Raw genomic sequence first — 144179 nt, forward strand, 5'->3', positions numbered from 1 at the left:
AGTAGGTTATGCAATAAAAACTGTAGGACAAACAATATCAGTAACTAGTAATCAAGAAAACTTTCAATTACTATCAGATAAAATAATACAGGTACATAGAACTAGAAACTATAATAATTTACATATAGGATTAATCCAAGTAGCTATTAAACCCTTAACAAGATTAGGATTAAATAATTCCATCTTAATATGTTTAAAAGATAATAGACATAATAAATTTTCTGATTCCCTATTAGGAATGATAGAATCAAGTTTATGTAGTGGACCAGTATATTTTAATTGTTTTTCAGATTATTCAATATCCTTAAATGATCCTAATGTATTTAAAGTATTAACATTAAATCTAAAAACCCAAGGTTTTGATATGTTACCAGAATCTCAGAATATCGCTATTGTATATAGAATATATTACAAAGTAATGAACACATTATGTCCAAATACTATCCAAATAGATACCAAGGGAAAAACTACTCTCTTTCAAACAAATATTGAAAAATCAAATGTAATAATTCCCAAAACTATACAATGGTCAGATATTAAATTACTTGAAGCTTGGAACATATAAAATGAAAATAATCATTTAAAAGCACCCAATAGAAATATTCTTGATAGAATAATAGAACACCAGGATGGGAAAGTAGAAATCCAATTTCCCATCAAATAATAAAGAATGATTCAAATATAGATTCAAGTATAATTCGTCAACATATATTATCACAAAATAATACTAATACTATTTGTGAATCATCTAGACACTCTACTTCAAGTACAATGAACCCAAATATACAAAGTCTACTAAGAACAAAAGATAATATAGTGATTCCACAATATCAACCCACATTAAAAACTGAACCTGATCTGTCTGATACAGAAATGGGTTTTCATATTTTGACTCTCACAAAACCATTATCTAAAAAATGGATAGAACAAGATTATCTTTCTAAAGAAAATAAAGACATACGAGAATGGTATTTAAAAAGATTTCAACCCAGGTTAATAGAACTTTTCCATAAAAGATATAATAAGTTATATAAATCAAAAACATGTAATATATGATTCTTTACATGGTTACGAAGAACACTAATCGAAAGAAAAGTTGACATTCCAGATTTTGAGAAAAATAAACTAAGTACCATAGAAAATCAATATACTACATATCAAACAATAGAAGGTATAAATATAAGTAGTGTACACCCTCCAAAAAAAAGCATTATTATAAAAGGATCTAATAACAATAAAGAAGGAGAAAGTTCACTTGTTTTTGAAACAAGAGCCACTCCTTATAAATTGACAACCGGAGAAATTGTTCATCGAACATAATTAATCCCGCATATTATTGAGCAAAATAATTATACTAAGTTATGTATGCAATCTATAGGAAAACAAACTATGAGAATAGAAAATATGATTAGACCAAACCCCATTCCAGAACCCAAAAAGACTGTATTATTTAAACCTCCTCTTGAATTAAATAAATTTCGTATGATTGAAAATAATAAAACTTTAATGGATAAATTTATATCCAAATTAGCTGATCTTGATATAAAAGACATAAGAGGAAAATCTAAATTAATCCCATAATCCTCTACCCTAACTCTTCAGGAAGAAATACCAGTAATAGAAGATACTATTGAACACCAGACAATAGCCTTCACAGAATCAAATACTCCACAAATCCAGAGAATAGCATAAGGTAAACGTTGGAAACCTGCTACTACTAGACCTTACCTTCTTAGACCCACACCAGTTGATATTCAATTTGAAGAAGATCTAATATCACATGCCACTTCATATTTTGGAAGATCAATAGTTAATTGGAACATTGATGGCATGGCTGAAACCCATTAATTGGAACATTGATGGCATGGCTGAAACCCAAATATTAAATATTATGAAACATATGACAATGTATGCTTCAGCCTGCAAAATGGTTGGCAACCAAGACCAAGAAGTCGCCAAAGCCATAGTCTGTGGATTTACTGGCTGGTTAAGAGGATGGTGAGATTTTCATCTCCCTAAAAGAATAAAAAATCAAATATTAACAAATACTCGTTAATGGACTGTTAAAAATGAACAAAATCAAGATATCCTCTATTCTGAAAGTGATGTTGTTAATACTCTCATTTACACTATAACACTTCACTTTGTGGGGAGTACTGCATTAATGGAAGCCCGATCTGAAGACTTACTTTCTAATTTAAGATGTCCAACTTTCTCACATTATAAATGGTATAAGGATGTTTTCTTTTCTAGACTCTTATACCGAGAAGATAGTCATCTTGACCGCTTGAATGAAAAATTTATTTCAGGATTACTGCATTTATTTGCTGAGAAAGTCAGAATTCGATTAAAAAATAAAAATGGTGGAACTATACAATATTCTAGTTATACTCTAGGAGAATTATCAATAGAAATATGTGCCGAAGGATTAGGCCTTTGCACAGATATGAAATTAAAGAAACAGTACGATAAACATAACATGACAGGTAAAAAACGATTAGGAGATTTTGTCAACAATTTGGTTATCATATAGAACAAAAGGACAAAACTCATAAACATATACATAAAAAATATAGACTAGAAAAGAAAGAAAGAAAATTATATAAAAGAAAGAAAAAAGAAAAATATATAAAAAAATTCTTGCCCAAAGATCAATATAGAAAAGCCAAAAGGAAAATACCTATTTGTTATAAGTGCGGCAAATTAGGCCATTATAAAAATACATGTAAAGTTAGGAAAAAAAATAAATTCAATCATATTAGATGAAAACATAAGAAATCAAATATATGACATTACCCAATTAAATAAAGAAGAATCTACCTCAAGTTCAGAAAATGATAGTAGTAGTGATATTTCTCTTATAGGACAAATAGAAGATGAAAAAATTATAGTTTCAAGCTCTTCTGCTATGGAATGTTCTTGTAATATGCCATCTTGTAATATGTTATCAAAATAAGATTCATTAATTTTAGATATCTTAGATAAGATAAATAATCTTGATGAGAAAAGAGAAATACTAACTCAGTTTATTATTATTGCAAAATCAAAACCCAAAACGACTCCTTTAATAAAACCCACGGATGAATATAATTTTCCTGATATAATGAAAAGAATTAGTCAAAAAGAAAATACACAAAAAGAACCTACTATAGCAGAACTAAAACAAGAGGTTAAAAAAGTAAAAATAGAAATAAATCATCGTAAAAATAGAATTAAAATATTGGAATTACAGAATGAAGTAAATGGAGAAATAACTGATTCAGAAGAAAATTGAATTCACTCAATTAGTAGATATACCTGAAACATCAGGAACAAAAATAGAAAAAATAGATACTAATACATCTGTCAATATACTTAATAAAGTAATAGCTCAAAAATGGTTTGTTATAGTTAAAATTATTATTGATCAAGAATATGAGTTTCATTCAATAGCTCTCATAGATTCTGGAGCTGATTTAAACTGTACAAATGAAGGATTGGTACCTACAAAATACTTTGATAAAACTACTCAAATATTAAATACAGCTGATGGTAATAGATTATTTATAAAATATAAATTATCCAATGCTGTAGTATGTAATAAAGAACATTGTTTTCCTACACCTTTCATTATGGTAAAAGGACTAAGTCAATCACTAATATTAGGAGTTCCATTTCTTACTCTATTATATCCAATACTAATAACTTACGAAGGAATAGAAACTTCCATAGCTGGAAATAAAATCATATTTGAATTTATAGATAAACCCAAACTCAAAGAAATTAATAATGTTAAAATCATTATCCAAAATAAAGAATCATTTTTGTGCTCATTAAAAAAAGAAATTCTTTATAGAAATACTGAAGAAGCATTATAAAAAGAAGAGATACAAAACCAAATTAAACACATCAAACAAAAGATTGAATAAAAAATCTGTAGTGAAATCCCAAATGCTTTTTGAAATGGGAAAAAACATATAGTAGGATTGCCATATGAAAATAGATTTGATGAATAAAAAATACCAACTAAAGCAAGACTTGTCCAAATGAATTCTACTTTATTAAAAACTTGTCAAAGTGAAATAAAAGATTTATTAGCAAAAAATTTAATAAGACCAAGTACATCTCTTTGGAGCTGTGCTGCATTCTATGTCAATAAAAATACTGAAAAAAAAGAGGTGTGCCCAGGTTACTAATAAATTATAAACCACTAAATAAAGTTCTTCAATGGATACGATATCCAATCCCAAATAAAAAAATTTATTAGATAGATTAGCCAAGGCTACAATTTTCTCTAAATTTGATTTAAAATCAGGATACTGGCAAATACAAATAAAAGAAGATGATAAATATAAAACTGCATTCAATGTGCCATTCGGACAATACGAATGGAAAGTGATGCCATTTGGCCTAAAAAATGCTCCATCTGAATTTCAAAAGATTATGAATAAAGTATTCAATCCATATTATAAATTCATGATTGTCTATATTGATGATGTCTTAATATTTTCTGAAAATATAGATCAACATTTTAAACATATTAATGTTTTTATTAATGCAGTTAAACATGCAGGACTAGTAGTCTCTGCTAAAAAGATTAATATATGCCAAACTAAGATTAGATTCTTAGGACATCATATTCATCATGGAACAATTATCCCAATAGAACTATCTATTCAATTTGTTGATAAGTATCCAGATATTATATTAAATAAAACTGAATTACAAAGATTCTTAGGTTGTTTAAATTATATAGTTGATGTTTATGAAAATTTAGCATTAGAAGCTAAACCACTATATGATAGACTCAAGAAAAATCCTCCTAAATGGACAAATGAACATACCCAAGCTGTCTAGAAAATTAAACTCAAAGCAAAGGAGTTACCTTGCTTCACTCTAGCTCAACCTAACACTTTCAAAATAATTGAATGTGATGCTTCTGAAGTAGGACTAGGAGGATTATGAAAACAAAGAATCAACACCACTGAACAATTGGTAAGATATACATCTAAAGCATGGAATTCTACTCAACAAAATTATTCTACTGTCAAGAAAGAACTTCTTGCTATTGTACATTGTGTCACCACATTCCAAATATCTTAAATACTCATTTTCTTATTCGTACTGATTGTAAGGTTGCAAAAGATATACTTGAAAAAGATGTGCAAAACTTGGTTTCGAAACAAATTTTTGCCCGTTGGCAAGCCATTTTATCATCCTTCGATTTTTCTATTGAACATCTTAAAGGTTCTACTAATCACCTTCCTGATTTTCTTACCCGTGAATTTTTACAGGGAGGGCTACACTGATAGGTTTGATCCACCTGAGTTATCATTACCATTAATATTATTCAATAAGAATAGAGCAATTGAAAATCAAATTATGAATACAATTACCATACAATCCAAAGGAAAGGCTCCTATGGAAATATCCCTAGATATTGCTCCATTACAATCCCCTGATAGAAGCCTGACTCCATATTCACCCAGTATCCCAAATAGTCCATTAAACTATCCTCAACACTCTAGCCAAATACCATCATCTCCACAAACTCCGTTGTTCATACAATCTCCAACCATAAGAAAGCCTATAACTTCAGACCGATCTCCATATGAAAATATTGTCTTTATTGTTGATGTTATCATTGAAAATGAACATGCTTCAGAAGACCCAAATACGATAGCTAAATATTACCTATGCAATAACGTGAACCCCTCTAATGGTATGAAAACCAGAGAGTGGTTTGAAATGATTTAACTTGAAACAGGTTCTATATATCTCACTCATTATTTTCATAAGAATTCAAAGATCATATCATATTCAAATATGCAAATACGGAAGATACTGAATTTCAGTGAATAGAGCTCAGACCCTTCACGTTCCAGAAAATTACAATCTCCCGATTTCCCAAATAAACATTACCGATACTCTGACTATATTGATGCTTGGCATCACATACTTACCATCCAGAACCAATATAATTCACATACCTGGTTCCTCCAGTTTAAAATGGTCGTAACCGAACCGGTTCCATATTGGTTCCTAAACTGGTTTACAGTTTGGGGATCTCTCTCTCAAATAATGCCAGAAACCCTCCAAGCCTCTCAAGAAAAGTTTATTGAATACAATGGGAAGGATCCAAAAATCAATTATCATTTATATTTTGTTGCATTTTATCAGATACCATGGATACTTAAATGGTCATTTGCTATATCCGATAATAATATCAATAATTATGAATATATCCCATGTTTGGGGAAGCAAATTGCTGTGAAGTGGTGGGGCGTCTTTCTCTACCACAATTTAGACCCAGAACATATCATACTAAAACAAGTCCCATCTAGCTTCAAACCCTCTTCTTACTTTCACCCAAATAATTTATCTGAATATATATCGCAAATGAGAAAGCATAATCCTCAAGCCACCAAAGCCGAATTGGAAAAACAATTTTATTAAATCTTTTCAGAAGAAGCCGAAAATACTACAGAAACAGAAGTCATTGAAGAAGCCCCGGATACATCAGCCCACGGTATGTCTCAGAAGCAATCATTGTATTAGCCCATGACCCGAAGGCATGAAGAAAGCATATGACTGAAGCAAACATGACAAGACGTAATATTCTTCTATCAATACACACCGTTACTCAACAATGCTGATGAAGTGACATAATATGCTAAAATAGTGCCCTGAAGTGACATAATATGCTGAAATAGTACCCTGGAGTGACCTAATATTCTCGTCAACACCGATGAAGCAATGCAATATCATATAAGACAAAAATAAAAGAAAATATTCCTTTACCTTCGTCCCTGCCACGAAGGAAAAGCACTCATCTACTTCCCTCTTCACCGACAACGAATCTCTCCATCTGGAGTCCACCTACTACCGCGAATCTTACCATCTCTCAAAACGTCCATTCAATTAATTGAAGATTGCAATATAATGAAGAAATATTTAGAGTCCGGAGTTTATAAAAGGAAGGCCTCTTCTCATTTGAAGGCATCGAAAGATTTCAGGAGTCACAACAAGCTTAGACCGACTCTTCGTATGTCTTCTTCTTCTTCTCTTTCTTCTATTGTATAAATTTCAGTTGAGTTTTTGAGTGTTTAGTTTTAGAGTGTAAATGTGTGATTGTCATATAAAGGATCTACAAAGATTCTGTCCACCAGAGTGGAAGTCGTTTTGCAGTTTCTGCATCTGTACCTTGTGAGTATGTTGTAAGTTTGGTTTTCTTCTGTAAATTTTTGTTATGTTCTTTACACAGTAAGTTAGTCTTGTTCGTCTGTATATTGTAAACAATATGTTTATATAAAGCTTACGTAAAAATTATGTTAATTCGTATTGTTTTAAGTGTTAAGATTTATGAGAATACCTATTCTACTTGGTTAATAATAGATATAGCTCCTTTCTCAATAGTCATTCTAGTTTTACTATTTTTGTATCTAGGTTATGTCAGATTAATTTAGTCTTTATATCTAGGTTCTGTCAGATTAATTTAGTCTTACTGTTTCCTGATTTGATAGTCTTATATGATAGTTTTTGAAAACTTTGATAAAAATATATCAGAGTAGATCTTGCTTGGCGTTAAATGGTATAAGAGCCAACTCTGTAGATAACTCTGTTAGCAACATAAATCTTTGTTTCTTATTTAAGGAGCATTACAAGTAAGTGTTAGTATGTTATAAGGTAGAAACACTACTGATATTCACCATTAGATACAGTTGGTCCGAGAGTTGAGGCTTAAGAGCACCCAGTCTAGAGACCGTTAAAGCCAGAAGAGCCGTTGAGGTAAAAAAGACGTAAGAGGTAGCCAGAAAAAGCACTATTCTGCAACCTAATAATGGCAAATTTCATTAGCAATCTATCAAGTAATACACTACCACAAGCTAGTAATACTCTAAGGATAAAAAACAAAGAAGAAGTTGTAATAGATAATATTGAAAAACAAATTACAAAGTGGAATATACCTAAGGTACTTATTTCAAATATATATAATATAGAAACTTTCAAATTAAAGTAGGTTATGCAATAAAAAATGTAGAACAAACAGTATCACTAACTGGTAATCAAGAAAACTTTCAATTATTACCAGATAAAATAATACAGGTACATAGAACTAGAAACTATAATTATTTACATATAGGATTAATCCAAGTAGCTATTAAACCCTTAAGAAGATTAGGATTAAATAATTCCATCTTACTATGTTTAAGAGATAATAGACATAATAAGTTTTTTGATTCCCTATTAGGAATAATAGAATCAAGTTTATGTAGTGGACCAGTATATTTTAATTATTTTCCAGATTATTCAATATTCTTAAATGATCCTCATATATTAAAAGTATTAACATTAAATTTAAAAACCCAAGGTTTTGATATGTTACCAAAATCTTATAATATCACTACTGTATATAGAATATATTACAAAGTAATGAACACATTATGTCCAAATGCTGCCCAAATGGATACCAAGGGAAAAACTACTCTCTTCCAAACAAATATTGAAAAATCAAATGTAATAATTCCCAAAACTATACAATGGTCAGATATTAAATTACTTGAAGCTTGGAACATAGAAAATGAAAATAATCATTTAAAAGCACCCAATAGAAATATTCCTGATAGGATAATAGAACACCAGGATGGGAAAGTAGAAATCCAATTTCCCAATCAAATAATAAGGAATGATTCAAATATAGATTCTAGTATAATTTGTCAACATATATTATCACAAAATGATACTAATACCATTAGTGAATCATCTAGACACTCTACTTCAAGTAGAATAAACCCAAAGATACAAAGTCTACTAAGAACAAAAGATAATATAGTGATTCCACAATATCAACCCACATTAAAAACTGAACATGATCTGTCTGATACAGAAATGGATATTTATATTTTGACTCTCACGAAACCATTATCTAAAAAATGGATAGAACAAGATTATCTTTCTAAAGAAAATAAAGACATACGAGAATGGTAATTGAAAAGATTTCAACCCAGGTTAATAGAACTTTTCCATAAAAGATATAATAAGTTATATAAATAAAAAACATGTAATATATGATTCTTTACATGGTTACGAAGAACACTAATCGAAAGAAAAGTTGACATTCCAGATTTTGAGAAAAATAAACTAAGTACCATAGAAAATCAATATACTACATATCAAACATTAGAAGGTATAAATATAACTAGTGTACACCCTCAAGAAAAAAGCATTATTATAAAAGGATCTAATAACAATAAAGAAGGAGAAAGTTCACTTGTTTCTGAAACAAGAGCCACTTCTTATAAAATGACAACTGGAGAAATTGTTCATCGAACAGAATTAATCCCGCATATTATTGAGCAAAATAATTATGCTAATTTATGTATGCAATCTATAGGAAAACAAACTATGAGAATAGAAAATGTGATTAGACCAAACCCCATTCCAAAACCCAAAATGACTGTATTATTTAAACCTCCTCCTGAATTAAATAAATTCCGTATGATTGAAAATAATAAAACTTTAATGGATCAACTTTTATCCAAATTAGCTAATCTTGATATAAAAGACATAAGAGGAAAATCTAAATTAATCACATAATCTTCTACCCTAACTCTTCAGGAAGAAATACCAGTAATAGAAGATACTATTGAACACCAGATAATAGCCTTCACAGAATCAAATACTCCACAAATCCAGAGAATAGCAAATGGTAAAAGTTGGAAACCTGCTACTACTAGACCTTACTATCTTAGACCCACACCAGTTGATATTCAATTTGAAGAAGATCTAATATCACATACCACTTCATATTTTGGAAGATCAATAGTTAATTGGATCATTGATGGCATGACTGAAACCCAAATATTAGATACTATGAAACATATAACAATGTATGCTTCAGCCTGCAAAATGGTTGGCAACCAAGACCAAGAAGTCACCAAAGCTATAGTCTGTGGATTTATTGGCTGGTTAAGAGGATGGTGGGATTTTCATGTCCCTGAAACAATAAAAAATCAAATATTAACAAATACTCGCCAATGGACTTTTAAAAATGAACAAAATCAAGATATCCTTTATTTTGAAAGTGATGTTGTTAACACTCTCTCTCTCTCTCTATATATATATATGTATACATATATATATGTATATATACATATATATACATATATATATGTATACATATATATATATATATATATATATATATATATATATATATATATATATATATATATATATATATATATATATATATATATATAGGGTTTGTCTAGAGTTAACAACCCATCAAAATACAAAGGTTAAAGTTTTAAGGGATTGTGATGGGTGTATTTATTAAAAAGATCATTATTTTTTGTTTAAAAAATTATTTTAGTAGTAACTTAACTATTAAGAAAATGAAAATGTGAAAGTTTTACAAAAAAACACAATGGCATTTTGGAAGTTAGTGTCTTGGAATTTTATTTATAGAGTGCCTTTGCTTTTTAGTAAAAAATTCAACTTTACCCTCTATAGAAATGACCAAAGCACCAATTGTCTTGTAGTAATATTTACAAAATTGCCTTTACTTAATGATAAAGATATCACCAAAAGTAACTTTTTTAAAAAAATAGATTACAAAATAAGTAAATCCACCCTTCATAACTCTCTCTATCTTTAACCTTTGTAATTTGAAAGGTAGTGAATTTTAGATTATCATATATATATATATATATATATATATATATATATATATATATATATATATATATAGAAGATACTACAAAACGCCTTATAGGCGAAAATAAATAGTGATTTCGCCAGCCCCCATCACTATTTACCGCACGGTCACGATTATTTGGTAGTATTTCATTTTTCATTTTTTTTTACAAATTGGAATACGATTATTTGGTAGTATTTCATTTTTTATTTCTTTTTACAAATCGGAATGACCTGAAATTTGGATCTTGTGTTCATAAAAAATAGGCAAATCTATGAAAAATATAAAAAATATTTTACATGAAAAACATTGACCAAAATACCCACAAAGTATTTTGATCAATTTAGTTTTCGTGAATTATTTTTTTTTATCTTTTTATTGGATATGCCTCACTAAGATGTACACATGCTCTAAATTTCAGGTCATTCTGATTTGTAAAAAAAAAATGAAAAATGAAATACTAAAACAATCGTGATCATGCGATGAACTTTGGACGACGATGAGGGTATGCAAAATCACTGTTCATTTTCACCTATAGTCATTGGGAAGACTTTTCCTATATATATATATATATATATATATATATATATATATATATATATATATATATATATATATATATATATATATATATATATATATATATATATATATATATATATATATATATATATATATATATATATATATAGATAAAGAAGATATTACAAAACACCTATAGACGAAAATGAACAGTGATTTATACTGCCCTCATCACCATCCAAAGTTCATTACATAGTTACGATTGTCCAGTAGTGTTTTATTTTTCATTGTTTTTCTACAAATTGGAATGACCTAAAATTTAGAAAGTGTGTTCATAAAAAATATGTGAATCTATGAAAAATATCAAAAAAATATTTTACATGAAAAAAATTAACCAAAATACCCTCGAAATGTTTTGGAGCTATTTTGGTCAATTTTATTTTTGTGAATTGTTGCTTTTATATTTTTATTAGGTGCAGCTCTCTAAGAGTACACATGCTCCAAATTTCAGCTCATTTTGATTTGTAGAAAAAAATAAAAAATAAAACACTACGGGATAATCGTGACCGTGCAATGAACTTTGGATTGTGATGAGGGTAGGCAAAATCACTATTCATTTTTGTATCTAACGCCTATAGGTGAAATGAACAGTTATTTTGCCTACTATCATCACCGTCCAAAGTTCATCGTACAGTCATGATTGTCCGATAGTATTTAATTTTTTTTCTCCAAATTGGAATGATCTGAAATTTGGAGCGTGTGTACATCTTAGTGATGCGCATCTAATAAAAATATAAAAAATTTAATTTGTAACAAATAAATTGACCAAAATACCCCCAAAATGTTTTGGGGTATTTTGGTCAATTTTTTCATGTAAAATATTTTTTTGATATTTATCATAGATTTGTCTATTTTTTATGAATACACACTCCAAATTTCAGATCATTCCGATTTGTAGAAAAAAATGAAACACTACCGAACAATCGTGACTATGCGATGAAGTTTGGATGGTGATGATGGTAGGTGAAATCACTGTTCATTTCACCTATAGGCGTTGCATATGAAAATGAACAATGATTTCGCCTACCTTCATCACCATCCAAAGTTCATCGCACGGTCACGATTGTTAGGTAGTGCTTTATTTTTCATTTTTTTACTAATCAAAATGATCTGAAATTTGAAGCGTTGTAGATCTTAGTGAGCCGCACCTAATAAAAATATGAAAAAAATAATTCGTAAAATATAACTTGACCAAAATACCCATATAAATTTACAGGGCTACTTTGGTCAAGTTATATTTTGTGAATTATTTTTTTCATATTTTTATTAGGTGTGCCTCACTAATTTTTATATATGCTCTAAATTTCAAGTAATTTGGATTTGTGAAAATGAAAATAAAAATTGAAACACTACAGGATAACTGTGACCGTACAATGAAGTTTGGATGGTGATGAGGGTAGGTGAAATCACTGCTCATTTTTGCCTATAGGTGTTGGGAAGAGTTTTCATATATATATATATATATATATATATATATATATATAAAGAGTAAACCTTACATAACCTGGCTAGCTATAATGAATAATATAGATGGAATAGGAGCCGTCAGATTTTCATCATGTGTTTTAGAATGTACATCACTATTTTAATTTTACGTGTTTTTATATAAACTTGATTAATTTGAAATTTGGGTATATATACCTAACACTATTGCGCATCATATAAAAATATAAAAAAATATTTTTAATAATTTAAAATGATAAAAATGCCCCCATTATTTTTCAAGGGTATTTCAATCATTTTATATTCTGAGAAATAGTTTTTATATATATTTTATTTGTGCATCCTATTTTTTAGTACACATCTCCAAAATTTCATTATGTTCCGATCTATGAAAAAATACTTAAAATTAAAATAGTGATATGCATTCTTAACCGTATGAAGATCTGATGGTTCTCATTCCACCTATATCACTATTCATTATAGCTGGCCAACTATTGTTAGCTTTTTCCATATATATATATATATATATATATATATATATATATAGGGAATGATTTCATGCAACTGTTGTATAGTAGTATAATGCAACCATCTTCAAAAACCATATTAAAGACATTTATTTGACATGAATTTTTAAATGTACACTTTTTTCATTCTGAAGAACAATCATAAAAAAGAAAATTCTGAAAAAATGCACTAGAAAGTTTTCATTCTAGCCCAATTAATATAAGCCATCTTTTTTATTCAGATGGTTAGATATAGGCCTCAAAAGGATTTTTTTATTCCCAAATTTTTTATATAGCGTTATCATCATTAGATTAATAATGCTAAAACATAAAAAAGTGATTTTGAATTTGTTAAAGCCTAGATATTGAAATTCACCAAATGGATGGTCGAGATTCATTGTTGGATGGGTACTAATTTTTACCATATCTAGGGTGCAAATTAAATATATATATTTTTTAGGATTGATTATGAGGATGAAGAGAATTTGTGTGCAAAATTTAGGTTCATACAAAGCCAAAAATATGGTTTTTTAGAGGTGTGGTTGCATTATACTACTATAAAACCGTTGAATTAGGTCATTGCCTTATATATATATAGATATATATGGAAAATTCTTCCCAATGTCTATGGGTGAAAATGAATAGTGATTTTGCCTACCCTCATCACTGTCCAAATGTCATCGAGCGATCACGATTATTCGGTAGTGTTTTATTTTTTATTTTATTTTTACAAATCGGAATGACCTGAAATTTGGAGGATATGTACATCTTACTGAGGCGCATCTAATAAAAATATAAAAACATTATTTTACAAAAAAATGACCAAAATACCCCAAAAACATTTCGGAGGTATTTTGATCAATGTTTTTCATGTAAAATATTTTTTTTATATTTTTCGAAGATTCCCCTATTTTTGATGAATACATGCACCAACTTTTAGGTCATTCTGATTTATAATGAAAAATAAAAAATACAACACTACCAGACAATCGTGACCGCGCGATGAACTTTGGACGGTAAATGGGGATAGGCAAAATGACTATTCATTTTCGCTTATAGGCGTTGCGTAGTGTTTTTCTATACATATATAGTATTTCTTTTAGCCCAAGGCCTAACTTGAAGATATGAGCCCAATGGCCAAGATTGAATCTGGGTCGATTTGACGCTCACGGATGCCTGAGTGTTTGAATTTTAATATTTTTTTTACAAATTCAAATCACTTGAAATTTTAGACGTGTGTTCATAAAATATAGGTGAATCTTCCAAAAATATGAAAAAAATATTTTATATGAAAACAATTGACCAAAATATCCTTTAAAGTTTTGGGGGTATTTTGATCAATTTTATTTTTACTGATTATTTTTTTTATATTTTTATTAGGTGCGGTTTGATGAGAAGAACACATGTTGAAAATTCAAGTAATTTGGATTTGTAAAAAAAAATTTAAAATTAAAACACGAAATGAGGTCACGACTGTCAGATCGACCAAGTTTCAATCTGAGCCGTCGGGCTCATAGCTTCTCTTTAGCCCTTGAGCTAACAGTAGAGAGAGAGAGAGAGAGAGAGAGAGAGAGAAAGAGCGAGAGAGATAAAGAGAGAAAGCAGTGATCCAATACAATGGTTGTATCATAGTATATATACACAACCTTTTCGGGCAGGGCCGGCCCTTTCTTTTTTATTTTTGAGCCGGCCCGAAACAATTCGGGCCTCTTGGGGCCTTGAGCCGAGCTAGCCCGGTCCTGGACCATTGGCAACCCTATATGCAAGCTACCCGTGAACAAATATTGAATCCATTTATTCTCTTGGCTTTAAGGATCTCTGGAATTCTAATGAGTGATTATTTTTAGTCGATAATTTCCTCTTTCTTTATGTGAATGTTGTCATGTTATCCAAAAAGAGACTAGCCTTTTCTTGAACGTCCATTATTGTTGCTTTATTTGTTAGTATTAGAATGAATTTGAATTTTTCTTTTTTTATTAGTTTGTAGTGTTGAAATAGTTGTTTTTTGTTGCATAGACAATTTTTTGGTAGTTAATTATATGATTCAATAAAATATGGAGGTATTAGTTAAGAACTACACTTATAGTTTCAATGGTAGCACGTATTGATATTTTATTTTAATTTTTTGTTCATTTTTCTGTAATTTTTTTTAATTTTGATATTTTGTTACATAGATTTATCTTGAGGTCACATGAGTTTTGTTTTTTTTTCAATTTTTATTTACGCATATTATGCTACATTATTTTTTCATATTTCAATTAAAACTTTTTCTTATTTAACGAGCAGTTGAACGTAAGAAAAAAAAAAAGTAGTTTTCTATCTTATGTAAGTTTCATATATTTGAAATCATTAATTTTCTTTGTTTTTAATTTTAAAGAACTTTTTTATATTTTATTTTTAGATTTTTTTTTTGTGATTAATTTTATTTTTTTAGATAATTGTATTTTAGATAAGAAAAAAAAATATATGTTATTTTCAATGTCATTCATGGGGCACTAACATAGGGGGGTCACATTAGATATGTTTAATAGAGGTATTTTTTTTATAGAATTTTTTATATGTTTATCTAATATTTAATTTATATTTTCCTGATATTTAATTTATATTATCAGAAAAATTTATTTACTTAGATCTGTTTATGGTTTTCTTCTTATTTGGTATGTGTCTGTGTGTGTATTTTTTTTTTTGTATAATTTAATGGGAAAGACAACCCCCACTCGTTTTTTCATATGGATTGGGAGTTAGCTTTTTGAAAGTATTGGTGGCGTGCTATTAGTGGTAGGAATGGAAATTACAACGTGAGACACAACCCCCTTTCCCAAAACATGATAATTGTTTGACAATATATATATTAAAAAATATTAATAAGTATGTTTAGGATTCCCTTATTTGATATAATTGTAGATTAGTATCTTTTGATTTCTCTATTTTTTTTCCATATTTTCATGCACCCTTCTATTTGTGAAACAATTACTCTCTCTCTTTACGGTTTAACATGGAAATCTCTTTCTCTCTCTCTTTAGACTATACATGCAAAATCATCTCTCTCTATGTAGTTATAAATAGCCACATTTATTTCCCTCACTTCCTATATTTACTCTCTCTCTTTCTCTTTCTCCATTATCCCTCAAATGATTTACATGTAAATTATTTACTTATCTTTATTTTTCTCTGGATCTTTCTATTTAAGTATTTTTGTTTTCCTGAGTCTCTCTTTATCTCCCCCAACCCCCTTCTTCTCCCTCTCAACATGATCCTCTCTCTCTCAAACACACACATACAACCATGCGCACATACACACATGGTGGCTTATGTAAGCTAGCAGTGAAAAAATATTGAATCCATTTATTTCCTTGGCTTTAAAGCTCTCTAGAGTTCTTATAGGTGAGTTTTTTTAGCCGATAATTTCCTTTCTTTTCATGTGATTATTGTCACCTCCATGTCCTTTTAGATAAAAAAGCAATACTCATACAAGACATGTTTGTATGCAAGAAGTGGTTAGCCTTTTCTTCTTAGCCTTGAACTTCCATTATTCTTGTTTTATTTATTAGTATTGGTATGAATTTGTTTTTGGGAAAATTATTAAAAATACCTCAAATTGTACTTTCTAAACAATTTACCCCCATCTCAATTTTTTCTCACTAAAATTTCTCAAAATTTAACTTTTATAACTAATAACCCCCCAATCTCAAAAAAATTGAAAAAAAGATAAGTTTGCCCTTCCCTTTTTAACCTACCAATTTTACACTCCAGCTCGTATGGAATGCACTCCGGAGAATAGTGCACTATTAAATAGGCAGTCCGACACATGTAAAATGCATTCCGGCATCTTTAGAATTCACTCCGGCACTTGTAAAATGCACTCCGACACCATTAGAATGCACTCTGACATTTAGTGAACTCGTGCCGCCGGGTAGTTCACTGTAAAATAATAACTCTTGCACTTGTGAAAAGCGCTCTAGCATGTGAAGAACATCGAACTGGCAGTTTCCTCCCTGAAAATTTTGCAGTCCAGCGATTCACCGCATCACCCCGACGATATGCTTCCTGGAAACACAGGCACTCCGACGAATACACTGAAGTAGTCCGGCATAGTTGAATATGGCTACGTCAAATAGTCCGGAGTTTTGGAGCTTCAATCCGGCAATTACGTTCGTGGCGGGTCAGTCGGGTCATGTCTCTGAAAGGTGTTTAATGTAGAGACTGGTGATTTGTAATATAACTCCGGTAATGTTACTACTGGAGTGGGTTCAGTCCGGTGTTTTAGATATTCGATCCGGCATATTGTTGTCTAATAAGCACTGCGGTAGTTTAGAAACTCAGTCCGGTGAAAGGTTTATTGGGGTCCGTTAGAAGGATTTGGTCGTATGTTCAAGGTACAGGAAGGGGTATTTTTGTCAAACAAAATATATATTTTTTAGCTGTGGGGGTATTAGTTAGAAAAGATGATTTTTAGAAGTGAGAAAAAATTGGGGTGGGGGTAAAGTGTTTTGAAAGTACAATTTAGGGTGTTTTTAGTAATTTTCCCTTCTTTTTTCCTTCTTTCTTAATGTGTATTGTTGGAATGAATTATATTTATTGCGTAGACATTTTTTTTGTGACTAATTATGTGATTCAATAAAATATGAAGTTATTGGTTAAGAACCATGCTTATAGTTTCAATAGTAGCACAACTTGATATTTGACTTTAAATTTTTGTTAATTTTTCTATAATTTGTTAAAATTTTGGCATTTCACTACATAGATTTATCTTGATGTCACAGGCGTTTTTTTTTTTTTTACTATTTTCATTTACACATTTTATACTATATTATTTTCTTTCATATTTCAATTAAAAATGTTTTCCTATTGAGTGAGTGGTTGAATGTATGATAAAAATGTAGCTTTCTATCTTATGTAAATTTCTTTTGTATATTTGAAGTCATTTCTTAAAGAATTTTTTATATTTTGTTTTTAAAGTCTTTAAATTTTTTTTATGTGCTTAATTTAAAATTTTGAAAAAAAGCATAAGTTATTTTTTATTTTATTTTTCAGTCTCATTTCATGGGGCACTAACCAAGGAGGTCACATTAGATATGTTTTATATATTTTTATTTTTTATAGAATATTTTATATCTTTCTCTAATATTTAATGGAAAAGTATACAATTTTGTATATTTTTATTTTTTATAGAATATTTTATATGTTTCTCTGATATTTCATGGACAAGTATATAGTGAAACTATTTATCTTTGGTACAAGGTAGTCACAATTAATCTTAACCATTAGATGTGAAATTAGATGGCTGCATTTATTAGACCAAGCTCAACCTTCGAAAGAGATTTTCTCGAGCTTTGAGACACACCCAAGCTATCATTGGATGGTTGCACGTAATTGTGACCTCTTTGTATCAAAAGTAAAAAGTCTCCCTATACAGTCCTATCTTTAATTTTTCCTTAATATCTACTTAATAATATTAGAAAAATTTATTTATTTGGATATGTTTATGGTTGTCTTCTTATTGTATGGGTTTCCATTATTAAATTGACACATTATGATAGATGTTTGACAATAATCTATTTCAATGTTGATAATAAGTGTATGACTCCTCTCTTTGATATAATTATAAATTAATATCATTTGATTTCTCTATTTTTCTGCCTCTTTTCATGCACTCTTACTCTTTTTTAATCATTAATGGTTCCTATTTTTCAGATATTTCTCTCCATGAGATGTTTCTCTATTTTTCTATGTAGAGAGATACAAATTTTGCTTATAAATTCAACTTATGAACATAATTATTAGTATATTTTGAAGTTTTTTGTGACATATTTTTTATTTTTATTTTTCTAATCTTTTAAAATAAAATTTATTTATAAGTATGTAATATAATTAAGGGAAAATATCTCATACTCCATGTTTTTAAATTTCATTTATCAATAGGCTCAAAGTTTCCAAACATATCTTGGAGCATAGAGATATCATGAATTATATCTTCTAACCACTAAACCAACTTTTATCACATTGACTCTATTTTTTAATGGAAGAGTTTCTATACTTCCCTTAGAGCATAGAAGATCTATACTTTCCCTACCATCCAGCCGTCCAATTTTGATCAAGAGAGTCAATCACAATTTGATCTTAGATCCAACATCTCAAAGTATTTTATTTTTAGTTTTTTTTATACAAATTGTATGAATGTGGAAATTTGGTACGTGCCATCTTCTCATTGGGGTGCACCTATAAAAAAAATATTAAAAATAAATTTTTGATAAAATATAATGACCAAAATACCCCTTGAAACTTTCGGAAGTATTTTGATCATTTTATTTTATTAGAAATATTTTTTTATATTTTTTCTTGTGCAAGTTTAATAGAGGATTCGGGGTTTAAAATTTGGTGTCAAAATAATTTATATAAAAAAATGAAAAATAAAATAATGTAGAGATGTGACATTGTGATTGAGGCAATGTTAGCAGGTTGGATAAGTAAGTATATGATAAGAGAAAGCATAAAAAGCTAGCCCCTTTTTTTATCCCAAACAAATTTAACAAAAACATATCTTTTATAAACCCCGTCCTCTCGTCATCTCTCTTAACGTGATTCTCTCAAAACTTCTCTTTTTCTCTCTCTCTCTCCTTATTTTCCCAACTCTCTCTCCACGTGTTTTCCCAAACCCCTCTCTTTTTCTCAACCTCTCTCTCACTATGCAAATGCAAGCGATCAGCTCAACACTATTAAAACGGCAGTGATGAACTCTCAACTGCGTCTGCAAGCATACAAGCATCCACCCCTTTCACCTAAAACCTGCAATATGCACGACCCGACTGCCTTTCTCCCACTACTTTCTCTCTCATCATGTAGCCGAGGGGGTCGAAATGAACTGAATAGGAGCGGCTTCCACCATGGTTGCCCGCTTGTGAAGATATCTCTCTTGAGAGGCTTCTCTGAAGATCTCTCTCTTCAGAAGCTTCTTTTCTTTCCAGAGGCTTTCTCTCTCTAAAAGAAAATGATTTTTCTTTCTCTCTTGTCGAAACATCCGAGATCGAGTAACATTCGAGATCGAGTAATATCCGAGATTGAGAAACGAAAAACTTGATGATTATCACACAGGATGGAGCAACGGAAAACTCCATCATCAAACAAGATCAAGGAACTGAAAACTTGAATAAATTCGATCATCTTCATCTCCTCATCTGGAGACCGAACTCTTGATCATCGACTTTGATCGAGAAATTCGATCATCTTCAACTGGAACTCTCGAATCAATAAGACCATAACTTTATTTTGCATTGTAGTTGGACTGAGCCAGAATCTGGATTTTCTTTAGCGGTTACATTAGAGATGTTAATTTCATCTCTACTCATCTCATCTCCATATCTCCTATACTCTCCCCCTCAAATTGGGTGTGGATGCAAAGAAATACCCAACTTGCAAGATACAATTGTTTTTCTTTTTCTCTTTTGAGTACTATCATATAAGAAAAAATGCCAATGAAATTGGGCCTCTAGACAATAGCCTACATCTTGAAAAAAATTATCTCTACTTCTTCAATTTTTTTTTTTTTTTTTTTTCTTGCGAGATCACCAACGATCAGCGTCGTGCTTGAGCATATTCTCTTGACGTCGTATTTGCTAATGTTGAAATTTGTAACGGTGGAGACACCTCGGAACTTAATGGTCGTGATATCGTAGGCCTCTCTTTCTCTAGAGAGAGAATTTCCCTGCTATTGTCGGATGCATATGCACCTTCTCTAGCCTCAAAACCTTTTCTACTTTTCTTACGATTATTTTATCTCTCATCAGTAGAGCTCTCTCCATCACTTCCAGAGAGAGACGATAAAGACTCCTTTGATGAATGACATGGCTTTTTCCTTCTTTATCTCTTCTTCAACCTCTCTTCATCACTTGAGCTATCTTGGTGAGATTTCTTCTTCTCTCCGTGGGTGGACCGGAGCAAATCAAAAGTGGGCTGATGCCGAGCCCACTAGGCACTGCACGAGCCCAAGTGGGCGTGGCGGAGTTGTTTATGTGTGTGAGATAGGAACAGATATGTGAGCCTAGTACAGGGGTGTGTCGGCCTCGACGGTTTTCGAGTGGGGAGTGTCGTGCTCGAGCCAGGTGATTGCAGGGTTGTCGACATTGGCCTTCTTCTTCGGTTGCTTGGTTGGTGAGTTCTGATTGATCTGATTATGTTGTATGGAAGGATCTTCTGGTCACATCGTAATGGAGGTGTATGCCGATATTGTTCCTCACACAGTGCTTGGATTGGGTCAAACGAGTTTTTTCATTGTCGTCTTCTTTGCAGAAGGAGAATCGTGGTGATTCATTGAAAGATTCAAAATTTCCTACTTTTAGGGAGTCTATGACGGGGACAATGGGCCCTCTATACATTATGTATATCGACATCTTACAGATAATGCTGGAAAGGCTTTGCAGTATTTCCTTAGCACGAAGAGGCCTTGCCGTATTTCCGTGGCACGAAGAGGCTTGCTTCATTAGACCTCCTTTTTAACGGTGGGGGTAAGGCTTGAGGGGGTTCAAATAATGGAGAAGTGCCTCTTGGAGATTGTTTCTCTCTCTAGCTCTTATTCATTGTATTCACAAAGTTGTGCCAATTTCTTCATTGGAGATGGATAATTGGCTCTGTGCAAAGAAGACAATAGCACTACCAACGAGATTAAATAGATGGGTCCTCGAAGGGAATTGTACTCTGATACCATGTTAGAATTCGTGAGAGTATACATGGAGATAGAAGAAGAGAACACAACATTTACGTTTACGGATCCAAAGCCCAACCAGCTATCTTCACTATTTGGATGAATATTTACATCAAGAAGTACGTCTATATATAGAGGACAATCACACAATTAGAAGAGATAATTATGGTATGATAACTTGATGACCAAGTAACTTGGTCTCTATCTTCTGGATACCTAACCTTATCAGGATATATATACATCCATAATGATGTATATCAATATGAACCCAAGATATCCATATCCCAATAAAACCAACACAATACCTACAATCAAACCTAGACAGTGAAACATATTCAAAATTATAGAATAACTTAGAGAGAGTGGAAGAAGTGGGGAGAGCGAGATCCAAGACGATATTAGGCTCACCCAATTAGAGCCATCTTGCACGAATGCAGATGCACGTAGCGGAACTAGGAAATATGAGAAACAAAATATAAGCCAAAATTAATGTGTGTGTTTAAGTGGGATAATATGCAATAAAACAAAAAATAAATAAGTCTTGGTTCACCTTTTGATGCTACATCTACGGGAGAATCAAATCCACTATAAATTTTACAATGATCATCCAAAAAAACAAGCTTTCTTTGTTCTCTAGTTTCTTTTAGAGACTTTCTCTCCCTATTCTTTAGGTAGGCTTTCTTTGTTCTCTAGTTTCTTCTAGAGACTTTCTCTCCCCAGATTTTTTGAGGTTCGTCTCCCCCTTAGAGGCTTCTTTTCTTTTACTGAGGTTTTATTTTCTAAAAGAAAATGTTCTCGCTTTTTTCTTCAAAAAAAGGATCCCTCTATTTTTTTCCAATACAACCAAGAATAGTCAAACCTTCTAAGAGTCTCCACATTTTTTTACCTTTTTGTGTATACGCAAGGGATAACTACCAAATTATCCATAGCCTCCTAAAAAGAAGTCCAACTCTATCTCCTATTATAGACAGAGATAAGAGAATATTTCCCAATACTAAAACATACGCGAGATCCTATTTTTGTGGTATAGTGACTTGGTCAATAAGTCGTCCTCTTCTGCTTTCCCAAACTATCTTTTCAAGTTGAAAAAATTCCATTGGTGTCCCTCCCTCATGGTATGGGACGCCCAACAAATGAAGGAAATGGAGTTAAAGAAGGAGCCTGGAGTAGTTGGATTGAGGCTAGGGACCAAGTTAAAGGTGCCTTGATGAAATCTGTAAAAAAAATGGCAGATGAGGAAATAGAGTTAAAGGAGGAGCCTGGGTGTAGTTGGATTGAGTGTAGTTGGATTGAGGTTAGGGACCAAGTTCATGGGTTTTTGTAGGGGATTAAAGGGGCCTTGATGAAATCTATAAAAAAGATGGACGGTTTTAGAGGAGATTGAGGTCAAAGGTCATTGATAGGGCAAATGTTTCTTTTAGAATGAAGAGAGATAGGTTGGGAAACATAGAGAGAGATTGGGAAAAGAGAGAGGGTTTGGGAAGCACGTGGGAGAGAGAGGGGTTTGAGGAAAGGAGAGAGAGACATTGGGAGAGTGTGTGGTGGGGGATATTAGAAAAGAGTGTTGGGGAAATGGAGAGAGAAGTTACCAAAGAATACATGAAGAGAGAGGATGAGATTTATCATGATTTTTTAAGATTTGTTTGAGATAAATTAATAAGGTCAAAATGGATAAAGTTGGTCAAAAAGTTAGAAGATATAATGTATGACATGTCAATGCCTCAAGATATATTTTCAAACTTTGGTCTATTGAGAAATGAAACCTAAAATCAGAAAGTATGCAGATATTTTCCCTATAATTAATTGAAGGAAAAACTTTACATATGACCCACCCACAAATTATATGTGACCTTTGCTCTTAGCTGTCCAATATGAGTTGCTCTTGAGCATCAGATCTTGATCTGATACCTCAGAGTGTTTCATTTTCATTTTTTATTTTATAAGTCATTTTGTAGCAAAATTGGAAACATGCATACATCTAATAAAGACACACAAGATAAAATAAAAATAAAAATGTTTTTTATTATAAAAATTACCATAATACCCCTAAAAAGTTTTGGGGCATTTTGATCATTTTATTTTATCCCAATTAAAAAATTGCATAAGGTTGTAACCTTAAACAATCCAATTAAGGCACGCCTCTAAATTTTATCATAAATGTAATTTTGATACCATCTCTAATTATAAAATTTTAAACTCTAAAAAGGTTCAAATCAAGTAGATCTATATATACATGAAAATCTTGAAACTTAACGGTCCAGATAATGTGTTGCAAGATACACTATTTTGCGGACTGGAAATCTTTTTTTCTATTCTTATTCATACATATCGATATTGAGATGATCAATTTAGAAGATTTTCCCCCTTCCAAATAACCTTTTATGATGGATTTTTGAAGTGCAGTTTTAATTTTACATTTTAAGGTTGCAACCTTATATAAGCTTTTTCCATTTGGAAAATAGTACTCGTTTGTTTCTATATTCTAGGATTATTTAATAGAAAAAGTTTATAGGGAGGCCAGGCTCTAAACAACCAAATTAGAGCCTACATCAAAAATTTCACTAGAAGAGGTTGTTTTGATGCCCAAATATCCTCAAATTGATCATCTTGACATCAAGATGCATGGACTTGAGAAAGAAATGGATTTCAAGTGTTGAAAATAGTACATCTTTTAACGCATTTTTGGACCGTCAATTTTTAAGTTATTCAAGTTTTCATAGATACGCTCGATATACACTATTCTGAAGCTTTAAATTTTATAATTAAAGATGAAAATATATTTTAAGGCTAGTCAAAGATTTTCCTGTACTGAAACCACATTTCTCGATACTATTTGAAGGTGGCTCTAATTTGATCATTTAGGGCCTCGGCTCTATACAAACCGCACCCTTATTTAGTTATGGAAGGGGTCAACTTTTAAAGTTAAAACTTCATAAAGTATATGCTCCTGCAAAAGCACACTATAGGCTTACACTCTCGAGCAGAGTACCTCTTAATTTGAGCTCCTCAACCAAAAATTTTCACTTTTTTTTATTGAGATTATTGTATGGATTGTATAAATTATATCTCTAAAATTTGAGATCTAAAGAGTACCCTCGTATTTCGCCCGGAGGGAGTAAATAAATAGCATACTCTAGGGATTCAGAAATCTTTTGGCTATTAAAAAAAAGTAAGAGCCAAGCAACCATATTTTCATTTTTTTACAATAAGCATATTTTTATTTTCTTTGTATTTCTAATTTATTGCCATTTTCATTGTCCCAATATTTTCTCCAGTTATCCCTTGTACAAAAACTTCAAAAAACCCCCCAGATTTAGGCATGCTACGAAATTCTCAAAACCGTGATTGGGCATATTATTGTAGATAATCATCAAGAGGCACTAATTTACTGGCCCGTGCACTGCTTTGATCAAATTACACGTTGAATACAATGTTTAATAATGGTACAATTATCAATCTTAAATAGTCAAACTAAGGTGCACTTCTAAATTTTATTAAAAAATTATATTTCACTATAAGAAATCTAGTTGAAAATCTATTTTCACCTCTAATTATAAAGTTTAAAAATTCAAAATTAGTACATTTCTATGAACACTTAAAATCTTGAAAATGACTAATATGGTACAAAAAGCACTATTTTTAGGATTAAAATCTTTTTTTTTTTTTTAAAAGTATCTTGAAATCAAAATAACAATTTCAGAGTTTTCTCGTATCAAAACCATTGGTTTTTTAAGATGCACCTTATTTTATGGTTTGTTTGGCTCCATGAGTTAACAAACTCGGGTTTTGAATAAAAACTTTATTATGCTAAACTTAGGTTACTAAAACGGGAAACTGGATAACTTTGAATAGTACTCATTAAATCTCATATTTGGATCATCTTTTTCAATAACCTAGTTTTCTATTAGGGGTAATTTAGTATGCGTCAAAATTCGACAGGAAAATATTTACACATGCAAACAGTTTACATGAAAAATTACTTAATCACGCCTTTTCCCATGTTTGGTAAACATAGTTCGAAACATGCACAAAGAGAGGAAGAACGCATCAAACTTGGAATTTTGAGATAGTTTCTCTATCTAAAAATTTTGAAATAATTTTTTAAAAAAATTTAAAATTTGATATAATTTCTCTCTATAAATTTTGAGACAGTTTCTCTCTAAAAAATTAAAATTTGATGTAGTTACTCTATCTAAAATTTCTTAGACTATTTCTCTCTCCAAATTTTTTTGAGATAGCTTCCCTCTAAAACATTTCAAGTAATTTCTCTCTCTAAAATTTGATACAGTTTCTCTCTAAAATTTTAATATACTTTGTCTCTCTAAAACTTAAAATTTAAGATAGTTTCTCTCCCTAAATTTTTTAGATAGTTTTTCTAAAATTTGATATAATTTCTCTCTCTAAAATTTTTAAGATACATTCTCTCTCTAAAATTTAAAATTGAGATTATTTCCCTCTAAAATTTTTGAGATAATTTTTCTCTAAAAATGTTCAAGTAGTTCCTCTAAAAATTTTGATATAGCTTCTTTCTCTAAAATTTTAAAATACTCTGTCTCTCTCCAAAGTTTTTAGGTAGTTTCTCTAAAATTTGATATAACTTCTCGCTCTAAAATTTTAAGATAAATTCTCTCTAAATTTTAAAATTTGAGATAATTTTTCTCTAAAATTTTTGCGATAATTTCTCACTCTAAAAATGTTTATGTACTTTTAAAATTTTTAGAAAGATATAAACCTTCTGATATTATTTGAAAGTAATGGAAAATAAAATGCTTTGTTGTGTCTCTCTCTTTCTCTCTCTAAAATTGCATAAATGTTTTGGGTTCAAGCTATCGCTCTCTCTCTTCGGCCTGGTAAGGTACCAATCTCTCAACCCATACATGTTAGGATTTATCTGTCTGATAGGAAATCGATTCCTCGCCATTCTTTTGTTTGCTATTTTTTATTTCCATATGTTTTTATTTATTTACCCAAAAAAAAAAGATTTCCATGCTTTCATTTCATAGTTTTTTTTTTTTTTTTTTTTTGAGTTTCATGCATTCAATCTATTATCAAACTGGTGCTACATGGTGTTACATATATTTTTTTTTTTACTTGTTTGGCCTTCATTTCATGCTTATGTGCTACTTTGTGATCTGTCTTCTTGTGAGTGATGTAATAAGTTTAAAGACAATTAGGTTTGGATGGTACTTTCTTTTTGATATGTAGGGTTTTAGATAAAATAATAATGACAATATATTATTATTTCAAGCACTATCACTATTAATTTTCTCTTTTTAATTGAGGATTTAAATTTTATGAGAAAATTATTTGTGCATTTACATGATTCTAAAAACTGTTTACTATGATTTAAATGTTTTTATTACGAAAATTATAATTAATTATTTTCAAAATATAGAATTTTTAAAATTAAATTTATTTTATTTTCTAAACTCCTTCAAAAATAGGTTAGTAAGTCATTAATGAAAATTAAAATCATAAAAATTTCAGAAATAAAAATTGAAAGTATTTTAGAAGCACCTTTATTTTTATTAATAATTGAAAAATATTTTCAAAAATATTACTATTTTATAATTAAAAATCCTAGAATTTCTCATACACATTTTTTTAAGCAAAACAAATTATGTTCCACATTATAATTTATTGAAATTTGAAAAGAGTAAGGAAACAAAGCTCTTTGCTTATTCTTATGCAGCTAACATGTAAAATATTTTCACATGTCCCAATATTTTACGTCTATAATTTTAACATGTAAACTATTGGAGCTTCTTGAATCCCATTACCAATAGGATCTCTATCGTTTTAAACCGACAATTATTTACATGATTATTTATGTGATCGTTTATTTTATTCGTACTTATACATAATCCAATTAGTCTATCTCAAATTTTAAAATACTCTCTCTATAACTTGAAATTTGATATAATTTTTCTCTCTAAAAATTTTGAGATAATTTCTCTATCTAAAAAGTTTTTTTTTGGGGGTTTTTATTGAGCTATCAGCGCTGTGTTATTCTCTATCTAAAAAGTTTCAGGTAGTTTCTCACTTTAAATATTGACATATTTTCTCTTTAAAAATTTTAACATATTATCTATCTAAAAATTCAAATTTGAGATACTTAAGATACTTGTGGTCTAAAACTTAAGATTTGAAACAGATTCTCTCTAAAATTTTTAGGTAGTTTCTCTTTCTAAAATTTGACATCTCTCTCCAAAATTTTAAGATACTAACTCCAAAATTTAAAATTTGATATAATTTCTCTAAAATTTTTGAAATAATCTCCCTAAAAAATCTCAGTTGGCTCTCTCTCTCTCTCTAAAATTTTAAAATACTTTCTTTCTCTAAAACTTGAAATTTGAGATAGTTTATCTCTCTAAAAAATTTGAGATGGTTTCTCTCTAAAATTTGATATAAATTTCTTCTCTCAAAAATTTCAAAAGTACTTTCTCTCTCTAAAACTTAAAATTTAAAATAATTTCTCTCTCTAATTTGTGGGGATGTTTTGGAGTTAATTGTATTTGATAAAGTCGGCAGCTCCGATGTGTGAAAATTATATTATCACCAGGTGTATTAAAAATTCAAACTATTTTCAGGACTTAAATCTTTTTTTTTTTTAACGTATCTCAAAATAATCTTTTTCTTTTAAAATTTTAAAATGCATCTCGAGATCAAAATGACAATTTCAGAGTTTTCTAATATCACAACCAACTTTTCCAATAGTTTTTTGCGGCGCACCTCCTTACTTTTATAGGATAAGATTGCCGCCTATAAAAGCTCTTCCCATTTGGTAAGGGAAGCGAAGGGAAGGGAAGGAAGAAGTAAAACCTTTGACAGGTCAACGCCGCTTTTGTCCAGTGGCCTTCTCCCAAGCTTGTAAGACATGATGCACGATTTCCTCTATTCCAACTCCATGTTTCACCTGCACATGGGAGCTCACATTGACTTTACCTGAACAAGCCATTTCTAAAACTCAGATCAATAACTAGGCCCCCTTATTTAGTAGAGGGTTTAAAACATACAAACTTACAAAGAAACGAAAAATAAATAAATATATTTTTTATATTTATATATGGGAAAAGTTTATATAGAGCAGAGGCTCTAAACAATCAAATTTGAGCCTACCTCAAAAATTTCACCAAAAGAGTTCAAATATTTCAAATTGATCATCTCGACATCAAAAAGCATGGACATGAGAAAAAAATGAATTTAAAGTTTTAGAAACAGTGCATTTTGTAACGCATTTTTGGACCGTCGATTTTCAAGATTCATAGATCTATCAATCTACACTATTTTTGAAGCTTTAAAATTTATAAATAAATATGAAAATATATTTTAAGGCTATCACAAAGATTTCCAATATTAAAACCACATTTCTCGAGACTATTTGAAAATAGGCTCTAATTTGATTGTTTAGACCATAGGCTCTATACAAACAACACCCTTGTATATATTGTTTTTATTTCTATACCTTTTTTAAGCATATGGAATGGTCTTAGAAGGGTGAGGTTCCTTAACCTGTCCCATGCCCGAGTAAAGGGGTTGGGTTGTGTTCAATTGACAACCAACATAAAACTTTGCTAAAACATATCATGAATCTAAATATATAGAAAATAGCTTCATACTAAAAAAAAAGTGCTGCACATCAAGTTGTAACCATTGACAAAGATATGTGGTAAAAACATAAAAGGAATAAAGTTGAAGACCAGAAAGGAGCAGAGGAGAGGATCAAATTAGTAAGGCACAACAGAGTACCCTAGTGATAGGGAATCTGGCTTAAGCCTCAGAATGGGCATCCGCCACCATTCCATCTCCAGCCAAGCAATCAGCAGCATTATTAACTTCTCAAAGAAGATAAGAAGGCAACTCAGAATGACAAGGGTAGCTAACTACTTCCACAAGGTCAGCTAAACTCAAGGGAAATGCAGTTCCTGTTAAAACTAGCCTCTAGTATTCATGTTCCATTTCAAGAAAATGCAGAAAACATAAGAGGAGATCGAAAACCTAGGTCAATCTCATTTTTTTTGGGTAAGTTAGGGGGGGAGAAGGTCCCCTACCCGATTAGGTCAATCTCATTTGAAATAAAATAGTGCACATTCTATTTTAAGCAACAATACTTGGATATTAGCTGTGGACACAGTATCTGCGACACAGTACACATAATAATTCGAAACTTACAAACAGTATATAGCACTAACATAGAAACTGGCTACAACATAGATGTCACTAAACTGCTTCACGTGCTTTATATTATTGTTTCATGAGAAATTTATGCTCATGTTTCCCTAAGTAGCATTATCATAAAATTCCCCCCTGATTTTTGTTTGTTAGGTACATATACTCCTTTTTCCTTTTTTTATTTTTCTCCAAAATGCCCCCACTTCAGAGTGACAAGGACTTTGGATCAAAGCCCCGTACAATATTTTTATAGTGATTTCAGAACTTTATGGTTCGAAGCCAAGTTTCTTTTACTGTGACTTCGTACTTTTATGGTCCGAAGTCAAGTTTTGTCGAAATGACTTTGGATCTTCGAGGTCCGAAGTCATTTCAACAAGTCTCAACTTTGGACTTTGAAATCTAAAGTCAACACTCAATTTTTTAAGTCTAGTGACTTCGGATCTTGAAGATTCAAAAGTCAAGGCTCGAAATCTTGACTTCGGAAATTAAGAATTTGTCTTCTCACTTCGGAAGTTTAGAATTTGTCTTCTCACTTCGAACCTCGAAGGCCCAAAGTGGTATTTTGGGGAAAAAAGGTACGAATGTAAAACAAAATTATATCAGGAGGTCTTTTGTAGTAAACACTATTTTAAGCGAACATGAGTGCAAAAACTTCTCTTGTTTCATCATAAACAAAACCAATGCTGGCAAGACATCTGATTCTCCAATACTTGAGCAAATTAGTTATGCTAAAAGTTTGAGCGCACTTATGCACATCATTGCTTTATTATCTTAACAAGTGTCGATCCAAATTAGGAATCTGCGGGGACCTAAACTGATTATGAGAAGGTATAGGTAGCAGTTCGGGTCCCTCCCACGCCGAAAACCCCTCCTTTTATTTATTTATTTATTTTAAGTATACCTAATATATTCTTAGTCCCCCTAACCAAACCCCTATTTTAATTCTCTTTTTTAATTACTTTTAATATTTCCCGGATCATTTATTTAGCCAATCCAAATCCGGCAATCAAACACGGATCTATCCGGTCGACAATCCACCCCACTGATCCGGGGTTTGAAATAGTGATCTTGATTATGGTACCTAACCTGAGCAAAGACAAAAGGCCCTCCATCTCGCATCTGAAGTGAATCCCTTTCCATAACTGCCAGATCTGCTCCAACTGCTACTGCAAGATCAGTCTTGTTTATAACCTGGATAATAAAATGCATCATATCATTAGTTAAAGCGGTCAAATATCACATCATTGCTCACTTTATCTATTAATATATGTGTATGTGTGTGTCAGTAAGATGATTTTGTAGTAACATATCTAAAATTTTGCATGATTATGCTGAAATATTATAGGGAGCAAAGGAATTTTCATACGAGGAGATCTGCTTGGGTTATTCCTGGGCCACCTTTCCGAGGTATCTTATCACCACCGGAGACATCAATTATGTAGATGATGTAATCGGCCAACTCCCGGCTGAAGTTTGCTGCTAAATTATCTGCATTGCATGAAGTTAAATAAATCATGAAGATATTATTTAGTATGTATTGCAATTTCCTTTTTTTGGGGATAAGCTAGGATTCAAAAACAAGACCATAGGCCTGCAGCCCGTATGGCACAACCATCAAACTATAAGGCCAGACTCTGACTGCAGATTTGTTGTCTGTTAAATATAGGGTGCTAAAAACTAAGAAAATTAAATTAGGCCTAGAAGAGAGCTTTTTTTTTGTTTCAATTTCTAGCCTTATATAAAGAATATATATCACTGAACAATCTCATCTAAAAGAGATGGGAATTGTGCCCCCCCATACAGCTTTGAGTGTGGAGTATTTTGAGTGTTACAGTGAAAAAACTTGTACGCATTGAGCCCCTGAGAGCTATCTAAATCTCCTTCCTTGGATATGCACTTATTTCACAAATTAATGCGACAAGTAAACTACCCGCTCAAACCTCCTGCTAATTTATTGATAAAAAGAGATCAAAAATGAAAAAATATATATAGCTGAAACTTAAAACATTCAAACAGATAAAAAATGCTTCCGAGCAACAATGCTCACCATCAAGAAAGGAAACTGCTCACTTGACCAAAACTTCAGTCTTCCTATAATTTACATGGAAATCAACATTGCAAGTCGAAAGCTGAAGGACAGAAGCAGCAACCTCTGCATTTCTAGCACCTAGTACTATTAGGTAGGGTAGAAAGAGAAAGCTGAATACACCAAGAGTATTGGGTGGGTAAGCTGGATATGATTTGTTTCCTAACTACTTTTTTTTTAAAAAAAAGAATTAGCCAGCTTGACGGCTGACAAAATAGGACAAAGATCATAGTAAACAAAAGCAAATAATGGGATGGAGAGCATTTCAAGGACAATAACTACACATGCCTTTGATTAAAAGGTCTTCATCAGAATCAGCATCCTAGAGAATGTAGCGAATGAAACCATCTCTCATAAACATTCTCCTAAAAAAAGCACCATTCTCCAAGGGATAATTACCTTGTCAATTGCTCAACAAATTACATTCACCAAGTGGCTGATGTTTGAAGACATTTTTCAGCACCATGGGTCCCCGATGCGGAATAAAAGGGTGAAGCCGGTCAATAAAGCCTCATAAACAGTGAAAATTTCGACAGTGTCAAAATGACCCCAGAACTGGTCAAGATCTTCATCAGGACTCTTAAAAGTCTCCTGTCAAGTTTCGTCTCAATCCGACATGTCTAAGGCAGTGCATACTAAGAAACAGCTCTGGCAGAATCATCCTCTAGCACCTTGAAACAGACCCCTATTATTAGAACCCTACTTTCGGAGTATCAAGCGGCCGTGGAACCACCACCATTGGATCCGGCACGGTTGAAAACCCCCAGGGATCAAATTTCAACTTAAACGAACACTCTAGGAAGAAGTTATGGGTAAAAGATCAAAACAGGAAGAGCCGCACACTATTCCCGTGCGGCCACCCTGCAACTAAACTCCATTAAAGGGGCAGTCACGAACAGTGACTTGCAACGCTCATATCTCACTCGTCCGAGTCGGATCGTGCTCAAACTTGTTGGAGCGTGTTCGTCTCGTCGAGACGAGCATTTCGATATGTTGCATGCCCCGTGACGACGCCCGAGCGCAGAGAAAAGCTAGAGAGAAGTTGCTGATCCATGAAGAAAGTTGCAGAAAAATCAACAACGACATGCCTCACTCAAGCGGCCAAATCACGGCGCTCTCAAACCCGATCGACGTGAAACTGGTTGCATCGCGTGCGTAAGGCCCATGGCTATCATTGATCCAAACCCCACGCATGATAAAAGGTCAGATTTTGCACGTGAAGCCGATGAAGTGGCTGTAAATTTCGGCACCGAAATTCCAGATTCCCACAAAAAACTCAAGACTGCAAAATCTTCGTCCATGCACGAAATCGAGCTACGATTGTTGCCATGCAATCGTGACGGCATGCTCAGTGCAATACAAAGAAGAAATCATAGAAAAATATCAAGAAACGAGCGCACTATCTATCGAAACTTTTCAAGATTCGTACGAATTTCAAGTCGCATGAATGTGGCTTAAAAACATGATCTGTGGCTCTAAATTGGTATCAAATCGATCGCAATGACAAACCTTACAAAAAAGCAATCATCTTTTTGGCAAACGGGCACCGGAGCAATCCCGGATCATCACGCACGTTCTAGAGCAACAGTAGAGACTATTTTGGAATTTCATATATTGTTAGGCAGGAGAAAAATAGTCATTTTGCACTCATTTTTAAAATTTCTTTTATTTCAGTTAAATCTTAATTTTCATAAATTAGGTTTAATTTTGAGCAATGCAACCATGTTTGGGCAAAAGATTATATATATAACGTTATATCATTATACAAAAGACTTACTTCGTTGAATAAAATTCCTATATTTTTTTATTATTGGGTCACGCCTTGAGAGAGAGAAAAAAGAAAGAACATTTAGATCGGTACCCCTGAGCTGAGCTTAGGATAAATCTCTCTCTTATTTTTCTCTTTCTCTCTTCTCTTTCTTTTTCCTTTCTCTTTCTCTCTTTTTCTCTCTTCTTTCCCGTTTGGTGGAAGGTTTCATTCTTTTTCCTTCTTTTCCTCTTTCCCTCCTTCTGTAGACCCTCATGACCACTCTTCCCCTCTATCTCCTGGTGGTCCCTCAAGTTCACTTACCACCTCATTTTCGCTGCGCTATGTATAGCTTCACTTGCCCCCAGAATTCCCTTATGCCCACCTATTCTTTTCTTCCTGCACTTTGACCCACACGGTAGCAATGCCTGCCGTGTACCTTCTTCGACTAACACGGCAATGTCCTTTGTCGTGCCCCCGCCTTTTCTTCCCAACGTATTTTTGCGGTATACCTTATTTCACTCACACGGTAATGACCTTTACCGTGCCCACGCTTTTTTTTCCCAGCGCACTTCTGCCGCGTACCTTCTCCCGCTCACACGGCAATAACCTTTTCCGTGCCCACGCTTTTCTTATCCATCGCCGTGCGCGCAAAAAACCTTAGCGCCTTATGCGAACTTCACCTTATCGCCGTGTGCAGCAAGCCCAACGCCACGCGAACCCATCTTTCCCTTACACCGCGCATCCCATCTTCCCTCCAACCTGGCTAAGCCACCTCCACCTCCATTCCATCCAACCTTGCTAAGCCACCTCCACCTCTTTCCCAGCAGCCTGCTACACCTTTTCCATCTCTCCCCATCTACACCTCTCTTTCAGCTCCTGTGAGCCACCTCTTTTTCAGCCCCTGTGCGCCACCTCTCCCCGGCCCAATTCACCACCATCTCTCCACTCCAACCAGCTGCCACCATCTCTCATAAGCTAACCACGCTTCCATCCACCTGTTTTCTGCAACCTCACGCCCTGTCTCCGCCCCTCTCTACCTCTGCAGCTAGCCACGACTCCTTCATTCCATTTCCACCACCTCTCTGCAATCTCCGCCTCTCTCAATCTCTGCCACTGTTCTCTTTATCTCTAAATCCAGCCACAGCCCAATTTCTATTTCCGCCATCTCCACCACCGGTCCTGTCATCTCCAACACTCGTCAAATCCACTCTCAACCTCCCTGCTGTGCACCATCAGCACCGTTTGTCACCCCTTGGCTGCACGCCATCTTCTCCTCGACGACCTGCGGCAGTCCAGCCCCATCTCATTTCCGCCACCATCTTCACACTACGTTGTTGCCTCTCTGCTCTCTCCTCAGTCACTCACTATCTCCGCCACTGCTCAGCCACTCGCGACTCTTGCACCCCTTGAACTCCCACTTCTCTGCCTCTCGTCCTTCCTCACCTCCACTGTGCCACAGCAACCACCTCGTCTCAGCCCCTCTCACTGTTGCGCACTCACCTTCGCAGCCACCAATCAGCTTCAACTCCCACCTCCGCCATTCTCTTCCATCCTCTGCCTATTGAGTCCATCCTCCTACTCCTCCTCATCTCCCTCCACCTGCTCTCGCAGTCTCCACCCTTGCTCCATCTCCGCTAACCTGCAAGCACAAGCATCTCGCGCTACTGCCCCATCCTCTTCCTTTGAGGCCTGCTTTCGCCTTCCCCCTCTCTCTCACGACGCACAGCCATCCCCCTCATTCTCCCATTCCCCTGTTCCTTTCTCTCACTAAAAACCCACAAATGAAAGGTCCTTTTGCCCCTGTTACCTTTTTCTTTTTTTTTTCCCATTTCATTCAAGCCCTCTCTCTCTCTCTCAACCAAACCGCTATTTCCTTCTTTTTTAATACGTTACCTCCTTTCCTTCAATCTAAGCCCAACACCCAACTCTCTCTCTCTCTCTCTCGCTCTGTCATTTAAAAAAAAACAAAACCAATAACCACCTCTCTCGCTCTTAACCAAAACACGATTCCTTTTAACAAGTGGTTTAAAAAACGGATCAGTGACCCGAGTCGGAAATCCCAAAAATCGATTTGAATAAACGAATCGACGATTCGGATCGAAAATCGGGCCAAATTGCTCAGATTAAATCTTAAAAAAATTTATTATAAATATTGTTTTTTAAGAATCCAATAAGAAATAGAGATACTACATTATTAACTTTCATTGTTTTCATCAATTTATGAATATTGAGATGTTCATTCCCTGTATGAACTTATGTTGACTATTAAATTTACATCACACAAAATAAATCATAAAATTATCATGGATTAAGTATATAATTATATATGGACTACAATAAAAAGTTGACTAAATCAATGAAAAATTGGCTACTAAAATCTCGAATTGGCGGAAAACCCTAATCCGCTAAAAAAACCCAAATTATTATAACCTAACTAACTATAATATTATATACCAACAATAGTTTATAATTATTTTATTATATAAATAATAAAAAATCCAAAATATTTTATAATATCATCTAATTTAAAATGTATTATTGACAAGTACACTACATGATTTATAACACAAAAATTAATAAATAAAATAAAAGATTTGGTTATCAATATAGCAATTATTAGAATGCGTACCAATTTTCTTTAATTTTTTAGGTTTCTAGAATAAATTAGTGGAAGAGATTGTTAGTAGAAAGAGAGAGATTTCAAATGGCCTCATTGTATGAATCCCATCTTTAAATTAATATTACTAAATTTATGTTAAAGACCATCATGATATAAAAAATATATATATAATTAGACCATTTATTCTTAAGTTGTATTAAGAAATACCTTTTATTTTTTTGACAAGAAATACTTATTGCGTTATATTTTATTTTTTTTTACAAGAAAAATATGATACTTGTTGATTATCTTTTTCTTTTTTTTGACAAAAGAAGAAGATGTTGTACTACATTTTTTTTTTCTTGTATTAGTTTTTATTTTATTTTACAAGAAAAATAAAAAAATATTTTTTTTTACAAGAAAAATATGATACTTGTTGATTATCTTTTTCTTTTTTTTGACAAAAGAAGAAGATGTTGTACTACATTTTTTTTGCTTGTTGTATTAATTTTTATTTTATTTTACAAAAAAATAAATGATGCTACCAAAGTACATTTTATTTTTTTATGCCTTTTGTTTTAATCTTTTTTGCAAAAAATACTTGTTATATTACCTTGTATTTTTTTAAAAGAAAAATAAAAAAATGTTGCATTATCTTTTTTATCTTTATCTTGAAAAACCTTTTATTTTTTATTTTTTCTATTTTTTTACAACAGTATTTTCTGCCTTTGTTTATTGTTTTGACAACAAAAATAAATGATGAAGCGCTAAGGGGTTCGAACTCTAGACGTCCACCGAAAAATCGGAGATGTCAACCAACACCACCACGTCGCCTAATGTGATTTTATTAGCTTCTATGATTATATATATTCAATTGTCTTGTTTTAATGATTTTTTGTGGGAATTATCCCGCATTGAAGGATGAGCGTTGCTTTGTTCTCTATAAAGTCCTATGTAATAGATATTCTATTGTGTGTGTAGAAAAGCGATGAGGCAGGCATGTGAGGTGAGTTACCATGTGTGGAGGATTTTTAGGTGCCACGTGTTACTCTAGTGAGGCGGCCACGTGTACACCCAAAAATTACTAGAATGCCCAGGTTTTTTTAGGTGCCACATATTGTTCCCGTAAGGCGGCCACGTGTAAACCCAAAAATTACTGGAATACCCAGGTTTTTTGGCGACACGGGCTTTTTCGTGGAACTGGCTCGGTAGCAAACGATTCCCGAGTCGAATCGGGAGAGCCCGGCTCGACTCGACGAGTTTTTAAACCCTGCTTTTAACATATTACCTTCGTTCAAAACCCAATACCCAAATTCTCTCTCTCTCTCATCTAAATAACCCAATCATTAAACTTTCCTTTTCTTAACCAATTTATTCCTTTCTTCATTTTATTCTACTTAAACCTCATCCAACCCATTTATTCCACCTTAGTTTGAAATGTTTCTTTTAGACCTTTTATTTTGTCTTATGTTCCCTCACCTTATTTTTATTTTATTTACCTCATTTATTTTATTTTATTCCTTTTCTATTTACCCCATCTTATTTTATTTCATTTTCTTTATCCCCCTTATTTTATTTTATTTTAATCCATTTTATTCTTATTTCATCTTAACTCCATCTTTTAATCTTATTTTATTTGAATTCATCTCTCTCATTTTCACTTCACCCTATAACAAGGTGGGGACCTATGCCCCACTTGTCTATACTAATATGTGTGTGTGTGTTTGTAGGGAAGGAGAAACAGGTCAAGGGAGGCAATTCCAAACCGACCATAAGCCAAGGGGGCTTTCCAACGTGATCTAAGATGGTGCCCATGCGAACCAGTCTGAGCGTGTCCCGAACCCACGTGAGGTCTTACCTCACGACCCTAATTCCTCTCTCACCGGTTGGTACTCCGGCCCACGTCTTCTTTACGTCGTTCCCAAGAGAGCGATCTCAGGTCTCGGGTTCATCTCAAACCCAGAACCACGCCACCAGGTCAACCTGACCAGCAGGGCGAGGCGCCTAACCAGCCGACTGGATGAAATTAAGATTATCGATAAGTAACACACTCTCTCTTCTACTTCTGTAGAATTGCAAATGCCTACAAGTCCCACAAAGCATCTAAGCCATCCTCCATAACCACTAAGTTAATAGGCCAAACCAGGGTTTGAAAACTCGCCGAGTTGAGCCGAACTAGCCCGGTTCGACTCGAGAATTGTCTACAACCGAACCGGTTCTACGAAAAAACCGGGAATCACCCGTGTCCAAAGAGAACCGGGCGATTCCCAACAGTGAATCACAAGTCTTACACGTGGCCGCGGGCGATTCACTGTTGGAATCACGAGTCTTACACGTGGCCGCCTCACAGGAGCAACACGTGGCACCTAAAAAACCTCCACACGTGGTAACTCACCTCACATGTCGACTCCATCGCTTTCTACACGCGCAATGTAATATCTATTATACATGAATATATAGAGAACAACGTAATGCTCATCTTTCGATGTGGGATAATTCTCACAAAAAATCATTAGAGTAAGACAATTGAATATATATTATTATAGAAGCTAATATATTTACATTAGGCTACGTGGTGGTGTTGGTTGACATCTCCGATTTTAAGGGGGAGGTCTTGAGTTCGAACCCCTTAATGCGTGAGTCCTCGTTTTTTGTTGTAAAAAAAATAAACAAAGGCCGAAAATACTGTTATAAAAAAATAGAAAAAATAAAAAATAAAAGGCTTTTCAAGATAAAGATAAAAAAGATAATACAATATTTTTTTATTTGTCTTGTAAAAAAAATACAAAGTAATATAACAAGTATTTCTTGCAAAAAAAATAAAAAAAAAAAGTACAAAAAAATAAAATGTACTTTGGCAGTATCATTTTTTTATTTTTCTTGTAAAAAAAAATAACAAGTAATACAACAAGCAAAACAAAATGTAGTACAACATCTTCTTCTTTTGTCAAAAAAAAAGAAGAAGATAATCAACAAGTATCATATTTTTCTTGTAAAAAAAAATAAAAGATAACATAATAAGTATTTCTTGTCAAAAAAATAAAAGGTATTTCTTAATATAACCTAGGAATAAATGGTCTGATTATATTTTTTATTTTTATAACATGATGGTCTTTAACATAAATTTAGTAATATTAATTTAAAGATAAGATTCATACAATGAGGCCATTTGAAATCTCTCTCTTTCTACTAAGTAGTACTAACAATCTCTTCCACTAATTTATTCTAGAAACCTAAAAAATTAAAGAAAATTGGTACGCATTCTAATAATTTCTACATATATTACCAAATCTTTTATTTTATTTATTAATTTTTGTATTATAAATCATGTAGTGTACTATTTTTATTACAGTTGTCAATAATACATTTTAAATTAGATGATATTATAAAATATTTTGGATTTGTTATTATTTATATAATAAAATAATTATAAAATATTGTTGGTATATAATATTATAGTTAGCTAGGTTGTAATAATCTTGGTTTTTTTAGCGGATTAGGGTTTTTTGCCAATTCGAAATTTTAGTGGCCAATTTTTCATTGATTTAGTCAACTCTTTATTGTAGTCTATATATGATTATATACTTAATCCATGATAATTCTATTATTTCTTTTGTGTGACGTAAATTTAATGGTCGACATAAGTTCATACAGGGAAAGAACATCTCAATATTCATAAATTTATGAAAACAATGAAAGTTAATAATGTAGTACTCCTATTTCTTATTGGATTCCTAAAAAACAACATTTATAATGAATTTTAATAATTTTTTTGAATTTTTTTAAGGCTTAATCCGAGCGATTTGGTACGATTCCCGATCCAGATCGCCGATTCGTCGATCCGAATCGGTTTTCGGGATGTCCGATCCAGGTCACCGATCCGTTTTTTAAACCACTAGGCCAAACCCCAATTTTTCAAAGATATTACCAACTAAATCAGCCTACAAGTCCCAAAAAGCATCTAAGCTATCCTCCATAACCACTAAGTTTATAGGCCAAACCCCAATTTTTCAAGGATATTACCAACTAAATCAGTCCAACTTGTTAGTCATAAGCAAATGGAAAGCTAGCCAATAAACCAAGCAGTTAGATATGTCAGGTAGAATTTGCAGGCTTTGCAAAATTGATGAAATATCAGTAGTTAGAAGAAATCTGTATTTGAAAGTTATATGCTTAGTCCAAGCACTATTGGAACTGTAGCAGCCAGAGGCCCAGAAAGTTTTTTGTTGGTCCAAGCATTAATCAAACCAAATTCAATCTTGACAAATACAATGATCAGCTATGTATGGAGCAATGTTTTAAAATACGGCCGGATCACCGCATAGCAGCATAATGCATTATGCGCTGCCAACCACATCGCATGAAGCCACATATGCACTTTGGAGGGATGCGCTCACATATGCGCCGCATCCCTTCGCATATGCGGCCCGTGAGATATGTGAAAAAAAAAAAACCCTCAAGAAGGGGTATTTTTTACTTTTTAAGTCTCGAAAGAAGGGGGAAAGGGTTTCGGGGGTATTAAACCCCCAAATTACCAAAAATAGCCACATCCGTAGCCTTTACTTCATCAAATCGATCAAAAACAAAAAGTGGCGAAAATTTATTTTTGTGAAATTCTCAGATTTTCGTCTTGGTTGATCTTTGGTTGTTGATTTGAGGAAGTTTTAGCAAAGTTTTGACAACAAATCGAGGGTTTCAAGGGCCGAGAAGAAATTGATATTTAAGTGATCGATAATTTTTTTTTCTACTGCAATAATACTTTTTTTGGGGGTAATGTCTTCTTCACAATCTTCTAGCAACAAAAATCTAGCTTGGAAATATGCAAAACTAAAAAATCCGAAAGATTGAAATTTTGTTATTTGTATGCTTTGTGAAAATACTTATATGAGGAGTATTTTTCAGCAAAAATAACGTTAAGCTGGTACTTTTGAGAATGTAAGAGCATGCCCACAACCTACCTAAGAGATAAAAAATGAGATTAGAGAATACATGGATAGCTTGAAAATAAGAAAAAAGAGAAAAAAAAAAGGAAACAAAAAGAATTAATTGATGAAATTCAATATGTGGAGGCGGTCGACGATGATAGTGATGATGATGATGCGCATGGAGACTCTCAAGACTTGCCTAATTAGGATTTGAAATTTAGAATCTCAAGACTTGAGAAATGATGATGACTTGTCTTGACTTTTGAACTCTTTCATTTTCATGGACTTTTAATTTGTATTTTGTAACGTTAAAGTTTGTGGTTGCAAAGTTGTGATTATGGTTGTTGAATGATTTATGAAGCCAATTTCAAGTTTCTAGTTTCTAGTTTCTAGTTTCTAGTTTCTAGTTTCTAGTTTCTACTTTTTAAGTTTCTAATTTCTAATTTCTACTTTTTAATGTCTTCTATGATCTATCACGGGATAGTTGATATAGAATCTCTAACAACTGATACTTTTGGAGTTAATGAATAAACTAAATATCTACTACCACATAAATCACTTCCATTTTATTTTCTATGCATTAGCCTATTTTTTTAGAATTTTTTATATTTATGGACCGCATCAGGGTGATGCACCTGCATTTGGACCGCATCGAGCCGCATCCCCCCTCCCCCCCCCCAATGCATCGGGCTGCATCCCTCATTTTAAAACACTTGAATGGACGCTATTTGATTTTTTAAAACATATTTTTCCTATAAATCCAATAACCTGAAATTTTGAAGATGTGTGTGTGACCTAGTTGAACAAAAAAAAGAACAAAAAAATTGATATGCAAAAAATAAAATGGCCAAAATAATACCCCACCCCTAACACCTACGAGGATGGGATATCTGGGTCAATTAATTCTTTTGCAAATTATTTTTTTGATGTTTTATCTTGCTTTCCTTGGTGAGGCGCAAATCCCACACAATTCCAGGTCGATCAAATTTTATGGCAAAAATATTAAAAAATCAAGCACTGATCAGCCATGTTGGCCTTGAGATTCCCCATATTCAATTTTCGTTGTGCTAATATTGTTCCCTTAGCCCTTTGTCTAATAAAAGTTACTCGGTTTAAGGGCTTTGGGTTTTAGGGTTTAGGGTTTTCACTCAGTTTTGGTGTGTCTTGGTGTCACAGCCAAGGCTTCAGAATTCTCTCTTATGTCGCGCCATCGGATTTCCCATTTTAGGGGGCATAATTTACGGTTTTGTTTGTTTCCTCAAGCCATAAGCGAAGAACAAAAAGATTTTTGGATTTCCTCCTCATGCTCTGCTAGTTGCTACTGTAGTTGGGATCAAGATCAGTTAAAGGAGAGCCCCATTAAACAGAAAGCTACAAAATCTATAAGCCTAAAGGCTTGTTACAGGCTTTTGGTCTCAGATCCATCGACAATATGAAAGTAGAATAGGGTGTTCATGCAGTTTCTCAATACTCTCAAAAATGCTTCTCCATCCACTTCTAAAGCAAAGGTGGCCGGGACAATTTCTGGAAAAAGTAATGTGCTTCCTTCGTATTGGGGACCTTGAGGCAGTGGTCACTCCAATGACCCGGGAAAGCTACCACTATCCCTGTTTGTGTATTAGACAGTTACCACACTCATTTCACTGTCACTATAACCGGAGCAATCAAGGCCCCTCTGGCTCAAATCCGTCACATTGTTCATGTCCACAAATTTCAATATATTCCTCGTGGACCAGCATTTGAACCAAGTCATGAGGCTACAAACCAAAACCCAGGGATTTGATATGCTCGAAGGGGTCTATTGAAATTGTAATTACTTGAAAGAGCACCTATGAAGCCATTAATATCCGCACCTCCTCAACCAGGGATGTCATCAGAGTAGACAGATATCTTGAGGAAGACATCGAGGGGAAGGCAATGGTTCCACAAAATTTAAGCCTTCAGAAATCTGCATCCCGAAAGATTGGACCCTAGAGCACCAATCAGCAAGAGCCATAGAGACCCCTCGCAATAAGTGTTGTCTCTGACAGTTCTGGCAGGTTCTCATTAACTTCGGGGAGAGTAGGAGACTTTCAGCCTCTCCTTATCTCCAATAAGAAAGAGTCAACATGATGATCTGGAGAAAATCAGACTTCCCCAGTGACAGGATTTTGAGGCCTATGTTGAAGGGGTCAAAAGCTGGGAAGCCCTAGTTTCTACTGGAGTCACAGTATCTTTATGTGACGAATACCCCAAAGGCCCTGAAAGCAGATGGATAAAGAAATATGATGACTCACAGAAAGCAATCCCTGAAAACAGATGGATAAAGCCCTCAAAGCATGGGAGGCTAGTAACTAAAGAGCAGAGAATTGCCATCTTCAAGGAAAAGACGACGTTACATCAAGGTCTCTACAAGACCCATGGTGAAGGCTCTTGGCCAGACCAATACAACCAAGAGCAGAGAATTGAAATTAGAAGTGAATGATTAGAAGCCCAAGAAGTCGCCAGGCTTATTTATAGTGCGCAGACTACAGTAATAACCGTAAAACCCAGTTGGGTCACAGCTCATGGAGAAATGCTTGATGTCACCACTTTTTCCCCATTCAAGCCGCATGGAATTTGAAGGCTATATAAAGAAACCTGAGTGTATGAAACCAAATCTCTTGCAGAGTAGAATAGTGGCAAAAACAAGAATACACCTTGAAATTCATACAATACACTTGGAATTGAACTTGTAAAATGATATTACAGTAAGGTCACTGTGACTATAGTGAATAATTGACTTCAAAATATGCTCAAATTAGAAGACACAATCTCAATTAGAGTCCCTTGTCCATGAACAAAACAAACCACTCAAGGAAATCATCGAACTATACGTGTATAGGGTGCTTTTCAAAATTCTGTACCATACAAAATTACGAGGAAAATTTACATCAATAAACTCCATAAAACTCAACATGACATAATCTCCAACACAACAACATACATATGCTCAAGTGTGTAATGTATCATGACCATGGAAAGCCGATCGGAGCTCTCGGGTGCCCGGTTTACAGCCTTGGGGTCTTAGCTATATGTCATTCGGTGACATGTAATGCAATGGGAAGAGGTGTGGGGGATCAAACTTTAAAAAAAAAGACAACATAGGTCACCTTTGGGTCAGGGCGCCCCGCTAGGCAGCCGACTTAGCGCATAGGCGGCCCAGAGCCCAAACCGACTAGGCGGCCACCTACACCTTTTTGAACATTGGGAACAACAAAGGCTCTTGTATGAAGATTCTGATACAAAAATTTAGTCCTACCTCAACTGAGGATGTTATGGATTTATTCAGGCCCTTAGAAGACAGCAAGCAAGGGTCCATCCAGTGCCGCTAAAACTTTCTTTACAAAGGTGCAAGCCTCTTCCAAGGAGGACTCAATGACCATTCTATCTATCCATGAACTGTAGATGGCCAGAATTCTGAGCAGATCAACAAAATGTTTGATCTCATGGTCACCGCAACGAATTCCCAGCTTGCAGCTGAGAAAAGTTAGTTACAAGCCTCCATCCTTCTCATGCAGGCTTTTATTGGTGTCCTCTGATGTAGGTGGAACCAACTCAACAAGAGTGGAAAAGATGATACAAAGACTTCGAATGTATGCAAGAGATGGTAATACTGAGAGTAATGCATTTGGAGGGAAATCCCAAATCCCATTGAGAGCCACTTGTCGACCATCAGAATTCATTTTTGTGGTCCTTTGGGGGACTAGGAGCACAAACAATGACAGACACTCTTGACGCTATCCATTTCCTCACTAATCCAGTACAGCTGGTATAAGTATACTTTCCTAGAAAGAGTATACCACCAGCCTTTGCTTGTAAAAAGAATGGACCTAGGATTTAAATTTATTTTATTGGAATTTGGATTGACTTGATATTTTGAAGGTGTAAATTTTGGAAGGACATAGATGGAATAGTCCAAGACATACCAAATGGAAAGAGGAGCTTTTTAGGAGGGGACCTAAATGGTCATGTAGGGAAGGATAGTAGAGAATATGAAGTGGTACACGGAGGATATGAGTTTGGGGAAAGAAATGAGATGGATGAGACTATTCTAGATTTTGTTATGGCCTACTACCTAGCAATAGCAAACACTTACTTTAAAAAGCGAGATGAACATTTAATAACCTATCAAAATGGAACACACAGAAGCCAGATAGACCACTTCTAGTTAAGAAGGTAGATCAACCATCATGTAAAGACTGCAAGGCTATCACAGGAGAGAGTTTGACTACCTAACATAGGCTCGTGGTCATGGACGTCTGCATAAAGACATGGAGGAGAAACGGTGAAAGTAATGGGCGTCCAAGAACCAGGTGGTGGAATTTAAAAAAATTAAAAAATAAACTTATTTAGGAATAAATTAGTTGAAGGAAAATAAAACTCTGAACATGATGTCAAAGTAATATAGAATCGCAGTGTTTCAAAAAGAACTAGGCGGCTCTTAGGCGGTCGGGGGTCCAGGCTGCCCAGCGCCTAGGTGGGTGCCCAGAACTTGGGTGGCCCAGTAGAATTTTTTTTTTTTTTGGGTTTTCTCTCTCTAAAATAGCCTCTAATGGGTTTAAGTTTCAAATGAACCTAAAACCCACAATTTTGCCTCTTTAGTATTAAAAAAATAATCCAAAAATAACATCAACGAGCCGCAGTTCCACCCCTGGGTGGGGCTCAGGCCTTGGGCGGCCGCCTAGGAGGGTTCAGGCGGGCACCCAAGGAAATCCGCCTAGGCGGCCGCCCAGGCGTTGGGCAGTCCACTTTTTGAAACAATGATAGAATGAGATGGCTGAATGTATCAAGAAAGTGGCAAAATAAGTTTTAGAAGAATCTAGAGGGAAAGAAACTTCGATAAGGAAACTTTGTGGTGGAATGACAAGGTTTAGAGCTATTAACGAAAAATGATCATGTTATAAAATTTGGCAGTGTAATAGAAACGATCAAAACTTAGAAGAATATAAAAATGCTAAAAAAATGTTAAACAAATAGTAAGTAAAACTAAGGGCATATGATAATTTATACAATCAACTGGGAACAAGAGAAAGTGAAAAAAATATCTTTAAATTAGCAAAAATAAGAGAGAAAAAGTGTAGGGATCTAAACCATATTAAATGCATTAAGAGTGACGATCAAAGGGTCTTGGTGAAGGATGACGAGGTCAATGAAAGGTGGAGAGTCTATTTTCAAAAATTATTAAATGGATACAATAGGAACATAGTGGTAGAAGGGATTGTTGGTACAAGTGACAGCGGAGCTCATAGATACATTCCTAGGATTAAAATGTTGGAAGTGAAAGAAGCTTTGAAAAGGATGAAGATAGGATTTACGTGACATTCCGATAGAGTTTTGGAAGTGCATGGGGGAAATTGACATTGACTGGCTAACGAAACCGTTCAACAAGGTGTTAAGAACAAAGAAAATGCCAAAAGAATGGAGGAAAAATATTGTGGTACCTATTTATAAGAACAAAAGAGACATAGATTTGTGCAAACTATCGAGGGATCAAGCTTATGAGTCATACTATGAAGCTCTGAGAAAAAATCATTGAGCAACGACTAAGGTATGAAACAAGTGTATCTAAAAACCAATTTGGTTTTATGTCGAAAGGTCGACAACTGAGGCTATTTTCCTACTTAGGCAACTTATTGAGAAGTTCAGGGTGAAGGGAAAAGGCCTCCACATGATCTTTATTGATCTAGAGAAAGCTTATGATAGAGTACTTCGAGATTTGATTTGGCAGTTGTTCGAAAAGAAAGGTGTCTCTAGACACTACATCGACTTAGTGAGAAATATGCACTATGGAGAGCTAACTAGTGTACGAACAACTAATGGAGAGACGAGTGAGTTTTTCAGTGACAATAGGTCTACATCAAGGGTCAGCATTGAGATCGTGCCTCTTTGTTTTAGTTATGGACGACTTAACTAGACAGCTACAAGATGACGTACCGTGGTGCATGTTGTTCACAGATGACATAGTTTTGAATGATGAGACCCGAAACGGCATCAACACAAAGTTAGAACTTTGGAGGAATGCTCTAGAATCCAAATATTTAAAATTAGTCGAACTAAGACAGAGTATATGAAGTGCAAGTTTAAGAATAACAGGAGTAGAGACGAAGAAGTAGTCAAGATTGACAGCCAGGACGTACAAAAAAGAACGCATTTTCGATATCTTGGGTTGATAATCCAGGAAAATGGACAGATCGAAGAAGATGTCACACACAAAATTAGAGCTGGGTGGGCGAAGTGGAGATGTGCAACTGGAATTTTATGTGATCGCAGCTTACCAATGAGGATGAAGTGCAAGTTGTATAGGATAGCGGTGAAACTAGCTTTGCTCTATGGGGTGGAATGTTTGGCAGACAAAATAAAACATACCCATAGAATGAGTATAGCAGAGATGAGAATGTTGAGATGGATGAGTGACAAGACAAGAAGAGATAGAATTCGAAATAAATTTATTTGAAAAAATTTAGGGGTGGCACCAATAGGCGATAAAATGAGAGAGAGAAAACATAGGTGGGCTGGCCATGTGTGGCGCCGACCAAGTACAACACCTGCTAGGAGGTGTGAGTTAGTTCAAGTGGAAAGACGGAAAAAGTCAAGGGGTAGGCCCAAAAGAACATGGTAAGAAATTGTCCGAAAAGATATGGGTACCTATGGCCTCACTGAGATTATGGCCTTTAATAGAGCAGAATGGAGAACCAGAATTCATGTAGCTGACCCCAATTAGTTGGGAAAAGGCTAAAATGATGATGCATTTCAGTTGGGCACACGTAAAAAGATAAAAATAATTCAAAAATCAAATATCAAAAACACCCTTAAGAATGTTGCAGAGGTTTTTTTGCTATTTTTATATTTTAAATTATTTTTTCAAGGGATCAAGTTTAAGAGTCATACTATAAAGCTCTAAGAGAGAATTATTGAGCAACAACTAAGACATGAAACGAGTGTATCTGAAAATCAATTTAGTTTTATACCGGGGAGGTCAATAATCATGGCTATTTTCCCACTTAGGCAACTGATTGAGAAGTTTAGAGCGAAGGGAAAAAACATCCACATGGTCTTTATTGATCTTCAGAAAGCTTATAATAGAGTACCTAGAGATTTTATTTGGTGGGTGTTAGAAAAGAAAAGATTCTCTAGACACTTCTTCTACTTGGTGAGAGATATGTATGATGGAGCGCTTACTAGTGTACGAACAACTAGTGGAGAGATGAGTGAGTTTTCAGTGACAATAGATCTACACCAAGGGTCAGTATTGAGTCCATAATTCTTTGTCTTAGTTATGGACGACTTAGCTAGGCACCTACAGGATGATGTATTGTGGTGCATGTTGTTCACAAATGACCTAGTTTTGATCAATGAAACCCAAAACAGTGTCAACACGAATTTAGAACTTTGGAGGGATGCTCTAGAATCTAAAGGTTTTAAAATTAGCCAGACTAAGATAGAGTATATGGAATACAAGTATAGTAATAATAGAAGTAGAGACAAGGAAGTTAAGATTGAAGGCCAGAAAATACTAAAAAAAACCGCACTTTCGATATCTTGGGTGGAAAATCCATAAAAATGGAAAGATTGAGGAAGATGTCGTACACAAAATTAGAGTTGGGTGGGCAAAATAGAGATGTGCAACAGAAATTTTATGTCATCGCCCCATACCAATGAAACTGAACAACAAGTTTGACAGGAAAACTGTGAGACCAACTTTGCTCTATAGGGCGGAATGTTTGGCAGTCAAAAAACAATATACCCATAGAATGAGTGTACCAAAGATGAAGATGTTGAGATGGATGAGTGGCAAGATAAGAAGGGATAGAATTCGAAATGAAATCATTCAAAAAAAATTATGTGTGGCATCAACAGGCGATAAGATGAGAGAGTAGACTAATGTGGGCTGGCCATGTGTGGCAAAGACCCAGTACAAAACTTGTTAGGAGGTGTGAGTTAGTTAAAGTGGAAGGCTCAAAAGGGTATGGAGAAAGCCCAAAAGGATATAGATAGAAGTGGTGAGGAAAGATATGGGGACTTATGGCCTTACTAAGGGCATGACCCTTAAGAGAGCAGAATGGTAGACTAGGATTCATGTAGCTGCCCAAGTGAGGCACACACAATCTCAAATTTTCTAGTCAAGCAGAATTGTAGACAAAAATAATTAAAAATTCAAATTAAAATTCAAATACTAATACTAATACGAAAATGTACTACAAAATGCCATTACGAAGATAAAAATCACATTAACAATAAAAAACTTTAGAAAAGGGCATACGTATAATTTTATATTGCTTTTAAAATTCAATCATTATTAAAAAAGTCAAAGGAATTTTTTAAATTTGAAATTGAGGTTTAGAGGGAGTTTGAACGGACAAAAATACCCTTCTTAAAGTAAATGAACTACTTATAGTCAAACGTCATTTTTTAAAATATAAGGTATTTAATGGTCAGAAGTTTGGAATTAGTAAATTAGTTCACTATTAGTGGTGTATCATTAAATATATATATATATATATATATATCACACAGCTCAAGTTTGATTTTCGGAAACATCTAAAGCCGAAAGCACCACATAGATGGTTCTCAACAGCACATCTATGGGTATGGGGGGCTCACAACACTCAAGTTCGATTTTGGGCACCACATAGACGATTGTCGGCAGCACATCTATGGGTTTGGAGGACCATCATTTGGTAGATACAAAACTGCACTTATAATTCTGGCGATTTTAGCAATATTACCCACTTAGAAGACACCCAAGTGACTTGGAGAACGTTCTCTCTCTCTCTCTCCCAATAAAAGTCACCCTCCCTTACCCCATTCCTTATATGACCTGCTTAAATAGATTAGTCATACAAATTACTTTTGAATGGTCTTTCCATTTGATTATACCCTTATTAAAAAAATGAACTTTTAGAAAGATGCACCTTCTTTATGACCACATCAATTACAAGTTAAACATACTTATTACTTCGACAAATGTCTCTGTTGTTGGAATATATAAATTTCTAGAAATTTTTTAATTTTAATACTATCAGGACAACTTTTTCCTATAGTTGTTAGTTGGAAGCTATTTAGGGATTGGAAGCTGGAGATCCTGAAAGGCTACAAGCCCTATGTTGGAAGCATTGTCCTTACAATGCATATTTCAGGATCTCAAACCCCAACTTTTTTGGGGATCTCAATCTCGGCCTTTTGGAGATCTTGCGCGCCCAAGCTTAGTATACTATATAATATATACTATAAAATACTATTGTACTATATACAAAGGAAAATTGTTTCATGTGGTCTAGACCGCATTCCTAAAATATGTGGTCCAGAGGTATAAAGCATCCATCTTAAAGATGGACTCAAATAGGTGGTCCATCTAAAAACAATTGTCAATAACGATCCAAATGTTTTCTTACTATAATTATTATTTCTAGTTTTCAAATTTTGTTTTTTTCATATTCATTATCTCCATGTTAAAGATTACATATACTCTAAAGTTAGGATCAAATTATATTTAACAAATATATTTATTACCAAGCCTGCATTTCTACAATATGTGGGCTAGCCACATAGAAAATGTGTCTATATACAAAATACAATTATTCTTTACTATATTAGTATAGTAGATATTGCATACTACATTGCAATAGTATATAATACAATACATATACTATGATGCTATGGCGTCAGGATCCCAAGTAACTTAAGCTCACGATCCCCAACAATGGGGATCAAGATCCAAATATTAAAAAATCCGGATCCCTTGAAAATCTCTCCTGTAATGACAACGCGTAATCACCACATGGTGAGACGCAACTATGGTTTTTCCTTAAGTGCCCAACTTAAATGCCATAATTTCATAAGAAAATATCTACTTTGAATGAAATTTTAAATTTATTCTCATATTCAAGTAAACATACGATGGTTTCCTGGAAAAATGTTCCTTCTTAATAACTTACATTAATTAAGAGTTAGATGTGTAATATTTTAATAAGGAAGATACTACAAAGCGCCAATAGGAGAAAATGAACAGTGATTTCGCCTACCCTCATCACCGTCCAAAGTTTATTGAACCGTCACGATTGTCCGGTAGTGTTTTATTTTTTATTTTTTTTCTACAGATCCCAATGACCTGAAATTTGGAACGTGTATTCATTAAAAATAGACAAATCTACAAAAAATATCAAAAAAATATTTTACATGAAATATATTGATCAAAATACCCCTGAAATATTTTGGGGGCATTTTGGTCATTTTATTTTTTGCGAATTATTTTTTTTATATTTTTATTAGGTGCGCCTCACTAAGATGTACACGCGCTCAAATTTCAAATCATTCCGATTTGTAAAAAAAAATTAAAAATAAAACACTACTGGACAATCGTGATCATGTGATGAACTTTGGACGATGATAAGGGTAGGGCGAAATCACTGTTCATTTTGCCTATAGGCGTTTGGAAAAACTTTTCTTTTTAATAAGAACCCGGTTTCTATGCGGCTAATCCCGCATATGGAGAAATGTAGGCCTCTTAGTAAATCTATTTTTGAGATGGATTTTAAGACTTAATTTTTAAGGACATGTAATCTCTAACATGAGATCATGAATATGAAAAAATAAATAAATTTTAAAAACTAAAAATAATTTTAGTAATAAAACATTTGGACTGTTAGTTTCCATTGTTTTTAGATGGAACACCTACTTGCATCCATCTTTAAGATGGATGCTTTACACTTTCTAGACCATATACGTAGAAATGCGGTCTAGCCTGCATGAAACAATTTTCCATAATATTTTAATAAACATAGGCCAAAAAATAAAATTTAAATATTTAATTGAAGAAGTTATTACAATTTCATTTTCTTCTTAATTACCACTTAATATTCCAATCAGCAAATTCCCCAAAGTATACTTCAAAAAGTACAAATGAGGATTAAATATTTATTCTTTTTTCAAAACTCAACCAAATAATTAAACCATCTCTTTTCTCTTATTTGCATGCCCGTGCATTGCACAAGGTCGTCCATTTGAATGCCTCAATTCAATAAATAATATCTTCTTTATGGAATACTATATATTTTTCTGTCATATTAAAATAAGTGGTTTTTTCTTAAATGATTTAAAAGGTAGGTTCACAGAGAAAAAATGCTCCTCCATAATAACCACATTAGTCACAAGTAAGACATGTAATATTTTAATAAATAAGTTTCAAATTTTTATATTGAATTTTCAAAAAAATTACAATTTAATCTTCATCTTTATAACCCCATTTAATACGTTAATCATTGCAATTCAATTTTAAATTTTTACTTTTCTGTTTTAGAATAATTAACTTCATATTCAATATGCAATTCTTTTTAAAAATTACTACCTGTAATATTTTAATGAATAAGTTTCAAATTTTTTTATTGAATTTTCAAAAAAATTACAATTTAATCTTCATCTTTATAACCCCATTTAATACTTTAATCATTGCAATTCAATTTTAAATTTTTTACTTTTCTGTTTTTAGAATAATTAACTTCATATTCAATATGTAATTCTTTTTAAAAATTACTACCTTAATATTTCTTCCCAAAAATATAGTTTTATCCTTGGCATTTCATTTCCAAATAAGCACCTCTCTCTTACGTGGCCCAGGCACTGTAGAGGTTCAATGCTAGATAGAAGCAAATGCAACAATTAAACTACATTATGAAAGGAGAAGTAGCATCTACCTCCTCCAGATTCGCAAAGAAGCAAGTCAGCCTTGTATAAGTTGGAGAGTTCCTCAAGCGGTCCTAAGTTTATGCTGATATCTTCTCGGATTGCAGCATGTGGGCAGCCCCCAGTCTCTACAGCACGAATTCTTTCAGGTGGAAGTGCACCATGCTTCACCAGAAACTCCCCATCCTCTTTTGTAAATATATCATTTGTCACCTGCAAGACCCAGTTATTTCAATACATATATGTTGCAATTTTTATCATCCACGTGGATGAGACTCATTTTTTTCATCAACAAAGGAGATTGAGATTTTAAGAAAATTTATAAACTGGAAAAAGAATGCGAAGAGGAACTCACTAACATTATTGTTCAAATCAATATATCAATCTGTAGAGAGTCGAGAAAAATAACAGATTTCACAAAATGCAGTCTTGTTTTTCACCTCAATGATAAGAATATTAGTTTAGTACTAATGATTAAGACAAACAAGCAATCGCTTTAACAGTAGCATTGCATATGATCATACTAAGATTCATTATTGTTAATTGCAGTCTCATATTGACAGCTGAACCTCCATTCCAACATTAACATGTCTATAAACTACAAGGAATGTAATGGACTTTGGATAATAATTCCATAGGTGCTGCCATTCACAAGGGAGCAGCAAAAAAATTTATTCCAGTAGCTAACCTATAAACTGTCCACCTTACATTGTCCCAACCTGGAAAATCCAGCTCATATTACACCCAGGAGTCTTCACCATGAAACTTACGTCATTCTGTATATACCCAATCAAGAGAAAAGGAAATCAACAAGTAGCTTGGCCCATGCGGATATGGTAGCCAGGCGCATTGCTTAACCAATGATTACTGGGTTGGCTAGTAAAATCGGGTGCATTCACATAAGCAAAACCATGGAGTGTGTGAGTTTGATGAAACTATGCCATGTACACAACCTCCAGATCATGAGATCAAAAGTTCTTACATACATGGCCTAACTGTGTCATGCACTGAGTTTGGTTAATACTATTGAGTACCCAACCTCCAGATTAGGTGTCCTTTAAACATCTACTCGAAACAACTTGTGATAAACAATAACACACAATGGTGTCATAAAGTGCATGACAGAGTACGCATTTTACTACTTGCCATATAGTCCAGTACTACAAAATGGAAATGTCGCCTGCAAACATTGCTAGGAATAGAAACCGCCACGAAAAACCTAGGAAGAAAACATAAAGAGACAAGAAGCATGCCACCAGTCTAATGTGGTTTATGATTATGAGGGAAATGTTCTAATCTAGCCAATACATCCCCTATTTTGCGCAATTACTATTATGTTGTTACCTCTGCTCGTAGAAAGAGAGCAATTGTCATCTGAATGATGCATTCATCAAAATCCTATCACACTCTAAAGTATCACAGTTTCCAAACAACACAAGGCTGAATCTAAAAGTGTACATGTATCAAAGTTTCAGAACAACCCAAGTCTGCATGGACCAAGCAGTTAATCTACTTAAACCCAAAACCAGGTGTTCTCCCATTGAAAATGGCAATCAAACCTGACTGGCATTCAGCTGATAGTTTGCATAATAAATCTTCTTTTGCATAAGAAGTCATCAATGCCTATCAGTAGCAGTGAGAAATATGAATCTTTAAAAAATAGCCATTGCTCAAAAAAATTATGAGTTCAAACTACAAATAATAATGATGATGATGATGATGTTATAGATTAAGAATATGGAAGTAAATTATCAGTAGATTTATACCGCTGCAAGACTATACTTGTCACGCAGATATTGACAGAGAGTCAGCATCAAAGCTGTTTTCCTGAAAAGCACAAAACAATCACAAAATTTAGTTTCAATCACTACATATGTGTATGTGTTGTCCAAATTACTTTTTAAGGTGAAACAAGATAGATTTTCAAAGAGACCCAAGAGAACGAAAGAAAATAATATAACCCTGGATGAACAGCGGCTTATAACATGCATAATATCATAGAGAAACCAAGAAGTTGCATCAACAAGAAATTTTGAACCAGTATTATGCATGGTTGCTTGTATTAAATGAAGTAGAAGTAATGAAGAGAAAGAGCAAAAAATTAATAAACAACTGGCAGCCCAACGTGTTCGGAAACTGCAGATAAACAAACTTAGCCCGAAACAACAATCAATGCCAAGAAAACTCCTTTTAACTGTTTCAAGCTTAACTTATTATAGATCAATTCATACAAAAAGAAAAGGTTGAAGCCATAAACCTGAATTCTGGATATAAAGTAATAATTTTGAACATGCAGATTGGAAGTTATTAACAAAGAACTGACATCAACAGTTGGTCTTTACTGCCGTAAACCCCATCCAAAAGACATTTGCCTCACAAGTAAAAAAAACCAACAAAAAGCCCATTATCAATGAACCCTATGTAAAGGTCACTGATATGCCAAAGAAAAAAGATAATAGGAATTAGCAACATGACAATGGAACTTGTAGAATTAAACACTTAATGTAGAACTGGTGCACTCAAAAAGGAAGAATTCAAAAAACATAAGTAGCTGTTTTGTGGACAGGACATGAGGAATATCAGAAGGATCCCATCATCCTTCACAAGGACAGAAGTTTAAGTGCACAACACTCTATAAGTGAGAGCGATCCTAAAATAGAGTGCTTGATGCATTGTACTTTATTCATCTTAAAACTTACTTTTCTTAAACTAACAAGCCGTTGTGTCTGCAGCGGTTTTCCAAAGCAATCAGCAGGTTGCCAACAGATCCCCATAAAACTCATGTAGAGTCTTTTGATGGGTCTATGTGAAAGTTGCATTGATTAAAGATGAACACATAGAATGAATCCAGAAATTCCCACATTTATCATTGAAAATGCCTCCAATAATCAATGTCCAGATGTTTCGCCCAAATGTGTATACTAAAGGGAATTTGAGAGAAAATATGACACCAATCAAAATCAGAGAAGGCACACAATTTTTTTTTTGATAAAGGTTAACTGTCACAGAAAGCACACAATTAAAGCACCCAAGATGCATATAGAAATCAAGATATTTTAATAAAACATGATTGCAACAGAGTTTCGAGTGCTCGTAAGCAAACCCTTTTCATTTACATCTGACTTTGTACAAAGAAGAAAACATCTTTGATCCATGATTACAAAGACTTAGGAGACTCAAAGAAAGAAAATAATTATAAATATCAGATTCTGGAACTGATATAGATTTTATACGCATAAGAATCCAGAGGATCAAACTGCTACTTTTTCTCTCTAGAACGCCTTTGCCTTTGCCTTGAAGTTCTTGATTCGATCCTCTCAATCTCTTTGGAAATACGAATATCTTTATATCTAGGAAGCTTTCCTAAAGTCCAAACTCCATATCAGCAAGTTGAGATTCGAGGAAACTTTCTCTATCTAAAAGAATTGAATGATATTCTCAACAACCGTTCATATAGAGGGTTGAAATTACTGAACAAGAAAAATCTTCAATTTTGAAGGTCTCCTTTCTTCAAATCCTAGGCTTCTGGATCTCATATCTTATAAAGACATCAAAATGATTTTCTAAAGATTACATGCCTCATAGGGCATCTAATTATGTAGTTTGGAGATCATATATTGACTTAGGAAAAACTTTGTCATGGCCGGTCCCAAGCCCAGATGAGAAAGGAGGAGGGTTGTTAGGTTGGCAGCAGAGTAAAATTTTTGCCACATCTACATCATGAGTCCTGATCCAATGTTATATGCTCATGCTACGGTGTTCATTATAAGCGACACGCTTTAGTTGGGATAAGGCCTGGATGATAATGATGATAATATTGATTTAAGGAAAGTTCGCTGTGAAGAGCATATAAGTCTGAAAATAGGCAATTTTAATCATCTGATCTATCTTCTTTGACAGGTTTTTATCTTCTTTGACAGGTTTTTAGACCTTATCATGAACTAAAACTATTGATCTAATGACTCCAGTTGCACCTCAAATCTTGTATATCCCAAGAACAATGAAGATCATTTATAGAAACTTGTTGATTTTCCTTTCGGTCTTGAACTTGTGTTTCCATTTTGGAAATTTTCTTCAAAGGGTTTTCTTTTGACATCATCACCATGATTAAAATTTCCAAAGGGATTTCTTTTGACATCATCACCATGATTTTTGGAATCAAGATCTATGAAATCTTTCCATATTTTGGAAAGAAACTTTGATCTGGAATCAACCTGGACTTTCCCTTATACTTGTCATAATCCCCCTGATTTTGAGAGTTCCTGGCCCAAATTTAGTCAAAATAGGATTAGAAACATTGTTTGGATCCTCTGGATCATTCTAGATCAATTTATGGAAACCCAAACTTTCAAGAGTTCATTGCAAGAGGCGAACTAGGGCATAGAACCTCGTGTTGAATTCTCCAAAACTCATCATTCCTTCATGACACTAAACAAACCTTGTTCTATGTCCTTATCAGAGCTAAACAAGAATATTTGCCAGACTTCACCACATATTATGTCTATTCTATCCCAGTTTCACAGGTCATCACGAGACACTGTATTCACATAACCCAAGGCTTGGACTGGATCTTCCAAACACCTTTAAACGCTAGTTCTCCATCATGAAATTCTACCGGCACATTGAAACTTGGCGTGAATCCATTCTCTCCACAAAAGTCCACCTCATCTGATCATCATTTAGACCAAAATTCAGAGCTCACCAAGAGAGAAACAGATGTCTTCTCCACGTTTTCCCAATCATCTTTGGAAAACCTTTCAAAACATATCCAAATCACACAACATTTCACAGACATCTTTAGAATTTCATTTTAAATCATTAATATAAACTTCAATTCATTTTAAGCTCACTGCAGATCTTCAAACCTCATGTAAATCTCTCTGAAAATTCTTGAAAATCAACCTTATTTCATCATTATAAGGCCTCATACCAAATTTAGTTTGATCTGAACATTATTTAGACCAAAATTAAAAGTTCACCATGAGGGACTATGTGTTCATATACGAGGCTCATAGTGGATCTTCAAGCCCAATGCAAATCTCCTCCAATCTTTAAGAGGTTCACCCCAACCGTAAGGCACTATTCACGAGTGCTATAGCTCGTGGTGAACTTTAATTTACCCGTGAAAACTTATTCAAATTGAATGATTCTTCATAGATGACTTGGAAATAACTTCATGAAGCATTCCTCAAAAATCAGGAGCATTTGGACATCATCCAGTCCAGTTCCAAAAGTTCACAGCAAAGTACTATTCAATATTCATCGATATTGTAGCTTGTGGTGAACTTTGAACTCCAAATTTCATAATTTTTGGATTGTAGGTTTATTTCATCAGTACAAGGGTATGCTAAAAGTTCTAAGTAGTATGTTAAAAGTTCTAACTCATTTGAAAGCCACTATCATGACTTTCTGAGCTCAAGACCATATGGTCATTTCCAGATTTCATAACTATGCTCGACTTCGTTACAAAACACACCCAAACACCAAGATTGCGAAAGGATCTGTGCTAGAAGTTGAACTGAATGTTAATAATGCTCCCCTCCTTGGAGTACCTTAGAAGTGTAAATGAAACATTCACCGGGCCTTCCTCAAAAGGATAAGACATGCAAACTCATGAAATCCATCTAAGTGATAAACGGAAGCTCCATAAAAGCATGGCTTGTTAAATGTAATGAGACCATTGATTGAAATGGATCTAAGAGAGCACGTGTTGACAATTATAGTTCATAAGAAAGAAAACAAAATGGAAGTTCTTCCCTTCATTCTAATAACAGTTTTGATAAATAAATTATCAGAGAATAGAAAACACGCATATTAAAACACGCATATCTGATAATCAAATTATCAGAGAATAGCAATTTTGATAGTAAAATTGCTATTGGAATAAAAGAAGGTAAATTAAAATTCGTCCAGGAGATGGAAGTCGAAAGGTTGTCAGAAGCTATCATTTCATTCCAACGAAATATGCAGGTAGATCTTATATAAAATAGTGGACAGCTTGAATACAAACCATGTGGTTTTCTTATATTATAACAAAATAATATGTTGTCCCTCAAAAATCAGAACACTTGAAATACTCGACATTTAACACAGTTATTGGAAACCTGATTTACTCAACCATCAGTCAATGAGATCTTACCTAAGCTGTTGACAACATAAGCCAGTTTATCAAAGCGTTCGATAAGAAAGTTTCATCTAGAATATCAGCACAATATCCACTGCCATCCAACAGAAGTGGGTTCTATAACTTCCCAAAGCATCATGTTCCAGGTGACACAGAATTCACCAATTAAGGTATTGTATAAACAAACTATTCACTGCATGGTTTGGGATGTGCATGGAAACATAACTTGCCAAAAATTGACATACTTCAAAACCAAGGACAAGTACCATGTAGAAGAATCCATTATCAAGAAACAATTCAGATGAGTTTCTTCTTAGCTGAAGTCAAAGTTATTCTTCATGTCAAATGTTTCTAACAATTAGAGTTGACCACAAAGCAACTCGTTCTATTTCCCATGAAAGAAGAAAATATATTGGAGTTTATTAAAGCACAATTTATGAGAAGTGAAAATCAAGTGGAAATTTTATTCCCAAAGTGATTCCATAATTTGTTACAAATGTGGGGTTGATCGATAGACTTCCTCCAATTTCTCCTATTTGGGGAGTCTTAAGACCTATATGATTTGTATTCAACCAATTTACAATCAAGGGAAAATCGACTGCTTTCTTATTATTATGTTCCTTTATTCAACCTAACTTGTCACGACCAATTACTGTGATTAACTTGAATATAAAGAGGCTTAAATGCTACAGTCAATTACGACAATAAACTTTCCAGCCTATTGCTCTCATTAATACAAATAATCGCGTACATTCACTTACACATTATCAGTTAAAATCTATGTACCTTGGACACCAATGACATGACACACAAATCTGGACTTTAGAAACTTACACAGTTCTATTAAATTATATTTTGTTGAATTTTAATACGATGGTCTTTAATGTCACTTAAAATCCCAACTCGCACTCACTCTAGATGATATATAGATGTATAGTTTTATAAAAACCAATTTTGGGTTGAGATTTCTGACAAGCACATCTTCTTGGATACCGACATTCATATTCTTATCCGTTGTGACATGGGTTAAAATGCTCTAAATTTCATGTCCACATGACTCCAGCAAGTTAAAATCAACTCAAATCCAAAATTTGAAACAGACTCCCTTTCATTCCAAGTCAAATTTTTGAATTTCAAATAACTTCACCTTCAAAACCTTCAGGTTTACAAACATGAAATCCTAAACTAGACACGACCAGATCAACCCCATGCGCTTTGAAGTTTCCACCAATTTATCACTATTAGTTCTCAAATTAGGGTATGCAGAGTACTAGAAGATAGCATAAGTTAATAACAACTAGCATTGGGTATCTATCTAAGGACTACACATGGAAATGGCAATAGCACAGCCACCATATCAGCATCTACCCTTATACTACTTTTAAAGAAAGATTTAAATAACATAATATAGAATAAAACAAGAGTATCTTATAATTTTCTTAAGAGCTCCTCCTAAGCGCTTCGCAAGCAACTAAAAACAAGTCCACAGACAGATTCACTGGCACTCTCGTACTGGCTTAGGTCAACAAATCTATGGACGACTGCCTTTGCTTTGTAAGACCTAACATCTAGGTAGCTCGATAAGGGAGACTACGTTGGCATAGAAGAACTGCAGCAATGCAGGGAAAGTCACTCTATACGAGTTCTCGAAAAAGGTGTACAGAATGCACCTGGATAGGTGGGAGGTGTGACCCCATAAAGGAAACCCACCAGTGGAAGCGCAATCTCATACTAACTTTGTGTGTATCTACTATCACAATCTCGTACTAACTTTCTTTATGGTAGGATAAAAATTTGAAAGAATTGGTTTGCATAAAACCCCCTAAAGATTGATGATCCCAACTATGTTAATGCAACTGTCTACCATAACAAGAAGGATATCATATTCATGTGTCGTTCACACCAATGACCCATTAGTACATATCCAAGACATGAAAGTTCCATATATATATATGTGAATAATATCCTAAGCTTATTTCTACTTCAAATATCAAACTCGTATAAATCGTCAAGAAACCAGCATTAATAACACAAATGCATTTTACACTCCAATGGTCCTACCAAATACACTACAAAGGAAACCCAAAAACCAAAATAAATCAACAGGAACAAACATGGCAGAATTATCAATTCAAATATCAAAAGAATTCCTCAAACAAACCATAAAATAACTAGAGACAGAGACAAAGAGGCTAAGACCCAAGAGACAAGAATGATAAGGTAACATACCCAGTGCCTACAGGGCCCCCAATACCTACAGTGAAAGCTCTTTCCTTGAAATCTCTGGTATCAAGAGGGGGTGCTCTTGTGGTGAAATAACCAGGAGAGTAGATGGGCTCATGTGAATGTGGGGCTAACCCATCATGTGAATGATACACCTTCCCATCAGGCCCAACGCATGATGCCACTTCTCTACACAAATGAACAAAGAAGAAATACTGACCGCATAAACAAAATCAGAAGAAAGAAACATCACAGTAGATAGATGAATGGGCAGAGAAGAACCAGCAAAGCATATATCACTTTTCGAACTCAAAACAAGCTCAAAGCATATAGCAATTTTCAAACTCAAAACAAGTTTAGAGGGGTTACTCATGCTGGTCGTTGTGATGATGATGATGATCATGGTGATGATGATGATCATGGTCATTGGACGCCATGGCTGCAACACTGGATGCTCGTGAGTGATGGGCACTTGGTGAACAAATAACATAATAATGTTCTCTTGTCAATTATTGTATTTATTAAAAGGACCACCGGAGGAGTGAAGACTTTGAGACAGCCTAACAAATCCACTAAGGGGAGTTCGATAAGTAACGAGGATTTTTCCTTCCTTCTTGTCAATTCTTTTCTTCTTCTTTTCTTTTCTTTTCTCTTTTTTTTTTTTTTTTTTTTTTTTTTTTTTTTTTTTTTTATTAAGTTTCTATAATGCCGAGGCTTTATGAAAACAAAATAAAGCCTCACCACAAATCCTTGCCTAAAAAGCAATCTTGACAACGGAAGTCTCTATCATAGTACTAAAATCAATTTTCAACCGCAAAAATAAATTTTGAAATTCAAAAACTGGTATAGATCTTACCGATATATCAACACTTATTTTTAAGGCGAAATAGGTGATCTAGATAATTTGTTAAAATATACACTTTTTTGTGGGGCTTACCATCCTAATTTATACCATAAAATTTTGAGATACTTTCTTTCTCTAAAACTTAAAATTTGATATAGTTTCTCTCTATACAACTTTTGATATAATTTCTCTCTCTAAATAATTTCATATAGTTTTTCTCTCTAAAATTTAAGGTATTTTCTTTATTTAAAACTTGAAATTTGAGATAGTTTCATTCTAAAAATTTTAAGATAGTTTCCCTCTAAGAAGTTTTGGGTACTTTCTCACTCTAAAATTTGATATAGGTACTCTATTTAAAATTTTAAGATGCATTCTCTCTCTAAAACTTAAATTTTGAGATAGTTTCTCTATCTAAAATTTACATTTAGTTTCTCTCTCTAAAATTTTCATGTAGCGTATTTCTCTAAAATTTTAATATACTTTCTCTCTCTAAAACTTAAAATTTGAGATAGTTTCTCTATCTAAATTTTTTTAAATAGTTTTCTCTCTCTAAAAATTTCAAATACTTTCTCTATCTAAAATTTGATATAGTTTCCCTCTCTAAAATTTTAAGATATTTTTCCTCTCTAGAATTTTAATGTACTTTATCTTTCTAAAATTTAAAATTCGAGATAGTTTTTCTATCTATTTTTTTAAAATAGTTTATCTTTCTAAAAATTTCAAATACTTTCTCTATCTAAAATTTGATATAGTTTATCTTTTTAAAGTTTTAAGATATTTTCTCTCTCTAAAATTTAAATTTTGAGATAGTTTCTCTCTTTAAAAATTTTCAGGTAGTTTCTGTATCGAAAATTTGATATAGTTTCTAATCTCCACAATTTTAAGATGCTCTTTCTCTAAAACTTAAAATTTGAGATAACTTCTCTCTCTAAATATTTTGAGCTATTTCTATCTAAAATTTTTAAGTAGTTCATTCATCTCTATAAAATTTAATATAGTTTTTCTCTTTAAAATTTTAAGATACTTTCTCGCTAAAACTTAAGATTGAGATAGTGTATATCTCTAAAATTTAAATATGATCTCTTTAAAAAATTTGTATATTTTCTCTCTCTAAAAAAATTTGTATACTTTCTCTTTTTAAAATAGTTTAATATAGTTTCCTTTTTTAAAATTTTAATATATTTTAACTCTCTAAAATTTGATATAGTATCTCTCTCTAAATTTTAATATGGTTTCTCTCTCTAAAATTTGATATAATTTCTATCTCTAAAATTTTGATATTTTTTTGTTCTTCAGCAGAAAAATAGGTCATTTCCATGAAATATCAATTCCACCTATTTTGGTAGAATTGAGATTTTTAAAATTTAGGTTTAAAATGAGCATTTATGAATCCGACATAATCTCAATTCTAAATGAAATGTCAATTTCACGCGAACCAAATAGGATTGGACAAGCTTTTTCAGTAAAATTGACTCATAGAAATCTGAATCAAGGAGCCAAACAGGGCCCTAAGCCATCCAATTTGATATCCAATAGCTACGAGTAAATATGACTTCTTGGTCATCATCATCATGCTGGCCTTTTTTCTCAATTAATTAGGTTCGGCTATACGAATCTTGGCTCTATTTAGGATCGGCTATACAAATCTTGATCCGTAATGCTCTATTTAACGCTATATCCTCCGTAAAAACATAATTGCCCGTATCTTTTCAAACTATTCCAATCGAGTCTTGGACCCGTTGGCCTTTTCAATCCTTCAACTCATTTTTTGTTAATAATGACAAATGATCACACGGTCCCTGTGGTGGCATTTATGAAGTAATTGGTGTCTGAGGTTTACATAATTTTAAAAGGGGGTACCTTTTATTTCAGCAGTCCTCCCAATTAATAAGCAGAAAACATTGGGTGGATTATTGAAAACGTATGTGACCAACGTAGCTCCGTCTAAGTATTATCGTCACCACTCCATATTTTATGCCTCACATTTGAAATCTTGAATTGAGTTCGTTATCTGAGAAGGATGCCCACCATTAGAGTTGCAGAGGTGGAAGAAAACCATGGTCCTCAATTTTGCAGCTATTGCTCTCTCTCCTATATCTTTCCATACAAATGTTGGGCTTAGGTGTGTTTTGGGAGATGTGGTAGTAATGGGTCCATTGAACCTCTCTTTAAAACACAGGTTTTTCTTGAAGCCCACAGCTCTAGAGAGACAGTTCACGACTTCTTGTACAGCACAGACAGGAAGCTCAGAAGACTCTGAAAGCACAGGTACTATGATCTTCATTAATGCGTTTTTTTTTCTACTAAGATACTTGACTAAGTGGTTTTTTTTTTTTTTGTTATTTAAGTATCAAATTAAGCAAAGCGTTTCTAAGAAGTGAGAATAATTGTTGTTCTGATTCTTTTACATGACCAATATGCCGTTAAGTTTTGGAGTTAAACAAGATATCATGTTTTAATATTAAATATGGTATGAAAGAGTATAAATCAAAATTTCATTGATGATTGCGATACCTTTGCCAAAGAGCATGACAGATTTATTTACCAGAAATTATTTTGGACAGTTCTCCCACCATGTGCTGGAAAAAAGTGCAAACATAACTTCAATGTGTAATATGTTTACTTTATTTTGGTTTCAGGGTACATAATATTTTTCTATTCTAAATCAGAATTCATTTGCTTGAATAATTACTTGTTCCTTGGTTAGTTTGGATAAAGTGATTAAGAGCAGTGGTGTGTATGGCATCAATTGTATTAAAGACAATGAAATTGCGACAGTGATGGTTGACAATGATTGAAGTTGAACGTCTTGGCAGTAGAGGAGGTGGAGATTGAGATGAATTCGTCTTAAAGTGACATGCACTGATGAGTAATGGCTGTTGTTGGTTTAAAGAATTGTAGTTCTCTAGGAGGCCTCTTTCTCCAAAAGGAACATAACTTCAAATGATGTTTCTTGGATGCCTAGGCCAAATATGCTCCGCGCATCCTGAGCACGGCATGTTTACCTTTCTGCTAGTGGAGTTTGGGCTCTTGACACATCCATTTGTACTTTTTGCAATGGAGTAGTGAAGCTTTTATGGGTTCTGGTGTCTGTAGGCAGTAAAGATTTGAGGTAGAGACTGTTCCTTATATTTGACTGCTATGGAAGTGCTTGTTGAGAAGTTCTTGTGACTCGTTATCTGGAGACCCCTCTGGGATGAAATTATTGGTAGGCTTGGGAGGAAATAGGTGCCAGTGGACTTTTAATTAGGGGTCCTTCATGTCTAGGCAAGGCCTTTGATGGCTTCTGCCTTTTGCATCGTTTAAAAGAAGTGTGGCTGTGTTATGTGTCTACTAGTATGTCATAATCCTTCCGTTTGTCATGGGCGTGTGGATTTGCCCTAATGGAAGATGTGTTGACTGAATAATCAACTGTTTTGAGATAAGATGTGCATAATTCTAATTTCCTTTAAGTTGGTGGTTGTTAAATCATCCTTTTTTGGGTTGCTTATGTTGAGGATGTTAGTTGTTTTTTATGTAAATGTAAGCATTCAAAGTTGAATTTATTCTTCAGACTTCAGGGATAAGCAGTGTACTGCTCTTATGTGTGTCATGCTTCACATATAGCAGCTACAACTCTCAATTGTGAAAACATTAGAGAACAAAGCAATACAAAGAGAAAGGAAAAAAGAAAAGAATTGCAAGGTTAGTATGGTGCTCGCATAATAACTATTGATTTTAAATTGTACATTACTTAAAATGTCTTATTCTTGAAACTATGTGTGTGGATCCAATATGGAAAATCTGGAACTCACACTTCAATTGCTTAAGATGCTATAATTTAAAACTTCTTACATAAAGTTGAGAATATTAGTAGGACCAAATATGTAATGCTAAAGCTTACCAATCGAAAGCAATCATATAATGGGGTGTTGCACAATAAGGTACAAACTCACAAGCAGAGAGAAAAAATGCTTGCCTACCCATTGATAGACAAAGTGCGATCTTGCTGTCCCCCTTAGAGAGAAAGAAGATCAGTCCCCATCCATTGAAAGAAAAAAAGAAGTGTAGACTTGCTGCCTACAAGTAGGGAGAGGAGAAAAACACTTGTTTGTCCACTAGCATGTTGTGGACAGAGAGAGCGTGATAATTGTTGCCAAGAGACCTTGACCTATTCTGAGAGGAGCTTGCAATAAGGAAAAGAAGAGCATGTGACTGTATCCAGTTCCTTTTGGAGGATCTCAATATCTAAAACTAGGAATTGGGCAATAGGAAATCTATCATGCCCCACCAAAATTCGGGATTGTGGGCAGTCATGAATGGCAACAAAATGGTTTTATTTTAGTAAACAAGCAAGATAAATAGTTGCTAAAAGATAGCATAAACATGCAGCTGCTACTGTGGCAGACGTATATGAGTGCTAGTATAGTGCATGCTGTGCTTGTGTTTCTCTTGCACTGACATGTTCATAGACAATATATACCCATTATAACCCATATTTGATGATTTGTTGGAAATTGTAGCCTCCTCAGGCCCTTTTATAGGAAATCCATTCATGGTGGACTCAACCATTTTTGTGTATATGCAAATTTCCACGATTTTGTCCTGAGAAATATCCTATACACAGATCCAAAATATTTCTAAGTCATTAGAGGCCTAAATCAAATAAATCACAATGGGAGTTTTAATTGCGAGGGCATTGCTAATAAAATTCACTACCTGTTTTTATGAGTAAAGGCTGCAATTACACTTCTGGATCTCAACTTCTATAAGCTATAAATTTCAAAGGTTTATTCTTAGATGTGGAGCCTCTATTAAAGGAGGTCTTCCTTTAGGAATGTTAGAAAGGAGAGTGATGATTTGGCCACTGTCAATTTTTCACATCCTGTGGGGTTTGGGCGAGAGGGTTTGAATTAGCACTTCAGGCTCCTTATGTTGTTCAGGACAGATCCTAGCGAGCAATCCTATTTTCGTTTTATACATTATTGTCTCTGTCATTGTTGTATTTGATTCCATGGACCTACAAATGGTGTCAGAGCTAGGTTGAGCCTGGTATTTTGAGATGACTGGGGTAGTGCTTGTATCACTCAAATCTGAGTTGTAGTAAAAGAGTGGGACATGAATGTCCTTGTTTCAAAACTTTTCGTATGATTATTGGAAAAGGGTATATTGATTCTTTTTCAATTGCGTAGTATTTGTTTATTTTTTTATGGGTTTACCATTGTATTTTCAAGTTATTATGTCTGCTTTAAAGATTTGGTGGTAAACAGAGAAGAAACTAATTGTCTATGAGTATGCATCAATCTTCATCAATGTATTTTGGTATCAAACGGTTGATGGAATATGAGGACCCAAGGTTTAAAAAAAGAAGATCTGGATCGGAATTGCCCAATCCAGATTGCTAATTAGTGGGACAGGTCCGATTCCCACCAAATATCGGGAACCGGCCAGTTCCCACTACGAAGCGCTTGGTTCTGACCGGTTCTCTGACGGATCTAGCCGGTTTTCTGATGGATCTGGCCGGTTATTTAAGAGAATTGGCTAAAACTGGCTCCACCTTTTGTTTTTAAATTTTTTTTCAATTTCTTTTGTTTTCAATTTTTTTTTAAAATTTTTTTTGTTAATTGATTCACTCGGCTGGGTCGCCGATTTGGACCACCAATCTGCTGATTTGGACTACCTCTACGGACATTCCACACTCCATTTTGCTTAAACAGGCATGCCCACGCATCGGTGGAATTGATCCTCATGATCAGCCACCAATTTACCTGCTACATGTATACATGCTTTTGTATTTGGGTATTGCCATCTAAGAAAATTAACATTTTTGACTCATTGGAAACGAGTACTCATCTTAAGAGAGAGAGTTTTAGGCAATTATTAAGAATTTCATGACAAGTTAAAGAATAACCAACACTTGTAAGCAACACTTGTAAGTTGCTTTCTTTAGTAATTCATTTTTCTAACATGCTAGATAACCAAACCATTATCTTTCATGTTGAAAGAAAAAGCAATCTTGGTCAACACCCTCAAACTTCACAATTACTCTTTTGTAATTCTAAATCATCATGAATTTCTCCATGATTCTTGAATTCTTCAGGATGGATGCTTAAGTTTTGTCCTTCTGCAATAGCCTTTCTACTGGCCTCCCCTTTTACATTGTTATAAACTAATTTAATAGAGGGAAATTTATAGAAGTTGTACTCTTTGAAGTTCAAAGTCAGGAGCTAGACTTGCTAAGAAGTAAAAGATCCTTCATTGCTTGGCCTGTTTTTAATTTCATCAAGTGGGATTAATAGGCGGATAGTAGTCTAGTTCTTCCTGCTTATGCCTTAGTATCCCAAAGTACTCTTCCACGTTCATGTCTCCTTGTTGCAAATTCCCCATGTCACGATGCATTTGATAAATCCTAGTCATATCATCTCATTCTGAGTATGTCTTGGCTACTACCTCCTAGGAAACAACAGACCTCTGTTGATGCTTGGTTGCATGGAATGAAGGAGCCATGCCATTACTGGCAAGTTCTCACTTTCCCATTCATCATCAGATGGATCATTTATGCGAGGCTCTTTCATTTGGGATTAATAGGTGGATAGTGGTCTAGTTCTTCTTGCATATGCCATAGTATCCATAGTGCTCTTCCACGGTCATTTCGCCTTGTTGCAAATTCCCCATGTCATGATGCATTTGACAAATTCCCCTTGTCATGATGCATTTGATAAATCCTAGCCATATCATCTCGTTGTTAGTATGTCTTGGCTACTGCCTCCTGTATATCGTTTGCAGTCCGAAGAAACAACGGACCTCTGCTAATGCTTGGCTGCATGGAATGAAGGAGCCATGCCATTATTGTCAAGTTCTCACTTTCCCATTCATCATCAGATGCATCATTTGTGTGAGGCTCTTTCACTTTTCTTGTGATATAACCTAATTTTCTCTGGCTTCCTATAAATATTCTGGCAGTTGGGGACCATTCTAAGTAGTTTGTCCTATCTAAGTTAATTGTAGTGATCATTAATATTTGGTGGTTAGATTGATTGCTTCCCAAAAAAATATTTTGATTGATTTATGACATTTACCTTCTATCAAACTCGAAACCCTAAGTTCGATGTACTAATTCCTTATTTTTAAAGTTTACAAAGATCCCTGTTTCTAGTTTCCTTGGGCAATAACTGTATAAATATATTTATGGGATTTTTGTGTGGGTAAAAAAAGAAACATCCAGAGTTTTTTTTGGAAATGAAAAGAGTTTACAATACATATTGGTAAGACTTAGTTATTGGTAAAGGAAAAGTGAGATGATCATGCTGGAAATGTAATGTTGCTGAAAATATAAGATTGCTGGAATACGGGGTTGCTGAAATTGAAAGGAGTTTGGGATAAAGGATTACTTATTAGTAAAGGAAAGCGAGATGATCATTCTGAAAATACGAGGTTGCTGATACACCACAGCGGCACAGCTTCAAGCCTATGATGGAAGAAAGGTCATGATTTTAGGGTCACTAGAGGTAATGGGTATCATAGGGTTTCAGGCCCTGCTACCATGTTACGATTGAGAGAGAAGATAAAGTAATATTCATACACAATATAAAGTAATTATAGATGTTTTTTCACTCATGTACAAATCATGGGGCAATGTGCTCTCTGTGTACACAAATCCCCATGGGGGTTACAATACATGTTGGTCAACATACAAAGGAGTTACAACTACTATGCATGACTGTTACAGCAAGAAAATCACCCAGATATAATAATTGTTATAGCAGAAAAATCACCCGAATATAGTAAGATATTATACACATTATCGCCACATGCAGGATTCAATAATAGACATTATCATCATCATCTACACCTTATGCCAACTGTTTGGGGTCGTCTATATGAATCCTTTTCCGCCATTTTGCTTATAGGTTACAGGATTCATGACAAGATTTGACAAAGTTTTAGACTGGTTGTTTTACCTAACACAATCCTCCTTCTTTACCCGGGCTTGGGATTGCCATGACTGGCTTGGGTCCATAATGGACACGAGTCCCATAATAATTATCGTAGGCTTCTTAAATGTGTGTGGGGCCCATAACAGTCACTACAAGATTTCTTGAAATGGGAGACCCACGTGGGCTCCATGCCTTATTTAGAGGATTTAGTGGACCCCATGCCAAACTGCTTTGAGCATTTGACCCCTACATGGTATCCCATTGCTAGTGGGGTCCAAATAGTTCAAAAATCAAAACATTTGGGCCCCACATGGACACTCCAAGTATTCCACAAGGGCCCTTATGTTGGCCACTAAATCTCCTACATAGATTCTCTTGTATAACAAATCTCATTGTCTTCATCATCATCATAGCCTTTTCCCGATTAATTGGGGTCGGCTACATGAATCCTGGTCTGCCATTCTGCTCTATTAAAGGCCATACCCTCAGTGAGGCCATAAGTCCCCATATCTTTTCGGACTACTTCCAACCACATCTTTTGGTCTACCCCTTGTCCTGTTTAGCCATTCCACTTGAACTAACTCGTACCTCCTAATAGGTGTTGTACTTGGTTGGTGCCACACATGGCCAGCCCACGTAAGTCTACTCACTCTCATCTTATCGCCTATTGATGCCACACCTAAATTCTCACGAATGGATTCATTTTGAATTCTATCCCTTCTTGTCATGCCACTCATCCATCTCAAGATCTTCATCTCCGCTACACTCATCTATGGGTATATTGTTTTTTATCTACCCAACATTCCTCCCCATAGAGCAAAGTTGGTCTCACAGCTATCATGTAGAACTTGCCCTTATTATAATAAAAATAAAGATCTTTGTTTAGAGGAATGATTTCATGTAACGGTTGTATAGTGATATAATGAAATAATCTTCAAAAACCATGTTAGTACTATTTGTTTGACTCCAATTTTTAAACATGTTAGTGCTATTTGTTTGACTCCAATTTTTAAATATACACTCTTTTCATTCCAATGAACAATCACCAAAAAAATAAAATTTGAAAACATACCCTACAAAGTATTTGTTTAGCACAATTAACATAAGCCGTCCATTTTGTTAAGATGCTTAAATCTAGGCCTTAAAAGGATTTTTTTTCCCTTTCAAAATTTTTAGATATCTTTGTTATCATTAGATAAAAATGTTGAATTGAATTTTATTTTTTTGGAAATTGACCATTGGGATGAAGAGAGGGTATGTGCAATTTTTGGGGTCATACAAATGCTATAAACATGGTTTTCTAAAAGTGTGGTTTCATTATTTTACTATACAACCGTTACATGAAATCATTCCCCCTTTGTTTCAAATAAAATAGGTCTATATTTGAAATACAAAACCAATTACACAAAAAACAAAGTGGCTAACTGGAGAAAATAAAACAAGTTTATTTTCTTGAAAACCCTTTGGAAAAGCCTCTTAAAGAAGCTTTAGAAAATAGTGCTAGCATTGAGACCAAAACCTCTCCTTGGGGCTCCATGACTACATATGACCTCATCTAAACCCTAAACTAATCAAATAGACCCATGACCCACAAGTCTCCTATGCAAGGGGCTCATAATTGTCCTATCGAAGCTGGCCAAGGCATGGAAGTGCCACAATCAACAAATAGTCAGTTTCCAGTTGCACTATACAAAGGCAAATTTAGGGTCCTATGCACAAACCACGAATATTTATACAGGAGTTCCAAGGTTTCCTCCTTGTACAGTGCAATCTTTCTCAGAGATATGCATGTTAAATGGTCATAATGAGCCAACAAACTCCAAGATCACACAGATCTAAGGCAACACATTCTGTGTAGGAATCCATTGCCGAGGTTTCTAGGCACTTGTCCTCACAAGCTCCTTTGCATCCTACACCATAAGAGCCTCTTTCATCTCCTGGCCACGAATAATACCTACTAGCCTGGCTATGCTGACCTCGACAAGGTACCCGTTGCAATGCGCATCATGGGACCAACCACGAACAGCCCAGGGTGTGGGTTCACTCATCTACCTAATGATTAGTTGCTTGCCAAGGCGAGAGTGATGGAGCCCTCCATGTACTAGATAGGGCCCGGTTCCCTGCTCATGCCCTGCTGTACCCATGAAGAGCGACACTCCCCTCAAATTGAGAGTAATCGGTATCACATAAAAACGTGAGGAATGCCCACAGGACAGTTGTTGCTCCTTGACTGTCCCTAAACATTCCCCCTGTACCTGAGTTACTAGGGTTACTGAAAGAGCAAATTTTGAAATTTAGTTTGATGGTGCCATTTTTATGAGAGATCTAGTGGGAAGATTGATTGGATGGGGTTTCAATTTAACCTGATAACGGTCCCCCAGTGCAGTGAGATGTCCAAGGTGGAGACTGGAGAGGCCTTTGAATCCTGTAAACAATATTGCCCAAGCTAGTCGCCAAACTCTTAGCAGTTTAGTTTTGCAGATCATGGTTTATGGTCCCATTTTTAAGGGCGACCCAGTGGTTGATGGTGCTGTTTCTAGAGCGACCCACTGGGATGATTGACTAGATGGTTTCGATTTGATCTGTTATAGTTCCCCGGTGCAGTAAGGAGTCCAAGGTGGAGAGGCCTTTGAAACCTTTCCACATTTTTGCGCAACTTAATTCCCAAAACCTTGGCAGTAGATTAAAGCTCAATTAACCAGGCGAACTCTATTTTCCTCCAGCCCATACTAGAGAAAATTTGTCATTAAAAAAGTCCAACTTGTGGACTATCATTAGGGGCATTTGGAAGAAGGAAGATTGAACACTGATGTGCTAGATAATGTGGCCTTCATGAGAGTTCATCTTCTTGTCAATGATAGAAATCGACCTTTCCAAGACGAAATTGTTACTCCCTGACCGTCTTAACAGGCCCCCTTAACCTGAGGTACCAGGGTTGCTGAAATAGCTACCGTCGAAATTTAGTTTGATGGTGCCTATTCAGGAGCGACCCAGTGGGAAGATTGATTGGCTGGGTTTCAGTTTGACCTTTTTACAGTCCCTCAGTGCAGTAAAAAAGTACAAAGGTGGAGAGGCCCATGAAACCTTTCCACAGTATTACCCAACCTAATCCCCAAATCCTCTGCAGTTTTGGTTTTGTAGATCGTAGCCCAAGTAATCCCGTGAACTTTGTTTTCTCCTACAGCTCCAGACCAGTGAAAATCCCTCATTAAGTGCTCCAACTTTTTGACTGTCATTATGGGCATTTGGAAGAAGGAAAGATTGAACACCATTGTACTAGATAATGTTGCCTTCATGAGAGTCAGCCTTCCTGCCAATGGTAGAAAACAACCTTTCCAACAGGCAAGGCTCCTCTTGAATCTTTCAACCGCCACGTCTCACTGTCGTTTCTAGGGCGTACCTATGCACAAGTGCATGCTAAGGTACTTGCTTGTTGTTGACGCCTCAACCCAATTCTTTTAGCTTGGTTTGAGACTGTGAGGTTACCATCCCCAATGCTCATTAGTCTGGTGTGGTCATACTGACTTTGAGGCACATAGACAGCTCAAAGCAGACGACAAACAGCTCTAATGTCTTCCTGCTGGGGGAGCATGTCGCAAATGCAAATGTATTGTCAGCATCATGTAAGTGCGATATGGAGGGGCCTCTACTCGATGATCTGAAGCCTTAGAGGCAGTTTAAGTCATTCAGTTTGGAAATAGACCTGCTAAAAACCTTGGTCTGAAAATCTCGATTCCGTTTTGGAATCACATGTATCACATGTTTCCTAATCATGGAATCGTTGTCCGTACGATTTGGAGTTACGAATCCTGATTCGCACTATATCGGAATCGCAATCTAATAAAATAGGAATCGTGTTTCTTATTTGTAAGAATCAATGTCCCTTCATGTTGGATTCAAGTTTCATACCTATATGGAATCGCACTTGACCCCACATAGTTAAGTGGATCTTGGAATCGCGATCCGATGAGATTGGAATCGTGATTCTTAAAAATATAGAAATGTGAGTCCTAAAATTATGGAATCGTTGTCTCCATAAACTTGGAATCAAGATTCTCAGCATTTAGGAATCGAGATTCTCCCCATATTGGAATTGCGCACCAATCCCCTCCGATATGTGAGAAGTATTTAGAAAATATTTAAATTTTATCATTATTACAAGATTGAATTTTGGTTTGTATATATTTAGTCCAATTACCAATGTCAACATTTGTGATATCTTTGTCAATAATCCCATACAATGGACTCAGTCTATCAACAACCCTTCACCTACAAGGCTTGGAGCTCGTCTACAGCGTACAACTAGTAAGACCAAGGGCGAGCTTCCTCTAGCTCCTTTCCTTGCATTATAAAATAAGCAGAGGACAGAGAAATTCTTCTTTGTTAAATGTAGTTTTGACTTTTGAAAATTGAGTTATTCAATTTTAAGTCAATTTTTGATGTTTAATGATTAATTTAATCTAAAACACCATAGGGCACTTAACTCATATGCTTATCCACTTATTCTACTTGAAGAAAAGCAGTGGTAGCATATCTTGTTACCCATCACATATTAAATAATATTACATTAGTACCCACATCATTTAGCAAAAATTATTAAATTTGAAGTAACAAATTTTTTTAGTAATATTTATTCTTGGTAAGAGTTGTTAAAAATTATGGAATTCGAATACAAGGATAGATATTCCTAAAAATTTCAAATCAACAACATGGATTCGCAATTCCTAAAAATTTGGAATCAACGTTTCGCACAAGTTGAATCGTATTGTTGTGTAGCTAAGAATCACGATGTCTGAATCTTGATTTCAAACAACATGGATTCACAATTCCTAAAAATTTGGAATCGATGTTTCGCATGGGCAGAATCTCATTGTTGTGTAGCTAAGAATCACAAAGCCCGCGATATGGAATCTTGATTCTAGACTTCCAGGAACCAAGATTCATAAACTAAATTAAATCGCGTTTCGAGAAACTTGGAAACGTGATTCCTTTTTTTCAGAATCAAGTTTCGTCCTGGGAAATGCGGAATCGAGATTCCGAAACGGAATCGCTACGCTAGTGAGTGATTCGGGTAACTGTAGTTCTAACCAATAATGCGTAACAAGTCTTTTGTCTGGATATCTCGGCATTCTGTGTTTGTACCACATACAGGAGATCAGACTGGAATGATAGGACGGACTAGTGTAAATAGGATCTAATGAGTGTAAAAATATTTCCTTTTCTCCTTTGTTCTGAGTGGTTATCAGCATGTTAAGAAGTTCATCTTGAGGAGGAGTAACCTCAAGAAGAACAGCTTCACAATGGCTGAATGCCTGAATACAGTTGATGTAAAAGTGGGACTGTTCCTATAGATCCAAAATCAAGACCATGCCTCTGCTAGCTATCCTGCATGCTTCCAGATCTCTTTCCTTTAAACACCATAACTGGTCCTTCTAGTACTTGGTGGAGTTCCTGTCTTTTTTTTTAAAAAAACAGCATGGAGTCCTTGACCTTATCTTGCTTTCATACACACACACACAGGTTTAGATGATTTTGTAAAATTCCTTATATCCACTCCTTGCTCCTTTCAATTTCAAATTTCCTCCCATAAAGCCAGTATTTCAATTTAAAAAATCATCAGGTGAATAACGTTTCTACCTTGTTCAATTCAGTAGAATCTAAGAGTTCATGTAGATTCCAAAGGAATTCAATGTACATTTATTTAAGCTGATCTCTTGTTCAAACATCTTAAACAGGGTCTTCTGCACGTGCTCAACTGGATCTCTTGGAACAACTGACATCTACCAGCTCTCCTGATGGTTGTGATTGTCTCTTCTTCTATCTCTAATTTCCTCTTGCTTCTTTTCAAAAACTTATTTTCTACTCACAAATCCATCTCAATTCCAGGTTATGAGAGCAATAGAGGTTCCACGAGCCCAACCATTCGGGAGCAGCTTGCTCAACTGGTCGAGAATGAAATTGGTGAATTCAGTCTTCCCTTGGGCAAGAAGCTGAGAAGGAGCATAAAGACCTTAACCACTTCACAGAAGAGAAACATCAGGAGACAGGCTTACTTAGACAAAGTCTCACAGAGAAATGACACTATTTTCTTCGCCACCATTGCTTTCTTTGTCATTGTTCCTCCCCTCCTCATATTAGCAGTGGCTATTCTGACTGGTTATGTCCAGCTCCTTCCATAAGTGTGTGGGTTTGTGTGTGTGTGTATATAAATATCCTTAACTGGTTATGTCCATGTCCTTTCATTACTGTGTGTACCTAGTAAGTCAAATATTCATCTGAATCCATATCAATTACACAAAAACCTAGCTCTGGCGCATACCCCTCTTCCTTAATATTAATATAAAGATCCGATAGTGCTGCAAGGATAGAGTCTCTTTGTGGGTGAGATCTATCTCCAGCTAAAAACAGTTGTTTGTACCCTCGAATCTCAATCCAACTACACCCTGGCTTCTTCTGCAATTGTTGCCCCTTCATTGCTGTCCTAACTCTTGCTGCGTCTTCCCACATGCCAGCTCCTGCAAATATATTAGAGAGAGTTGCATAGGTCCCAGAGCTATCGGGATTCAATTCAAGTATTTTCTCAGCTGCTTGTCTTCCAAGCTCTGGATCACTATGGAGTTGACAGGCTCCAAGCAATGCTCCCCACACAACAGAATCTGGTTCAAAGGGCATGTCTTTGATCAATGTCATGGCATCTTTCAAATGGCCTGCTCGTCCAAGAAGGTCAACCATGCAAGCATAGTGGTCTCTTCTAGGGTTTAAGCCATGGTCTCTGCTCATTGACTCGAAGTATTCTCGACCTTTTTCAACTTCTCCAATATAACTACAAGCTGAGAGGATACTCACATAGGTTACGTGATTGGGTTCAATACCTGATTTAAGCATCTCATTAAAGAATTCCAATACATGGTTTCCTTGCCCATTCTGAGCATACCCTGTAATCAGTGTGTTCCATGATATCGTATCGGGTTCCTCCAAATTATTGAAGATTTGTTCTGCATTTTGCAGACTTCCACATTTACTGTAGGCTGCCATTAGAGCATTGGTGACCCCTTTGTCTGAGTCGTATGCTCTATGTATGGTGATTGCGTGTATGGTTGAGGCTTGATGCAATGCCCCAATGGCTGCACATGCAGTGAGAGCACAGTTATAGGTGAAGTTGTCTGGTCTAATACCTGACTGCTCCATCTTGTAGAATAGGGTTAGGGCATCTTCAGCCCCTGATAATGGGTCTTTTGTATAAGTTACAGTTATGCTGGTCTCTGACATTGGGTCCACTGTTATCTTTCCAGCTTGAAGATATCCTGATATCATAGTGTTCCAAGAGATTAGGTTTTGTTGGGGCATGCTTTCGAAGGTCTGGCGAGCTTCTTCTATCCTCTGATTTGTTAAGTAAGCTGAAACCATGGCTGTCCAAGAGACCACATCATGTCGAGGCATGCTCTGAAACACCATGTATGCATTGTTCATGCATCGTTGCTCACCATACATGGTGACTAGGCAATTTCCAATAGATATATCTACCTCAAAACCCATCTTAATTGCAAACCCATGAAGCCCAAACCCAGTTTTGTTCTTACCTGAACAGCTGTTTAGGAGGCTTGATAATGTGTGCTCATTGGGCCTTACTCCAGCCTTTATCATATCGGATAATAGAGAGAAAGCTTCAGTTTTGAGCTCATTCTGCACATATGCAGAGACCATAATGTTATATGAAATTACATTTTTCTTAGGCATCTCTTGAAATAGAGAAGCTGCCTCTGTGATGTATCCATTCTGAGTGTAAGCCCCTACTAAAACTGACCACGAGACCACATTATGCTCAGAGGCTTCGAAAGATTTGTGGGCGCTAATGATATCGCCAAATTTAGCATGCATTTCAATAATGGCAGTCCCTACGTGCGCATCAGCCTCTGTTCCAGATTTTATCAGATATGATTGGATTTGTTTGCCTGTCTCAATGGTCTGAAGGCCTGCACATGCCTTGAGAACAGACACAAAGCTTGACTGGTTTGGTTTTTCTCTTTCTTTAAGCATCTTGACAAACTTGGCCAAAGCACTGATGTTATCTCCTTCTTGTTGGTACCCCCCTATCATGGCATTCCATGAGACCACATTTCTCTGAGGCATCTCATTGAAAAGTTTCATGGCTGCTTCTGTTTTGCCATTTTGGGCATAACCTGAAACCATTGCTGTCCATGAATACACGTCTCTCTGTGTTATCGCTTCAAAGACTCGTTCAGCATCATCCATGCACGCACATTTTGAATACATATTGATCAGAGAATTACTGACTGTTACGTCTAAAACAAACCCTTTTTTGACTATAAAACCATGAATTTGCTTGCCTTCCTCTAGTGCATTGAGATTTGCAGAGATGGTTAGGACATTAGAGACAGTAAACTCATCTGGGTCCAATCTAGAAGCCTGCAACTCCCTGAAAAGTGCTAGCCCTTCATGGTAGTTTTGGTTCAGAGAATACGCAGAAATCATGGCATTCCAACATTTTATATTTCTCTCCGTAATCCCATCGAAAGTTTTTTGTGCATCTTCGAACCTCTTGTGCTTTGAATAACCAGCTATCATGGCTGAGTTCACTATTGGGTTTCTTTGATGCATGTTATCGAACACTAGAGATGCATTGAGTAGAGAGTTACACTTCACATACATTATTACGAGGGTAGTTTCTATGGATGTGTGAGAGTTGAGGCCAGCCTTGATGGCATGTCCATGAAGAATCATGCCTCTATCTAGTGATCTTATGCTGGTGCATGCCCTCAAGAGTCTTATCATGGGACCTATCTCCATTGATGGGCTCTATTTTCCGTTCTCTTGGAAGCATGATCCAGGAATGTCATGCTTTACTGCATTGCATCAGTAAGCTGTCCATCTCTCTCTCATTGTTATGGATGTGCACACTGAGATATGCATCTAATCATGCCGTCAATAATTTAAGATTTGGGTTTGGGTCAATATGATAGCAGCTGATTTCCGTTTGATGGGACTTCAATGGTTATCACTGTCCGTTTGATGGGACTTCAATAGTTCTGTCCGTTTGATGGATTTTGCGATAGAGAAAGAATGGGTCCAGAAGAGCAAGAGACGACCCTAACCGTAGCGTCTGTCCTTTCAATGGGTAAGGTTCACTGGACAGTTGTATTTATAGAAGTGAAAACATTTGCTGCTCCTGTGGGAGCATGTTGTGCACTTGCTCCCTTGGACATATTTCAATCCTGGAGTATCTTTTCGGCCCCAAGTTTTGAGATGTAACATCTAGGACCTAGCAACCAACCTCAAAGACAAAATTTGAATCTCACTACCAAAAAACTGAAGTATCCCAAGATTGAACCTGAACTGTCTAATTTTTGGAGAGGAAGATTGATGTCTTCGAGAACTCATAATCTATTTTTTTGCTTTGTTGCACAGGGTGTGGGAATGGGGTTGGGGCATCGGTCTTTAGGAGGGGGCATGTCATATTCCACTCCCTATTCCCACAGTTAACATATTAGGGGAAAAAAATGGAGTTGTACAGTATGGTCCAACGGGAGCATGCTAAACGTGCTCTCGATATAAAAAAAGGACTCTGACTATAATTTACTTATCCCACATGCGAATATGCGTAGAGTCGTCTGGTAATGCATGTATGTTGTATAACCATGTATGCCATGCATGGGTGTGTACGTGAGAGCCTAGTTATGTTAGAAATATACACTGTTAATTAATTAATGGGTTATGTTAGAGTGTTCACATTATAGAATAATTTATCATTGTAGTTAATAAATTTTGGATACTTCTATACTTTTAATTTATTTAATTTAATTAAATAAATGAATATAGATCTATATTACACATGAACAATGTTGGAAAAGAAAGAGCGAATTCATAAAAGAGTAGAAACTTTATGATTACATAGTTTGTTAAAAGAATTTGAGTACCACCTGGTCCAAATTGCAGTGCATGGATAATGCCAATGTTCGAGTCGGAATGGGGTTTGAGCATTGGTGTTTTAGGGCCTCATTCTCAACATGATATTAAAATGCGGGGTCACCCATTCCTGTACGACGATAAATCGCTTAAAGGGTTTTATGATTGCATGAACTTAAATTGCTAACTAAGTCATTTCCAAAATTTATCTCTTTTCAAAATTATTCTTTTAATTTCTCTTTGTTAATTTTAATTTCTTAATTTCTCACTTTCTAATTTTAGTTTCTTAACTTTTACTTCTTAATCTCTCAATTTTTAAACTCCAAAGGCAAAAGACTAATTCAGTTTGGATGTTTTCAAAAAATTTATATTTGTTATTTCGAAAACTTTATTTTCTTTGATTCAAATTGTGAACTGGCACCATTCTCTATTTCTTAAAACACTCTCCTTGCTTTCAAAAGTTTTATCTCAAAATATTTTGAAAACAGAGTCAGATTAGTAACCCACATATGATGACACAATCCCATCATTAGATTCTCTTTTGATTCGGAGAAACAAGCTGGAGTGATCTTGAAGACCTCATGATCCTTAGGAACCATGAACTTAGAAAGACCTACCCAATTGAGGCATTTGAGACTCAGAAATCCGGACCTAGTAGCGTATGACGGAACTCAGGCAGCAAGCCCGGCATGTCCTCTAGCGAGAACTTTCGAAAGATGCTTAGATCATAACCCTGTGAGAAAAAGACCCAAGTGCGAACCCTGAGTAGGATGGCATACGGTATTTGCCAACATCCCCGATAGGACAACTATTTTTCGATCACTCAACTTTGGAATTCATGCGTCTAATGTCTACTTCTTTGCCACTTTCTTGGTGTTTCTCGAAGAACAGGGACTGGTAGAGGGGTAATTGTAGACATCCATTTTTAGGCTAGTTTGTACCATAAGCTGCCTAACTCACTTGCTAGATCACACACGATATCATGATCCTTAGGACTGTCTGCCAAAAGGCCAAAGTTCAAGCCAATTGGTACTAGAAAAGATTTAAAAATGCCTGGAAGGGCAAAAAAATTGTCAAACCAATTGCTTGCAATAAATGGGGGAGTCGGTATCTAAGCACAGTGTTGTTATGAGCTGCATTGTCCAAACTGCTGGACACAATGAATATTCTTTGTTTAGGCTCTAAATAACCTATTTGAGACCAAAAGAGGACCTTTTTTGGGACACCATGGAATGCTTTCACCTTTTAAAATATCCCCAGCATCCAGCATGTTACAGTGACCTCCATGCATATTTCCAAACCAGTTTCCAATCAGAAATGTCTTGTTCATCAACCTTGTCAAATTGACTACCAAATCCAAAAGGTCACAAGGTACTAAAGGACAATTCCAGTTAGACCTCTTGAAAAAATGCCGGGTTGACGTATACTAGAGGCAGTCTGATGTGCGTTCTTGACTCAGGAGTAAGAAGAATAAGAAGTTTCTTTTGATCTATGTTGTCAAATTCGCTTTGTTTCGGCCAAGCTTTTGGATTTTAGGCCGAAGCGACGAGAAGCCTAGTGCTGCCGCTTCGTTTAAATTTGGGCCCCTTCCAGTTGCTTCGGTTAGAAAAGAAATACCTATATAAAAGTATTATTTCAATTTACTTTTATTTTTTTTCTAATTTTTTCTATTATTTTTATATATCTTGTACATAAATATTTAATTTATTTATATTAAATTGAAAAAAAAATCCAAAGTCTTCCTTTCAATCGGTTGAAGCACCGAATTGCTTCATTTTTCTCACCAAACTGAAGAAAACTTTGAAGTGAATTTGACAACATTGCTTTCGATTGTACTATATGTATATTTAATTTCAAGTGTTCTGTACTGCATCTTGTTTTATTTTCATTCACTATACAACTGGTGTCCCACAGATAGGTCAGTTTCCCCATGAGATCAACCTATCTTTGAAAGTTTAAGGTGAGGTCATCGCCAACTGTAAGGCAGATTTTTATCGTAAACACTGGAAGAAAAAGAAGTGGTTGAGGTGATAAAACAAGCTTGGTTAAATATAACAGTACTTTGGGGGAATATCTTTTGTTTAAAACCTGCTATCTAATGATAAAAAATAAAAATCTCCTAAATCTGAAACATAATTTGCTAAATTGGAAGGGAAATGCCACTCCAACATTATCAACCAGTGAATCTCAGATCTACTAAGGAAAAGTAAGGAATTGGACCTATTGGAACAAGAGCAGTTGGGACATAATGAAGAACAGATTTTAGAGCAAATTGGGTTTAATAATGATATACACAATGGCCTTAGAATGGCTGAGATATATTAGAGGCAGAGATCAAGAGCAAGAGGGCTGAAAGAGAGCGATCTTAATACATTTTTTTTTTTCACAGTATCGCTTCTTGGAGTATCGCTAATGCAAGAAGCATGTTGAATGGTATAGATGGCTCACACATTGAAGATGTTTAAGGAGCTGAGGAAGGAGTGGAAAAAAGCTATAATTAAGCATTTTGGAGTGGAATTCACAACTACAAGAGAGTAAGAACAAATTTGAGGAATGTGCCTTTTGAAGTCCTGCTAGCATATAAACAATAAAATTGGTAATGGTGTTCTTGATGGTTGAAGAGTTTTTTGTTGAGGTGTAATTAATAAGGCTATTGATTCTATATATATATATATATAGCCCTAGTTCCAAAAAAAAAAAAAACACTTATTGGCCCCCTAAATGATATTCATTCCGTTAGCCTACTATCAAGTTTAAACAAGATCATTGTGATCCTTACAAGAAGGCTTAAAACTGTGTTGCTTATGGTGATTAATGGACCACAATCTACTTTCTTTTAGAGGAGGCTTATATTGATAGTATTCTGATTGTATAGAAGTGCATACATTCAAGGTATAGGGATAATTGACTAGGCATCTTTTATAAATTAGATATTGAGAAAGCCTATGATAGAGTGTGGATTGGGAAGGTTTAAAAGAAATTATGTGGCGTATGGGGTATGGGGTTTGGAGAAAAAATGGAGGAACTGGATGAGAGGTTGTCTTGTGGGTACTCATTTTTTAGCGCTCTTCAATAGTAGTCCCAAAACATTTTTCTAGGTTATAAGGGCTATTAGGCAAGGAGAACCCTTATCCCCTATTTTGTTTACGTTAATAGGAGAAGCCTATGAGTGTTATGTTGAAAAAAGTAAAAGAAGAGGGTTTCATTACAGGGTTTAAAATTTCAATGGCTGCTCCAAGCATTTCTCACCTTCAATATGCCGATGATACATTGACTTTTGTGATGCATGTGTCTATCATATTTTGTTTTTAAGAATGTTATTTAGCTACTGTGAATTTTTTTTAGACTCAAAAGTAATTTTTGAGAAGACTAATTTGATTGGCATTACTTGTGAGAAGTGGTTGGTAGCTTGGCTGCTCTTTTTGTCTATCAAGTGGATCAATATCTCATAAAATATTTGGGTTTACTTATCTCAGATGGTAGAACTCCTAAATAAGTTTGGGATATTGTTATCTAGAGGTTTCATGTTAAATTGGATTTATGGAAGGATAAATATTTATCACTAGGAGGGAGAATTACATTGTCGAAGTCTACCTTATCTAATAGGCTAATCTACTATATATTTCTTATATACCTAAGGCAGTGGTTCGCCCGTTGGAGAGGTTAATGAAATAATTTCTTTGGGAGAAAGTTTGTACTCCTAAGAATGATGGGGGTATAGGATCGAGGAAATTTAAAATTATAATAAAGCTCTATTGACTTAGTGGTGGTGGAGTACTCAAGAGAAAGATAATTTATGGAGACAAATACTAGCAGCAAAGTAAGGCTGTGATAGAATTCAAGGTTGGTTAGGTTGGGAAGAAGTGGATGGGCATGTTCATCTATATGGAAAGGAATTATTCATTGTAGGCTCTTTTTAGACCAGCATGTGAGGTTTGTCATAGGAGATGGGGAAAAATTTTGTTTTGGCACTATAGATGGTTGGATAGTATTACCTTGATGTATTATACCCAAATCTTTTTCATATGGCAGCAAATCAGCATGTAAAAGTTAGAATTGTTGTGCAAAGTAGGGATTTTCAGAGTAATTGGGAGTTTAATTGCATATAGAATAAGGTTTTTAATATGGTCATTAAGCAATTAATCAACTGCTTATTCCCTACAGAGTTGTAGGTGTATTTAAGTCTTGAGAGAGCAGATGGATTGGAAAGGGAGATGGAAGCCGCGTGTTAGTTCAATGACGTGTATAGGTGGAGAAAATCAAGAATTGTAAAGATTTGGAAGTGGTCAGTCTCACATAAAGTACATACTTTCCTATAGTTATTGTCACTCGTAAGCAGTTAATCACGGAAAATTTGCTTAAAAGAGATAAGTTTATTGTTAATGCTTGTATTTTATACAAGAATGATGAAGAAACGGGTGATCATCTATGTTTGACCTGTCAATATACCTCTTTGATGTGGACGCGGGCTTCTTATAGGATCGGTTTACAACTCAATCTTCCTAGATGAGTTGCTGCTATTGTGGTTCACCATAATCTCCTAAATATTCTTAAAACATGAAAGACTATCCGGAAAGCTTTTTGAGTAGCACTTTTGTGGGAAATATGGAAAAGCGAAGAATGTAAGTGTTTTTAATGGGTTGTGCTTGAGTGTTGATATATTCAAGATGAAGGTATTGGAAACAATGACTAGGTGGTTGTCGATTAGAGGGAAAATTTGGGAGTTTCTTGGCAAGACATATTCTATAATTTGAAGGATGTTGTGTTGCAGAATTATAGCGAGATAAAAAGTTATGGGGTGCGGAAACCTTCGGTTCAAGGATTGATTAAACTCAATTTTGATGGTAATTATTGAGGAAATCTTGGTCCAACTCGAATTCAAGGATTAGTGAGGAATCATATGGAAAATAATTTCATGACTCTCTCTGGACCGCATGGAGTTGCAATTGCCAATGAGGCAAAAATACTGGCTTTATTGTGGGGTCTGAAAATTAGTAATAAAATTTAGTTAGGTAATGCTACCGACGTGGAAGGAGATTATTTGAATGTTATTAAGCGGTAGAAATTAGAGCAACAAGTGCCCTAGAATCTGAAATCTTTGGTGATTCTAAGTTTTAGAATTTTGTAATACGTTGAATGCTCCTTTATACATGTTTACCGTGAGTTAAATGAGGCATATGATCTTGCCAAGTAGGGTACACATCTAGAAGAGTTAGTAGTGAGGTGATTCATGTAGGATTGCTTTGTACTTTTCATTTTTCTTTTTTATATAATTTGGGGTTGGTTTATTAACAAGATTAAAGAACTGTGTTAACATTTAAAAAAAAAAAAAAAAAGATTCAAAAACTAATTTCAAAAAAAGATATTAACCGTTGAGGTTTCTCGCAATAATCTCAATCAAGCACTCTACAACATACATATATGGCTTCAGATATGGTTATTTGGAACCTTTGACCTTCTAAGGGAGGCCACATAAGGGGGCTACCATGCCATCTAATTCCTCTACTCAGTCTACTCTTTTTCTTTCAAAAAGTTAAATCTTACAGAGCTTTATGCTCCTTTACTTGAGACTCTATTCATTAAAAGGGAAAAGCAAGAAAGAAAAAGCAAAATAAAGGACTCCTAAAGAGGCCTCATATCCACACTGTCACCCACATAATAACAGCAAGTTGAGAAGAATAATGAAAAGAAAGAGGGAATGAATGTCTTGGGTATGATCACACCTTTCTTCTACCTTGTAAAAATTTTTGAACATCACTCATAGGATCAAATAATGTACTTAATAAAGTTCTAAAAAATATTTAAAATGAAGTTAAAGGCAATATAATGAGAGGTCTAGAACTAATTTAGGACCAAATCAAGTACACAAAAAGAGAATGCACAACATCTTTCAAAATGAAGGCATCAGATTGAAGTTCTAGAATATGAAATAAAGCACCCCATGAAAGTTGAACTCCTTGGAATAAATAATTATTGGGATCTTTCTTCTTTCCCAAGTTAGAAAGAGATAGTATGCATCATGGTTGTTATTTGTTAATACTTTCGGATAATAGGATGCATGGCATTCTTGTAACATTTTTGGGTAGTTCAACAGTAGGAATCGAACTTGAAATATAGTATAGCTAATGTCCATTGCTGATCATTCAGTTCCAACTGCTTGCTAATTGCACCAAAAGCATGTTAAATACTCGAGGCCAATCAATATATATATATATATATATATATATATATATATATATATATATATATATATATATTGAATACTTCAATGGGGAAGACAGGCTTCTACCTGTTTTTTAAAAAAGTTAGCTTTTTTCAAAGATGTCAGCAGCATTGAAAACCATAACATCGTAACTAAGTATGAGGATACTACCACCACGACCCGGCTCCTTTCCTACTGTCAATCTATATTAAGATAAATTATTCATGCTTTCCATTTAAAGATAATATGATGATATGAAATCACATTATTCATATGGCAAAGTTACATATCATTTCTAACGCCCGTAGTCGTAGTTCTTAGTTGACATGAAAGATCAAAGTGTCATTGTTCTCCAAGATGTAATTATGTTTAGTGGGCCTCCCAAGTGTCATTGCTCTTTAAGGTACGATAATTATAATGTTTTTATAAATAAAACACTACCTTATCGATCAATATCCTTATTTTAATTTAAACAGTATCTTACCCATCACTTAAGTTCACAAATTTCGATATAGGGCCTTGAAAGGAGCATGTCCAATGATTCTTTTTAAGATATAACAAGTAACAAAGAACTTATTGATATTATAAAATAATGGAGGGAGGCATATTATGGGATGTATACTTTTGATCTGGATCATCCATTACTCGAATTTCCTAAACCAAATGTGGACTATCATTAAGGAGTACCTTTCCTCCTGTTGAAGACACTTTGGTTCACCATTTTCTATTTTTTTATTTTGTTTTTACTTCATTTGCAAGTCTGATTTGTTTTGTTTATTTCAAAAGGAAAAACTATCAATGAGGGACCAATCCATTCTAGAGCTTTGGCAAACCCCACAAAAACCATATAGTTGGCAATCCACCCCCCACCCCGCCAAAAAAAAAAGAAAAAGAAAAAGAAAAATGTTCTAGAGGATTGTTGTGGATTTTTTTTTTTGTTGCCATATCTTGTTTTACCTAGTTATAAATTTCCAAATCTCATTGCGGCGGATATCAACAAAACAGTGAATCCACAAAAGTCATGCCCGGTTTTTAGGACACTAAGTTTTGTAAACATGTATTGATTCAACATGTAATGAATTCCAACACATGTATTGATTCAACATGTAATGAATTCCAAAACAAACGCAATATAAGTTTTGTGACTTTCTTTTGGCTGTCTGTGATAGCCAGGTTTTGTTGTACTGCTGTATCCTTCTCTTGTTCAGTAATATAAGGTTTATGATGAAAAGGGTTAGGAAAAAAAAAGGCGAAGAGGAACTGATTATCCTCGGGATATCCAATTTAATCATTGTTTTTTGATAAATTAATATCGAGGCCGAGGCTTTAGATAAACAAGTTTTTGGTATAACATTATGTAGACGGGTGGAAGGGTGCACAACCATCGTTTCAATGGTTGAGATTTGATAAGGCCCAATTTAATAGCCAAAAATTACTTTTACATTTTTCCATCCGAATAAAATATTTATTTGAATTTTGAAGGATAAATAAAATGATTATAATATATTTTAAATAAAAAGATCAAAATGCCCCTAAATTTCTTTTGATTTGATATTTTTTATTCAAAATATTTTTATTATTTTTATTCAATTCTACTTATAGAAAAGGCTAGAATCCAATTTTAAGCTTACTATCATTTTTAAATAAAATATAAAAAAACTAAATTTATTTTTAATTGTTGGATGAGGTTGGTTAAATTCTACTTTTTCATCTAAAAATTTGCAAATTCATGTTTTCTAATCCTTAACATAATTTTTTTAAAAGAATACACCCAAAAAATATTAATGTTGCAAGTAACATGTTCATTATGCTTTGGCACACTGGTGGATAGATTTGTTTAGGCAGGGGAGCTAATCGCCGTACCTAATTCCAGAATGGCTCGAGTGGTTAGCAGTTGAGATTAGCAACATTAAATCTATGTCCGAGTCCTATATAATTTCAAAAAATATGGTTCTAAAAAGCACTCTAGTAACCAATGTCCCAATGTACCCAAGGAAATATTCAAAAGATATACATAAGAAGCAATCAAAAGGTCTATTCAAGATGTTTTTCATCTTTTGTCTTTTTCCTTTTTCATTAGACCTTCCAAAAAATAGGAAGCATATGTAGTAGTACATAACATCAACTCAATACATGACCCAAGCCCTTCATAAAAGCATAGAATAAATTAACGAATGAGAGGGAGAGCACAAATCACCAACATGTTAGTGAGATGAGAAAAAAATGCTCAATTCTTTCAACAAGATAAATTTTGATCTTTTGGATTGTTAGGTGGGTGTGTAATTTGTTCACTTGGTGTGACTGGTTCCACCCCAAGAATGACTCCTTGCTTTAGCAAGTGTTCCCATCTGTCTTGAAAGAGATAAAGGAAAACAACAGAGCCCACCTCTGCAGTGAACAGAATACTCCATAGATTTATGCTTTTTGAGGTCTTCTCATGGTATGCATGTAAACCAGTGTATATGTTAATCAACCCAAGTATTGCAGCCCCTGTTCCCAGCAGCCAATGCACAAAATACCACATACTTCTTCCTTTAACCCCTCTGCCCAAATCAGCAATTCAGCCAAACAAAAAACAAAGCAAAGTCTTTATTTCATTTATTTAGGAACCCTGCCCAACTTACTTTCTGGGTAGAAATTCTCAGAATTCGTGTTACAAAGATTTGTTCCTGTTTTACAGAGATAAATTATCAGAGTGATAATGCATAATTGGTACATTGTATAATCCATAATTTATTTATTTAACTCTTAAATTTTTGAATAATTTTCATTTTCCTGAATTGGTATTTGAGAACGTATAGTTTACTCCTACTCCCTTGGTCAGATGACTTACTTGGGAGGATTTTTCATTCTGATAATTATTCTTAAAAAAAAAAAAATTGAAATTTGAGTTTTTTAACATTTAAATCTCACCCTCTAAAAATTGGATGGATGGTTTCTATTTAATATTATTTTATCAAATGCTAGAAAGGTGTAATTAGGAAATTATTTTTATTAAAGTTAATCTATATGTTAAAGAGAAGGTGTAATTCAGAAATTATTTGTATTAAAGTTAATCTATATGTTGAAGAGGTTGTATCACAAAAATTTAGAGTCGTAAAACTAATCCCTCACCCGAGGGAGTAAATGCATAATATACTCCGAGAGAGTAGGATATCTTTTGGCTTGGTCATAACTCATTAGTCGCACTTTTGTCCCTGAGGTTTTCTTACGCTTGAACGCCATTCCGCAAAGGGAAAAGTTTATATGGAGCCGAGGCTCTAAACAATCAAATTTGAGCCTACCTCAAAACTTTCATTAGAAGTTGTTTTGATACCCAAATATCTTTAAATTGATCATCTCGACATCAAGATGCATGTAAATGAGGAAAAAAAAATAGATTTCAACTTTTGAAAATAGTGCATCTTGTAGCGTGTTTTTGGACCGTCCATTTTTAAGATTTTCAAGTTGTCATAGACCTGCTCTATCTATAGTATTTTTTATGCTTTAAATTTATAATTAAATACGAAAATATATTTTAAGGGTATCACAAATATTTTCAGTATTGAAACTACTTTCTCGATACTATTTAAAAATAGGCTCCAATTTAATTGTTTAGAGCCTCGGCTCTATGCAAACCTCACCCTTGGGCAAAAAGGCGTTCAAACTCTTCTGAAATTTGTTCTAAAATCCACAGTAATTTACCCTTCTCTTTCCTCCCTTTCTCTTGTAATGATTTTGAAAGAGGAGGGAATCATATCCAAAAATCAAGTGCAATAATCACACAAAAGAAGAAAGATGACACTGACCCACTTTCCGTGTTAGCCATTTCCCTATACCTTTTAAGCCACTACCTACTCCCAATAAGTGCAGTTTCGACATTCCCAATATGTATGTTGTTCTCTCTCTTCATGTGGTCACCCGTAGAAATGCGGGCTTGGCAATAAATATAATTTTTAAATATAATTTGATCTTAATTTTTAGATAATATATAATTGTTAACATAGATATCATGGATTTTTTTTTGAAAAGTAGAAATAATAATTATATTAAAAAACATTTGGACCGTTAGTTAAATTTGTTTTTAGATGGATCATCTCTTTGCATCGATTTTTAAGATGGATACTTTATACCTCTGCACCGCATGTTGTAGAAATGCGGTCTAACATGTATGAAACAATTTTCCATACTTATGAAAAGTATACAATGAGACTATTTATCTTGAGTATAAAGCAATGACAATTAATCTTCTTGACCATTGGATATGGAAATTAGATGGCTGCATTTATTCCATCGACGAAGCTTAAAATTCAAAGGGAAAGTTTTCAAACTTGGTAAGACACCTAAGTTATTAGATTTTACATTGGGTTTAGATTTCACACTGGATGATTATAAGTAATTGTAACTTCTTTGTACTATAAGTAAAAGTAAATAGTCTCATTGTATAAATTGGGTTTAGATTTCACACTGGATGGTTATAAGTAATTGTAACTTATTTGTACTACAAGTAAAAGTAAATAGTCTCATTGTATATAATTCTTATTTGTGTGTGCTCGCACACGCGCATTTCAATCAAATCGGACATTTCACCCAAAATCAATTTAACTCTTCCCACTGACACTCGAGTGACACTCCGTATGCAGAAAATGCTACGATTCTTGAGAAAATGAAAACTTTAGATACTAGAAATCTCTAATTGTTTTGCTTTGTGCAAAAGAATTCTCTTAGAAAGTCATTTCCCATAAGCAATAACTTTTTGGTGGTATTTTTTTTTTTTTTTTTGTAATGTTTACTTTGCAGTGGATAAGAAAGAGGCCTGTAAATTTTGATCGCAAATTATTATCCATGTATTTGTGTTAGAAGTTAAATTTGAGCAATTTAATATTAAAATAGCATCAATAAAACTCGAGCTTACTGATACCAAAAATTGGAGAAATTTGTTGAGATATTGTCAAAAGGTGCACAGGCCCAACTAGGACCATACTAAAACTCATTTTGAAAGGAAAATAACCATTAACTTTGAGAGCAAACAAAATCAAAAAAGGAGGAGAAATGAGAGATGAAGTTGCAGGAGGTGCAATGGAGCTTACCTCTGTGGCCTACAGAATCCAATAATCATCTGCAACCACATTACTCCATAGAGGCCGAGTCCCAGCCTCTGGTGTGTGTTGTTGAACACATTCTCGAAGCTCTTGATGGACATAACTGCACTTGCTGACACTAGGAGTACTGAACTTATCTGCACAGAGAGAAAGAGATTGAGACTCTGTGTTAAATTTGGCGAATGTTCATGAGAAAGAGGCCGTTGAGAGTGAAGTAAATTGGTGTTGGGGTACCTGCAAAATTAGGTGAATGTAAAAGAGAAGCTTAAGCCTTCTCCCACATTGCTCTTTTTGGGATACTCGAATTAGTAAAATCCCCACAGGCGTCAAAAACCCCATTGAAGCCCAAAGTAGGAACCCATGAAGAGTTATCTGGAATTCAACTCTTTGGTTCAACTGCAAACACCAAATGCATCATTCCTGCTGTGTAAATCTCCTCTCTCTCACAAAAAATAAAAAATAAAAAAAATACAAAAGAAAAATATCTTCTTTATGAGAAAGAGAGAGGGGTGATGACCTTATGATGAACATTGTGCATGGTACTGTGACTAGTGCTATTGTGCTTCACTGGTGTACTAGATGAAGCCACAAACGGAATAAGGAATAGAATGATATATACATTGTTGAGGCATAACAATGGCCTCTGGAACATTGGCATTGTTTTCTACTACCCAAAGCCAATAAATTGATGAATAAATGAATAAATAAGTGAACCCAACTCTGAACCCACACTAAATCTCTCTCTAAAATGCTGGCTTGTGAGATACAGGATGATTAGGAAGCAAAGTGAATTGGGGTTAAGTGTTGCATCAATTCTTGAATTATCTGTTGATAAAAGTCATAAAGCATGGATATATCTCTCTTTTGCTATAGAAAACCAGAATGGCCGATAAGAGATGTAGAGAGAGAAAGAAGAGAGAAGCCCAAATGAGATGCCATGAATGGGGAATATATGTGCAGGATTTGGGTGCTTCATTTGAACATACAAAGTTGACATCATGGTATTGAAATTATATCTTTTTGTTGTGTTGCTTTTTCAGCTTTTTGATGGGATGGATGGGTGGTGGTTGTCTGGAATCTGTGGACTTGCAGGGCACAGTGAGAGGACTTTATGTGAATGGATTTGAAATGAAGGGTAACGAGACAAGATACAGAGGTACCGCTATACCCTGCATTCCCACTCCCTTCCTCCCTGTTGGGATCCACTCCATGAGAGCTACAATCCAATCTGATCGATCATCTCGACGTCAAGACATAAGGAAGTAAAAAAAAAAAAAAAAAAGAGTAAGAGCTCTAAACAAACAAATTAAAGTCTACCTCAAAAATTTCATTAGAAGAGGTTGTTTTGATGCCCAAATATCCTCAAATTGATCATCTCGATATCAAGATGTACGGATATAAGAAAAAAATAGGTTTTAAGTTTTAGAAACTGTGCATCTTCTAACGCATTTTTGGACGGTCAATTTTCAAGTTTTCATAGATCTGCTCGATCTATACTATTTTTAAAGCTCTATATTTTATAATTAAAGATAAAAATATATTTTAAGATTATCACAAAGATTTTCAGTATTGAAATCACATTTTTTGACACTATTTAAAAGTTCGCTTTACTTTGATTGTTTAAAGCCTCAGCTCTATACAAACCACACCCAAACAAAAAGATTTTGATGTCATACACCTTGTAAAACATTATTTAGACCATCCATTATTACCATTTTGAAAGTTTGTAGATTTGCTTGATCTATAGTATTTTTTGGGTTTTAAATTTCATAATTAGATGTAAAGTAGATTTTCAGGTCATTATTAAAAAGGTAAGCTTTCTATGCTTCCCCTACATCATAAAATTTATATACTTCTCCTTGTCTGAATGGAGGGTTAAGATTGCCCCAATCACAATGTCACGTTTCTGTACTATTTTATTTTTAACTTATTTTTTATAAATTATTTTGAAACCAAATTTTGTACATCCAATCCTCTATTAAACTCGCACTATCAAAAAATATAAAAAAAAATATTTCCAATAAAATAAAATGGTCAAAATACCCCTAAAAGTTTCAAGGGGTATTTTGGTCATTATATTTTATTGACAAATTATTTTTAATATTTTTTATAGGTGCACACCAATGAGAAGATGACACGTACTAAATTTCATATTCATACAATTTTTTTTTAAAAAAATAAAAATAAAATACTTTGAGACGTCGGATCTAAAATCAAATGGTGAGTGACTCTCTTGATCAAAATTGAACGACTGGATGGTAGGGGAAGCTATGGATGTGATCCTTAGATTGGTTAAGATTGACGCTTTATACAAACTACATCCCATTTTATGTGAGAAATAAATTAACAAATGAAAACAAAGTGGAAATTATGAAGCAACCCAAAAGATCTCCCAATTACACACAATGGAAGACTCTAATGAGGAAATTGTTACTAGTTTAATTGAACCCAAACTCCAAGCTCTCTTTGTATGTATTTTTCGAATTTTGTGACATTTTTTCTAATGTTGTCACACTATTTAAATTTCATATGGAAGGGCTAAATGTAACTATGACTTTATATCAAAAATAAATAGTCTCATACTAAACAATTCTTTATAAAAAAGCGTTTAGAGTCCTGTTACACTTACATCTGACCAACCAAAAATTAAACAACCTCTATTAGTCTTGTGACATTTTTTGTCCAAAAATTAGACAGCCACTATTATTCTCGTGACATTTTTTTTTCCAAAAATTACCCTCTATTATAAGTGACAATTTCTTTTTTTTATAAGTGCGTGACTAAGAATATGTCCACCCAAGAGAGTAAATTGAGGTTTGATTTTCCATATAATTACTCCTCCATTCCCTGTATCAAGTAAATAATGACTCCCATAATCCCTATTTGGGTGGTAAACTTAATGGACTTTTCCTTTATTTTCTAGGGTTAATGAACATAATGATAATCATTACTCCCAATCAAGAATCTGTAACACACTTTCCTCACAAGGATGCAGTCACCTCACCAATCTTGATGGGGTAACCTGGCCGTTTTAGCAAGTTGGGCCTACCTGTTGAACTAGGTAGCCGATGTGCGAAATTGTAACCCTAGCAGATAGTTCAATGAGAATGTGAAAAACAAGCGAAGGCGATCAATACAAATAAACGGAAAGAAAATAAATAGCAGAATGTTAAAGTAATGTGGTTTGTCCATATATGATCATGTCATGTCCATAGGTGAAGAAGATAAATGATTTTACTATTACAATTAAAAAATGCATAAGGCCGCTCTCCGTTTAAAAGATCTAAAAGCATATGAGAATCTTTTGTACTTTCACGCCCTAAATCAACCTTAAAAGACCATGTCCATACCGAAAACATTCATCCCTGGGGGCCTCAGGGCCAAAGATTTATGGATATTAATAGTTGCACACATGAATACCGTCGTGAGTGTCAATTTTATCACGTCATGCATTGATATAAATATGTCTTATCCGTTTATCTTTTTATCCTGGGAAAAAGTTTATATAAAGTTGCAATAACGTGCATTTCAAAAATTCATCATAAAACCCTTTAATCGATCATCTCGACATCGAGATGTATGAATACGAAAAGAAACAAAGATTTCGAGTCCTAAAAATAGTATATCTTGCAACATATTATCTGGACTGTCTATTTTCTAGATTTTTAATTGTTTATAAATCTACATGATTTGAATAATTTTTGGAGTTTGAGATTTGATAATTAGAGATGAAAACAGATTCTCAAGCCATCTTAGGTATTTTTGACACCAAAATTATATTTATGCCAAAATTTAGAGGTGCGTCTTAATTTGATTGTTTAAGGTTGCAACATTATAAGAATCACACCCTTTATTATTTTACATTGATTAATATATTGCATACCATAGGCCATGAGGCTAGGATAAATGGTATTCGAAGCCACATTTGCCGCCTATTCCTTTGATGGATGGTTCGAGTTTAATGGTGGAACCTATTATTTCAACCATAGTTATCAAGATCAAATCGAACCGACTGTCCGACTAGTACCTTGGCCGGTTAGATTCAAAGTAACAGTTAGAGTTTTGTCAAAACTGGTGAAACCATTGTTTGACCAGTTCTGGCCGCTCGAACTGCCGATTTTGACTGGTTCAACTGCTCAAAAAAGATAGACAATTTTATTTAATATATTACATATTTTTAAACTATTATTTATGTTTTTAATATTTAAAAAAATATTTAAACCATCAATCAAATCAATTTTAATTGGACTAAACCCTTCACTAATTCGACAACTAATCTGATCTTGATAACACTAATTTTAACCATCCATTAAAGAGAAACAATGGGAATACAATCTTACCCCTAAGCCCTTTATTTTTACTTGGCAAGAACTTTTAACTTAATAGAGAGAGAGAGAGAGAGTTACATAAAGGTAAAGGGCATGACAATAAGTATACCTAATGTTTGCAACTTTTCTAGAGAGAGAGAGTTTAACTTTTCTAGAGAGAGAGAGAGTTTAACTTTTCGAGAGAGAGAGAGAGAGAGTTTTATATGAAGGGAAAAAATTCCCATAAGGTTTGCAAAAGGCAACACAATATTTTTGTAGCTTTTTCTTCCCCAAAAAAAGCATGCATCATGGAGTATAGAAACTTGTCTGGAGAAGAATGATGATGTGAAAGAAGTTAGTCATTGTAGTTTTTCATGATATGGGCCAGCTGAAAGAAGTTAGTCATTGTAGTTTTTCATGATATGGGCCAGCTCACACATGAACCAATTATTCCTCCTGTCCCATTGCTGTTTGATGTGTTTGGATAACTTCAACTTTGGTCGCGGATTCGGATTCGGATTGAAATACAGTCTGAATTTTCCGATAGACAAATTTTTATTTTATTGGCCGATATAATACCACTTGGCTTTTAGTTTTTTAACTATAAAACTTTAAATTTTATAAAACTTTATTGCTTCTCTTTTTTTGGATAAATCAACGCCGCGTAGCACGATTCGGCTGATTCCACTCGGACTCAGCTGGGTAAGGCCGAGACTGACATGTGGGGAGTTCGAGGAGCAACTCGCTAGGCACCAAAAAAAGGAGGTAAAAAATACAAAAAAAATAAAAATAAAAATATTTATAAAAATATTTTTAGATGATTTGGGAGCTTTTCTTATGATCCAATCTTTTATTTTGCCTTTATTTTCCTGAAATATTTATGGTATAAGTCAAAATTTTAAATAATCTGCCTTTTATAGATTTGCTTTCACCTTCTATAGTCTTTAACGATTCCTATCGTCTATTTTTTTATTTTGTCGATTTTTAAAATATTTTTACCTGTTTTTTATTTTTTACCTTTTATTTGGTGTTTCCATTGGCTCTTTGATAGGATCTGGATGAGTTTTCTTTTCTTTGCATTTATTTGTCCCTGTTTTTCTCTGGTGGTTGTCCTGCCATTTGATCTGGGGACTCTAAAATCCTAACACGGCTAGTTTAGAAATGGGTTCTTCAATTTTTATTTTGTTTGCATTGAGTACGTGATTTTTAACAAGAAAAAAAAAACTTGGCTGAAATCTTATTAGAAAAAGGAGGAGGGATTTATGAGTCCACGGCCTCATCCATTTAAATGGGTCCTCTATCCAAAATCTATTTTAGAATTTGGTTTTAGATCTAAAGTTTTGAAGATTAAAAGTTCCTAATACATCTAGCTAAGAAACTAGCTCTTCCATTTTTGTTTTGTTTGCATGGAGAGAGTGACTTTCAAGGGGAAAACAAACACTTGGCTAAAATTTTATTAGAAAGGATAAGGTTTTTACGAGTCCACCGCGCATTATCTATTCCAATGAGTCATCTCTCCAAAATTCATTTTAGAGATATATATTTTGAATCTAAAATTTTAAAGATTGAAAATCTAAACCATGACGAACATGAATCTGAAAGAAAAAAATTAAAATTAAAAATAACATTGTAATATAATTTAATGACCTTAATTTAAAGTTTTGGTGGGCCGCCGTTCTTTAACATCCATCTGGATGTTAGAGCATCACGGACGCTATTGTAGAAGTTTGTCTAATGCACAAATTACTTTTCCTTGCAAAAATAACAGTCAAGTTCACCAATATCAGTAGGCATTTGTTGCCCAAAATCAAACCAACCGTCTAATTAATGGAAATTATGTATACCCACTCGGACCATACTTTCTCGATATAATTCCCCTAATACTTTTTAAAGGGTGTGATTTTTATAGAGCCCAGGCTCTAAACAATCAAATTAGAGCCTACCTTCAAATGATGTCGAGAAATGTCGTCTCAATATTGGAAATCTTTGTGATAGCCTTAAAATATATTTTTATCTTTATTTATAAAGTTTAGAGCTTAAAAAATAGTGTAGATCGAACCGATCTATGAAAACTTAAAAATCTTGAAAATTGACTGTCCAAAAATGCATTACAAAATAAGCTATTTTCAAAACTTGAAATCCATTTTTTTCGTATGTCCATGCATCTGCATTACAAAATACGCTATTTTCAAAACTTGAAATCCATTTTTTTCTCATGTCCATGCATCTTGATGCCGAGATGATCAATTTGAGGATATTTGAGCATCAAAACAAGCTCTGTTAACGTATGGATATGGATATCTATCATACTGATGCATATCAATACAGATATTCATCTCAATACAGATATCCATCTGTATGGATACATATCTCTTGATAAGATTAAGATATGTATCATACTGATACATATCAGTATGGATATGCATCTGTATGGATACATATCTCTTGATAAGATAGGTGGTGTCTATCCATAACCATTGATATTTATCTTTAACTGTTACTAGCCGTATATTTATACGGGTTCTTGTATATTATTTATTAATCAATAAAGAGAGGGTTTACTGCAGTATTATGAAATAATCTTCCATAGAGATTAAGGCCCAAATGTATAGAAATACAGTTTTTACCATGGTATCAAAGCCAAGTCACGATTTTGTATTGGTATTAAAGCCAAGTCACGATTTTGTATTGCAAGGCTACTATTGTGAGATGCAACTTTTTGTGAGAGGTATTGCAAACTTTCCAAAGGTAGATAAAGACGGAGTGATTTATTTTCAGCAGCCATCAATGCCTGTTAAGACAATCATGCAGTTGCCAAAGTCACGATTTTGTATTGGTATCAAAGCCAAGTCACGATTTTGTATTGCAAGGCTACTATTGTGAGATGCAACTTTTTGTGAGAGGTATTGCAAACTTTCCAAAGGTAGATAAAGACGGAGTGATTTATTTCTGCAGCCAGCAACGCCTGTTAAGACAACCATGCAGTTGCCAAAGTTGGGGAGTCGAACAAAACGGAAGTTAGAGAGAGAAAGAGGAAATTTCTTAATTTTAAGTTGCTCAAACCCAAGGGCATGTAAGATCGATAGAGGATAAGGGAACAAAAGAGGCCATTTCTCTTCCTAGATTGAATGGAGCTGCCCAAGATGGATTACCCTTTTCAATTCCATGCAGGCTCAATCTTCTCACTCAACAAATGCCCACTAAACAAGGGACCCAATCTAGATAATCGACGTTTGAAGGCGCCATTTATAGACAAAGGCAGGTTTGACAAGAACCGCATAAAACATAACGGAGAGTCCAAGGGGGACTCCCTTCAAATGGCGGGATTTTAACCAGGTAGCACAGGAAACCCTAGCTTTGTGCTAGCTATTGAAGGTTGAGTTCATGATGAAGAGAGCTGAATCATTTGGTCAAATGGAAATGATATCATTTGAGGATTCCTCATACTCAAATTTTGGAGATGATAAATGCCAAAAGACAAGGGGTAATGGAGCAATTGATAAGCCTACGAAACTTGGTACAACAGAAAGAACCAAAAAGATTGGTGGTATAGACTTTGAAGAACAAGGATGAGGGATAAACTTGGTGGGGGCAGACCTGCCTGATGAACAAAGCGACGAAATCAAATAGAGGATGCACCTATCAGAGAAACTGGAACAGAGGCTCGATGCTGGAGAGGCGGATACAAAATCGTGACTTGGCTTTGATACCATGTTAGAAACTATATTTCTGTATATTTGGGCCTTAGGCCCCCATGGAAACAAAGGCTCGATGCTAGAGAGACGAATACAAAATCGTGACTAGGCTTTGATACCATGTTAGAAACTGTATTTCTGTGTTAAAAACTGTATTTCTGTGTTAAAAACTGTATTTCTGTATATTTGGGCCTTAGGTCCCCATGAAAGATTATTTCATAATACTGCAGTAAACACGCTCTTTATTGATTAATAAAGAATATACAAGACCTCGTATAAATATACGGCTAGTAACAATTAAAGATAAATACCAATAGTCATGGATAGAGACCACCTAATCTTATCAAGAGATATGTATCCATACAGATGCATATCCATACTGATATGTATCCATACAAATGGATATTTGTTTTGATATGTATCAGTATGATACATATCCATATCCATACGTTAACAGGCTCTATATAAACTTCTCCCCTGTTTTTTAAATCACACAACTAACCCTATTATTTTTATTTTTACAGCCACATCCAGGAAGAAAATGATAAGATCATGTTCCTTTCCCATTCATTGACTTCCTATGTCAAGGCTTCCAAAAGTTTGGAGACTTTTTTCTCAAAGAACTTGAAATTTGAGATACTTTATATCTCTAAAAAATACTTTTGTCAGAAATAAAACTATTTTCTTCCTTTGGGGATGACTATAAAAATAAACAGTAATTGAGTGAGCTGAGCGATTTAAAAAGAGTATTGGGGGTGAGGATTCTATTCTTAGAAAGTATAGTCCAGTAGGTGGACATATTTTTCCGAATAATTCAAGACCTGAACACGATATAAAAATTTGCTCTTTTGGAGGGCTTGCATGAATGTAAGACTAGCGTACGTAGATTAGAATTAGGGCTGGCAATGAGCTAGGCCAGCCCTTGCCCAAGCTCGTGTGGCCCGGCCCTGATCCATACAGGGTTGGCCTAGGCTCAGCCCGATCAAACAAGGCCAAAGAGGCTAGGGCCCAAGCTTGGCCATGGCCCTATCAGGGGCTTGGCCAGGTATTTATTGTGCAAATCGGAAGAGATTTCATATGAAACCTCCATAAATTTATGCTTTAAACTTAAACAATTTAATTTCAATAGAGAATATGGGGGTCCATCAAATTACTGTTCAAAGTCACATCTTGATCTCGAAAGGTCAGTTCTCTTTGAGAAGTACCGGTAGGGCCGGTTTGAAATCACACAAAATCCATCAAGAAACTAAGAAGACAAGAAACAAATAAAAAAAAGAAAGTAAACTGAAAATTACATAAATAAATGCTTACTTGGAATCTCGTCACTCTAGCCCGCACTTAGAGCTTGTGACCCGGATTAGACTAGCGATTGAAGTTCAATTAAATGAGAAATAACTAGGGCATGTTCATCTTAGGGTTTTGGTTTGTTAAGGGCATTGCCTTCCTAACTCTTTAGGACTTTGAAATTGGTAGAGAATTATGATTTCTTGGGTTTCGTAGCTCTACAGTTAGGGTAAGGGTTTCTATAGCCAATAGGACTTTCTTGGGACTTTCTAATAGATTTTATATTGTGAATTATGGAAGGTTATGGGGGTTTATACAGGTCTTTGGTAAGACTCTAGTCTAACTGGGATTAGGACTCCTAGGTCTATCTTTAGGCTTAATGATAGGGATTGACTAATGATAGGATTAGAATTTCAAGGGTTCCATTCAATCAAAACTAACTCAAAATTGTTCCAGAATGTTCTAGAGTGTCAAAACTATGGTCAACAAAAAATGCTAGGATGTTCATAATGATATGGGTGCAAAAAAGTGTCAACTATACCATATGCATCATCTTGACAATGCGATTAACATCATCAGATCGTTTTTGGTTTTGATGACATGAGTTGTATTGCCAAGCCCTTTGGGCATGACTATGCACCTTGCACTATCTAGAGAAGTCGTGCCCAATTTTATACAGGATCGAGCCAGACAATCTTATAAGCCTTCAGGTGACAATCTGATTAAATTTTGACCTATTTTTTGGCACCTAATTAAGGTTTTTGTAGCGTTTTCTATTGTTCTGGATTTGTCTGGATTAAGTTGTGGATTGCAGGATAAGTTGTCTAGGGTTCACTACACTAATATGGTCTGGTTTAGGGTTATAGGTTTCTAGGAATTCTAGGGTTTTAAGAATCAAGAAAATTAGCCAATTTCAAATTGGGTGTCTACAGTTATCCAAGTTCAAATTGTGTATCTACAATTGTCCCTCTTTGGCACACCATGTTCTTCAAGGAATAGGTGGGCGGTAAAGAAGTAGACACCTGCCTTCAATTTTCTATGTTGCATGTGTTCCTAATAAAGAGTGACAAAGAGAACACCATTCTATTTTTAGGTCATCCTCGATGTCACATCATTACACTTAGTCACTTAGGGGATTTTCGTCTTTAGGTTTTTCAACATGAGTTTTTCTTAGGGTGTTTTTTCACGCTTGTCGCTATCACACTCTGAAGTAGGTTTTCTAGCTATGCGACTTGATCTTACACTTTTAATTTTCAATTTTGGATTTCTCTAATTTTGGAACTTGGCTACTTTTTTATAATTCCCTTTCTCTTTTATGTTTTCCTAGGGCTGTCTATTTTGGGTTGAGGTTTTTACCTGAGATAGTCTAGCTTTATATTTCTTTGGTTCAAGCAACTCTCTTAGATTTTAGATTCAAACTTTTTCATCAACCACATTATGTTCTCATCTCCCAGCACTAGATTGCTTTTGGGTTAAGCAGTCTCAGGTGAACCCTCTTACTCCTTCACTTTTTAAAAATGTTTTAAGAGAATATTTGAAAATGGAGAGAAAATTTTTAATTAAAACACGGTACAAGGGTAAGATTTTAATAAAGAGATTAAAGGTTTTGTTTTTTTAAAACAAAATCACAAGACACAAAATTTGAAATCATCCAACTTGGAATTGCTTCTAAGATGGACTTTAAAAAGGTAGAAAATTGGTCAGCAGTTTAGGCTCATGCCATTGTGGAGCCTTTTTCTAAAAACATTCTTGAAAAGAAACAACCTTTTAAAGAGGAAATTTTCGAAAATATAGGTCTTATAGTTTAATCATTGTGAACCTAAAAATCTTAGCCCTCATGTTGCAACTCAAAGAGGAGTCCATCGAAATTGTCAAACAAACTAGTGCCATGGAAATTGAGAGATACTACTCTCAAATGCTTGAGGTCTCCTTTCAAGTTTTATTTGGAGAGTTCGATAACCATGATACATTAATATAATGTCCCTTGATTGCTTTGGGCTTCAGACCAACTTTGCACTTCTGCCACATTTTTTATCTTCTTTAAGATATTGGACCTCCTTTTTTTTGTCTTTTTTGGGAAATTTTAAGCGTACTTTCATTTTACTTGTGAACTTTTGTAGGCATCTTTGATTTTTTTGGATGTTTTTGGTCTTCCCTTTTTGTTTTCCATTAATTTTCATCACTTGCAAAAAAAATTCAGCTTGATAGACTTGTTTTGTTTTTGTTTTTTTTGTTTTGTTTTCTAATGATTGGGGACCCTATTATATTTTTAGCCTGGGGACTTCTTTCTTTTTTATTTATTTATTTATTTATTTTTTTTGTTCACCACATCATCTGACTTTGATTGGTGGTTGAGACTTTAAAACTTTTGGCTACTTTTTCCTTTCTTGAAGATGGGGTACTTCTTTTAACTTGCTTGAAAGTAGTCGAGCTTTCTGTTGTTGTGGAAGTTTGCCCTAGGACCACATCAAAACTTTGTATCTGCTCGGAACAATCATCTTTCTCATTCTCCAAGTGGCAGGGAAGTTCTAATCTCAGTTATTCCTTGGGTTACCCTTGTTCTTCGATTGGTATCCATCTAGATTTGAAATGGTAAAGAGACATTCTTCATCACTAGGAATAGAAGTAGGCTCAGAAATAGGCTCGTCTTTTTCTTTAGCCTCATTTGTGATGCTTATAATGCCGTTATCAATCAAATCTTGGACAATGTGCCTAAAGGAAAGCCATTCTTCCATGTTGTGGGCATAACTTTGATGCCATTCACACTATTTTGATTTTCTCCAATATGAAGAGGAGGAATCCAAGTTGTAGGTAATTCAACATGTATGTTCTTTAGTAGGAGCTTATTAACATCTCTCATTGGATCTTTATTGGGAGTGAATTCCCTAGGCGTACTTCATTGCATCTGTCACATATAGAAACGAGATTTTTTTGTATCTCTAGGATGTTTAGAAGGAGTTTCTCTCTTGAGGGCCTTCAACCCATTTTCTATTGCTACATAAACTTTACCACTAGGTGAAGCTTCATCCTAGTTGAACTCCTGTTGAGGTGTAGCTAGTGGTTGATCTGTAATGGAACTAACTTTATCCATTGCCCTTTCATAAGACGTGGCCATCTCGAGCATAGAGTCCAAAGAGAAGGGCACACTACTTTTGCTCAAGTAGGACGTGTACTTGGGTGTGACATTCTCTATGAGGATATTAATCTGTACACAATCAGAGAGTGGACTCAATAACTTGAGAAGTAGCATTCCTAAATTGGTTGACGAAGTAAGCTCCCCAAGTTAAATGTGGGTAAGGGCTTGTTGTCCTGGTAATGAAACTCAAAGTTCAAAAATATCACATAAAGGGTTACATAGGGGCTATCCTTCATGATTTATCGATGCCATATTAAGGGTGTTCCTGATAAGCTCTACAAGAACATAGCCTTTAATTAATTAGGTCAGTCACAATGTGTTGTACCAAGCATGTAAGTGTTGATATGCGCTTCAAGGTCAATTTTTCTAGAAAACTTCTTTCTAAATTGTGGCATGATAAATCCATCAGTCAATCTTCAAGATTTCCTGGGTTTCTAGTACATATGCTTTAGAAGTTGAGAAAGAGATTCACATCTTTTATAATGAGTCTTAAAGATGTTACATATTTGCATGCATATGGACAAATTGTGCCTTAGCACAACTTGGGTAAACAACTGGTTGCCTGTCACTGATTGTTGATCCTGAGTTTGAGGTATATGACTTACCTGTACTGGCTGTTAAAATAGTTGGTTGGGTTGCGCCAAAGGTTGAACTTGGGGAATCCACTAGACTAGGTAGGATGGTTGTTGATCTAGGGTACTGGGCTAAGCCTAGTTGGTCTCATTTTGACTTACCAAGTTTTTCCAGAAAGCTTGCAAAACTAGGTGTTTCACTAATGGGCGATTAGGAAGGACTCCCTGGGCTACTATGGCTGCTAGATTGATTTGCCGGGCCTAGGTGCCTCTTTGTTAAATTAGGTGGTCTACTTCTAAAGCTAGGAGTACCCCTTTTAGCATGATTAGATCTAAAGAAGATTCAAAGCCCATGTGTAGACACCTTATTCTTGGCTGAAGGAGTTCCAAGAAACCAAGACATTAAAAAATTATAGTATAAGTTTGAACCTTTCCTAGACCAACCTCTAACCAAAACCCTGAAATTCGCCCCATCGAGAACTTATCTTTTGGCGTAAAACTAGATTAAGAACAATACTATTTCCATATACTTTATGACCATTATTTTCATACACCATAGCTCATCCCATGCACCATAGAAATTAATAAACTCCCTTATCTAAAAACCACTAAATTAGTTCAAGCAGCTTCGCTCTTAAACCTTGCTAAATAAGCACTTAACCACTCTTAAAACTTCCAATTTAAACCTAAATTCTAGTAAAACCTTCTAAAATATGCCTAAACCTAAACCTACCTAAATAGCCTAAACCCACCTAAAACTTTCCTAAACTAGCTTCAACCTTGGCCAATACCTTTAATCCTAGGTGGACATTCACATGTTGAAACGTCCCAGTGGACATAGCAAGACAGAAGGGATGAAATTGTAAAATTGTGGGGTCCACCATGTCTACGTAATATCTATTTATGCAAGCGTAATATTGTGTTTCACGAATGATTTGCGACCCATATTGAGCCGCCACTTGCAAGAGCCGTTATCTAGATTCTAGCCTATGAATATAGACCCTCACCCATTGTATTGGGAGCCGAATTTTAGAGAATTAGGTGAAGCCCTACCACTCTACACACTTAACCCTAGATCCTTAAAAACCCTAAAGCCAATAACCCTAATTTCCTTTCTCACGGACTTCTGAGCCTACTTTGAACATCTGAAACACTATCCTAAGCCAAGATATACCCTTATGCCAATTAAATCATAGACTCTCGTTTACATCCATGGACCCTAGACTCTTCCTTTAGACCATAGGCTTAGTATCTGATTCAAAACCATAGATTAACATCGACTAAATATTAACATTGTTAAATCCTGATTGGTAAACTCTTAAAGGAGAAAGAGATCGGCACAACAATCTCAGATATGAGCCAGCCCACGAACTCTGAGTGCGGAGCTGTGGGCCCAGTTTTCCAAGTAAGTTCATTTCTTTTTCTTTTCTTTCGATTTCCATTTGCATACTTAATTTAATTTAGATTCAGTTCCCTATTTCAAAACCATTTTCTAAATCTCTCCCCTTAATTTCTCTTGAATTTTCAAAACTTCATATCATTCGTGAATCTTCGTTCTTACCATCCCATAAGCTGGCAACTGCTTGTGGTTTGTGAGAGAGAGCGGTCCTTAAGACTCCCTTCCACTCGGACCATAATTTGACGAAGCTCCAATCTCTACCTCTGATTGACTCCGTTCCAGTTCAAATGTGCTTGGCGTTGCTGCAGAAGAGCTGTGCCTTGCCTCACTGCCCTCAAGTGTGTTGTGAACATCATGACTACTATTAGAGGGAGTAATCCTTTCTGGGAAGCCTGGACTTGAATTTTGATGTCCTAAACCAGACCCCTGCATAAGTACCCTACTCCTAGTTGGCGGTTCTCTGTCTGGTTGCCTAGTTTGTTGTTGGCTACCAAGATTAACCTGGTTCGAGCCTATTGGTTGAAGGTGGCCAGTTGGAACTTCTGTCCTACCTTATTTATGCTGACTAGGTGGTTGAATGGTATATCATTGGTTTACCTGGTCTTGCAAGAATGCAAGTACATTTGAGTTTGCCTGAAGTTGACTCAGGTCAAGACCCTGAGTCTGATGAATGCTAGGGTGAATGGTGGACTACACATAGACCTATGTGAGCGTTGGCCCATTTAGCTCTTTAATTTAACGGTTATCAAGGTTAGAAATGATGGGTTGGTGATTGAGCACCGAGGCTAGCTTGTTTTGAGTTAGATGATCCAAGAGTTTGAGATGTTTAAACATTTGGCCTACCTTGACCATATTAACCAAACTTAAAGATTGACCCTCATGTCTTGGAGGTGTGCCTCTGGTCTGATCCTCTCACTGTTCAAGGTACCACAAGTTCTACTGATATGATGATCCATTGTTCCTAAACCATATCCCAATGAGCTACTAATTTAAAGACCTGGGCTGTTCGCTATGATTCCATGTTGGTTGAGATTAGATTTACCCACTGGGCATTCTGGGTTTGAGGAGCACCTTGGTAGTGCTTCTCAGATTGGCCCAACGTCTTAGACTTAAGTTGGGGCTAAGAGATCAGACCATACCTTGGTTTGATCTTTATATGACTCCTAACAGACCTAACCAAATCAGGACTCCTAACAGACCTAACCAAATCAGGCTAAGCCAACGTCACCTAAAATGATTTGGAATACTTGGCCTAGTTTCTATTGGTAAGTTTAAGCTCAGGGATGTTTCCTAACTAAGAAAAGCTGAAATACAATTAGGTCTAAATAGGTACCCACCTAAGTCCTAGCCACCTCTTAAATGGATCACACACTGTCCTACTATGTTTGGGGTGCTTTAGGGCAAAGAATTGCAAAGGGGCACTCATAGTTAAAGTAGTAGTATCCACAACAACCATAACTCCCTACAACTAGGTATCTATCTTAGAATTAATGATGTTTTTAAGGATTTTTAAAAATATTTTAAATAGTTTTCCAGGTTTCCGGTTGGTGTGTTTAAGAGGTGTGGAGAATATAACTCGTGCGCATGTATGAAAGAATATGGCAACACATAAGAATAATAGAATACCAAAGAATGACATAAATAGGAAATATTTGCCTATTGTTATTATTATTGTTATTGTTATTCTCATTGTCATTGTCATTGTCATTATCAATGTCATTGTCATTATTATTATTATTATTATTATCTATTTTTATCATTTCAAATATTTTCTCTAGATTTTTATTTTTTAATATTTTTGTATATTTTTTGAATTTTTTAAGCTTTCATTTTTTTTTTATAACTTTTCCTATTAACGTATGGATATGGATATGTATCACACTGATGCATATCAATACAGATATCCATCGGTATGGATACATAACTCTTGATAAGATTAGGATACGTAACATACTAATACATATCAGTATGGATATGCATCTGTATGGATACATATTTCTTGATAAGATTAAGTTGTGTCTATCCATAACCATTGGTATTTATCTTTACATGTTACTAACCATATATATATATATGGGTCTTGTATATTATTTATTTATCAATAAAGAGAAGGTTCACTATGTTTTTATTTCTTGTACTTTATTGATATGTATCAGTATGATACATATCTATATCCATACGTTAACATCCTCCCTCAAACTAAAGATGCTTTAACACAAAGTATCTGGAGTTTGAACAATAAGTTGTATAAACGAACGAGTTGGATCTTCAGGTCTTCAAGTTCATGGGGTCACCGATAGAAACAAAGGCTCAATGCTGGAGAGACGGATACAAAATCATGACTTGGCTTTGATACCATGTTAGAAACTGTATTCTGTATATTTGGGCCTTAGGCCCCCATGGAACTTTATTTCAGAATACTGCAGTGAACCCTCTTTTTATTGATTAATAAAGAATATACAAGACCTCGTATAAATATACGATTAGTAACAGATAAAGATAAATACCAATGGTTATGGATAGACACCACCTAATCTTATCAAGAGATATGTATCCATATATATTCGTATCCATACTGATATGTATCAGTGTGATCCATATCTTAATCTTATCAAGAGATATGTATCCATACAGATGGATATATGTATTGATATGCATCAATATGATACATATCCATATCCATATGTTAACATTTCTTGCTCTTTTTTTTTCCAGCAATACATGAAATATAGTAGCGTGATAATATTAACGATGCGATATGCATTGCAGAAACATTATTCATCCAACGATGCAAGTCACATCGCAGAACTAGGAAACACTATTTATTATGCGATTCGAGTTGTATAACACTGCATGAAATCAAGAAACACTATATATGATATGAATTGAGTCGCAAAAGAGGAATATGGCTTACACTATTTATGATAAAATTCAAGTCACAAAAATAAAATAACCTCCAACCCTCCTACAGGTTTTGATGTAACTATATACCATCCTCTAGTTTCCACCAACTACCCTGCAAGTGGAATTTTAGGGGTTTTTTTTTTCTATTTTTGTGCAATTTTAAGCATGAGATATTCCAAAGTAGGCACCAAACTAACAACACAAGTCTAAAGAGATTTCAGATGAAAACTCCCCAAATTTATCCTTTAGACCTATACAATTAGATTTTTAACAGAGAATATGGGTTCGTAAAATTATGGTTCAAAGGAAAATCTTGATCTCAAAAGATAAATCATCTCTAAGAACCGTCGGCAAAGCTGGCATGAAATCACACAAAATCCATCGAGAAACTCAGAAAATAGAAAATAAATAAAAGAAAAGAAATATAATGCAAACTAAAGAAAATAAAGACTTACTTGAAATTCGGTTCCTCTGGCCTGACATCTGAGTTGGGGACCCTAATTAGACTATCAATTAAAGTGCCTTCATCCTCAACCATAGAGCCTTTGCTTGAAAATATTCATATTAGGGTTTTGGTTTGCTTAGGGAATTACCTTCCTAAGACTCTAGGATTTTGAAATTGAGGTTTGATGATTGTTGAGCATTAGGGTTCAAATATTTGCTAGCTCTAAGGTTGGGGGTTAGGGTTTCTTTATGGCTTACTCTAGCCTATAGGATTTTCTCTAATTTCTAAGAATGTTTCTAGGATTTTTTATGGAATTTAGGTTGTGAATATAATAGGCATTCAGTTGGATACTAGCAATTGGGATTAGGACTACTAGGTCTATCTTTAGACTTCATGATAGGGTTTGACTAATGATAGGATTAGAATTTCAAGGCTTCAATCTGATTAAAACCGACTCAGAAGTATTCCAAAATGTTCTAGAGAGTAAAAAATATGGTCAACAAGAAACACAAGGATTTCTTGAATGATCTGGACTCGAAAAGTATCAACGACGCGATACGCATCATCATCATGATGCGATTTGAATCATCATATGGTTTTTTCAGGCTTAAAAACACGATTCACATTGTCAAACCCTTTGGGTTTGATGAGGTACCACGCATCGTAGGAACAAGCGAGGTTTGATTCTATGTAGGATTGAAACGGTCTATCTTCTATGCTCAGCTGACTGATACAATTTTGAGTTACTTTTGGCACTTAATAAAGGTTTTTATAGTTTTTTGTAGCTTTATCTACTAGTCTAGATTGGCTATGGATTGTAGGCTGTGTTGTATTAGGGTTCACTAACTAGTATGATCTAGGGTTATAGGTTTATGAAAATTTTAGGGTTCGGGGAATTAAGGAAATTAGCCAATTTCAAATAGGGTGACACCATTGGGCAATGTTAAATGGGAAAAATGAATAAATAAAAAAATAAAGAATAAAAAGCGGGGGGCTGGGCCGGGTCCAATCTTTCTGGCCTTAACCCAAGGCTTGTCTTGCCCTGCCTTTAAGCCACCTTTTGTGGCCCATGCCCTAATTTGTAAGGGCTAGAGCAAATATGCTGGTTTGGATCACCTAGCCTATCGCCGCCCCTAAATTTAGAATGTGTACTCAAAAGTGATTTTCATTTTAATGCATTTATTTACTTATTAGCATTTCAAGTTTTGTTAGGCTACTCCATTGCTAGTATTAACTTAATTAATATTTATTTTATTTATTAATCTCGTTTTGTAATACACAAAGTTTTTCAATAAAGGTATTTTGTGTAATTAATGAGGAGTAGAACTTGTGCTTTTATAATAAACCAATGATATTTATTATTTTTTAATAAAAATAATTGCAATTTGGTAATATCACACTTCATAGGAATGATATTACATCTCAGGTGGATGTCATTCCTAATCATAATTGATAAATACTTTTAACATTGATTAATTACCGCTAGGCAAAAGTTGCTAGAGCATAGAATAAAGGTATCAAGTGTCAAAAAATGTTGAATATCAAAGAATGAATAATCCTAAAACAATTCAAGGAGCTATGAACAAAAGTGGAATCCTTCCTAGTTTCTACTGAGGGAATAGATAACCCTAAATTCTACCTTCTTGGGTGGTTCAGTATCAGTAATTGAACTTCGAAAGTGAGGAATAAGAAGTCCAGAACTTAAGAAGAAGAAGAACCATAGAAAATAGAGTTCATGACCCAGAAAAAAAAAAAAAAAAACAAACAAGAGAGGTTCTTTTCCCCCTTATTGTGAAATTGAGAAATTTTTGATATTTATAATATTTTCAAGGTAAGAAAACGGAATTTTGGTAATTATAATAATTTTCTATATTTTTGTATTTTATCCGTTCATTTTTAATTTAAAATTACCTTAATTGTATTGAAAAATATAGATCATCCCCTGTTGAAATTCCCTCATAATTCAATTCAGCAGAATCGTATTTCTTTGGCAGGAGCAGGTGAACCTGGATAAAGAGGCCAAAGAAGATCAAATCAAAGTCGAAGCGGTAGCGGTATTTTTCGTTTTACTTTTCCTCAACTGAAAAACCCGAAGTCTTCGTCCTTTTCAGCCGAAGTGAAGTAAAGATGACAACTTGCACAAATACTCCATGACAAGAGAGTAGACTAACAATATCCTGTTAGTATTTAACCTTAAAAACAATAATCTTTTATCAATAAACTTTTGGAGGTTGCAGTTTCTTCTCACGATTGAGAGGGAGATATCCTTTGAAGATATTAGAGAGAAACGTTTTTCTATTTTTTCATCAAAAGATTATGTAGTGGAGCATATCTCCCATTTGGTTGGTGCCTGGGCTTAATTGATTTACAACGTTCCGTCTTAAGTTCAATTCTCACCAGTGTAGGGGCCCATCCCTGACAACCCACCACAAAAAAAAAAAAAGAGAAAAAATGATTCCTCTTTAGGTATTCGGTATGGGGTACCATAATTTGATTTCGAAAATAGGGGCAATTAGGGACAGCTGAATATGCAAAAAAAAGAAGAGTATCATTGTTTAATTTCATGAATTTCATATGAGAAGATGCAATGGGAAGAGTTATTCATAAGGATCATCAAGTACTTGGCAAAAAGAAGAGTCATCATATTTCTTTCTAACTACCTCCATTTGGAAAATGTTATGTGAGACTTGTTTGTTGCTTTGGGTGTCACCAGATGTAAATGTTAGGCTTATGACTGCTATAGGTGTCACTGGTGAGATTAAAAAATGGAGCCACATAATAGACATCATTATTGATGGTCTCATATATCATTATTGATTCTTACGAGTATGAGAAAGTATTGGAAACTTTGTGCTACTCTTGTTACCTTTTTAGAAAACCAAGGACAACTCCCCCTCCCCACATGTATGGATTGTTACTCCAGCTTGGAAATTTGAAGTGATGATGCACCACATGAAGCAAAGGACTGATCTGAGAATTAATTTGATTAGGAGTAGACTATCTTATATACAATTAATTTTGTATAATATTATGTTGATAGTTGTTTGGTGTATTCATAGTATTGTTTTTGGGAATTTATGTAAAAATCTATCCCCCATGTGTGTAAGTTACACCCATGCCCATTTTTTGGATTTGTTATTTTCCCAAAATACCATCGGTTCGGATTTTAAAAATCCGAAACCAAACTATGAAAAAATTGGTTCGGTTTATCAATATCCATTTCAGAATTGTTTGATTAGCATCTTAACATATTGTTCGATAATCAAATAAACCAGATTGGATTTTGAAAATCTCAATTGTTGTTTCACAAAATAAAATACTTTAAAATTTCAGTTTCTGAAACGACTTGTTAATAGTTTTGGCTTTTGATAATCTGAGCCGATAGCGAATTGGGAAAAAGAAAAATAAAAAAATCAAAAAATAGGGACATAAACGTATCTTCAAACATATGGAATAGAATTTTGATTCCAAAACAATAGGAGATATTGGCATAAATTTTCCTTTAACTAACTTCTTCTTTGTTTCTTTTTTTTCTTTTTTTTTGGTTTTTTTTTGTGATTTTCAGCGATTGTTTTCCTATTTTTGGATAAAACAAGTGATTTTCATAAATTACTTTGAGGTAAAAACAACTTTTTAAATGATAAGCTTCTCTGTATAACTATATATAAGTTTACCTAATATAATTTTATGATAGAGAGTACCAAACAACAAATTATTTTTTTTATAAGGGCTAATTTTATTGAATTAGTGATTTATTGGTGACAATAAGTGCATCCCAACACGCCCTTAGGTAATATATAAAAGTTAAACTTTCTAAGTTGTGCCACCCCCATTATAAAATTATAAAATACAGAAAGCATTTTATACTTCCCCTACTGTATAGAAATTATATACTCCCCTACCTCTCAATGCCCTTAAAAAGTAATCAAGCCATCCAATTTACATCAAGTAAGCTATTGACCATTTGATCAAGATCCGACCCCTCAGAGTATTTTATTTTTAATTTTTTACAAATTATATGAATATCAAATTTGGTTCATGCCATCATCACAACAAGGCGTACCTAAAAATAATATTTTAAAATATTCTTGATAAATAAAATAGCCAAAATACCGGTTTATAATTCTAGGGGTATTTTGGTCATTTTATTTTACTGATTCTACTTTCTTTCTTTTTTTTAGGTGCGAGTTCAAGAGAAGAATGGATGCCCAAAATTTGTTGTCAAAATATTTTGTAAAAAAATTACAAATAAAATAGTGTTGAGGCATGACATTGTAATTGGCTCCATCTCAGTCGTCCATTTAGATCAGATGGTTGGATAGGGAGAAATCTATAGCATCTATGCAACATGGGAAGTACAACAAGAATTCCCTATAAAATATATATGACTAGTGTATCCAACCATTCAACTTGATCGAAGAGGTGTGTAACACATTTCAAGTTTATTATTTTTTATAGAACTCAGATAATATAAAATGTGCGCGATTTCGTTATGGCGCACTTGTAATATATATATATATATATATATTTGATAAAAATAAAATGGTCAAAATAATCATCAAACTTTTATTGGTAATGGTTGAGGAGTTTATGGACATTAACAAAAATATGAACTCCACTTTTATTGCTTTAATTCCAAAGAAGGATTCTATAGACATACTAAATTATCTTAGGCCTATCAGTTTACTGACTAACCTTTATAATGGTTGAGAGGCTTAAGAAGGTCCTACCATTGCTATATTCATATCCCCAATTAGTTTTATTCGCAATAGGCTCATAATAGACAGTATCGATACATGACATGAATACATTCATTACGCATTCGGTCATCCATTGGTAGTGTAACATTCTCTCACTAGAAGGGCATAAGGAGAGGGTCTTGTCTTGCAAGGCCACCGCCTATCAAAAGCCCCAAAGCACACTAAGGACTGTGTGTGTGTATATGTGTATGTGAAAGAATTGTGAAATGGGTCATCCATTTGTCATTGTTTTCCCTCCTGAGTGATGATAGAAGTCCTAAGCAATAGGGTTGGCTTGACCTGATGGATAGGACTTCTACTTCGGGAGTAGGAAAAACTAGGGAGTGAGTTAGTTAATAATTGTTGTTGCTTGCCTAAATCTGGTGATCTGTTAAGACTTGTTGTTTGAACGTATTTTTCAACATCTTCGTCCCTAATAAGAAGCAGGTCAATAAAAGCCCACAAACCAGTGAAAATTCTCGATAGTCTCAGAATGGCCCCATAATTGGTCAGGATCATCATCCGCACTTGAAAAGTCCATTTGTCGAGTTTCATCACGATCAGACATGTTTAAGGCAATGAACACAAAGAAACAATTTCTGCAAAATTGGTTTCTAGCATCGTAAAATTGACTCTATAACTAGAGCCATACTTTTGGTGCTTCAAACAGCAGTGAGACCATCGCCATTAGATTCGACATGGTAAAAAACCCTTATGGGTCAAGTTTTGGCTTAATCGGACACTTTAAGACAACGTTATGGGTAAAATACCGATAAGGGGTAGGCCGCACACTATTCCTGTGTGGCCACCCTCCACTAAAACACCATTAAAAGTGGTTTTTTTCACAGTCACGAGTAGTCACTTTTGGGGCATATATCTCCCTCGTTCCATGTTGTATCACTGCCAAATTTGGTGAGCGTGTTCGTCTCATCAAGACGAACAATTCGATATGTGGTACGCCCCTTGAGGACCAACAAGCAGAGAGAATAACTAAATGAAAGTCGTTGATCTGTGAAGGAAGTTACAGAAAATTCAGCAACAGCACTCGTTTGAGTAGCCAGATCATGATGCTCGTATACCCAATCGTCACCAAGCCAATTGCATTAGGTGTGTGAGGTCTGAAGCTATCTCTGGTCCTAACCTCGCGTATGATGAGCGGCTGGATTTTACACACGAAGGTGTCAAAGCTGCTATAAATTCCGGCAGCCAAGTTTCAAGATTTCGGCCAAAAACGCAAGATGACAAAATCTTCATCTGGACACGAAATGAAGATACGTTCGCTGCAACATGATCGTGACAGCATGGTCAGTGTGATTCAATGAAGAAATCACAGAGAAACATCAAGGAACGAGCACACAATCGATCTGAAGCTTCATGATTCAAGTCTCATGATCATGGCTCAAAAACATGATTCATGGCTCGAAGTTGGTATCAAAATGATGGCCATGTCGGGCCCTACAAGAAAACAATAATCTTTAAATCAAATGGGCGTTAGAACGACCTTGGGTTAGCCACGGAAGTTAATGCAAGTTCTCTGACCGCAGTAGGGACTGTTATGGAATTCCACACATTGTTAGGCAGGGGCAAAACAATCTTTTTGCACCCATTTCCAAAATTTCTTAAATTAAATTAAATTGTAATTATCTTCAATTCTAGGTACTTTTCAGGTCTACACCCACCTTTTAGCCCAATTCTATATAAACAGGCATTGCCTCATGGTACAAAGGATGGATTCATTCTTCTTAGATCAATCAATAAAAATTCTGATTTTTGCTTGAGCTTGTGGGTACGTCTTGGACAGAGAGAGAGGAGAGAGAAGAAAAGGGCCGGTACCCTTCACGCAGGTAACGTTCACTCCCCTCCCCTCCTCCTCTCTCCTCATCCCTATCTCCTCCTCTCTCTCTCTCATCTCTATCTTTATCCATTCTCCTTTCTTTCGTCACAGTCAACAAAGCCTAGCGCCGATTAGATTTCTCTCTCTTCTCTTTCGCCACTGTCGGCAAAGCCTAACACCGGTTGGTTCTCTCGCTCTTCTATCACAACTAGTGAAGCCTAGCACTGGTTGGTTTTCTCTTTGTTCTGCATTAACCGACGAAGCCTATCATCGGTTGGTTCTATCTTTCTTCTGTCACAACCGGTGAAGCCTAGCGCCGGTTGGTTCTATCTTTCTTCTGTCACAATCAGTGAAGCCTAGTGCTAGTTGGTTTTCTCTCTCCTTTCCTGTCAGTCGCTGAAGCCTGGCACCAACTAGATTTCTCTCTCCTTTCATGTCAGTAGGGGAAGCCCAGTGCCGACTGGATTTCTCTCTTCTCTTTTGTCAGTCGACAAAGCTTAACTCCAGCTAGCTTTCTCTTTCCTCTTCTGTCAGTCAGAAAATCCTAGCACCGACTGGTTTTCTCCTTCCTCTTTTGTCACACAGTCGGTGAAGCTTAGCGCCGATTGTGTCTCCTCACTCTTCTCCTCTATACAACACAGTCAGTGAAGCCCAACGCCAACTACATTTTCTCTCCCTTCCTTCTAACACCATCGACAATGCGTAGCCCTGACTACGCCTTCCTTCCCTCTCTCTCCTTTATCCTCTCGTCTTTCATACTCTTCTTTTCCTTTCTTCTCCCTCCTCCTTTCTTTCCCTTCATCTATTCTTATTCTTTCCTCATAGCGTTAATTCTACCACTCCATCATTCGACTAAGAGGGATTGAGGTGAGCCTCTCATGGTAGTCCTGTCGTCTAGCCGTAATGTTGTTGTGCCAAGATTACTTGGCCCGCTTTCTCGCCACGACAGACTGACCATCGTGCCTAGCTAGTCGGTAATGGTAATGACGTCTAGTAGTAATCCTGTGAGCTGGTCATATTACCGAGCCCATTTTGCAACCACGTCAGGCCATCGAATTCTTCTCTCCCCAGTCTTTCTTCTCTTCTTTTTTTGAATGCGCATGCTTCTGCACATTCATCAAAGAGGAAAAGGGTGAGGTTTGACCCACCTGTCTTATAACCTTTGCCATATATGTGTGTGATTGCAGAAAATAAGAGGAATACAAGCCAAAGGAGGTGATTTCGAACCAGTTTTATTACTGGGGGGCTTTGTTCGTGATCTAAGAGGGCACCCACGCGAGCTAGCCCGACTATGCCTCGAACCCACCTTTAAATTATTCCCTCACTGGATGATAACACCTGCCCCCATTCTCGAATGAGGTTCCCTAGAGAGCGATCTCAAAAACATCCCAGGTCTTCCCTCGAAACCCGATACGCGCTTCTCCTGATCCCCAAAGGATCCGGAGGGTGAGATCGAGGCACCTAACCTGCTTGGTGATTCCACTGGGGACTTACTTCCCCTTAGTCGGATCGCTCTTGTTTGGCTACTTTTTTCTCTGCTTTCATCGTCTTTTCACATTTATTATGGCTTGCGGGTTCTGTAATCCATTTATCCAGATCGGGGATTTTTTTTCCCTTGTATTCGAGAGAATCCTTAGGGAACAAGTTCCTTTGACTTCGTTCCAAACCATCCTCTTGAGCAAAGACCCCTTCTCTCAGGTCTTAACTTGGACCGGTGTGAGGTGAGACCGAATAATCCCTCACTCCCCATCTCCTCGCTCTGGCAGAAACTCCACCAAGGCGCCCTGTATCGAAAGCACTACTGTTTCCCCACACAGCATGCACCCAGCCACAGAAAAGTCACTTGCCGGTCGTGTTTCTAAGGTACATCGGAAGGCTGCCCAGTCCCTTTCTGCAAAAGGCAAACAAGCTATCATTGCTTCTGTGGGTCGCCATAGGTCTACCCCCCATATTTCTGCACCATTGGTCTCTATCCCTAGAGTCTCAACACATCGAGGCAGAAACCCTACGGTCTCCATCCCTCACACACACTACAAGGCTCATGGGTTACCCACTCCAGCCACACCTCGAGGCACTCCTCTGTTATCTTGAGTCCGTGATCAAGATTGAACCTTGCAAGGCTAGATCCTGTGCATGCTACTCATATGCATCTCACTCCTCGAGGCAACACCACTGTCATGCCAACCCGAGTACACAGGAGACGACCTTCTCATCCTCCTACTCTGAACACACAAGCGCACTCTATAAGGGATATGCCTACACATGTTCTCTTGCAGAGACTTGCCAGACCACTTGCTCGAGCCCGGGTTGACCCCCAGGCCACCTATGACCCTTCTTCAAGGGGTGCGCATGTGTCGCCATCACAGACGTCTTCTCGCCCTCAACTCAAGCCTCCTTATGAGTCAACCCTGCTCTGGCCCACTCCTTCATCGAGCAAGCTTTTTCAGCCTTAGTACTCGAAGGCTTTCCCTAAGAGTACCATCCTGAATAAGCCTCGTCACTTTGGGAGTGTCTCTCGAGCCCGCAAGAGACCTCGGGGCATCGACCTGATGGAAGATCGAGTCCTTCATCCTCCCCGGCCCAAGTTGACTCCAGTCCCTGACCCTCATCCATTGCCGAACCTGTTGGAGACAGCTCTCTTATGTGTAAGAAGAGCTGACCAGCCGCGACCTAGATCGTAGTCTTGGAACGAGGTCCATCAAAACCTCAAGGCTAATCGCGATAGAGGTTTGCAAATTTTGACTAGGGAGGTGAGCAAGGCAGTCAAAACAACAAATTATGACGACCGTCTTCACATGAATCCTTTCTACCCCCTTCAGACAATGAAGCCTGAAGAAGAAGTACATGAGTCTTGTGTTGTGGTTACTGTTGTATAAAAAGACCCAACCGCTTAGCAACCACAGTGCCAAGACTATCGAGAACCGATCCAAACACGATCAACATACAAGAGTCAAGTTCAATCAAGGCATGCTGCTCCCCTGCTGACTGACCTACCATGTATGACCCGTCAAGTTTGCAAGCCCTCTGTTGCCACTAACGTCGACCTCCATAGTGAAACAGTCAGCGTAATAGTCGTAAGTGAGCCCGGTGATGCGCAGGAAGAGCGTATGAACAAGTTTTAGGATGTGGTGTGAGCGATGATGCAAAAGATTGATCGTTTTAACACCACATGCCAGTCGGCTAACCATGAGGTCAATTCCCATCACTCTGATGGTGCACCTCCAAGGCAGCCCCCTCCTTCTACTTAACAGGACAATTATGTCCCTCATCTCGTCTCTCAAACAGACATTGATGGTATGTTCACCCATCGCATAAAGAACAGACAAATCTCGGGGATATAGGGCACAACGCCTTATCAAAGGCCATACCCCTTGTATATTGATCAGGTCCCATTTCCCTCAGATTATACGAAAGGGAAGTTTCCTTTATTCAACAGAACCACATCCCCAAACCAACATATTTCCCACTTCCAGGAAGCATGTTAAGAAACAACAGTTGACGGGAGACTTCTTCTCTAACAGTTCCTTGAGACCTTCGATGGCCCAACACTTCAATGGTATGCTCGACTTCCTCCAAACTCAGTGCATATGTGGGAGGAGATGGAGAAACTATTCTATCAACTCTTGTATGAGGTTGAGAGAGAGGTTGAAACCATCAAACGTCTCACCCTGACTCAAGACCCTGATGAGCTCGTAGATCAGTTCATATCAAGATGGAGAAACTTGGCTTCCCGCCACCCTAATCCTATGCCTGAGTTGGAAGCAATCCAAACTTGCGTGGGGAACATGCGACCCGAGATCGCTCTACATGTTGAGGCCTCTAATCCAAGCTCCATATCAGAGCTGATCTCTAAATCAGTCCGCATAGAAAGTCTATCACGCCACCATGGTGCGACACGACAACCATCTACAAGTTCAGTAAACAACCGGGGAAATGGTAGCTCTCGGAATAACACCCAAGGCAGCCAACAGAAAGGGGCAATCAATGCAGCCATCATGGTTGTTGATTCAAAGAAGTCTCCCTCCCAAACTTTGAACCTCTCTAAAGGGGTAAGCACAAGAAAAGTAACACCCTAAGGTGGCAAGCAACAACAATCGTATTATCGGGTAACCCCAATGGCCAATCTTGATTGGGGTGAATATTTCACCAGGCATAGGAACAAGGTCTACCCCTTCAAGAAGGAATAGGTCCCTTTACTATACCGGTTATTATTGGAATTGAATATGATCCAGCTTCCAGAAGCCAAGTTCCCTGAGCAACCAAGCCTTGACACTCAGGCGAATTATTGTGCCTACCATCGGAGGATCAATCATCCTACATATGACTGCTACATGCTGAAGGCTATTATCGAGGCCCTGATTCTGAAAGGTCATATAAAGCTTGAAGACTTAAAGAAGGCCTTTGGGAATGGTAGACTATCCATGGTTGGGGAGTGTCAGGAGTTTTACAATCTCCCTGTAAGTGACCCCCAAGTCACTACTTCATCGGGGCAAGGAGATCTCCCAAAGCAAGACCTTCTTATCAATGATTCAGACTCGGCATAACCCTCGACTTCCCAGCCATGGATAGTCTACCATGACCGAAGTAGACTCAAATATTTAAGGCGAGAAGCAGTTCGCCAAGTTAGGGCTGTTCGCCAGCCCAGCGAGATGAATCAAACATCACCTCAGAAAACAAGAAAAAGACAGGCACCAAGGGCTACTCAACGAAGAAACAAGATCGCTCAACCCACAGTTGAGCAGGAATTTCTCAGGCCGCTTCCTCCACTGCCAACTTACTGGACTTCATCCCTGGCACAATCCTTCTTCCTTCTTCATCCTGTCAAGAAGACGTCCCTATGCCATCTCCCACTCAGCAAACGTCCAATGAAGGTGACGATGTTAAAAGCACTTCCCAACGGTCTGAGCAAGGGAAAGCCTAAAAGACCTCATGCACACGTCCAATGAGGGTGGTGACAACGTTAAAAGCACTCCCCAATGGTCTAAGCAAGGGAAAGACCTAAAAAACCCCCTACACACGTCCAATGAGGGACAATGTTAAAAGCACTCCCCAATAGTCTAAGCAAGGGAAAGACCTAAAAGACCCCCTGCACACGTCCAATGAGGGTGACGACGTTAATAGCACTCCCCAACGGTCTAAGCAAGGGAAAGACCTAAAAGACCCCCTGCACACGTCCAATGAGGGTGACGACGTTAAAATCACTCCTCAATGGTTTAAGCAAGGGAAAGACCTAAAATACCCCCTGCACATGTCCAATTCTGGTGAAGATGTAAAAAGCTGCCCAGATCGGTCTGATGAGGGGAACGACCTTAAAAGTCTCCCACCTTTTAACCCTTCTCTTCATTCTGCTCCTACGTTTCAGTCACTCTCTTCTACATCCTCTACAGGTACAACTTTGATATGTTTGAACTTTGAGGCTCTGAATCGAGAATTTGAAGGAATCAATGTAAGCAGGACGCAACGGAAACGATTGAGAAAGACCCTCGCATAGGCAGTAGGATTCCTAACGGTTGTTGATGCCTTGGTACTTAAAGCCAAGGGAAAGCCACCTTCTTCAAAGAAGCACAGGAAGTTGAAGCCAAAGAAACCATAGTGGCCCCTTGAGCCTGCCTTTGAGCAGAGACTGAGAGAGTCAAGAGAGCAAAGTTTCTACAATCAAGAGGCTTGCCACATGATACAAGTCTCTGAAGAACCAGTTGCCTCGGAGCAAACACTCCAGGCATCCGTATGAATACCTTGTGATTCGTACGAAGACACTCTTCACATCATTATCACTGAACCTCAATTTTCCTCTAACTTTCGAGATAAGTCTCTCCAGCCTAACATGTTTTCCACTTTTGAGGTTGACCTTTCCGTCACTCAGTTCGAGAAAGTTGCAAAGATTATGATCCACTCTGGACCTCTATCAGAGGTAGAAATGTTAGGATCATAGGTCTCTGCACTTGAGGTCGATTGAAATATTTCTGAAAGCGACGAGGAAGAGTTGCAAGAGGCTCCAGAAGAAAAGGAAGAAGGTGGTTAGGCCACAGCCGACGAACTTGAGGAAAAAAATCTTGGAGACGAAGTGGATCTCAGACCCACTTTCGTTTCAACGAATATGTCTCCAAAAGAGAAATAATATTTCAGTACTTTATTGAAAGCAAACCGAGACGTCTTTGCTTGGCACTATCAAGAGATGCCTGGTTTAGACCCTCAAGTAGCTGTTCACCATCTCGACATCGATCTGACTATCAAACCCGTTAAACAGAAATCGAGATGGTTCAGGTCTGATCTCGAGATGCAGAAAGACACTGAGGTGACCAAACTCAAACAAGCAGTCTTTATTCTCGAAGTCAAGTACCCGAAATGGCTAGCAAATCTTGTTTCAGTAAAGAAGAAAAATGGTCAAAATCAGGGTTTGCATTAACTTTCGCGACCTTAATACCGCCTATCCCAAGGATGACTTCCCATTGCAATTCACCGAGATTCTCATTGACTCAATGGCTCACTGTCAAATCTTTTCCTTCATGGACGGTTACTCCAGGTATAACCAGATAAGGATGGCACTTGAAGATGAAGAAGCCACTGTGTTTTTAACTCCGAAAAGGGCCTTATGTTACACGATGATGCCTTTTGGATTAAAGAACGCTGGTGTCACATACCAAAGAGCAATGACGACTATCTTCAAACACATGATGCACAAAGAAGCGGAATGCTATGTAGATGATTTGGTGGTAAAATCTGAAGAGACAAATGCTCAAATGAGAGACCTTGAAAAGGTATTCGAGCGACTACGCCTTCATCAACTTAAGATGAACCCACTAAAGTGTGCCTTTTGCGTACGTTCGAGAAGTTCTTGGGGTCCATTGTTAGACATCAAGGGCTTGAAGTTGATCTAGTCAAGATCAAGGCGATCCAGGAGATGCCATCTCCAACTACACTTCAAGAATTGCTCTCTCTACATGGGCAACTACCATACATTTGCAGGTTCATCTCGAACCTCTTAGGTCGCTGTAAACCCTTTACACACCTGCTGAAGAAAGATACCCCATTCATCTGGGATGAAGCATGTCAGGCAGCCCTTGACGACATAAAGCATTATTTACTCAACCCTTCAGTGCTCTCTACACCAGTATTAGGAAAACCCCTCATTCTATACGTGACTGCTTTAGATGAGTCACTCGGAGCATTGTTGGCACAAAACAATGAAGAGGGAAAAGAGGCTGCGTTATATTACCTCAGCGGTAGGATGCAAGGGGTCGAGAAGAATTATCCCCCTATTGAGAAGATGTGCTTGGCCATGATCTTCGTAGTACAAAAGCTCCGCCACTACTTACTTGGTCATGAAGTAAAACTTATACAAAAAAGAAGACCCTCTAAAGTTTCTCATGACACATCCGTGCTTATCAAGACATCTCACTAAATGGGCATTACGACTGATGGAATTCGACATCACGTATGTCCCACAAAAGGCTATTAAGGGCCAGACCTTGGCTGACTTTCTCGCAGCACATCATGTACCAACAGAATCTCCTCTATCAAGCGACCTCTCTGATGAAGAAGTATTCTGTGTTGACCTTACTCTTGTGTGGGAATTGTACTTCGACAGAGCGTTCTAATCGGACTGAGGAGGCGTCGGAGTAGTGTTCTTGATGCCGATAGGAGGAATATTGCCACTTTCTTTCTCTCTTGCTCAAGTCGGTTCTCATAATGAGGCTGAATAACAAGCCTTTACAATTGAACTGGAGATAGCCTTCAACCTTGACTTGGAGCAACTCAAGATCTATGGTGAATCTGAGATGGTTATCCGACAGCTCAAAGGGATTTTTGATGTGAGAAAAGACACTCTCAAGCCTTACCACCATACTGCAAAATTGTATATGGTTCAGTTTGAGGACATATCCCTGAGTGACATCCCCAGAAGGCTAAGCTGGCAGGCTGACGCACTTGCAAAACTTAGTGCTACAATTCAATTATCCTCATCAGGGCCCACGTTTGTCTGGGTGGCAGAATGGAGACACATCGAACTAAGAATTGAGGTCGATGCGGACAACAAGAGAAATATCTTCCTTGAGTGCCCTCCTTATCCATTTGGAGCACTTCTGTTGGCCGAAGAAGTAATCAAGAGTGACCAAGAAATAGCACAGAGTCAAGGAGCTAAGGGTCAAAATCAAGAACCAGAATTCTTTGACCCCATGTTTGCCGAAATTGAGCAGGTAGAAGATTGGAGAGAGCCCATTACTAGTTTCCTAAAACACGGCAGGCTCCCGGAAGATCGTACCGAATGCAACAACATACGTCAAATGTCTACCAAGTATACCCACCTTGAAGGAGATTCTCTCTCCAGACGGTTGTTTGACGGTATTCTTCTTAGATGCATCGATATCCAAGAAGCAAATAAGGTGTTAGAAGAAGTCCACTCAGGTATTTGTGGACTACACCAATCCGGTCCTAAGCTCTATGAACGGATACGTAGGTTGGGATACTATTGGCCTTTCATGTTTGTCGACCCTTTAAGCTATGCTAAAAAGTGCCAAGTATGCCAAATACACTCCAGCCTGATCCACCAGCCTCTAGAGCCTTTACACCCTACGGTTGCATAATGGCCCTTCTCACAATGTGGTATGGACATTGTAGGGCCTATTGACCCTCCATCCACAATTGGCCATGTTTCTATCCTCGCAGCAACAGATTATTTTCTCTAAGTGGGCTGAAGCAGTCCCCCTTAAGCAGGTTTTGGGGACAGTGGTGGCCTACTTTGTTTGACATCATTTCATATATCGCTTCGGGGTGCCCGACTGGATTATATCTAACAATGGTCCTCAATTTAGGAGTCATCACATCTATCGTTTAGTTAACCAATTCGGTTTCGAATGGAGGTACTCAACTATGTACCACCCTCGGGCGAATGGATTAGCTGAGGCTTTCAATAAAACTCTGTGCAACGTTCTAAGAAAGTTAATATAAAAAACAAGGAAGAACTGGCATGAGAAGCTTCTTGTAGCCCTATGGGCTTATCGCACTACTACGCGAAATGCTAGTGATTCCACTCTTCGTTCTTTAGTTTACGGGGGTTAAGAAGTTTTACCTCTCGAAATACATATCCCTTCACTGTGAGTCACTATTCACCAAGGACTAACCGAAGACAAGAGAGTTAAGCTCTGGTATCAAGAATTGGATGCACTCGATGGAAAGAGGTTAGAGGCTCAGTAAAGCGTTGAACTCGACCAAGGGAGAATAAAGCGGGCTTTCGACAAGTCTGTCAAAGTCAGCTCATTCACCCGCGGTGATCTAGTCTTAGCTGTCAAAAGGCCTATTGTTATGCACGGCCGACATAAAGGGAAGTTTGAGCCTAAGTGGGAAGGTCCCTTTATAGTAAAAAAGGTTTCGTCCAATAGAGCCTATATATTAACACATCCTGAAGGAGGGGAAGCAATGCCCCCTATCAATGGACGATACTTATAGAGTACTATCCATAATGCATATTCAAAAGAAAGGGACTCAACGTGAAAGGCATCATATTCCAAACAAAATTCAGCCGTGCAGGGAAGTTTGAGCCTATGTGGGAAGGTCCCTTTATATTAAAAAAGATCTCACCCAATGGAGCCTATTTACTGACACATCTGAAGGAGGGGAAGCAATGCCCCTTACTTAAAGAAGTACTATCCATAATGCGCATTCAAAAGAAAGGGACTCAATGCGAAAATAGGCATGATAGTCCAAACAAAATTCTAACTCTTTTTATTGCAGTAAAAATGAGTTACAATTTACAAGGAGCCCATTACTAGGGAGGTTACAAGTCTCTTACATCTAAGGATAAGAGGACAGTTACAAACTAAAACTTGTACTCTCGCTCATGCATATGAGGATAGGAGGACGGTTATAGGCTAAAACAAATGCCTGCCCCATGAGGAAGAAGCAAACCCGTAAAAGAAAGGCCTTCCTCATGAAGAAGAAGTGAAACCACTTGGAGAGTTAGCTTTAATTCATCTGACGAGTAAGAGGATGGTTATAGGCCGAAAGACAAACAGAGCCACTCCAAGAGGTTAGCCTCAGTCCATCCGACATGTATGTCAAACATACAAGCCAGATATCGCATCTGACATGTATATCAAACATACAACGAAGGATTCATTCGACGTGTGTATCAAACATACAAAGTGGGCTACCCTGGCAAGGAATTGGCCTACGACAGAAAGCATACCCTATTCACAATGGGTGCCCTTCCATAGAACAACATGGACCTCACTCTGATAATGGAGGATTTGGCTTCCAACAGGTACCATAAGCCATGCCCCATCATCATTCACTGCTTTTTGCCGGCCTCTGAACATCGCCATATGTAGCTCGTTGCAGAGCGCCGCAAGTCTCGCACGTAACTTACTGTCATAGGCGAGCATCACTCTCTGCACCAGAATAAGCCACACGTGCTGATGAGCACCGATTGAAGCTAGCACCGACTATGTCCTCCAAAAGCCAACACCAGTTGTACTTCCGACACTTAGCGCCGGTTGAGCTTATTAGATGCCCAATGCCATTAGCATGCCAACAACTAGCGTTAGTTGAGTCTGTCAACACTCAGCGTCGATTGAGCTTCTCAACACCCAATGCCGATTTGCGTGCCAAACGACTAGCACTGGTTGAGTCTTTCAACACTCCGCACCAGTCGAAATTGCCAGTACCTAGTGTCAGTTGAGCTTGTGATCAAATCTCTAGCTTAGTCGTGACACCTCAAACTTATTTGGGCCGACTGACAACCGTCACCATATTTTTGCACCTTCTTAATTGACATACGAAAGAGGTAACCGAACACCTTCCCTATGACGGTTCACCTCCACAACGGTTCACCTCCTGCAACTGTACGCCTTTCGCGACGGTCCACTTCCCGTGACTGTCCATCTTCCATCGAAACTTCTTCTAACTGTCAAAAACTCACTGAAAAACTATCCCGCCTGTGTTTTTCACTTGGAAAACACCAAAACCTCACCAAAAGCGTCTAAAAAAACCATTAAAAATGTCGAAACGTTACCACAATCCTTGAGAAAAATCTTAAAAATCCCCGAAAAACTCCTAAGACGCGTGAAAATGCTCATAGTTTCACTTCCCACCTCTTCTACCAAAACCTACTGCAGCCGGAACCTCTTTGTTTTCCAGAAAACTCCCTGAAGAACTCTCCTCTCCCCCTCCTTTCCCTGGAACTTCGCCAAATTCTTGCCGAAGTCTTCCCTGCAAAACCCCCTAGAATCCCATTGCTGGAAAAGAACCTTCCCAGCCAAACTGCCTGGGATCCCACTATTGGCCGAGAACCTTCCCTAAAAAACCTTTGCCGGAGTCCCACTGCTTGCTAGGACATCAAACCAACCACTCTCTCCTCATTGTTAAGAAAATTTTGGCTTAAGGTTTTTTACCCTTGGTGAAAAAGTGATGGAAAAAGAGATTTTACCCCATTATATAGACCACACTAGCCTCAAATGGCCCTCACAAACTGGGAATTCCAGTCGTGTCCAAGGGAAGCCAAGCGACGACGAGCTGGGTCAGGTTTTAACTCGATGACTAAGGTAACTCTCATCGATCCATCCTTAGCACCAGTTAACTTAGCGTAGAGTGAATTTCAAACAACCCTAGCACTAGTTGACTTAGCTCCGGGTGTGTTTTCAAAACAACCCTAGCGTCGTTTGACTTAGCGTCGGGTGTGTTTTCAAAACAACCCTAGCGTCAGTTGACTTGGCACCAGTTGTGTTTCCAAACAACCCTAGCACTGGTTGATGTTGCGCTGGGTGTGTTTCCAAACGACCCTAGCACCGGTTAACTTAGCATTGGTTGTCTTCAAACAATATCACGGGTCGTTCACAGCTCCAGCTGAGTCTTTAACAACCCAACACCGGTTGTGTTTTGGGAACTCACCATCGGTTGAATACTAGCAAGAAACCGCTAGCGCTACATATGACACTGGCCGTATTTTCAGTAGTCTATTGTCACCTACTCCAGGTTGAAGTCTTGTGCGTCCTACCACTTATCCTTAGTGGGGTTGCACCCAAGTCGTGACATGTCATCCCTAGTGATGTTCTACCCAGGCCGTTGCACCCAAACTGTGACCTCTTATCTCTAATGGAGTTAGGAGCCATCCCTCATCCCCATAGGAGTCACACCCATACCGCAGCTCATTGTTCCCAGTGAAGTTAGGGTCATTCTAACCTATTCAATTCTCGGTGGGTCTGTTTCACACTAAGCCATCTTTCACCCTAGAGAGTATGCTTTCCCCCCCACTACGCCTTAGTGATGTCCGCTTTTGTTGGCCATCTTTCATCAAGACACCATTTCCATCTGAGCTCGCAGTTTGTGAATGGTCTTAACCATTTTATCCCTAGGGAGTCGGATTGCCATCCAAAGATCTATTTCCCATGCAGCTTCACCTACATGGCGGCACAGCCTTGGTTTGTGCTGCATGACCCTAAACTGCATAGCCTTAGTCCATGTTGTATGACCCTAAACTGCACATCCATGGTCCGAACTATATGAACCAAAATTGTAGAGGAGGTCTAAGTTGTACTACCTTAAACTACGCGGACCTAATTGTATGACGTAAAGTTACATAACCACGATCCAAGCTACATGACTTTAAACTATAGTACACATCCTAGTCGCTTGACTTTAAAAGGCTCAGTATTATGGTCCGAACTATATGACCCTAAATTGTATCAAAGGTCGAGTTGCATGACCTTAAACTGCACTGTCCTAGTTGTAAGACTTAAAACTGCATAACCACGGTTCAGCTGTAGGACCTTAAATCATAGTGCACGTCCTGGCCGCATGACGATAAACTGCTTTGCACAGATCTAAGAGACATGACCATAAACTCGCCCCCACATACGGGCACACGAATTTTACGTGTACTTTTCACGCACGCCTTCCCTAACCTACCTATTATTGTGCACGCGCCACATTCATTACCTCCCCAGTGAGTTCATTCACTTCATCACCATACCTCATTCCCTAGTGAGTCTCACCTGCGCTCACAAAATGGCGAACTATCCTACCATCCATACTCGTTGTAAGTTAGTGGGTCACAATTGTCCACTCACATTTCATACATCATCCATCTCTCATAGGTAGCCTAATGTCATTGCCCCAAGTGAGTCAAACCACTATCATACTCACTCCATGGCCTCCACAGACTGCCATTCATCACCACCACGGTCCATCTGTATGACCTTAAACCATAGTGCAAGTCCAAGCCGCATGACGTTAAACTGTTTCGCACAGGCCCCGAAGGCATGACCTTAAACATGCCTTCACAAAAAAAAAAAGAAAAATAGCGGTCATGGTGTATACCTTAACAAGGGAACACTATGAGTAAAATAACGGATGAGCATGGTCATGAAACATTGAGTAAAAGAGTTTCGTGAATAAAAACTGGGCATGGTGAAAACCTGAAAGGGCATCGTGAGTAAAAATGGATGAAAAGGGTGGACATAGCTGAAAGGTTATGGGGAAAAGAGCCCCAAAATAAAAAAAAGTTGGTGAAAATTGTCTCTACGATGTCACTTCCCAAGTTCAAACGCTTGGACCTATAAACAAGTTGATGCCGCATCCGTCTTAATAAGCGACTTCAGCCCTCACTCAAAAGAAGAAAATACATGGTGTCATAAATGCCAGGACTCCCAAAAATATGAGCTTCAAGGAAAAGATTTTGATAGCTTGAGTCCAATTGCAAAAGGACTCAAAAGACAGAGGATGTGCCAAGACGACAAGACAAGTCTCATGAGGAGGAACATTATTCCCACGAGGTCACAAACATACTATAGAAATAAATACTCCAAAGGCAAGAAACTGACAAAGCAAGGGAAGAACCTGCCAGAGACATTAGCTCATCTAGCCGGCATGACCAGACCTTTGCGATCGGCTAATAGAACCTGCCCCCGACTGGACTCGGTAGATGAGACCCAAAGTGGTACTCTAAATGTCAAAAGCAAACCTGGTGTAGCAGTAAACAATACATACCAAAGCAAACCAATGAACCTAGACCAAATGGGAACGATGCCCTTCTACATGGCACTCAATTGCCAGACGGGCCTGATTTTGACTGACGAGGTCCGTACAAAATCCTCTTCATCAGAATCACCAACAATTTGCATGAGGGTGAGGACTTCAGAAAGATCCTTAAAAATTGTCTCTTGTCCCCATAAAGTCTCCACAGACGGACCCGTGAACAATGAATCCCTACGTCTGAGCAGCCTAGTGACACCATTACATGAATCTCCTCGACGTTCAAGTTGTTCTATGGCTAAGAAGAAAAAAAGTAAAAGCCGAAGAAAATTTTTCGAATGATTATCATTCTCACTTCTCTTGAAGAACAACATTCGGCAGGGCAAGTAGGTTGAACGTATTGTTCAGCATCTTGGTCCCTGGTAAGAAGCAAGTCAATAAAAGCCTACAAACTAGTGGAAATTCCTGAGAGCCTCAAAATTTCCCTAAAATTGGTCAGAATCGTCATCAGCACTTCAAAAGAATACCTGCCGAGTTTCATCGAGATCAGACATGTTTAAGGCAGTGAACACAAAGAAACAATTTTAGTAAAATTGGTCTCTAGCACCCTAAAATGGACCTTATAACTAGAGCCATACTTTTGGTGCATGAAACAGCTGTGGGAGCATCGCCATTAGATCTTGCACGGTCAAAAGCCCCTATGGGGCAAGTTTCGGCTTAATCAGGCACTCTAAGACAAAGTTGTGGGTAAAGACCGAAAAGGGGTAGGCTGCACACTATTCCTGTGTGGCCACCCTACACAAAAACACCATTAAATGTGGCTGATTTAACAGTCTCAGGTAGTTACTTTCGAGGCTTATATCTCACTCGTTCCAAGTCAGATTGCTCTCAAATTTGGTGAGCTTGTTCATCTCATCAAGAGAACAATTCAATATGTGGTATGCCCCGTGACGACGATCGAGCAGAGAGAAAAACTAAATGAAATTCGCTGATCTGTGAAGAAATTTGGATAAAATTCTGCAGCAACACACCTCGTTGGAGCAGCCAGATCACAACATTCATATACCCGATCGGCATGAAACCAATTACATTAGGTGCGTGAGGTCCGAGGCTATCTCTAATCCGAACGTCCCGTATGATGAACGGTTGGATTTCACACATGGAGGCATCAAAGCTACTGTAAATTATGACAATCAGATTTCAAGATTCTAGCGAAAAACGCAAGACGACAAAATCTTCATCCGGAAACGAAATCAAGCTACATTCGTTGCAACATGATCGTGACGACATGCTCAGTGTGATTCAATGTAGAAATCACGACGAAACATCAAGAAACAAGCACACAATCGATTCGATGTTTTCAAGATTGATCCAAGATTCAAGTCTCATGATCATGGTTCAAAAACATAATTCATGACTCGAAGTTGGTATCAAAATGATCGCCCTGCCGGGCCCTACAAGAAAAAAATAGTCTTTAGATCAAACAGATGTGAGAATAACCTTGGGTCAGCCATGGAAGATTGTGAAAATTCTCAATTAGCAGTAGGGACTGTTCTGGAATTTCACACATTTTTAGGCAAGGGCAAAACAGTCCTTTTGCACCCATTTTTAGAATTTCTGTAAATTCATTTAAATTGTAATTATCTTTAATTTTATGTAGTTTTCTGGCATACACCCAAGTTTTAGCTCAATTCTATATAAACATGCACTGCCTCATTGTACAAAGGACGATTTCATTCTTCTTGGATCAATCAATAAAATTCTGATTTTTGCTTGAGCTTATGGGTATGTCTTGGAGAGAGAATAAAAGGGGTGGTACCCTTCGAGTAGGTAATTTTCTCTCTCCTCCCGTCCTCCCTCTCCACATCTCTGTGTCCGCCTCCCCCTCTCTCATCTCTATCTCCATCCATTCTCCTCTATTTCATCACAGTCGACGCAACCTAGCATCAGTTGGATTTCTCTCTCTTCTCTTCCATCACCGTCGGTGAAGCCTAACATTAGTTGATTCTCTCTCTCTTTTGTCACAACCGGTGAAGCCTAGCAAAAATTGGTTTTCTCTTTCTTCTGTCACAACCGACGAATCCTAGCGCCGGTTGGTTCTATCTTTCTTCTGTCACAACCGACGAAGTCTAGTGACGGTTGGTTCTATCTTTCTTCTGTCATAACCAGCGAAGCCTAGCACCAGTTGGTTTTCTCTCTCCTTTCCTGTCAGTCTGTGAAGCCCAGCACCAACTGGATTTCTCTCTCCTTTCCTGTCAGTTGGTGAAGCCCAAAGCTGACTTGATTTCTCTCTCCTATTTTATCAGTCAGTGAAGCCTAGCGTGGCCGGTTTTCTCTATGATCTTTTGTCAGTAGGTGAAGCTTAACATCCACTGGTTTTCTCCCTCCTCTTTTGTCACACAGTTGGCCAAGCTTAACATCGATCACATCTCCTCTCTCTTCTCCTCTGTACAACACAGTCGGTGAAGCCCAATGTCGACTGCGTTTTCTCTCTCTTCCTTTTAACACAGTCGACAATGCTTAGCCCCAACTTTGCCTTCCTTCCCTCTCTCTCCTTTATCCTCTCGTCTTTCATATTCTTCTCTTCCTTTCTTCTCCCTCCTTCTTTCTTTCCCTTCTTTTCTTATTCTTTCCTCATAGCCTTAATTCCTCCACTCCGTTGTTCAACTAAGAGGGACTAAGGTTAGCCTCTCACGGTAGTCCTATAATATAGCAGTAATGTTGTTGTGCCAGGATTACTTGGCCATCGTGCGCAACTAGTCGGTATTGGTAATGATGTCTAGTAGTAATCCTGTGAGCTGGTCTTAGTTACCGAGCCCTTTTTGCTACCACGTCAGGCTGTCGAATTCTTCTCTCCCCTATCTTTCTTCTCTTCTTCGTTTTGAATGTGCATGCTTGTGTATGTTTAACAAAGAGGAAAAGGGTGAGGTCTGACCCACCTATCTTATAACCTTTACCATATATGTATGTGATTGCAGAAAATAAGAAGAGAAAATAGAAGCTAAGGTAGGCGATTTTGAACCAATTTTATTACTGGGGGACTTTCTTCGTGATCTAAGAGGGCCCCCACACGAGCCAGCCCCAGTAAGTCCCAAACCCACCTTGAAATTTCTCTCTCAGCGGTTGGTAACACCTGCCCCTGTTCTCGAATGAGGTTCCCGAGAGAGCAATCTCAAAATGTCTTGGGTCTTCCTTAGAAACCCAAGACGCATACCGCCCGATCCCCAAAGGATCTGGAGGGTGAGATCAAGGCACCTAGCCACTTGCATGATTGAATGACTAAAAAGACCTCTGCTTCATATCATACATGATTGATCTGATTTGTCATTGCTTTACTATGAATTATGCACTACACAGTAGTAGAGATGATTTTGACACATGGCTCATGTTTTATAAGAATTGCATAACACCTTGAGTATTGTTGTGAGAGAATGTTCATGGCAGGAAGACTTGGCAACTTGATCTATTTATTGGGCTTTACAGCTCACTCTTTCATCTTCATATATGTAGAACGATAGCAGCGTGTGGAGGACGGGAGATTTGGTAATCGCGGTTGGCAATTGAAGCTTTGTGCTTTTGTGGAAGTATTTTATTTACAATTGTATGTTTTGGATGGCAGTGGCCATATAGTTCTTGTCTATTTTGAAGTCATGTAAATGTTTTTGGGCCTTTGAAGCCTTTGACACATTTGGAAAACTTTGGGATCTCTTTGATATGTATATGTAGTTTGGAACTTGGTTGTACATTTCTCTTTTGGTTTGTAGTTGTGTGTTTGGAGTTTCATTTTTTTTTGTTCGTGGTTTGCTTTAATTCTTTCTTCTTAAAGCATTGAGTGCACTCCCACCTGAGTGGCATTCGCTACCTTTGGTTGCAGTCCCGTACCCTGTTGCCCTTCGGCAAGTACGGTAGAACAGTAGGGGCCACCGGGGTCGTGACAATTTATAGTATCAGAGCAGCCAAGATAGGATTCTTGGCCTAGAGCATATTAGAAGTATCCTTAAGGTGATTTTGGATAGGCTAGTAACTGGGTGTTCCTATTTTAGGTCAAAGATGACAAGGACTCATGCCAACAATTCAAGCTCGAGTAATGGGAACACGGAGGCCTTAGAGGAATTCTTCAAGATGCTTGGGGCCATGACCTAAATGATGGACTATATGCCGGCCCCGGGTGCTTTTTCCCCAAACCAGGAAAATAGTGGTTTGATTGAGAGGTTTAGGAGACTTGTGCCCCCAGCATTCTCGGAGCATGGAGGATTAGAAAGGGCTGAGAGATGGAGGAGGCAAGTAGAGAAAATTTTTGAAGTTTTGCATCGCTCTGATGAGTAGAAAGTCAGGTTGGGGACCTTTATGCTCGAAGGGCATGCTGATCTTTATTGGAGCTCAGTGAAGCAGTTGTGGGTGGAGACAGAAACTGCGGTCACTTGGGAGAACGTTCTAGTGGCGTTCGATGAGAAGTATTTTCCTGTTTCTTTCCGAGAGAGGAAAGAAATGGAATTTATTGAGCTGCAGCAGGGAAAGCTGTCAGTGGAGCAATATGTAGCAAAATTTGCATAGCTCTCTCGATATGCGCCACATATCATCAACACCGATGCGCGTAAGGCGAGTAAGTTTGAGAGTGCCCTCAGGCGAGATATCTGAGGAAGGGTAATGTTAGCCAACCTTAAGGTGTTCTCCCCATTGGTGGACCTAGCCTTGAAGATTGAGAATGATTGTGAGGAGTTCTGATTGAGAAAGGAAGGGGGAGGAAAAACCTCACCGTCCGAAGGTTTTGGGAGGATGACTCGGCTGCCTCCTAGGAATTACTTTAAGGGAAGGCCTCATCAGGGCAACATGAAAACCCAAAAGACTTTCCCGGGCTATGTTAAGGATAACTGATGCCTGGCTTGCTCATATTGTGGATTGAACAAGCTCTTTGCAACTGAGTGCTACAAGAAGGTTGGCACGTGCTATGGATGTGACAAGGCTGACCACCTGATTAAGAACTGCCCTGTGATGAAGCTCAATGACAGACCGAAGACTCAAGGTTGGGCGTTTATGCTTACGGAGCAGGAGGTGAAGGTGTCTACCTCAGTGATCAGAGGTGAGCTCTTTGTTTGTGGTAGAGAGGCTAAAATTTTGATTGACCCTGGTTACTCTCATTCTTTTGTTGCACCTAATTTTGCATGTCATATAAATATTGAACCTTCACTCCTCGATAGTACTTTAGTAGTGAGCACACCTGTGGGGGATTCTATGGAAAGATATATGGTGTACAAACAATGTGGGGTTTTATTAAAGGGTTGGTCCTGCCTATAGACCCGATACTTTTAGATATTAGGATTTTGATGTTATTTTGGGCATGGAGTGGTTGTCTACACTGTTATACGTCATTTTTGACACACCTTAGCCCTTCAATCAAATAATGGAAGAGAGCTGGCTACAACCCGATTACCGCGGCACACAAGACATAGCCGGGTGGGAAACAGTAGCCGTAGAGGAAATAAGTCTCGAGTAAAGATGACCAAAGAAAATATGCCTACACGAATAAGAGTCTAAGTCTTATCCCCGCCACCACGAGTATAGGAGTAGGATATGCATGCCAAACGACCATCACCATCTTCCAAGAAAACGGATGTTGGCCCAAGCTCAAACGGATCGACCCAGTGGCCCTAAGCTCGACCATCGCAAAATAGGGCAGAGGCACGCCTTCTGCCGTATGACCTCACCAACCAGTTGACGACCATGGAAATTCCTCGGCCACCCCTCGATGAGCTCGCAGTTTCTTCCCTGCATTAGAAGAGTAGCCGAAAGCCTCAGACACCCACGAAAAGCTTCGACGTAATCCTTCCCTCTGATGAACAAGCGTGAAAGACAAGCCTCCTCCACGAAAGAGAAGAAAGGAGGCCTGGCGTGCCGAAATATTCAGAGCGACGTCTTAGCCCTTCACAGAAGAATATCCGGCCACTTAAAAGTTGATACCGAGAAACGAACACTTCCAAAAAGAGGACCCAGGTCAAACACGACAAGCGCATTCAAAGCAAAACAGAAAGAGGCACAAAACCCAAGGTCACAAGAATAAAAACAAGAAAAATCCCCATCACCAGAAATCCCTTTTTCAACGATCCATCGGAAGTCCAAGAACAATGCAAAACAAATTAATCCTTTTGCAAAGAAAAACATTCGAAGAAAACCGTCCCTAGACTCACTGAGGTGCTGGGATCAAGAAAGAAGTCGTAAAAGAACCCACAAAACTGACCAGACTCCTTCCCTCACAAAAGGGATTGTCGCAAGATAATTAAAAGACATCAAAACGATCACAAGAAAACAAACGACAACACTACAACAAAAGATCAACCAAACTCATGCTACAATGTCCCGAGAAGAGCTCTTAAAGTTCGATGATGGCTGCAGGCTTCTCAGGAAAGGATGAGTCTTTCATTCATGCAAAAGAACTTAAGGGCAATTTGGCCATTATACCCAATTTCGGGAATTTATTTTAATTACTTTTAATTGAATTTAGGCTTAGATTTTTAGTATCCACCCATGTTTGTGGAAAACTCTATATAAATAGGCTTAAGTCAATTTTAAAAAGGGGGATAGCAATTCAATAAGGAAGAGGCATTATGTTCGATTCTGCTTGTCTTAGCCCTAGCATCCCAAGGAGAGGAGAGAGAAAATACCCACGACCATGCTGGTACGTACTTTCCTCTTCTTGAAGATGTTTATTGCTTCCAAAAATTTTGCTCTTCTTCTCCCACACTTGTAATCCCACGCACGTCCAAGACTGTGTAGACCCGAGCAAACCGGAAAGGGTTCGAACTGATATGCATCCGTGTATAATCCATCTTCCTCGGTTTGATAGCCTGATAAGAACGATAAAGTTCCCCACTTAGTTGTTGCATCGATGAAAAGAAAGCCAACCCTGGAATAAAGAATCAAGACATCCGTCGGAACCTACACTTGAGAGGAGAGAAGAGGGTCATAGCATCTGAAGAGAGTCCCTGACCGAACTGCACTGATGAACAGTCGGAGGGCTTTTGTAACTGATATAAGAGTGCGACCTGCCCGGACGTGCCCCACGAACCCGGAACGACGAGGTAAGCGAATCAACCCTTCCCCGTCGTAAAATCCCTCTCTTTGTTGGTAGCGTGCTCGCATCACTCGACATGCCACCCGCGTGAGCCTTTAGCAGTTGTTTGAGAGAGGATCCTTTCCCCGTGCCCCCGCGCGATGGAAGTAGAGAAAATCAGGCCTCGACCAACTGGTGTCCACCCTATAGCTCGCTCGGACTGTTTTCATACGAAAATCCTCTTCTCTTCGCTTTCTAAAGTTTCGATGGATTCCCGCTCTTCTTGTCTCCTTAAAATCAAGGATTTTCTCATCCCCATATTGGTGACTCATTCATCTACGAGTGGGTTGACTTGCCCTGCTATCCTAGTCCAATCTAGGGTAACATGGAGTAAGATCATCGACACAGCTACTCATTCCTCCACCCTTGATCAGAGGGAACTCACTGGGGTTCCCTCCAAGGACTGCTCCGTGGTTACTCTTCCACACCTTCACGACTGGCACCCAGTTAGTCGTAGGCCTAATCGCGGACTTCCCTACCAATCGGTGAACCCTAACAGGGTTGCCACCTCCATCGACATCCGCAAAGCAGGACGGTCTGTCTCACGCACCATTTGTGTAGGATCGTCCTCCTTCACACGCACTCTTGTTATAGCCGATGGTCTAACCATCGTTATAACAAGTCGGGGTAGGGGGCAACCGTTCTCAATCCCTTCATCCACTTCGGGTCCCTCCAGACCCATATTCATTGCACGCAGTCTACTGATTGCCTCGATGCCACATAACAAACTCACCGCTCAGGGCGATCCACACGGGAGGCCCATGCAGACACACGACCTTCAGATCAACCGAACGTCATAGAGACCCCTGCACATATATGACGAAAGCCATAAGGCCCACCAAACCAGACAGGTAGGCATCCCAAGTGCCGAGTCCTGTGCAGTACGAAGGGATTAACCAAGGCCCATTCCAAACACTCCGATAGCTCACACACAGCTATGCAGGAGTGAACGTTCCGCTAGCATGTAGAGGAGGCTACCAGAAACCCAAGACGATGACCAAGTTCCGACCACCTCTTTGCTTTTGAAGAAGTGTCCCGCAAGATTTGTCCTTTCGACCCCACTAGCACTATTCTCGCAGGAGCCCCCCCAAAATAGAGCACGGGGCAAGGCCCGTAAAAAAACAACCTGCTGACTCATCCCTTACTTGAAAAGACAACTGTCAGGAAAGGGTAATACAGGGCCATCCACCGAGGTGACCAACGCGCCCCCTCGACATGAACAAGCAAGGCAACCCAGGGAGCCTCGCAAAGGGAACAAGTTGAACATTCAACCATGGAGGGTCTACTGAAGAGAAACCAATTCTACCTGCTGCAAGACGCAGATCCTCTCGCGATGAACGACATCATTGAATGTCATGTGGTCGAGATATGTAAAGACGATTCCAACCCTACCGACTCGCAAAGCTCAGCAGAACTCCATCAAGTTGAAGAGCTATGCCCCCAAGATTGCCACACGCCCATCAAGGGTGAGTAATGGCCCCAAAGCCTCAACGCACCACACTCGACAAAACCTTGTCCTCCAGGCCGTCTGGAACCTGTGCTCACCCGGGCTGTGAGGCAATTTCAGGCTTAGGAACGATAGGCTCAGCCACTTCTAATTGATGTCCCAAATCGAGGCACCAAGAGGCCCAAGATCGCCCCACCTGCTGAATCGTGGAGCCCAAGCGAACGAGTCGAAGTAATGGTGGTGAACCACGAGAAAGGAGAAAAGGATAATCCATCTCCAGGCATAGAAAGCATCCTAAAAGATATCCTCGACAAGATCAAAAGATTGGAGGACATTCACACTGCGGTGTCTCCCCACCAGGAGATGAGTTCCCCCCGTAGATCCCAAAATGACGAGAGGAACCGAACACAGCCACCTCCCGTGGGCCAGACATCAGTATATGGCGATCCACCCACCTCCTTCCAAGACCAACATGACACAGTCTTGCAGACCAACTCAATAACCTTCACTCAAGAAGACGTCCAAGCAATGATCAACAAGAGCATCCAAGGCCTCCAGCTGTCGAAAACGCACGAGAATCGCCAATACAAAAAGCCTTACCCACCTGCAATTGACTAAGTCCCCTTCCCCACTTGATACTAAATAAGGAAAACTGTCGGCTTTCGACAGCACAGGGTCACCATAGCAACACATATCCCACTTCACGTCCGCATGCTAGGAATCAGCCACAGACACCAGACTACTCTTTCAAGAGTTCGTCGAAACACTCGAGGGACTCGCATTCAAATGGTATGCACTGCCACCAAACTCAATCCAGTTGTGGGAAGAAATGGAACAACTATTCTACAAACGCTTCTTTGAAGCCGAATTGGAAGTCTAAACCATAGGGCTCCTCACATTACGCAAGAACATGATGAGTCAGTAGGAAAATATATTCAGATATGGCGTGACCTCGCCATTTGTCTGAGCAGCCTTATGAGTTAGATAGAATCTGTGCAAACATGTGTGAGAAACATGAAAGAAGAGATTACCCTACACGTTGAGGTGTTCAACCCTACCACCTTCTCCAACATGATCATAAAGGCTGCCAAGATCGAAATCCTATTAAAACACCATGGAGGAGACTGAGCCCAAAGTTCAGGCACCAATCAGGCTAGTAACATTAGAGGCAAAAGGTCGAACCCCCACATCAATCAACCCAAGATCATAATCAGTGTAACTGTCACAACCGCACCCCTCAGAGCTAAACCTGCGACCAATACAGCCCCTCTACCAACCCTAGACATGTCATGAGGGATACCAACTGAAGCCAAGACGGATGCGCAACAGCTAGCCCCTCAGAAGTAGAATTACAATAATGTGCCACTGCTATAAAAATACCATCAAATTGAGGAATTCTTGCGTAGACTAAATAAAAAATATAACTTCAATAAGGAGTGGGTCCCCACCCTCCTAGAAATGCTCCTTGACAAAGAGATGTTGGTACTCACTGATGCCAAGAAGCCAAAGCAAGCAGAGCTCATTTACGACCCCAAATATTGTGCCTACCATCGGAGTGTGAGCACTCAATACAAGATTGCATCCAGTTAAAAGAACACATCGAAGCTCTGATCCGAAACGAACAGATAGACCTAGAAGGCCTCAAAAGATCCCAGAAACTTCCCACATGGTCACAGTCCACGAGGGATCCATCAGCTACTCTTATCCAGCCAGGTTACCTCTTGAGCAACTTTTCGTCCTGTTCGACATGATGTCTCAGCATGAGATGATAGCGCCCTGCGTTCCCAAAAGATAAGAATTAGCATGCAAAAAGGGGACATGACTTGGCCAACTACAGGGTGTTCCGCTCTATCTTGAAGAACTGCATCCAAATCGGTCCAATAGTCCTAACAGATGGACGACCTTCATCCCCACAAGGAAACTAGGAGGAACAAGCTTTCTCGTAGCATGGATCCCAATCAAATCAGCCCCGCACTCTACGAGCTAGGATAATCTGAAGACTTGAGAAGAACCCAATTGGTCCTGAAGGCAGGACCTTAAATTTGCCTTAAAAAAAAAGAAAAAAAAACAAAAAAGAAATTTTTTAGTGAAGACGATGGGCACATGAGAAAAAGGAAGATCTTCATTACAAGTAAAAGAAAAGTGGAGACTATAAAGAGGGAAAAAAGGGTATGCTAGAAGAAAAAAAAAAAAAAGCCCTAGAAACCGTCGAGCACCGCAAGCTTTTTTTCCATCAACACTCGTACCCTCTCCAGCACAATTTGCTTCTGCTCTTCCAAGTGAGAAACACCTACCAAAAAATCCTCAGAAGAGGCGTGGGCCGCCTACACCTTGGATCGTGCCTCCACCAAATCATGAGCCCTCATAGCTGCCCCCTTCCGATAGTCATCCTGATATGCCTTCAAACTGGCTATGCGCACCTGTAGATGAGCAACCTCATCCTCCGCCTCTACGATCTGACGAGAACACTTCCCCTTTTCATCCACGAACCAAGCATGAGCAGCGATGAGCCATCCCTCCCTCTTTGCATAATGCGCTGCTTCAGCAAACTCTTGGGCAGCCTTATCCCACGGAGCGGCTTGATACACATCAAGTTTCTCTCGCACTGAGATTTCGTGCGATAGGGCATCAGCACCCAAGTTGTCCAAATCTAGTAATAGCTCCTTCAGTCACCTAAAAGCATCTTCATCATAATGCATGGACATCAAACTGGCCACACAAGACTCCAGAGCCTCGACCTAATCCTTCAAATAAGAGAGAGCATAATTCTTAAGCACCTAGAGCCTTAAGCGTATCATGCAATGTACCGTGGCCTCCTTAAAACCCAGCTCCGGAGGTGGAAAAATGGGTGAAGTAATTGAAATAAGAGGACGGATGTTTAAAGCGGGTCCCCAGTCCAGACCCCCTGGTTCTCATCAGAAACAGCAGACGAAAGAAGTAAACCTCGATCATCCCTTACTCCCAACTCTGTTTTCGATCGAACAAGAGAAGAGCCCCCACGTCTTATCGCAGGGATTCCCTCGACTCCGGCTACAATCTCAGCATTCGATATTGACACCCCACGAATTGGAGTCGAAGAAGAATGAACATCTGCTCTTGAACGTTTTGTCAAAGGAATCCCCACTGAAGAGTCACCTCCTTTCACACCAACTTCCTTCTTCGAGACCAAGACGAATAGGTAAAGAAGCTTCCTTCGTAAAAAGAAGGGTACTTTTTGTTATTTTCTTGAGCCCCCAAAGGCCAGGCAAATAGAAGAAAGGAAGACGTACAAACAGAAAGAGAACGATGAAGGCTGCAACTCTTCTTTTTTCTCTCCAAGGCAAATAAGCCCTTCCTAAGGTCTCCCCCGTCCCACTTATAAATAAACAAACAAGGACGAGGAATCGTGATGAGAAACCAGCAGCCGGACACATGTCCTAATCACAGAGGAACACCAAGCGACAAGGAAGGAAAAACACCTTGCAGAAAGAAGCCCACGAAGCATCACACGTGCGGAACGTCACACAGTTCAGAGGTACGGTAGTACGGAGATGCACGCATAATAAAATACGTTGCATGAATGAGGTTGATGGCGCTCATACCAAAGAATAGTAGCCATGCAGCAATCAAAGCACGCCGCCAAACTTGAGTCATGGTCCTCCTTCGTCCACGACACACCCGAAGAGATGGCACATGTACTAGGTAAAGCACCACCCAAGTACACAAACATCGTAACACAGAATACCCTAAGCGACATATCGCTCCTCTGCATAGCCCGGCACACATTCACACATCCACAAGGTAAAAGGGACTTCATTCCCCGTATTGCTCACACACTCAAAAAGAGGCATCTAAGTCATCCAAGCGGGGCAGGATATCCCCTGTTAAGGAAAAAGAAGTAAGGAAGAAAAAACTCCAAAAAAGAAAAATAAAGAAAAGGCGAAAATACCCAAGCAGGAAAGAAAAAGAAGATCCTCATTCATGAAACAAAGGGAAATACAAGTCTCTGTTACAACGAGGTCATCCTCCATAAAACAAGAAGGGAATACAAGTCTCTATTACAAGGGAGAAAAGATTGCTTCTACGAAGCTGTTATGAAAAGCTATTTCGATTTCCTAAAGGCACAAACGATTGATCGACCCTGTCGTAAAGGAATCGACCACCAAAAAGTCAAAGACATCACTCCACAAGATGCAGGACCCTTTGGGCTATAGACAGCTTGGAATACGTAAATGGAAGGGCCTCCCTTGTGGAATGATGAAGCTTCCCCTACCTATGTAGGTAGCCATGACTCATCCAAGTGTCAGACAATGAACACGACCAAACTCCCCATTTGGTTGATCTTCACCACCAAGGGATAGCCGAGTCAAGAGCTTCACGACCCATCCTCGAATGAATGAGACCGAATCTAAGTTCGACAATGATTGATGCTAGGCACACGGTGACAAACGTCCTTCTCCAGCTCCCAAGAGCGTGAAAACAACTAGAAGGCTCAAGCCCTCTATCAAGAAGATGACCCATTTACCAAGCCTCTTTGAGCAATCCCAAATCTAAACAAGCAAAGGAAAGCTCCATGTGCTGCATTTCAGCCTGAACGCCCCCTTTTATAGAGAAAACTGCAAGCTCACCATTAAATCCTATCATTTTTCAAAGAAAAATGCCTCATATAACTACATCGATACGTGTCATCAAGTGACGCTTCGATCCCTCAACAGTCAGTGTCTTCACCCCCACGCCTCCCAGGCACCATTATCATCAGATCACGAGGTGGATTTCACCCTGATGCTTTGCCTGTTAGAAACGTCACCTCACCGAAGGGAGGCTTATTACGCCTTTATGAATTCCATCACCTCCTTCGACCATGTGTCACCAAAGGGCAGCAAGCCCTCCAAGTGAAATGACTAGACCTGGGGCTCCCATCCTAGCTCTCCCTTAACAACCATCGCTGCAATGTACAACGGTGAGTTAGAAAAAAAAGGAAAAAAAAAAGCTGGGCATGGAAACTTGTGCCTTGGTCAAATGAGAGAAGAAGAAGAAGAAGAGAGAGGGGGATTATGGATAAGAAAAGCAAAGAGAGAAAGAGAGAGAAGAAGAGAGAAATAGGAGAAAAGAGATGGAAAGGAGAAGAAAGGCGAGAGAAGATGAAGAAGAGAAAAAGGAAAGAGAAGAGAGGGAAGTGAGAGAGAAGGAAAAAAAGAGAAAGGAGAGAAGAGAAAAGAGAGAAAAGGAGAGAGAGAAGAAAAGAGAGAAAGAAGAGAGAGAAAAGAATGGAGAGAAAGAAAAGAGAGAAAGGAAGAGAGAAAGGAAGAGAGAGAAAGTAGAGAGATAAAGAAGACAGAGAAAGAATAGAGAGGAAGTAGAGAGAGGGAAAGAAGAGAGAAAGAAGTGAGAGAAAAGAAGAGAGAAGAGAAGAGAGAAAAGCATGGACAATGATGGACTTCCACCGTCTATGACAAAGAAAGAGAAAGAGGAGAGAGAAAGAACATGGATGGTGATGAACTTTCACCGTCCATGATAGAGAGAATACGAGACAGAAAGAACATGAACAACGATGGACTTTCGCCATCTATGATAGAGGAAAGACAAACGAGAAAGAACGTGGATGGTGATGGACTTTTGTCTTCCATGATAGAGAGAGAGACATGAGTGAGAAATGAATGTCATGCTTGACAATGAGCATCGCTGTGCACCACATGAGAAAGGGGAAATTTTGACAGAGGCCCGGCCCACCAGGGTTAAGGCCCGGTTCACTGTGCATATTTCTAGAAGATAAAGAAAGAATGAGAGTGTTACGCTTGGCGATGGGCATCGTTGTGCACAATTAGAGAGGGGAGAGAGTAGGAATATCAGGGTGAGAGATAGAAAGACAGAGACAATTTTTTGAAAGAGAAAGAAGAAAAGGAAAGTAAAGA

The 144179-nt window shown here is 36.7% G+C and overlaps 3 protein-coding genes and 1 non-coding gene across 9 annotated transcripts; 1 reads left to right on the top strand and 3 right to left on the bottom strand.

Annotated features, from left to right (window-relative positions):
• Nucleotides 1–9606: 9606 nt before the first annotated feature.
• UREG (urease accessory protein G) lies at nucleotides 9607–62149 on the bottom strand. 4 transcript variants are annotated; one of them, XM_011626204.3, is made up of 8 exons: nucleotides 61856–62145; nucleotides 61493–61675; nucleotides 54906–54966; nucleotides 53151–53352; nucleotides 31446–31567; nucleotides 31166–31270; nucleotides 28730–28823; nucleotides 9607–9976 (listed from the first exon to the last, which is right to left on the bottom strand). In XM_011626204.3, exons 1-7 carry the CDS (start codon nucleotides 61921–61923, stop codon nucleotides 28740–28742), a joined length of 825 nt encoding a protein of 274 aa, XP_011624506.1. In that variant the 5' UTR covers nucleotides 61924–62145; the 3' UTR covers nucleotides 9607–9976; nucleotides 28730–28739. The 4 variants fall into 4 exon arrangements, with proteins under 4 accessions (XP_011624506.1, XP_020524758.1, XP_006847519.1 ...); XM_020669099.2 differs by lacking the exon at nucleotides 9607–9976 and adding an exon at nucleotides 16705–17389; XM_006847456.4 differs by lacking the exon at nucleotides 9607–9976 and having other exon boundaries at nucleotides 28393–28823; nucleotides 61856–62149.
• Nucleotides 62150–64477: 2328 nt separating this feature from the next.
• On the top strand, nucleotides 64478–76425 carry LOC18437242 (myosin-G heavy chain-like protein). Its single transcript, XM_088860354.1, has 3 exons — nucleotides 64478–64598; nucleotides 75982–76044; nucleotides 76133–76425. The coding sequence occupies exons 1-3, from the start codon at nucleotides 64478–64480 to the stop codon at nucleotides 76423–76425; spliced, it is 477 nt and encodes a 158-aa protein (XP_088716480.1).
• Nucleotides 76426–76501: 76 nt separating this feature from the next.
• Nucleotides 76502–78916, bottom strand: LOC18437243 (pentatricopeptide repeat-containing protein At2g13600). The gene has a single exon (XR_016050982.1). It is a non-coding gene; the product is annotated as a pentatricopeptide repeat-containing protein At2g13600 (transcript).
• Nucleotides 78917–88403: 9487 nt separating this feature from the next.
• On the bottom strand, nucleotides 88404–92258 carry LOC18437244 (cytochrome b561 domain-containing protein At4g18260). 3 transcript variants are annotated; one of them, XM_020669063.2, is made up of 5 exons: nucleotides 91971–92258; nucleotides 91688–91849; nucleotides 91442–91590; nucleotides 88997–89041; nucleotides 88404–88915 (listed from the first exon to the last, which is right to left on the bottom strand). In XM_020669063.2, exons 1-4 carry the CDS (start codon nucleotides 92109–92111, stop codon nucleotides 89026–89028), a joined length of 468 nt encoding a protein of 155 aa, XP_020524722.1. In that variant the 5' UTR covers nucleotides 92112–92258; the 3' UTR covers nucleotides 88404–88915; nucleotides 88997–89025. The 3 variants fall into 3 exon arrangements, with proteins under 3 accessions (XP_020524722.1, XP_006847523.1, XP_020524721.1); XM_006847460.4 differs by lacking the exon at nucleotides 88997–89041; XM_020669062.2 differs by having other exon boundaries at nucleotides 88875–89041.
• Between the last annotated feature and the right edge of the window lie 51921 nt (nucleotides 92259–144179).

Source organism: Amborella trichopoda, chromosome 3, assembly GCF_054954075.1.
Source record: "Amborella trichopoda isolate Santa Cruz 75 chromosome 3, AtrichopodaSantaCruz75HAP2 v2.0, whole genome shotgun sequence".
In the NCBI taxonomy this organism is placed as follows: Eukaryota; Viridiplantae; Streptophyta; class Magnoliopsida; order Amborellales; family Amborellaceae; genus Amborella; species Amborella trichopoda.

Excerpts from the sequence above, each read along its gene's own strand:
- LOC18437242 (XM_088860354.1), top strand. The coding sequence starts at position 64,478 with ATGGGTCCATTGAACCTCTCTTTAAAACACAGGTTTTTCTTGAAGCCC. Across the intron at positions 64,599-75,981 it reads AGAAGACTCTGAAAGCACAG|GGTCTTCTGCACGTGCTCAA; the intron begins GTACTATGATCT and ends CATCTTAAACAG. Across the intron at positions 76,045-76,132 it reads ATCTACCAGCTCTCCTGATG|GTTATGAGAGCAATAGAGGT; the intron begins GTTGTGATTGTC and ends TCTCAATTCCAG.
- UREG (XM_011626204.3), bottom strand. The coding sequence starts at position 61,923 with ATGGCGTCCAATGACCATGATCATCATCATCACCATGATCATCATCAT. Across the intron at positions 61,676-61,855 it reads CATCACAACGACCAGCATGA|AGAAGTGGCATCATGCGTTG; the intron begins GTAACCCCTCTA and ends TCATTTGTGTAG. Across the intron at positions 53,353-54,905 it reads ACAAGTATAGTCTTGCAGCG|GTGACAAATGATATATTTAC; the intron begins GTATAAATCTAC and ends TGGGTCTTGCAG.
- LOC18437244 (XM_006847460.4), bottom strand. The coding sequence starts at position 92,111 with ATGCCAATGTTCCAGAGGCCATTGTTATGCCTCAACAATGTATATATC. Across the intron at positions 91,850-91,970 it reads TGCACAATGTTCATCATAAG|TTGAACCAAAGAGTTGAATT; the intron begins GTCATCACCCCT and ends TGGTGTTTGCAG. Across the intron at positions 91,591-91,687 it reads ACATTCACCTAATTTTGCAG|ATAAGTTCAGTACTCCTAGT; the intron begins GTACCCCAACAC and ends CTCTCTGTGCAG.